Source organism: Dunckerocampus dactyliophorus, chromosome 19 (assembly GCF_027744805.1).
Source record: "Dunckerocampus dactyliophorus isolate RoL2022-P2 chromosome 19, RoL_Ddac_1.1, whole genome shotgun sequence".
NCBI classification, from domain to species: Eukaryota; Metazoa; Chordata; class Actinopteri; order Syngnathiformes; family Syngnathidae; genus Dunckerocampus; species Dunckerocampus dactyliophorus.
Genome location: NC_072837.1, coordinates 19,032,018 through 19,159,619, shown reverse-complemented (window position 1 = coordinate 19,159,619; position 127,602 = coordinate 19,032,018). Strand labels below are relative to the sequence as shown.

The following is a 127,602-nucleotide window of genomic DNA, read 5'->3' as shown; positions in this document are numbered from 1 at the left end:
GGTACCATATCGGTCTTGAGAGCAGAGAGTTACCCGTATCGGTTTGAAAAAAACGATATCGCGCATCTCTATCCATTATTACTTAACATTATTCCCTTTGATTACATAAAGTTGTTTGAGCAGAATAAAAGGAATAGTGCAAAACAAGTCAAGAAAAGCAGAAACTACTACTCGGTCTCATTCCGGTCAACTCTACTTTTGCATGGAAGATGATTAGAATTGAATGGTTGTGGCATTTATTTCGTGTATTAACTATTATGGGGTGTTTGTTGAAATACACAACGCGTGTGTGTGTGTGTGTGTGTGTGGTGGCGAGGATGTGGGTCACCATAGCGCCCCGGACAAGACGCCCTTTATTCCAGTCTGAGAGTCACGTGGGAGTCGGGAGACAGAAATCCTTCTTCTCTCACGCTTTCTTGCACAATTCTCTCCTTTTCGGTATTTTTTGGTACATTTTAAACTGTAACAATTCAGGGTTTGTCAACACAACTCTAATGAGTTGTTCCTTGCGTCACCACATGGGGGCAGTACACCTCAGTTGCAGAAAATACTGCAGTCACACACCTGTGCTGCATTATGTGCTTTTTTGGGTACCATATATTCTTTCAATGTTTTTATACAGATAATAGACTCTGCTGTGTGTATTGTGTTGCACACCACACAGAAGCAGACCACACACATGCAGGCATGTGGGGACTGAGCGGGTGAGCAAACGGCAACTGTACCCCAAAAGAACAAAAACTACTCTGAAAGAAACTAAACTAAAATAAAACTACCCTTGATTTGATACCTAGCAATTACGTACCTGGCGAGGGAGGCTTGCTGAAGGCCAGAATACTTCACACATTGCACTTTTTAACATATTTGACACGTGCAAAAAGAAGCTTACTGCTCTATAAAAAGCACTGTAAAGTTAAAGTACTATCCCTTTGGTGTGTCATGTTTAAGCAGGCTTTCCAAAGGTGACAATACTTCATACAATTCGCTTTTTATTTTAACTGTCAAACAAGTGTGAAAAGAAGCTTACTGCTCTGTAAAAAGTACTGTAAAGTAAAAGTACTCTCCCTGTGGTGTGTCATGTTTAAGGCAGTGGGCAGGGAGGCTTTCCGAAGGTGACATTACTTCATGCAATGTGTTTTTTTAACATATTTAACAGTCCTACAAGTGTAAAAAGAAGTTTACTACTGTATAAAAAGTACAATAAAGTAAAAGTACCCTCCCTGTGGTGTGTCATGTTTAAGGAAGTGGGCAGGGAGGCTTTCCGAAGGTGACATTACTTCATACAATGTGTTTTTTTTAACATATTTAACAGTCCTACAAGTGTAAAAGGAAGTTTTCTGCTCTATAAAAAAGTACAACAAAGTAAAAGTACTCTCCCTGTGGTGTGTCATGTTTAAGAAGTAGTGAGTGTTTAAGTACAGGCTTGCTAAAGGAGAGTCGCCATCATACGTAGTGCATTTTAATATTCTCAACTTCCATGTAAGTGTAAAAAAAGTGAACCTCTCTAGTGAAAATAAAAGTACAAAACGGTAGAAGTTGATGTGTCATGTTGAAGGAGGTGGTGTGGGACGCCCGCTCATAGGCGACGATACACCAGTCGTGTAGTACCATACAAGCGTAAAGAGAAGTTAACGGATGCACACTAAAACTGAAAAAAAGTCTGCATGTGCCTGGGAGGTGAGCCTCTTCACATTAACAGGGAACGTAAACGTTTCCATTTCCGGTTCTATGATCTTCATTACACTTGTGTTATTAACCCTTTAAGAGGCTGGCTCAATGGGTCATGCTATGGTAAGGTGTCCATATTAAAGTATATGTCGTGCAAAAACACAACATGGTGCGACTGCACGGGTGGAGGTGTTGCTCCTGTCATTTAGTTCTTCTGGTAGCGTGCTTTAACATGTGGCGGCTTGCACAGTGTGGTCTTGAAGTGATGCAAGTTCTGCTGAACAGCATTGTCATGGTGCAGGTACACACTAACCACAAGTTCACAAGTGCAATATCGGATGACTTGCAGGAGGTGCCGTTAACTGCAGTCATCCCCGGTTTATAACGATTACTTGGTTCCAGACTTGACTGTGTTAAATTCATTTCCGCAATATAGGATTCAGTGTTAATAAATGGAATATTTTCGTAGTTAGCGCATATAAACCCTGTTTATAACTTTCTAAATACTGTCTTTAACATTATTAGAGCCCTGGAGACATGAAATAACACCCCTATAGTCACCTTTACACTCCTATTATTCTTTCTTTACATCACATTGCAACTCTTTTGCTGAAGGGACTCGGGATGGCCGCTAGTTAGGAAGCTACTCTCAAATTATTTCTTCTAAACCTAAGAAGCCAAAAACATACCACTTCCACACGGAATGGGAGAATAACTTTTTCCAGTCTATGATGTGGGCTCTGCCAAGGCTGACTTGATGACTTGCTGCAGTGTTAAGGTAATGTCATGTAAGCTAATGTCTCATCAATGTTTTGTGTCATCACTGCCACTTAGTGACCATAATACTACATACCACTTGTATTTGGGACGGGTTGTCACTCACTCGCAACAAACAACATAAACATGTAAAAACTTTGGGATTTCTAACTTTATATTATTTTTTGAATAAAATGATGGCCCATATTGCCAAAATGAATAGGTATGACATAACATTTGATGTAGTTATTTGAAAGTGTTTTTTTTTTTTTATGTGTGGGTTTTTTTTTTTATCATTGCATCTGAAAGTTTCCTGCCCAGTGGTTGGGGGCTCCTGGTCTAGAGTACAGCATGAAGGTTAGATTTTGACTGTGTCAGGACGCTACACTGGGCCGCCATTTGTCTTCATAACAGAGAGGCGTGGCTTGCCATGATGCGTATGCGTTAATTCCACTAAAAAATGTAATGTCATTAATGGGGCTCTGAAATGATTACAAATATTAATCAGATGAATCCGTTTTTTTTTTGCAGTACAATGCTATAGCTACTCATGTAAGAACTGAAGTGATTTTGGTTATCATCAAGAAAAGCATGGATGTTGCTAGATATCAGCTCTTAAATTAAACTCCTGTGAGCTATGTTTGTTATCCTCATTATATTTGTCCAAACAAATAATGTACCTTTAGCGGTACCAGGCATTACAATGGACCACTGAAGTGAAGAAACAAGGGTGGTTTTCATGACAGTACGTGTGTGTATCAACAGCTCCAAATGATGTCAATCAAGCTGAAAGATACCACACCAGTCTAAAAATCTTTTTCATCTCTTTAATAGTAGCATTTTAAACCGTGTTATTATGAGCAATGAGGGGTTGTGTTCAAAGACACTGCGTAATTTAAACTAAATGTACTTGTTTTCAGTGTATTTTCCAGCCTACATAAGAATATCCACTTCTTTTTCTTTATCTTCCTGCTTATTTACGCACACATTATAAAGCCATTTTTGTGATGTTCGGAGTGTCCCTGAAAGCATCTCGCGTTTTTGCAATGAGAATGAGGAAGCGTCGTTCCCGGACGTGTGTGAGTTGGAGATCCATACAGCCCATGGTGTTGGAAGTGTACTGCTGTCCATGTGTTCCGGTCACAGTGAAGTTAGAAAAGAGTGTCGGACTCCGCTGTTCTTCCGTCTGCCGTCATAACACCGAGGCGTGCTTGCTCTGATGCGCATGTGTCAATTACACTAAAAAATCGAACCTAATTAATGAAATAAATTAATTACTGCAGTTAACGCAATATTTTTGACAGCCCTCATTTTTTACACATTTTCACACTTTTGTGTGCAGCAATTGAGGAGTAGAAGAGCCCCGCCATGGGGGATCTCTGTCTTTTCCGGCAGTACATTATTGACCTACTGTACACGGGCTGTTTGCATTTGCACTACAACGTTGTAGGAGGTTGCGTTTGCACACCCACTTGACTGTGCAAACGCAGAACAAAATTTGGAGAAAAATAGTGCAAGCGTCATAAAGAGACTTTTGATGACGTTCAATGGGGTGATGCCGCATGATGACTAATCCTCTGTAACACACACACACTCACGCGCACACACACCCCTGACTCGTCGCTGTGAAGAAGAGTAAATAATCGACCTGGCTGAGTTTCAATTGGTACACTCTGTGCGCTTTAATTGTGAAACCTTGGTTGTGGTAGAAACAGGACGGACCAGATGTGCCTTTACACTCCCGATCTGGGATTAAGGTCACACCCTCCTCCCTTGCTTTTTTTTTTACTCCCCACTGCTGTTACTCCACTTTCTCGTCATATCTGCTGTCCTCGTCCCCGTGTTTGCAATCAAGCTGAAAGTAAAGACGACATGAACCCATCGGCTGAAATCCATTATTGATGCTCACAATAAGAAAGTCTGTGTCGCCCCAGCGAGTGACTCAACTTTTCTGACTAACAATTATGTCACCAAAGGAGAATTTGTCTTCTCCTCACTGAGGTCATCGGAGAGGTAGAGCTGCTAGGAGCGACACCAAGGACACGAATCACCAACACGATGCTTTGTTCTCTTTGCTGTCGCTCCCGCAGTGTCACCTTTCACGTGTTTCTACCGCACCATGCTTCAGCACAGACATCTTAACGCTGCACGATGCCAAGTGAATGCACCAAAAGCTCCGCAACCGGGCCAGAAATGCATCGATAAAGTCATGGATGACGTCAAGCAAATCTCGTCAAACGTCAGCTGACTGAGCATCAAAAGGGTTCATGACGAAAGTGTGATGCAGACCATAGAACAGGAAATGGAGCTCCCAGATGACTTTGAGCAAATCGCATCAAGTGTCAGCTGTAAAGAAAGGAAGTGGAACTTGTGCATGATGTCCATCATAATCTAGTGAATCTGAGTGAGCATCGAAGGGGATTACGGTAATCCCTCGCTGATAGCGGTTAATTGGTTCAATGTTACCAAATTTAATATGTTCATAGTTAGAGCATAGAACACCTGATTATGACTTTCTAAATACACTTTTTAACATTACTAGAGCCCTGTAGACATGAAATAACACCCCTAGAGTCACCTTTACACTCCTTTACACTTCTTTGTTTACAACACATTGTGCAACTCTTATGCTGCAGGGACTCGAGACGGACACTAGATAGCCGGCTAACATTTCTTCTAAACTTAAGAAGCCAAAAATCTACCACTTCCACACAAAATGGGAAGACAACTTTTTTCCACTCTATCATGTGGGACACACCATGACTGACTTCATGCAGCCTTAAGGTAATGTCATGGAAGCTAATGTCTCGATGTTTTGTGCCATGACTGCCACCTAGTGACCACAATACTACATATCGCTTGTATTTCCGCATGTTTTGGCCGATAAAAGACCACAGCCTACCACCAAACAGCCGTCATTTATTCATTCCTTTCCATGCTCACTCAGCTCCACTTGGTTATGATGGACATCATGCAGAAGTTGCATTTCCTTTCTTTACGGCTGACGCTTGACGGGATTTGCTGGAAGTCGTTCGATGGCCAGTCACCTTCACAACATTTCCTTGACGTCATCCGGAAGTTCCATTTCCTGTTCTATGGTCTTTGTCACATTTTTGTCATTATTAACCCTTTCCATGCTCACTCAGCTGATGTTTTACGGGATTTGCTCGACATCATCCGCAGGTTCCATTTCCTTTTCTATGGTGAAAAACATCACAAAAGTGTGACAAATACCATAGAACACGAGGTGGAACTTCCACATGATGTTGAGCAAATCTCGTCAAGCGTCGGTTGTGAAGACCATCGAACAGCAAATGGAACTTCTGGATGGCGTCGAGGAAACGTCGTGAAGGTGACTGGCCATCGAACGGGTTAACGGCAAAAGTGCGATGATGACCATAGAACAGGAAGTTGAACTTGTACATGATGTTGGGTAAATCTCGTGAAGTTGAGTGAGCATTAAAAGGGTTTAATGACCAAAGTGTGATGAAGACCATAGAATGGAAAATGACACGAGCAGTCACTCACGTCTCTGTCCTGGCTGCTCAGTACAAAATGGCTATCAAGCGACCACAAGCAACATCGTCGGAAAGTGTTTAAACTGCCAAGAGACTCGCCTCCTGGGCATACAGTACGCAGCATTCAGGGTGCTGACTTGTTTTGATGCTTGTATGACAGCTAGCTGGGTATGTTCAAATGGTTCCAGTGCAGCAACGGGTAGACAAGGAGAGGGGGGGTTCAAAAGGCAGTTTAGGCTACTAGACGGCCGCCGCAGCCATCTACTGCTGCTGAGTCTTTGTCGGCGTCGCCATGGAGACAAGCGCAAACAAAGAAAAGGTATTTGTGTTATTTAGCTCCCATCCTGAGCCTGACAAAGCCCCAGTGAGAATGCAGTGAATGTTTGCCCAGAAATATGTAGAAAATATAAATCTGTCAAATGCATCAGTTGGCTTTGCATTGTGTTTTTGTGTGCCTGCCAATATTAGTAATAACAGTAATAATAAGAGTGGACATGGCTCAGCATTTTTCTCAACACAACAGGCCTCTCTGGTAATTATGGGCTCCCTACGGGGAGAAACTAATTGCTTACAGGAACGACACAATTAAGTGGAGAAAAGGCTTAAATAGTAGTCACTGACACACACCGGAGGAAATGTGTGTGTGTGTGTGGCCTGGAGCACATCACGAGAGAATATGATGACATGATGTGAGCGTGAGAAGCTACGCAAGTGATTTGTCAGCAGAAGTAACGACAAACACTTCTTGTCACATGACTGGCCTTTGGGACCATTCATTTGTGTCGCATACTGGACGCTTCACAATGCGCTCAAAACAATCGGCTGTCCATCCTCACAACAATAATAATAACAAGAGTAGTTGTCACTGTGCTGCTATGACTTATTCCCATTACAAACATTGTTACACGTTTGAAAGGAGAAGTGCACCTTCATTTGGGAATGTTGCCCATCATCCAATCCTTATGCGAGACATGAACACGTATGGCTTTCTCTTTTCTGTGCCTTCTAAAGATATAAAAACAGCTAAAAAGAGGCAGGTAAGGAATGCATGTAATGGGACGCACCTATTCCACCTATGAAAACACCTCCAAAAAGCTCCAAGAAGGTTTAGTGGTTTTCCATCCATGCTGTGATCATGTAGTAACAGGTACATTCATGATAACATGTCATACTTGGAGTATTTTGGGAACTTCCTTCCTGGGTGCATTGATTTCACATAGCAACATAGAAAGGAACAAAAACACAGCAGCTCCAATATGTAGCCTTACCTTTGGCTAGTGTGTGGTGAAGCTAGTCGCTAGCTGGCTAGTAGCTAGCCACTGTGGTGTGGCGAGGTGTCACTACACCAGTAACGTAGTTAATTAATAATAACAATGTGGTTCATATGCAGCTCACATTTTGGAAATGGAGGCTTGTTGGCGCTTTTTGGAGGTTTTTTCAGAAGGCTTTATAGGTGCGTCCCAGGCGCCCTCTCTTTTTAGCTGTTTTTATATCTTTAAAACACACAGAAAAGAGAAAGACGTGTGTTTATGTCTCACATAAGGATTGTGGATGATGGACAAAATTTAAAAAATTTGCATTTGTCCTTAAAAATTATTTTTTTAAATTATTTTATTTATGTATTTTTTCTATATTTAAAAATATATTTTTATGATGTATTTATTAATGTATTATTATTGTACAATTTTTTATGAAAGTTTTTTTTATAAATATTAGAAATATGATATAATAACTTCTTCAAGAATAATTCAACAAAGAGCGACCACAAAAACATTGAAAAAGCAAAACAATAAATATAAAATATATAAAAAAAATAAATACTTTCATTTTTACATTTTATTATTCCCACTTTTTCCCATTTTTAATGATTTTTATTGTTATTTAATTATATTTCTATTGATTTCTTTTAACCTTATACTTGATATATTACCATTATTATACCATTAGATTGTGTCATCTTCCACATGACAGATTTTTTTGGCTTGGTTTATCTTGGTGTCTCGCCATCATTTCCTGTTCTGTGCTTTTATTGTGTTACATCTGTTTCCTGTTTGGTGCTCAATGCATGAACCTTTTTAAACAAGTACAAAAGTGTGTGCCTGGGGTCAAACCCTTGAATGCTGCCGACTAAAGCGCTCCGTTTAAAGACAATGCAAGTATGCAGAGGAACAGGAACCAACGCAGGAGGACAGGAAATGAAATATGACTTAGTTTACTGGGGAGCTTGCAACTCAATGACGTCCTTGTATCGTGTGGGTCCACTTTTTTGTGCTGCACTCACACACACACATGCAACAGATGGCTCCTTATGCGCAGACTGTTTATTTTTGGCTGCTGTTGTGTCTAATTTAGGGATAAAAGTTGTAACGCTGGCTAATTCTGTTGCGTTTACGGCCGTGCGAGAGGGCGTGTGTGCCATCAGGCAGACACCGGAGACACATTTCCACTAATTGGCACCCTGCGCACGACACGCAGACAAGGCTACTGAGTATTAACACAATGTGTTGGCCTTTCACCTGATTGACAAGCGCTTGAAGACACCACTGTGGCATTAGTTGAGTTTTTTTTTTTTAAGCTAGACCTGCACAATCAATGAGACCGTAAAATCAGCATGAAAATAAAATAAAGGTATTCAAACTACTACCACAATTAACTTAGGATTCAAGTCAGAATTGTTTAATAGAACATCCAGGCTATTAAAGAGCGCAGTGTCACTCCATAAGTAGTTCCAGTGGCCTTTTAGTGGACATATCATTTAGTGCAGGATAACAATACTTAAGCACCACCACAGCTGCTCATTATATGCCACAGGAAGGGCACAAATCAAAGTGCAGGCTGAAGTTGTTCCACATAAAAAAGGATGTCAACGCTCTACTGTAACTCCCAGCCATCACAACTTCTACTAAAATGACATTACACCCATCCATCAATCCATTTTCTGTACCGCTTCTCCTCAGCAGGGGATAGGGGCATGCTGGAGCCTATCCCAGCTGACTTCGGGCGACAGGCGGGGTACACCCTGGACTGGTGGCCAGCCAATGGCAGGGCACATATAGACAAACAACCATTCACACTCACATTCATACCTATGGACAATTTAGAGTCACCAATTAACCTCACCTGCATGTTTTTGGAATGTGGGAGGAAGCTGGAGAAAACCCACACGCACACGGGGAGAACATGCAAACTCCACACAGAAATGCCCAAGGGAGAATCCAACCCAGGTCTTCCCATCTCCAGACTGTGACTGTGTGGGCCAACGTGCTAACCACTAGACCACCGTGCAGCCATGACATTACACAACGTCGTTAATTTTAGGATGTGTAGCGAAGCCCGATAGTAGCGTTAAAATAGGGGAAATAGGGGAAAAAGTCTCTATTGCATAATAGGGGACCTTTAAGGAATCATGATGCTGCTGCCAGACGCACAACCCGGGCTGCAGCCACTCTGTAATTATTGGCGCATAGTTGAGGTGACATGTGACACAATTGCCAGCCTGCCCGCCGCTTTTTTTTTTTTTTTTTTACGACAACGTCTGAACGGACCCCCGTGGCAACCGAGACGCCGACTGCAGCGAGTCTTTGAGCAGCAGTGGAGCCGGTCCTATTGTGTCTTTTGTGTGTTTGAACAGTGCATGTTGTTAGGCAGGAAATGCTTGTGAAAGGAAAAGGACATTCATTCCATTAGGAGACAGACGTTTGGCAAAAAACAAAAAATGATAAACAGAGTCATGGTTGCACTGGAAGGCCTGGCAGCCGACAACTGCAGTATGACCCCGACTTCTGTCTCACGTGGAACACGCTGACTACAACATTTACCTCACAGGTGGCAGACCAGATGATTTTATATAAGATTTATTTCTTTTATTTATGTATATGATTTTATATATGATTTTATGTGGCCGCTCAAAAGCCTGGAAACAATGCACGTCAAAAAGATACTTGCTTTATTTTATTATTGCAATATTATTTTTTGAAAATTGGTAAGTATATCTTTTTATTTGTATTATTTTTACACATTTTTTTCTTACTTTTTGAATAGTTATATTTTCTATTATTTTATTTATTCTTTTCAATATTATTGTGAAATTTTATATATCTTTTTGTACTTATTTAAATATCCATCCATCCATCCATTTTCTATACCGCTTCTCCTCATTAGGGTCGCGGGGGCATGCTGGAGCCTATCCCAGCTGACTTCGGGTGACAGGCGGGGTACACCCTGGACTGGTGGCCAGCCAATGGCAGGGCACATATAGACAAACACTCACATTCATACCTATGGACCATTTAGAGTCACCAATTAACCTCACCTGCATGTTTTTGGGAATGTGGGAGGAAGCCGGAGTACCCGGAGAAAACCCACACACACACGGGGAGAACATGCAAACTCCACACAGAAATGCCCAAGGGAGAATCCAACCCAGGTCTTCCCATCTCCAGGCTGTTACTGTGTGGCCAACATGCTAACTACTAGACCACCGTGCGGCCCCTTATTTCAATATATTTTTATTATATGAAGTAAAAACTACAACAAATGTTCAATAAAAAAAGACAATCTTTCTTGCTAAATGTATTTGTTGTTAATTTTGACAGATAACATCTTACTTGTTTTTGTCGAATCCAATTTACAACGATTACTTTTTATTATTTATTAATGAATAGTTCACATAATAAATCATTATTATTTATTATTAGTAAAATTCTTATTATTAGAATTATACGACAGTGGTACACCTTGCCTTATTTCAATGTAAATTTGTTGGTAAAACAATATAAAGTGAAAATGATAATAATCAAATGTGTCATGAGTACGGTTTCACAGCTACAAGTGGCCCTCTGACGGTAATCCTAACGGTGACGTTTAGCATCATCTGACATCTACAGATTACAGGTGTCAGCAAAAAAAGGGACTGCAAGCAGAGAAAGATAAAGGGTGAAGAACTGACCCTTGAGGTGCACCATTTGTCCTCAGCTAATGTGAAGGAGAAATTCAGTAATCAGTTGTTTTATGGTGGCTAATTGGTTATAGGTGCATTTCCACAAAGTAGGATTCCTTATTTATAAATGGAATATTTTCATTGTTACAGCATAGAAAACGTGTTTACAACCTTCCAAATACACTTTTTAACATTATTAGAGTCCTCTATACATGAAATAAAACATACTGTGTTAGACATAAGTAAGACTGAATACACACTCACACGGGGCCCCACGGTGGTCTAGTGGTTAGCATGTTGGCCACACAGTCACAGTCAGGAGATCAGGAAGACCTGGTGAACAAACAGCTGTTATTTGCTTGTTGTTGTAAAATGATGATTAAATGTTTACTTTTTCATTTCATGTTTGTGCCATTGTTTTTTCAATGTAAAACTTCTTTTGTGGCATGAATGCAGAAAATAAAGGGATTGCCCTCCAAGCATAATCTCCTCTCCTCCCCCTCCCATTTTGTAAAAAAACTGGGGAGAAGGGATGCTAAATGTTAATTTATCATTTATACTTATTGTAAAACTATAATTATTGTCTATAACGTGTTTTGGGTGTGTGGAAGGGATGAATGGGATCTATATTGTTTTCTATGGGAAAATTTGCTTTGGTTAGAGCAGGGGTCGGGAACCTTCTGGGCTAAGAGAGCCATGAAAGCCACATACTTGAAAATGTATTACCGTGAGAGCCGTATCATATTTTTTTAACATTGACTACAGATAAATGTGTGAATTTTTAAGCAAGACCAACAATTTTAGAATAGAATAAGCCTCTGAATGTATTCTTTTTAATAACGTTATACTGAAGCTAACCAATAAGAGACCATTAATGTGACTTCTGGTGCTGCATGGTCTTGCACCGTACTCCGTATCTTTCTTTCTTTTCGCCATCTTCTTCATCAAAGGGTTGGCTCTGCAGAATTAGCTGCCTGACTATTTGATTCAAGGAGGGAAGTTTACTTCTTGACCTGTCAGTGACCCGCGTAGGCTACCGCATTATCCAGTAATAATCAAGTTTTGGTGTCTGACGCGGAGAATATCAGAAGGACAGCTGGCATTGGCTGTGGTTACCCGCATTGCGGTAGAAAATGGATGGATGGATTAAAAGGCACGGGAAAGTTTTATATTTGGAATGTTATTTTTAACACTGTGATGTCTATGATGTTTTATTTTAAAATGTCAGCGAAAAGAAACACATTTTATCCAGTTAGGAAATGGTCTGAGAGCCAAATGCAGTCATCAAAAGAGCCACATCTAGCTCCCGAGTCATAGGTTCCCTACCCCCGGGTTAGAGTCTGTTTTGGTTTGAGTTGGACCTTCTGGAACGGATTCATGACGCTAACCAAGGCACCACTGTAGATCCAATCAGAGAAAATAAGACGTGTTAGACATAAATAATGGCACGGAGAACACACATGCGGTGAACATTCACACAGGAGCTGCTGTCAGCCACGACTCATGCCAGTCATTGGCACTCTCCACACTGCTAACCATGCTAACACTCAACAACTTTACAGTAGGTACATCTGAGGCCCCGTGTCTTGAAGGCGTACACAATGTCACAGATATTACACTACATATAACATCTTCTAACAACGTCTAAATGTTCAGTTATTACTTTGTGCCTGTAAAACTATAATTATTGTCTATAAAATGTGTTTTTTGTTAACATTTTTGGGTGTGTGGAACGAATTAATTGAATTACATTATTTGCTTTGGGTAAATTGACTTTGGTTAGAGTCCGTTTTGGTTTGAGTCGGACCTTCTGGAAGGGATTTATGATGCTAACCAAGGCAAAGAAACACAATGTGATGCAAACCAATCAATAAACATCTGAAACAGACTTTTACAGTGCTTGCATCTAAGCGTGCTGCGCAGTGCTAACAGGCTCTTTGTGCCAGTTCTTTCCAGGCCGGTGTTTGACCTCCTGCCTCCATGGTGGTCTGGGCAGTTGCGGGTTATTTTCGAGGGGATACCGTCAAACCTTCACATTCCACAGAGGCCTTACCGTGCGTAGGCGAGCAACAAGTACTTCTTAATAACTGCCTGCACTTGATGCTTTCCTGTCTGGCTGACTCTATGAAGAAGTGAAGTGAGATTGGAATCAGAGGTACGTGGGAACACACACGAGAGGATGAGAGGAAACCAGAGGAAACCAGCAAAGCCATTAAAAAAGTGGCGTTTTATTCAAAGACTGATGCTGCGGTTCCGTCGTGTCGCCAAGAAGCACAGGTGAGGCTGACAGCCCACGACGAGAGGCCGAGTGTGCGCTGCGCATCTGCTGCTGAGGGCGCCGACAGCTGGGCCCGGAGGTCCACACAAACACCAGACTGCGGCAACTGGAGCAAAGCAGTCCCGGCGTCCACCCAAATAAAGAAAAGGCAAGCTCATCCGCTTCTAAAGCTCTTTTTTTTAGATGCGCTTGAGCGAGACGCCGACCACTTCACGACACAACACTGAATTATTACTGCAGCTTCCCTGACACGGTGGCTTATTTGGAGTAGTTCGGCAGTCATCATTCATTAATGACCAGCAGGAGGAGCAATCGCACGTATGACAGAGCAAGGATGCATGCACTGGATGTGTCTGGTTGCCTTCACTACTCACACCACTCAAACGAATGGAACTTCCCACGACCGCCTTTCAGCTGCACTTTCAACCGTTTTCCCTGAATGTGTAAATAATAAGACGACTCGCACGCAAGAGGTGGTTATCTATGAACGTGTTCAGTGTGGTGCTGATCCACAGTACGGGGCGTTCGCTCCAAAGGAGACACGATCATGTTTTTGACTAAAAACTCAACTACTGTACTCATTGAGTGCTGGTCTGCTTAAAGCGGGGATGTCCAAAGGGTCACATAGTGGAACATGATGGGATACAACTTTGATATTATGTAATAGAGGCCTTGCAGGCACACATCTTAAGTTGCATGTTGTGTTTAGCACTTGCTTGTTGTTTATCACCCACGTAGCAGTAATAGTTGATTTATGTGCTGCGTTTGTATGTTGCTGTTTGATGAACACCTATACGTATACAGATGGCCCCCCGGACACATTTTTTAACCCAATGTGGCCTGCAACTCAGCGTTTGCCCACCCCTACCCTAACCTATTGTTCCAAAAATTACAACTTTATTGTTGTTTTTCATAATATTGCAACTTAATTCATGTATTTTTTCTTCAATATTTCAACTTTATGCTACTAAAATGACATTATTTTTCCTCATATTATTACAAGGTTATTCTTTGTTTTAATTTTCCAACTATTCTTCTAACTATAATGAACTTTGGCTCTCTGGACCCCTTTTTTAAACCTGATGTCAAAAATCTTGAGGTCATATTCGACAGTGGACTCAAATTCGACAAACAGATTAGCTCTGTCATTAGGACGAGCTTCTTTCAGCTCCGTCTTCTGGCTAAAGTGAAGCCTTTTTTAGGTCAGCAGGATCTTGAGAAAGCGACCCATGCTTTCATCAGCACAAGACTGGACTACTGCAACGCACTTTACGCACTTTGGCCTGAGCCAGACCTCAATTTCACGTCTGCAGCTGGTCCAGAACGCTGCTGCCCGGTTTTTAACGAACACGCCCAGACGTGAGCACATCACCCCGGTGCTGTCTTCACTGCACTGGCTTCCAGTTCGTTTTAGAATCGATTTTAAAATTTTTGTATTTGTTTTTAATGCCATTAACGGCCTTGCTCCATACCTGTCGGAGCTTTTAACTATCCGCAATCACGGCAGGGCCCTGCGTTCCTCGGGACAGCTTCTGTTAGAAGTCCCACGGGCAAAATACAAACAGTGGGGCGAACGCTGTTTCTCCGTCGCTGCTCCCAGACTGTGGAACAAACTGCCCACTGATATTCGCACCACTACTGAAGTCGGCCTTTTTAAATCGAAATTGAAAACTCATTTTTTTAGACAGGCGTTCAACACCGACGAGGGCGGTCTTGTATTTATTTTCATTTTATGCATATTTAGTTCTTGTTGACTCCCAATTTTTGTACTTTTAAAGGCTTTTAGCACTCTGCAGCACTGAAGCATTTTCTTATAGAGTTTTTATTCTGTGTTTACTTTGTGTTCATGTTTTATGCTGTGTTCTTATGTATCGGCTTATTGTAAAGCACTTTGGGAGCCTGTGGGCTATTGTAAAGCGCTATATAAATAAACTTTAATTGATTGATTGATATTCTGTTTTTCTTTTTGTAAATTTTCTTCTCAGAATGATGACTTTATTCCCATAATATTTGGACTTGATTCTTGTAACATTATAACTTTTTCCGCAAAATAATCCATCCATCTTCTTCCACTTATCAGAGGTCGGGTCGTGGGGGCAGCAGCCTGAGCAGGGAAGCCCAGACTTCCCTCTCCCCGGCCACTTCTTTCAGCTCCTCCCGGTGGATCCCAACGTGTTCCAAGGCCAGCTGAGAGACGTAGTCTCTCCAACGTGTCCTGGGTCTTCCCTGAGACCTCCTACTGGTCGGACGTGCCCGGAACACCTCCCCAGGGAGGCGTCCAAGAGGCATCCTGACCAGATGCCCGAGCCCCCTCATCTGGCTCCTCTCAATGCGGAGGAGCAGCACTTCAACTCCACGTTTCTCTCGGATGACCGTGCTTCTCACCTCATCTCTAAGGGAGAGCCCAGCCACCCTAAAACTCATTTCGGCCGCATTTTTCGCAAGATAATTTTCCAAAAATTACAACTTTATTCATTCATTCATTTATTGTTTTGTTTCTCATAATATTACAATTATTTTTTATGGAATTTTTCTAGAGTATTTAATGCTCGTAAAATGAGGTTATTTTTCTTCATATTATGACGTTATTCCTATAAAATTACATCTTTTTTCTCTTGATATTTTGACTTTATTCTCGTAAAATTACTGCTTATTTTTCCATTTTGCTGTTTTTTTTATCTTGTTAAATCATATTTTTAAAATGTGGCGCGAGCCAATAAAAAAACAGCCATGCCCCCTGGGCAGCACTTTGGACACCCCTGGTTTAAACGCTTGAAATGGTCGTCTAAGGTCATCATTTTCTAAATTTCTGGTTTCTGAGATGGCGATGTCAGTACAGATTTAACATTTAACGTAAGATTTAACAGTAACAGATTTAAACTCACTCTCTCTGCCCGGTCCTGTTGTGTTGAAAGTAGCTGTCACTATGCGACAAGTATGTCTAACCTCATTTTTTGTACACTCCAGTTTCTGTATGATTCGGTTTTATATTTTTTGAAAGGATTTTGCCTTTGGCACAGCGATGCCCTGTACTGTATCGTTCCACAAAAATGAGTGGCCAAACAAAGCACCCTCTGCATCCCTGAGTCACTAACCTTGCATGTTTTATTGAGTCGGACTGCTAAATAAGCCACCACGGGGCCAAAACAGTTGCGATAGGTTAAAGTCAGCATGAACAGTAAGTTCCATCCATCCCTCATTTACAATTACAATTTTCTGCATGTAAAACTACAGTTATTCTCTATAAAATGCATTTTTTGTTAATATTTTTGGGTGTCTGAAATGAATGAATTGGATTTACAGAATTTCCTAGGGGAAAAATTGCCTGGCTTCTGACCCTTTTTGGAGAGAATTCATTAAGAAAAACCAACTGAGATTTTAGACGCCGCCAGTCGAATGTGCCACATCGTATGTCCAGCTTTACCGTGTTCTGTGTGAAATGCAGACAAATAAAGAAATCCGGGATCTACTGTTCCGGCTTTGATGTGTCAATGGCTATGAATGAAGTGGTTCTTTACAAAGTGACATTGCCAACTAGTGGCCTGGAATGCATATTACATCATTTCCAAGTATTTTTGCAGGTCCACGAAAAGAAGGACTGTACTACACGTAAGCTAACATTTCTGCCAGTGACTCTCCAGATGTCCTATCCAAGAATAAAAGGGACAAAGCAAGACTTTCCCAGCTTCTGATGTTGCAAACCCCTCTGGCAAAGCCCAAAAGACAACCAAGAAGCCAGAAACCAGTTTCAGGAGCTGTGGTATTTGTATGCCTGCGTGTCAGTAACAGGTCAAACTTCAGCAGAACAAACACGCACGGAGCAAACACTACCTTAGAGATAGCAGGCCAGCATTCCCAGGCTAGGAATTCCTTTTTCATCTTTATGCAGGAACATACAGGGAGGAGGGGAGGCTTTCTTTTTTTTAAGGAAAGTAATGACGACTTTATTCCGCGTGTTTATCTTTGAAGCGGAACCTGATCCTGTCAAACACCTTCATCACAGGCCAAGCTTCACACCTGCATGGAGGAAGCTGATAACAGAAGTAGATACTCGACATACAAGCAGGGGAAAAAATGTAGCCCAAGTTTCATTTGGTGCTAGGGGTGTCACGAGACACCAAACGATACACAAGATTGGGTCTACGAGAACGAGACAAGATTTTAATATTACTTTTAAGAAAAGTACATTGAAAAAATACAAAAAGATATGACAGCATATTGCAGTATACTAATCTACCGCCTGTTTGGAGGCGAGAGACGAGGAAATACACACGCATGCACGTGGCAATATATTGAGGATAGCAAAATGATCAAGTGCATTTGAATTTATTGCGATGAATGAATTAGTTTATGATAATCCCAAGTCAAGACATTTATTTCTCAACGAGAAATCTTCTCATGTTTCAAACTAGCAAGAACTTGTGACACCCCTTTCAGGTACCCCTCAGGTTCAACACAAAACATCCACCTTGACAAAGACAATAATGCTCAGTTGTTTTATTTCCATGTCAAGATATGGTGTTTCTAACCGCAGTAATAAAGTTTAATGAATAATAACCACTGAGAAAAAACTATTATTGTTACAAAAAGCAAGATTTTTGACACAAGTCTCGTATGGCCGCTCCAAAGAAGTCACGAAGTGGAAATCGGCTTTTGCTTTTTATGAAACTCTGAAATGTGTCACTTCCTGCTTTCATTTCTCCACAACAGCAAACGTGTAACATTTTTAGAACACAAGCAGGGAAGGCTTTTTTTCCTGCCATTTCAGTCGCAAAATGACTCCAAAGGCTATAGAAGACAATTACACAACCAAGGTGTGTTTTGAAATGTTTACTGCCCAACAAATTGAAGCTAAACAATATTATTGTCAACATTTTTTTCGAGACCAAATAAACCAGTTATAATAATATATCATAATGCACTATTTTCTTTGATATGTCATCTTTCACTCTGTAAACGGCAGTGCCGTTTGTGACATGTATTTTCTCACAGGCAACAGTCTGTTAAACGTTTGCAGCATTTCTTGAAATGCTGGCTTTTCAACCGTATTAAAGAGCAGCATTTCTTTTGCGATGGCTTTCTGTTAACGCACACCATTTTGTTCTGTTTCGTTTGTATTTACTTTGCCGACCAAACATCTCATTGGGTGTTGACTGTCAGGACGAAAGCTACGCTGTAGTTTTGGGTTTTTTTTTAATGAAAGGAGGCAACTTTGATATTTTGTAAAGATATGCTAAAAAGTGATATATGTTTCAAGAAAAAACTGCATCTCAGCTTTGTCATATCAGCGAAAAAGCATATTATTAATATCAACTTAACCCTTTGCTTTCCCCCCAATTTTTGCTGTTTTCAATTTTCAAAATATTTCACCATTCGTGTTAAGGCATCTTTGCAATTTTTTTTAGGAGTATTATCAATTTATTCTCCTATTTTTCCATGATTCCCATAATATTTTACTTTTACCCTATTGTTTTGCAAAATATTGTGACTTTTTTTTATTATGTATTTTTTTCTTCAATATTTCAACTCTAAGTTACAAAAATGACTTTTTTTCTTCATGATAAAAAGTTTCTCATAAAATTGTGATTTTTTTCTCTTAATATTTTGACTTATATTTTTTTTAATTTTCCAACAATTCCACTTTTTTGTAAATTTTCTTCTTGGAATTTTGATTTTCTTGCAATATTTTGACTTTATTCTTGTAACATTATAACTTTTGCCACAAATTTTCCAAAAACTTTATTCATTTGTTTCTGATATTACAACTTTTAAAAAATGTGTTCTTTTTCTTTAGCGTTTTAACTTTATGTTACTAAAATGACTTTATTTGGCTTTGCAAACAATCTTTTTCCCTCCTAACTTCTACGTTACCTTGCATTGCTCCTCACGAATCTTTACTCTTACTGCTACGTGTATGCTAGCGACCCTGCCTCCCCCCAGAGACAAATGCTTGTATGACTGACAAGAAGTCTCACTCTATTCTTCTATGAAACACGTCGGTGCTGAAACAATGCACAGAGTGAACTCTCTATCTGCCTCTGTTTGGAGGTGAGAGGCGAGGAAAACAGACACGCAGAATTATCCAGTTGGTTTATTGTGTGATTCATTTATTTATTATCGTGAGAAAGAGAAATTTTGTCACGTTTAAATCAACACAGGGGCCGTTTGTAGCCCGTGGCTACTTCCTCATATACTAAAATGAACTATTGTAACGGAGGTTGAGCTCTCGAGGTGACGTGTGGCGTGGAGTCGCGTGCGAAAGCGGAGACGACGTCATCATTTATTCACTGTGTGGCGGTGACTCAGGAGTGTGCAGGAAGCCACGTCGGCGCTCTACCGTTGCCCCAACGCCCTCGCTTCCTCTTCACGCACGTCACATGTCACCTTACGGCGGCGCTGAAAAAGGCGTCACTTCTTGACTGATCTGGATATAATTATTTTTATTACTTCAATCAGCATAGCAAAAAAAAAAAGAAAAAAAAAGAGATGAAACAGAAGTGTGTGAGCTATTAGATGAAGATGATAGATGATATGGGGGAGGGGGGACTGTCATTGAAGCACCAATGTGACAAAAATGGAGGTGGTGTGGAGGGTTGAGGATGTTGTAAAAACACTTGCCAGGGTCCAAAAGTCTGTCAAACTAAAAAAAACGCACAGCCAGCAAAGTGCCCCCACCTCTAACCCCCACCCTTGCCATTCCATCCCAAAGTGCAAAGAACACCCAATTTCTTTTTAAGGCAGCTGAAACTACAAACAATGCAATGGAAGATCCGTGTGAGAGAAAGAATCCATATCACAGTGAGCCAATGTCCAACGTCCATCTATAGTCCTGTAAGCACCCCCCCCACCCCCCAAAAAAATTAACATGTACAATCACTTTTTTTTCTTTGTTTGTGAGGTCCGACAAAGACATTCTTAGAAAACGTTGAGAGTGATGTGCTGATAAAAGGCGATTCATCCCAGAAGTTGTCCTCCCATCCTTTGGATGCAGCCGGAACACTGAATCAAGTCAAAAAGTCGTAAACGCCAAGTAAATTGCCAAAAATAAGAGCTGAAATTATATTTAAACTGATTGCAAAGCAAGGGGGAAAAAAATTGGGTTATAGTGGAAAAGGGGACATAAAAGGATATAATTGCTACTGAGCAGGGAGGTTGTGTAATTAACTGCATTATACTCTCTCCCGTGTTTTCATTGACGAGCGTTCAATCCAGGCTGGTGGGGCATTAAGATTTGTAGTTTGAGGTAAGCCAGGTGAGGCCTTCATAGAGTCCATCCCCAGACGTGGCACACGAGGGCTGAACGTACCAATTCCTGTCCCGGATCCGCGTCAGGCCCAGCTTCTCCTGGATCTCGTGGGGCTTCATGGCGTCGGGGAGGTCCTGCTTGTTGGCGAAGATTAGGATGATGGCGTCCCTCATCTCGCGGTCGTTGATGATGCGGTGGAGCTCCTGGCGGGCCTCGTCGATACGGTCCCTGTCGGCACAGTCCACCACGAAGATGAGGCCCTGGGTGCCGGTGTAGTAGTGTCTCCACAGGGGCCGAATCTTGTCCTGGCCGCCCACGTCCCACACATTGAACTTGACGTTCTTGTAGGTGACCGTCTCCACGTTAAAGCCCACCGTGGGGATGGTGGTGACCGACTGTCCCAGTTTCAGCTTGTACAGGATGGTGGTTTTGCCCGCCGCGTCAAGTCCAAGCATTAATATTCTCATCTCCTTGTTGCCAAAGATCTTTGACAGCATTTTCCCCATCTTGTTTGCTGGGCATAAATACTTTGTTGGATGGGGGGGAATGAAGTAAAGCGTCTCTAATAACAATCAAAATAGTATTATATGTGACCTGAGTGGGTGTGCCGTAGCCCTTGTAGCATCAATCTAACCCGTGCCTTTCAAAATCAACATTTCCACAAAGACTTATCTAACAGAAACCAACTTGCAAGCACCTCCAGAGCCCTTAGCGGGAGTCAGGCCCAGTCCAAGCCCGGGCTTAGCACTTTTCCTCCGCCGCCGGTCGTCCACACTCGTCTGAGGGCCTGTCGATGAAATTCACCGCTGCAACACACGGATTCAAAAAACCCCTCTTTCCGTAGAGGATGGCCCCGAAAAGGTCAGTGATTCATCCGACTTTCTCCTCTCCCCCTTCTGTGACACAAGAGCAGGGAGGGGTGGGTGTTAGCAGGACCGAGGACAACTTTGAAGTCGAAAAAAGCAGCCCCTTTACGGCTGGGGAAAGACGCATCAAATCGTGTCAGCAAAATATGGTGGAAAAGACTCACGTCTGCGGCTATCGTTCCCCCCGGTGCCCGGGCCGTTTCTCCCCCACGCTCGGTCTTCTCTTCGCCCCTCTCGCTCGCTCACTCCCTCCCTCTCGCAGCGGTGGTACTGTGTTACCGGAAAAGGTGCGGACTCAGAGCAGCCGCCACTTCCTTTACACCGCTCACATACACACACACTTGTGCTGCCTTCATGTACACATCGCCAAAACTCGGACATCTGAGCTTGTCATGCACAAAAGGCGGGCAAAAGCGTGCGCCGTCGCTATTAAACAAGCCCTATGTGTATATCCCAAAGGGACAATTATACTATTATAATTTTATAAAGACGTCTGCTACTCAACTCAATACTTGTCAGGATTGTTTTAAAACCCAAGACGCTCATGAGCACACAACTGTAATTGTACAATTTCCCGACTTTGTTCAGTCGCCAAAGGCACCACACGCCATTTCGCATGCGCGCCGCAGCCCGCTTCATTGGCTCCGTAGGCGCCATATTGAGCTTTCAATTTGTATGTTTGACCGTGTTAATGTCACGCCTAGCAAGACGAACTCATCCATATTTATAATTTAGGGTGATCCTGTGATTTATCACACATTACATGTAAAAACGAGGTACCCTGTGTGTGCATTTCGTTTTTAAAACTTATCCATGTCATTCAAAGCATACGTTAGTGACGTTGAGGTGGAGTGAAAAAGTAGGGCGGAAATGGGCGGGAGGTGTTTCGTCACATAACTCTGATTAAAACATGCGTAATATAACTCAATCAAGCACAAGTATGTCAAGATTCAACGAATTATCAAACACTCGACTGAGTTTAACACACGCTTGTTAAGATTTTGTAGTTTAAGTCGATTGCATTTTACAGTACCGATCTGTGTCGAAAGTGCTGATAAATTACTAGCGAGGCTCTATTGACTGAGCATGCGCACGGGCTACCGCGTTTCTTCCCGGTTGAGAAAAAAGGATGATGGTCGAAGCTCGCTGCGCTGTTGTCACTTACTAGATATAAAGTGACCAAGAAAAGACGCTCAGGTTTGACGAAAATATTTGATGGAATATTCTGGTAAGCTCACCACCTGTGTTGCTACTCATATAGTCATTGTAATGGATTTAAAACAGTGTAAACAGCAGTGCTAGCTAAAATGCCCCACGTTAGCTGGCTAGCTAATTCCTAGAAGCGGTGGGTACTGACTATTTCCTGGACGACTAGCAGGGAAATGGCGTATTCCGACCACGTTGTAGTCTTCGTAGACAGGAGAAGGTCAACGGCAATTTACGAGGCGCGATCGCCGTTTAGTAAGTTTTTTCGGTCTATTGCGCAACCTTAAAAGTGGAACTTGAATACATTTTACACAAATTGCTTCAAGGAAGCCACCTCGCGTTCACTTAGCAGCGACGGTTGTTCCAGGAAGTAGACCCAAGGCAAGGCCTACCTTGGGGTTGAACTTTGTACAAACAACGCTGCCTGTAAAACAGAAACGAAGTATTGGTAATGTTCAATACAATTAGTCAAGATACCGCGTTTACATGTATAGCCATAAGTTGTGATATATTAAAATTTAATACGTTTTATTTCACCAAATTACCCCCCCCCCCTTTTCATTCTACAACATGTATTGACTTTTTGATTTGTATGCATGCAGTCTTCACTTAATATAGTTGGTAACTAGACTTGTACTGGTTAATTACAACAGGCCTTAACCCCTCAGAAGACCCTAATACTGGAATGCTGGAATCAGAGTCCCCTGCTATGGCAAGCAACGGCGAAGCTTACCCCCCTGTTCTGAACCAAGCTGCTGACTGGACTGTGGGGCAACTTGCCACGGAGCCGCTCTCTAGCATGGTGCCACCTGAGGAAGTGGTAGCAGGAGCCCCACCACCACCGCCGCCGCCGCCTCCTCCTCCTCCTCCTCAGGAGATCGGATCTGTGGAGAAGGGAGTGGAGCAGTTTCAGATTGCCAGCGCGCCGCTCTACCAAGAGGAGCAGCCACCACCTCCACCGCTTCCGCCGCAGCCCCCGGAACAGGGCGACCAGCTGCCCGAACACAACGCAGAGTCCATGGAGGCTCAGCAGCAAAGCCAGGAAGTGGCTAATGAAGGTAAAATTGCCACGTATGTCATGCTTACTCATTCTGGTTAATTGCAAACTGGTACATCACAGCATCCTGTTGAATTCCTACAGATGGCACTGAGGCAGCGCAAGCCACCGAGGACGGCATGGAGCTGGAAGAAGCCCTCAAAGACGCAAGCCAAGAACCTGCTGTCCCCGCTGCCCCGGTAGAGCCAGAACTCCCCAGTGAGTTTGAAAGGCTCCTCAAAGGATGCGAAGACAGCCCAGAGGACTTCAACGCTTGGGTCTACCTGCTGCAATATGTAGAGCAAGAGGTAGGGGGAAACCACACACATGCTTTGCCAATTGATGCTCTTGAAAGTGCTATAATGCAACACTCTTATCTTTCAGAATATACTGGAAGCTGTGAGAAAGTCATTTGATGTCTTCCTGCTGCGCTACCCGTACTGCTACGGCTACTGGAAGAAGTACGCTGACATAGAGAAAAAACATGGCAACATACATGTGGCGGAAGAGGTAAGAATGTGTGTCCTAATTCAACTAAAGAGTATAATCTTGGCGTCACCCCAACAGTCCTAATGTGTTTTCATGACAGGTGTACAGGCGAGGCTTGCAGGCCATCCCGCTCAGTGTGGACCTGTGGCTGCACTACATGACCTACATCAAGGAGAACTCTGATACAACCGACCCAGAGACTGAGGGACGAATTAGAGCGTGCGTAGAACACTAACAAACATTCCAAAGGTCAAGGCAAGGGCAGAAAGTAAATTTTTTTTGGTTCCTTCATCCACCAGGGCCTACGAACACGCTGTGCTCGCCGCTGGCACAGACTTTCGCTCGGATCGTCTTTGGGAGTCCTTCATCACCTGGGAGACGGAACAGGAAAAACTTGGCAACGTCACAGCCATCTATGATCGCATCCTGGCCATCCCGACACAGCTCTACTCACAGCACTTGCAAAAGTAAGGAATAAGTCCTTCTGAAATCAATCTTTTAAAATGCTCTCTTGTAATTGGAAATCCTCCTTTTGTGTGTCCAGGTTCAAAGATCACATACAGAGCAACCACCCCAAACACTTCCTGTCCGAGGAGGAGTTTGTCCAGCTGAGGCTGGAGCTCTCCAAAGCCAACCTGGCATCCATGGTGGGAGAAGATGGAGAAACAACCGCCCCCCAGGAAGAGCTGCCGCCCGGCACAGAGGACCTCGCCGACCCCGCCAAGGTATGAGTGCGGCCGGTAATCCCTGCAAAGGGAAGCGTGAAGCCAAACGTGAAATGCTTTCTGGAGTTAGTTGGAGGTTGCCTGTTCTCCACCATGAAATGGCTTAAGAAAAGATTTGCTCAGGTTTGAAGAGTTGTCTTTATGTCGGCAGCAAAGCCAAAGACAGCCAGGGGGGATTCAAGCTGGCATCCAGTCAGGGACACTCGCCCTTAAACTAAAAGGAACAACTGAGGCCCATTGACCCCCAGCACCTGCACCTAGAGGTTGATATGCAGGGTGCACATATACGCCCCCCCCCTGCAGGCCTCTTGTCTCTGGTGATGTAAATCTATGGCTGCAGGACCAGCAGCTATTACATCATGTGGATAATGAGATCTTTGTCAAGCTCCCGTGACTTTGCTGACCACACGTTTCTTTCTTTGTGTTTCCGCATAGAGAGTGACGGAGATCGAGAACATGCGCCACAAGGTGATCGAGGCTCGGCAGGAAGTGTTCAACCACAACGAACACGAAGTCAGCAAGCGCTGGGCTTTTGAGGAAGGGGTAAGCTTTCATTTTCGCTTGCACACGTATCTCTCCGTTACTTGCATATCAGGCTGAAGGTGCTCTGTGATCCTGTTTCAGATTAAGAGACCATACTTCCACGTCAAAGCTCTGGAGAAGACCCAGCTGAACAACTGGAGGGAGTACCTGGACTTTGAGATGGAGAACGGCACCCCGGAGCGCGTGGTGGTGCTCTTTGAACGATGCCTCATCGCTTGTGCTCTCTATGAAGAGTTCTGGATCAAGGTATCAAGCTGTTTTCTCTCCCAAACGCTCCACTTCTACTCTCGCTGCTTCCCTGCACTCCCCCCGCACCATCGATGACAATCACATGGAGTAAAAACAACAACAAAAAAAACAAACAAAAAAAACGTCCTGCACTCTCTTTGCGTGTAACGTTGATATGTGACTGTATCTGTTGTATTAGGGGATGGCCAGCTTGCCACACAAGATTTGACTGCAGCATTTGCCAACTACTACGTTGCATCTTCTTCGTCTCCCACTACCTTACAGAATCTTATCTAATTGGTTCCATGAAGGTGCTGATGGGTTTACACAGAAAAATTCTAAGAACGATCTTGTCAATGAAGACATTTCAGCGGGTCGGAGGATGGGAAATGAAAATGCCCGTCTTGTCTTTTTCCCCCCTCTGTCTTTCTCTCTCATCTTTCCTGTCCTCTGCTGCCTGTCCTTCCCACTTTGTCTTTTTTCACGCTCAAGTATGCCAAATATCTAGAGAACTACAGCACCGACGGCGTGAGACACGTCTACAGGAAAGCATGCACCGTCCACCTGCCAAGGAAGCCTGCCATCCACCTGCTGTGGGCTGCCTTTGAAGAGCAGCAGGGTGAGTAAAAAAAAAAAAGCCTAGGAGGGAAACGAATACACCAGTGCAGCACTCCAACTCGACTCAGGTTTATTTTTTCCTTGCAGGCAACGTGGAGGAATCTCGGAACATCCTGAAGTCCCTGGAGGCGGTGATTCCCAGCCTGGCCATGGTGCGTCTACGGCGGGTGAGCCTCGAGCGTCGGCGTGGCAACCTGGAGGAAGCGGAGGCGCTCCTGAAGGAGGCCATGGAGTTGTCGAAGAGCGCCACGGAGACGTCGTTCTATGCCGTGAAGCTGGCCAGGATGTTTGTCAAAGTGCAGAAGAGTCTGAGCAAGGCCAAGAAGGTGCTACTGGACGCCATTGAGAGAGACCAGGTGGGTCACTTCAGGTTTCTTTTTCTTTTTTCTTTTTTTTAAACCTTTTATTTCCTTTCTGATTAGTTAAATGAAGTCAGCGTCTCCATCTTAGATGCATATGAACTTTAATATTAATGTAAACAATGGTAGCAAATATACTTGCATATAGTATGTGACAAACATGGTAGCTCGGCCATAACAGCATTCAAATGCTGCTTGCTAAATAAACGCTGCTGTCAGAACATCAATAAAACGCCACACGCTAGACGCCTCCATTGCGTAAAATATCTCAAGTGTTAGAAAACATTTAGCAAAGCCACAGCAAGCGACCGAGAGCACGTACATAAAGTAGAAGTGACACTTTCCAAGTAAAAGTTGAAAAATAAGCCTACCAATGAACATGCTCAACAATGGAGAATTTTTAAGAGGCAGAATTAAGGTCAGAATTAATCGGTGGCAGGCCGCCACGAATACATGACTGTATGGGAAACACTGTATGTTATGTAAAAAATGTAACATGTAGTCAATGGTTTCTTCTTTTTAACCCCAGAAAGCGATTAGCTTCATCAGAAGATGGCTTATCTGAACTTTGAAATTCCGTAAGGTTTGATCTAATAAACCAGAAACACTTTTCCAGACGAGTCCAAGACTGTACCTCAACCTGCTGGAGCTGGAGTACAGCGGGGACGTGACTCAGAATGAGGCCGACATCTTGGCGTGCTTCGACAGAGCCCTGAAGAGCCCAATGGAAGCAGAATCGCGTCTCCTCTTCGCCCAGCGCAAGGTGGAGTTCCTGGAAGACTTTGGCAGCGACATCAATGCGTGAGTTAGTTATCGACTGTGCACTTTTGAAACCTTTGCGTCACCTTTGATGCCGGGGCTCCGTCTCACTGTCATCCTTGCCGCGCATTCCAGGCTGGTGGCCGCATACAACGAACACCAGAACCTCCAGAAAGAAGTGGAGGCGTTAAAGACGAAGGCGGAGAACGGCTATGACAAGTGAGTGAAGCTTTTTAACGACAATGAAGTTCAAGACTCATCTCAAATGAATTTGCTATTTGTGTCATCAGCTCTCAGGAACCGGATGCCAAACGTCAGCGCATGGACGACGACGACGCTGCAGCGGCGGCGGCTGCAGCTGCCGCAGCGACAGACATGACAGCAAACAACTCCGCATACAATTACAACTGGTACCAGGTGGGTTTTCATGCTCCTTTTTAGATAACAATATTTGTGTGTTTTTTGCATGTTAACAATTTTTGTCATGTCTTTTTAGCAACAGTATGGTGCTTGGGGCCAAAACTCCTGGGGTCAGTACAACCAGTATGCCCAGTATAACCAGTACTACCCTCCCCCTCCTACATGATGGACGCGACCCTGACTTCCAATGGAGACTCTGAGCAAAGCGTGCCTCAATGATCTCATTGGAGAGACGAATGTGTCTAGCTTTTCAAATTAAAAGACAACAAACGCTGATGTCAAAAGTTTTGTCCCCTGCTTTGAATTGAGCTAATAATTATATCAAACATTGTAGCCCCTTTTTTTGGGATATGACATGCATGTTTGCAAAGAAAGGCTTACTAGTTCCTCCCCTATGCTCAGCTTCTAGACTGGAAGGCTTAGTTTTTCATATCCCTATGGGTCTCGTTCGATTTGAAGAATTTGTAATAGCTCACGATTGTTTCAATGAAGCCCCAAATGAAGAGTTGACGTTTTATCTTTTTTGACTTGATTTCATAATAAAGAGAATATCCTCATGTGACCCTGTTATATTTCCCATTTTAGTGTGTGTGTGTGTGTATATGACATTGAGCTGCAAGACATTTTGTCTCACAAATGAATGACATTTGTACGAATACAAGAATCATTCCTTCACATTCTCAGTGAACAAGATGATGGGTTGCTTTTGATTTACAACGTGCGAGTGAAATTGTACTGGTGTTTACATTAATAGTATTTAATCACATCACCTTAATATAAAGAGTACATAATTGCCTCGTCATAATATTACAAAAGTAATAGTTGGGTGGTAAGTTAATATACACTCAAGGGTGGCCTTTTATTGTGGGCAGTCTAAGGCACACCTGTGCATTAATCATGGTGTCTAATCAGCATCTTGATCTGCCACACCTGTGAAGTGGGATGGATTATCTCAGCAAAGAAGTGCTCACCATTACAGATTTAGACAGATTTGAGAGGAATGGTGATATGTTAAAAAAGTTTAGATCGTTGAGTTCATCTCATAAAAAAATGGGAGCAAAAACGAAAGTGTTGCGTTTATATTTTTGTTGAGTGTAGTTTTCAGTTACACGTTAGGTGGACCACTAAGAAAAATGGCTGCCGCTGAACGTTTCCGGCGATGGGCGGGGCTACATCTTCCGAAAGCGTCTGACGTATATTGGCACATGCGCAGTATCGCCCCTCAAACAGCCCTTTCTATGCTGCGCGTCTAACGACTAGCATCAAACGAGGTAAGGCCTTGACGAACCCAGCGGTTAAAGTCTGTTTTAATGGACCGTTCTCTCATATTTATGTGCTGCTTAACTGCCTCAAACGCCGTTTAACGCCATACGTTAACATTAAACTGAACGAGCTGGTGATAAGTTGTGTTTTTGGGGGCCATTTCCCTTACGCGTGTGGCATGCGTCTAGCTTAGCATTAGCTTCCCAGAAGGAACATCTCTACGGCTTCCCTCACGTTGTCGTTTGGGTTGTTGGTGTACTTTGTGCATCATTGGACGGCGTGATGTTTGGTATTGAAAATTGTTAAATGACTGGTAATAGTTATAGCAGAGCTAGCGGCAAAATCTGACGTCATAAGGTAATTTCCATTCAATTAATTATTGCCTATGTTTTTTGTGTTAGCATCAACATGCAGCTCTTCTTGCGTGCCCAGAACACACACACCCTTGAGGTGACCGGACAGGAGACTGTGGGCCAGATCAAGGTACAACCTGGTAAACATTAAGTCTTTGTTACATTTACCTTTTTTCCTAATTGTTGTTCCTCCTGCTGCAGACTCATGTCCAGACTCTGGAGGGTCTCCTGGTGGAGGATCAGGTCCTGTTGCTTGCAGGTTGCCCGCTGGAGGACGATGCTTCCCTGGCGTCATGTGGCATCTCCGAGCACTGCACCTTGGAGGTAGCTGGCAGGCTGCTGGGAGGTGAGTTGTGTGTATTTTAATACGAACACGACAAATTTGCATAATTCCGCAATCTTAAAAGCCCCTCTTCATCTTAAATAGGTAAGGTCCACGGATCTCTGGCCCGCGCCGGAAAAGTCAGGGGACAGACCCCCAAGGTGAGAATGATTTAGTGCGTCTGTTGTTTGAACTGATGAGAATTTAACAAGTCTGCCCCTCCCCAACCCCCGTTTTCACTCAGGTGGACAAGCAGGAGAAGAAGAAAAAGAAGACGGGCCGTGCCAAGCGCCGCATCCAGTACAACAGGCGCTTTGTCAACGTGGTGCCCACCTTCGGAAAGAAGAAGGGACCCAACGCCAACTCCTAAAGTGCGTCCACGTGCCCCGCCCCCTCACAGAAAGTGATCGGCACCCAATCAAAGTTAAAATGTTTTTGTTCTTTGAATAAAACTTTGGGACAAGAGTTGAGCGGCTGCTGGTGTTTCTCAAGTTTTGCTTCTTAAAATGAGATGAAATTCACACAAGTGTTGCGTCTTTGCAAAGATAATGCTCAATGTGTCAGAGGTATCACTTATGTCTTTCCGGTAAAAGCACTATATTGTTTTACAGCGCCGTCTGTAAAATGCTGACCCTCATTTAAGTTCACCAAAATAAAAGCTCTCTAAAAGGTGCAGTTTTGAATAGAGAAACATTTTCATGAGATGAAGACAAGGGTGCCCATTATGTCAACCTACAGGTAGATTGCATAAATGTCACTTTGTAGACGGCATGACCGCAGTCAGCTGACATGAAGCCCCCCTCCTGATTTGCTGTTGCTCCCTCGCTGCGCTTCAAGCTACACACGGAGATGCAACTTTAATCTTGATTACTGTATTCTGATTAAAGATAAACTAATGCAGCGGTAAGATGCTTACATCTGGAACAAAAGTTTTTTGTTCCCTTGTAGCAGCCAGTTCTATAGAAAAACAAAACGTTTATTGTTTGATGGCTTTGCTTTGCGTCAACTCCACTACAGAAATCAGCGTTTTTTTAAACAATTATTTCATGATGAAATGGAAAATGTGCCCACTGCTGAAAACTTTTTAATATGTTGTCTTTCCTTCAGCTGCGTTGTCTTTTGCATTCCATTCTTGTATATCGATAATGTTTGATAGCAAATAAAAAGACCTAAAATGTTTTCCTCACATTTTTATACCACTTTTGTCAGAACTGCACCCTCTGGTTTATCAAGAAAAACCCTAAATAACAATAACGTGCAGAGTAGAATAATTGTACATTTTTCTAACATCGTGGGGATACAACCTGTGGTCTATAAATTGCTAGACGGCAAGCGTACCTACCGACTGGTCCTCACGGTGTTCAAACCTGAATGTTCTTTCTAATGAATGTGTGAATTGAAGGAAAAAGGACTTTTGTCTGTAAAAAAAAGGATATATTTATGCAAACAAAGACAAACAATGCACAAGAACCCAAAGATCCACAATTGCCCCAAAGGAGGTAAACAAATTGCTCCTTACAAATAAACATAAGCTGGTCAACGTAACAAGACCGTGTGGGGGGACAAAAAAAAAAACAACAAAAAAAAAACCCTGCAAAAGGTGCTGTGACTTTCCATTAATGTTACCGACGTTTTAGCCGTTAATCCACGGCCACCAGCTCCACCTCAAAGATCAGCTTGGCGTTGGGCGGGATTCTGGTAGAAGTTCAAGTTAAAGAGAAGAGAACACAAATAATATACACTGGTGTGAAAAAGTGTATTCCCCCCTTCCTGATTTCTTATTTTTTTGCATGTTTGTCACACTTAAATGTTTCAGATCATCACACAAACGTAAAAATCAATGGCAACACAAGTGAACATGAAATGCAGGTTTTAAATGAAACTTCTTACTATTAAGGGAGAAAAAACATCCCAAGCTACATGGCCCTGTGTTAAAAAGGGACCCCCCCCCCTTGTTAAAACATAACTGAGATGAATTGAGATCTATCAGTGTGGAAAAGGTTATAGTGTTCCCTCGTTTATCACAGGGGATAGGTTCCCAAAATAGCCTGCAATAAGTGAAATCTGCAAAGTAGCCAACTTCATTTGTTTCCAATGATATGTTTCAAGGCTGTAGAAGCCCTCACCACACACTTTATACACTCTTCTCAGACACATGAACAGTTTATCACATTTCTCTCGTTTGAACACTCATAGAAGTTCAAACCTTTGTTTGAATTTTAATGATCAACCTACATTTAGGAGGCAAGAAATTATTCCGTCACTCGAGTGTACTTTTCCTCCTGTGACTGAGCCTTTTCGTCCTGGCGCCGTTCCGCTGTACTGTAGCGTTTTTGTATCCTTGTGAAAACATACTGTTGCAGTCCTTTGAACCCAAGACTCATTTACAAGCCAGCAAGCAATGACACAGAAGACACGCAGGGCGCACAAAGGAGATTGATTGACAATGGTCTACAGCCAATCAGGACGCAGAAAACAATGGGCGGTGCAGACAGGCGAGTGAGGGAAGAGAGACATTCAACTTCCCACGATTCTTCTTAAAGGGCCCGACTTGGCCTGTAACAGCGTTCATACACTGTAATGAAAAAAAAATATCTGTGAAACAGCGAATCTGCGAAAGGTGAACCGCGCTAGAGCGAGGGAACACTGTAAAGCCATCTTAAAAGCTTCGGGACTCCAGCCAACCACAGTGAGAGCCATTATCCACAAACAGCCAAAACATGGAACAGTGGTGAACCTTCCCAGGAGTGCCCGCCCAACCAAAATGACCCCAAGAGCGCAGTGACGACTCATCCGAGAGGCCACAAAAGACCCCACAACAACATCAAAAGAACTGCAGGCCTCACTTGCCTCAGTGAAGGTCAGTGTTCATGACTCCACCATAAGAAAGATGCTGGGCAAAAACGGCCTGCATGGCAGAGTTCCAAGACCAAAACCACTGCTGAACAAAAACAACATTAAGGCTCCTCTCAATTTTGCCAGAAAACATCTTGATGATCCCCAACACCTTTGGGAAAATACTCTGTGGTCTGATGAAACAATAGTTGAACTTTTTGAAAAGTGTGTGTCCCATTACATCTGCTGTTTCAGAAAAAGAACATCATAGCAAGAGTAAAATCTGGTGGTGGTAGTGTGATGGTCTGGGGCTGTTTTGCTGCTTGCTGTGATAAATGGAAGCATGAATTGTGCTAAAGGTGAATGCCCGGCCATGTGTCGATATCCTCAAGCTGAAAGCAACTTGGGTTGTGCAGCAGGACAATGATCCAAAACACACCAGCAAGTCCACCTCTGAATGGCTGAAGACTTTGGAGTGGTCTAGTCCAAGTACTGACCTGAATCCTATTGAGATGCTGTGGCATGACCTTCAAAAGGTGCTTCATGCTAGAAAAGCCTTCAATGTGGCTGAATGACAACAATTGTGCAAAATTCCTCCACAGCGCTGGCAGAGACCCATTGCAAGTCATGGCGAACGCTTGATTGCAGTTGTTGCCCAACCAGTCATTAGCTTTAGGGGGCAATCACTTTTTCACACAGGGCCATGTAGCTGGATTGTTTTTCTCCCTTAATAATAAAGTTTCATTTAAAAACTGCATTTTGTGTTCACTTGTGTTGTCATGGACTAATATTTATGTTTGTTTGATGATCTGAAACATTGAAGTGTGACAAACATGCAAAAAAAAAAAAAAAAAAAAAAAACGAAATCAGGAAGCAGGCAAACACTTTTTCACACCACTGTAACAGTGATATCAATGTGCTTATTATTGTAATTGGAGCATGGCGTCAAAGCTAGAGGTACCTAATGTGAGTAGTGATTGTTTATGACAAAAAAAAAAGGATACTTGGAATCAGGCAGGCCCTTCTTCCCGTAGGCCCACTCGGATTCTATCTCCAAGCGGGCCGTCTCGCCTTTGCTCATGGTCATAATACCCTCGTCCCACTGAGGAAGGAAGGAAAGGTCTCCCGTTACCAAAGACTCAAGTTTGGATGTAGAAAGAGAAATTAAAAGAGAAATAAAACAGGAATGTCGTACTCCTCGGATGACTCTGCCCATGCCCACTTTGAAGCTCAGCGGTTTTGTTTGCTTCTTCTTTCTGGCCGCTGCAGAGGATATGGAAAAGAAACAAACAAAATAAAAACATCATCAACCTTTCAAACCTTTCAAAGTTTGGACTCAGAATTCCCAATGCGGGGAAAACAGCCATCTAAAGTCGCACAAATCTCACCAGACTTTGCTTTTTTTGGTGATGCCACCACAGGAGGGCGCCAATGAGAGCAAAGCGGAAAAGTGTGTTGATAACCACAGAACAGGAAATGGAATTTATTGACTGCAACATAGAGGGAGCATGGCTCTGTCCTGGCTGCTCAGCGCAACATGGCTTATGTCAGTAACAATGTTTATTAATACTATTGAGTCACAACTTTTACACCCATGCGACTGGTAAGAATTAAAAAAAAAAACTGACCTGTCAAGTTAACAGTATGTACTTCAACTTATTTTGCTTCTATTTACACTTACACTAGGTGACAAGTTAGGAATGTTAAAATCGACATGGAGCATTAGGTTGAAACCGCTTTGTCAAGCGACGTGAACAGGAGGCACGGGCCGGCTACCAGTTTCAAGGTACACCATGATATGAAAAACTCACCGTTTCAAAAATAGCCTGTCATATCCTTCCACGTTATGAAAGAAAGTGGAGGTCCGGCGCCGCCACTATGTGGAAGTACAGTGGTACCTTGGTTAGCGTCCGCCTCGGTTAACACATCCAAAATGTTTGCTCAAATTTTGCCTTGCATTGCATTTGCCCGCTTGTTTAGCGTCCGGTTTGTTTACACAATACTTGCACGCGGTCACGCAATGCATTGTGGGCCGAGGCGACATTTTTTTCCATCCATAACACTCACACAACATAGCACACATCACCACCTCGCCAGCGTTTTCCCCCGCTTTCTATATTAAAACAGCAAGGTTCATCCTATCCTGCACCCTGGCATTAAACGTTGTACCTTCTAACAACAGTATCTGTTGGAAGATGTGTCCTACCTGCGGGAATGTTGGTGTCAAAGACAGTTCCGTCCTCCAGAGTTCCAGTGTACCAGCAGCTGACGGTGTCTCCTTTCTTTGGGAAGTTTGTCTTGTCGCCCTTCTTCAGGACTGATTTAGTGAATTTGGGTGGACCCTTTTACAAAGAAAATAAGAACACTCGTGTTTTAATTTGTTTATAAACATGCGGACAACGAACCCGGAAGTGTTGACTCAGGCTACCTCGTCCACCACTTCCGCTTTGACCTCTTTGGGCTTCTCGTCAATTTTGACAGCTTTCACCTGCGCGGTCACTTCGTCCACCGGCTCTGTGCCTTTAAACCTCTAACAAAAACAAATCCTATTATTCATTCATGCTTTGCTTTTCATACTTAATGCTGCAATGCTTGACGTCACTTACTTTGCTAGCAAACAGCTCGTTGTAAGCAACGACGAGCTGCTCTTTCTTTGCAGTTTTGGCCACATTCTTGATATTTCCCAACAGTTTGTGCTCGTTGAGGAACTAAACACACAATGGGAATGTTGTCAACATTCACTCCACTGAAACAGGGGCTTGAGTATGAAGAAATCATCAATTTTTATTAATAAAATCCTGCAGTAATTTCCGCTTCGTTTGATGCGACACTCTGCGTCAAGCTAACACTGGCGCACATGGAGGCAGTTTCCCGTCAAGCTGCGCGATTAAAAACGAACACACACACTAGTTTTAAGTAATCTGTGCTACACATACCGAATGTGCCGCATTGTCCTGAATGAACTTTATGATGTCTTTCTTGGGCAAATCGTCACTTTTGAGCTGCTCATCGCTCCATTCCCGGGCTGGCTCGTCCGCCATTTTAAGTGGACACTCGGTGAACTCTGACCTTAACGTTAATAATAAAAACAAAATCGAAAGACAGACTATTGTTATAAAAATGTGTTATGTGCATAGCAACATATACAAAATTATACGGTTTTAATGATAAATAAATAATAAAATTAAAACATATTTTCAGCAAGTCACTCCCAGCTGCTCCAAAAGGTGTGCTGCCATCTGGTGGCTAAATCATGTCATTTTCATTTACATTATTTACATTAATGTGATACATGCCAATTTACAAGAGAATAAAATAACCAACACCACTGTTTCGGCCACATTCTTGAGATTTTCAAGAACAAGATCAAGTTTGTACTCGTCAAGGAACAAAACACACAATGGGAATGTTAACATCCACTCTACTGAACCAGATACTCGAATATGAACAAATCATCCATTTTTATTGATAAAATACTGCAGTAATTTCCGCCTCGTTTGATGCCATACTCTGCGTCAAGCTAACACTGACGCACATGGAGGCAGTTTCCCGTCAAACTGCGCGACTAAAAACGAACACACACACTTTTAATCTGTGCTACACATACCGAGTGTGCGGCTTTATCCTGAATCTTTCTTGGGCAAATCGTCACTTTTGAGCTGCTCATCGCTCCATTTCCGTGCTGGATTGTTCGCCATTTTCATTGGACAGACGGTGAACTCTGACCTTATTGCTCATAAAAAAACCCAAACAAATCACACTTCCGGCTGCGCCAAAATGTGTGCTGCCATCTTGTAGCTAAATCGTGTCATTACTTTACATTCATGTGATACACATGTAATTGTGTATCATAAAAGTGAATAAAATGACCAACGCAGCAGTTTTGGCCACATTCTTGATATTTACCAACAGTTTGTGCTTGTTGAGGAATTAAACACACAATGGGAATGTTGTCAACATTCACTCAACTGAAACAGGGGCTTGATCGAGTGTGAATAAATCATCCATTTTATTAATAAAATACTGCAGTAATAAGCTCAGTCAGACTCAAGAGAAGATCAGAACCCTTCAGGATGAGATCAACCTGCTGAGAAAATTGAATTCCAAAACATTGACAAAGAGTTTCAAAATCAGGTTCAGAGGCTGACTGAGGAGCTTGAAGATGTGCGAGAAACACAAGACTCTGTGCAATCTGAGAGGTCGCTTGAAGCTCTGACCAACAGGGATGAGATGGAGAAGCTGATGGATCGCGTGACATCTGCCACATTAGAGCAAGATCAGTTGCAGGACAGACTGTGCCTCCAGTCGGTCCTGCGGCTGATCTTGCTTTACGAGAGGCACGGAGACAGGACACGAGCCAGCTCACAACACAACTGGAAGACATGGCAGAAACGCGTCAAACTGAGATAACTACCATCCAGGAGAAGATGAGTGAGCAGAATCTGTTAACCTTGCAGCAGGGGCAGCAGCAGCAGGCCGAGCAGCAGCTGGATGAGCTGCTGAAGACGTTAAAAGGGCAAACTGAGGTTCAAGTGGAGTCGACCACCTGGCAGCAGTAGCGGCTGCATCCACGACGTCATTACCTTTACTGATGAGTAGAAGGTGGCCCACAGTCAAACCCTACAAAATAATACAAACAATACAAACCACATGACCTCAGTTTGCGTTATGCATTACCTCTCTGTGTACTAGTGATGTGTCGGTCGCGAGCGAATTGGCACTAAGAACCGACTCGAGACGGACAGGAGCCGGCCTCTGTCGTTGGGAGCCGATTAGTTTTTTTCCCTTCGTATTTTTTCTGTTAAAAGGTGAATGTCATTCTTTTTTTTTTTTGAAAGTGCAGTTTGAGCCAGCCCCATCTCTGTCATCTGTGGATTTGCAAGACAATGTTGTCCGGGGAAAATTAATTGATTATGTTGAATTGGGAATTACCCAGAGCGTTTCTGAATGTTTTAATTTTGAAAGAAAGGAAAGACTATATTTATTGAAAATGAATATGTAAATACCTTTTCGCATTTGTCTTCTGGTGAATTTGAAGTGTTTAATAAGCTAATAGCTAACACCAAATAAAACACTTTCTTTAGAAAAAAATACAACAGTAAATTCCGCCTCGTTTGATTCGTCAAACTCGTTTAAAAACGAACACACACACAATTTTAAATAATCTGTGCTCCGCCTACCGAGTGTACGGCATTGACCCGAATGAACTTTATGCTTGTCCGCCATTTTAAGTGGTTATTAATAAAAAAAACATAAATCCAACAACAAAATGTTGTTCTAGTAATTTATTATTATGTGCATAGTGACACCGATAAATTATTCGGCTTTATTGATACATAAACAAATTAACAATTAAGTTTTTTTAAGATAAAAGGATGACAGCAAGTCACTTCCGGCTGCTCCAAAAGGTGTGCTGCCATCTGGTGGCTAAATGCCATTACTTTACATTAGTACGATAAACACGTCAATTTACAAATGAAAAAATGACCTACACAATAGTTTTTGATATTTCCCAACAGTCTGTGCTCGTTGAGGAACTAAACACTCAATGGGAAAGTTGTCAACATTCACTCTACTTAGCCAGGGGCTTAAGTATGAACAAATCATCAATGTTTATTAATTACATACTGCAGTAATTTCCGCCTCGTTTGAAACTGAAGCACATTGAGGACGTTTCCCGTCAAGCTGCGCGATCAAAAACGAACACACACACTTTTAAATAATCAGTGCTACACATTCCGAGTGTGCGGCATTGTCCTGAATGAACTTTATGACGTCTTTTTGGCCAACACGTCACTTTTGAGGTGCTCATCGCTGCATTCCCGTGCCGGCTCGTCCGCCATTTTAAGTGGACACACGGTGACCTCTGACCTCATTGTTCATAATTTAAAAAACAAATACAATCGAACGACAGAATGTTGTTCTGGTAATTTATTCTTACATGCATAGCAACATCGATAGATTATACGGCTTTATTGGTAAATAAGAAATGTAATTAACCGCAAAGTATTTTTTTTGGGCTAAAGGGATGACACCATTTGCTTCCGGCTGCTCCAAAACGTGTGCCGCCATCTGGTGGTTGAATCGTATAATTCTTTTTACAGAAAGTTACACGTTTCATTTTACAGGTGAATGAAATGACAACAACACAACAAAAGTGGTTACTCTGTTTAGCTACATTCAAAATATTGTAAACATCTCTGATTGAGGTTCTTCACCACTGCAAAAAAAAACAACAAAACATACTGTTGCACTAATTGTGCAGTAATTGTATACTTGACTAACAGTATCTTTCCCGCACTCGTTGCATGCAGTCAGGTTGCCATGGCGAACAGTCTCCTGTAGTTTAGATGTCAATCTCTTCTCCGTTGCGCCAGCAGCAACACTGTACATCTTCATAATTCATGCAGCTGCGGCGAGAGAAGAAAAAAAACAAGCCAGGCCTCCATTCACCAACAACACTGACAAGCAATCACATGGTACCGAGCTCTCCTGTTGTTTTTTACCTAAAGGCTGCTCTGTTACTAGGCAACAAGAGAGAGGCAGAGGAGAGGGCTAATTATCGCTTTAGGGGGAATTCTCAGTGGTCTGGCTTCATCTTGTGCACACGTGTGCAGCGCAAAGGAAATGACATCATCGACCACTTAAAATAAAATGTACTCACAAAAAGTACAAACAAAAAGAAATCTCTCAGGGTCACATGACACGTTTGCAAGACTTATTTGTGCCCAGAAGCTCAATTGTGGAGTTAATTCATTCAAAACTATTTGATTTAATATCCTAAAATAAATACAGGAAACGTAAAAGTAAATTCATATTTTCAAATATTTTTTCTATTTATTTAAATTATGATTTTTTCTTTTTACATTTTATAACGCTGCAACTTTGGGCAGATGCAAGGCTCCACTCACCCACATTTTAAAGAAAGGACAGGGAGATGTGGCAGAGAGACAGTTACTATGACAACGGCATGACTATAAATACTCATTTGTTTTGTTTTTATAAATGTAAAAATGTGAATTTTGATGGGGGAAAACAGTAATTAAAATAATAATAATAGAAAATGTACACACCCACACCATAAAAAGTGCAAATTTAATGGATTGAATATCTGAAATCAAAAGTATTTTTGACTAAAACTACGTTTTCGTAGAATAAAAAAAAAGATGGGTGAGGGAGAATAAAAATAATTGAAAAATAAAAAAAATTCACAACCACACGACAAAAAGTGGAAATAAAGTTTTTTTGTTTGTTTTACATTGACTAAAACTACTTTTTTTGTTATTAAAAATGTAAACAATTTTTTATTTTGATGGGGGGGGGAAATACAAAACCACACTACAAAAAGTGGAACTCAAAACTGGATTAAATATCTGTAATCTAAAGTATTTTTGACTAAAACAATTTTTTTTTCTTTGTAAAAATTATTTAATGGGGGAGGGGGAATAAAAAGAATTAAAATAATAATAAAAAAATACACAACCACACTGCAAAAAGTGGAAATAATGTTAAAAAATGCTTTTATTTATTTTTTGACTAAAACTACCTTTTTTGTTATTAAAAATGTCAAAAAAGTGAATTTTGATGGGGGAAAGAATGATTAAAATAATAATAAAAAATGTACACAACCACACCACAAAAAGTACAAATAAAGGCTTTTTTTTTTTTTTTTACAAAAACGACCTTTTTTGTTATTAAAAATGTAAAAAATGTTTATTTTAATGGGGTGGGGGGTGGGTGAATACTACAAATACACAGCCACACTACAAAAAGTGGAATATAAATATCTGACATCAAAAGTCATTTTCAAATGTTCTAACGCTGCAACTTTGGGAAGATGCACGTCCCCGCTGACCCACATTTTAAAGAAAGGACAGGGAGAAGTGGCAGAAGGACAGTTACTATAACAACGGCATGACTATAAAAACACACATTTCTACCTCAATTACTCCTACTTTGCCTTGCTAAAAGTTTGCATGTTTGAAGTTGCCAGAGAGGGAAGGAGAGGACGCGGCAGCTGCGTTTGTTTGCTCACAGCGGATTTGAAGGAGGACTCGTTCAGTTGGAGAGCGCTTCACATCGACAGGTTACACGAACAGCACTCCTGGAGATGCGCTCGCAATGCAGCACTCCAGAGTTGAAATACACAAAAATGCTGTTTTTGTAAGTCATATAATATTACGGGAAACAAACAAAACAAGATAAAGTTGTAATTTTTGGAAAATTCGGTTGGGGGAAGAGTTGTAATATTATGGGAATAAAGTCCTAATATTATGAGAGGAAAATTTACATGAAGAAAGTTGAAATAGAGTTGAAGACCTTAAAGGACAAACATATGAGGAGGGACCGCACCTCTCCCGGACGTGGGATACCGGGGCCTCACCCTGGAGCCAGGCCTGGGGGAGGGGCTCGCAGGTGAGCGCCTGGTGGTCGGGCTCTCATCCGTTGGGCCCGGCCGGGCTCAGACCGAACAAGTCATAAGGGATCTCCCCCCCGCAGACCCACCACCTGGGGGAGGCAAGCATAAGGGTCCGGTGCATTGTGCTTTGGGTGGCGGTCGAGGGCGGGCACCTAGGCGACCTGGTCTTCGGCGGCCAAATCTGGTTCGTGGGACATGGAATGTCACTTCTCTGGCGGGGAAGGAGCCCGAACTTGTGAGAGAGTTTGAGACATTCCGACTAGATATAGTCGGACTCACCTCGACCCACAATTTGCTGCCCCGCGACCCGGATAAGGGGAGGAAAATGGAATGGAATAGAAAGTTGAAATAGATGGACCCCCCCCCACAGAAAATCCCCCACCAGAAATGAAACAAAAAAAAACAGCTGTAATTTTATCTCAAATATTACTTAAATTGTCCACTCCTGGGAATATTGATGTTGTCTTTCTATCATCATAGTATGAGGAACATTTATTTGTCAAATTCTTTCTTTTTCTGTTTCGTTTTTCTGATACTGAATGAGTCATCTTGGAATTCTCATCCATTTATGCTGCAGTTACGCCGCGCGCCCACAGGAGGGCAGTATGCGCATGCTGCTGCTATACTACCTGCAGTGGCGGCAAGCAGGGTTGGCTTCACAGCAGAACAAAGCGAGTGAGTGCAGCGCGTAGATTTTACGATGGGGATTGACACGTGAGGAATTAGCCACATTTTACCGTCCAAACACGAACACTGGAGACTAGACAGTGCACATAAACGATAGTTGACGTTTTCCTACTGAGTGCTCCATGTGCGTGGGTGTCGTGCACGTGCACCGTGCATGCCTTCATTTTGCTTTCTTTAAAAAAAAAACATTCCAGGTTGACATCCACAGCTGCAGAAAGGACATCTGAGAGAAATACTACATGAAATACTAAATGCATCAATAAATACTTCGACATGCAGCAAAGACTCTGGCAAGAAAAACACACAAAAAAACATCTTTTACACTGTCAAAATGCTAAAAATTGTAGGGAATAAAAATACATAAAAATGTAATTCTTGGTTTGTATGTCACAAACTGCAGGCAGGAAAAACAAATGCATGTTTTATAAGAAAAAGATTGATGAAAAACTGTAAATATAGGGTGAAATAATCCTTGAAATAATATAGTATGGACCTCCTTTGGCTCAAAGTCTGGATCATTCAGAAGGCTTCTTATGAACCATGAAGGAGAACTATCCTAACACAAGTGTGCTAGACCCCCCTACCCTCAAAGAAGTACGTGACATCATCCAGCACTTGGAATGAGAGACTCCTCTGCAGGACGAGATGAAACAAGAGCAGGCTTGATTCAAAAAGTGGTTTATCTTTCAAATCAGGTGTTGTACCAAGAGACCTCCAGTCAAACCTGGTAAGTGCAGCATGTTGACAAACTATCGCCCGGTGTCTGTCTTGCCCCCTTTTCCCCCAAAGCAATGGAGAAGTTAGCGGATGCAAGAATAACAAATCATTTGGATGGAAGCGATATACGATATCACCATCAGTACGGATTTAGAAAAAACATGTCAAGAGAAGCGTCGCTTTCACCGTCGGTTCATAAAAAAATCATAAAAAAACATCTCTTGGTGTATTTTTAGATTTCTCCAAAGCATTCGATACAGTCCATCATCATATTCTCGTTGCAAAACTACATAATTATTGCCTTGATTTGGGGACAGGATGATCTAAATGATGGAGAACATCAGCATCATTCTAACAGAGCGAGGATAACGTGTGGGGTTCCGCAGGGTTCAATACTTGGACCCCTCCTTTTTCTTCTATCGTCTGTTTCTGGATGCTTTCAGATGAATAAACTCTCTCTCAATGATCAAAAATCTAATTTGATAGTATTTTGTATCAAAAAGAAGAAGTATTGTAATGAATCCAACGAGGTATAGTGTATGTAGATAACTTCACATTACTTTCTTCGGTGATCTGGTCTGCAAAGAAACCATGAAGTCAGTTGGCATCTTGAGTAGAGTCGGATCGTTGATAAATCCCTCCCGTTTGTTGATTTGTTAATGATTGCTTTGTTTATCCTACATGACTTATTGCAATGCAACCTGTCCCACTTTTCTCATTCAAAAGGCATTTTTAAGAATGATGACTTTTCCTAAGAGACTGGACTCATCTGCTCCACTTTTCCAATAATTCAAACTTCTCTCAGTTTTTGCTGTGAATATTTAGCAGGGCTGCGTCTTCACGTCCAAATATCTTCATTGAACTCACGTCCTTCCTAAAGCTATCCAGAACTTCTTTATGCTGTCTTCTGTTATTGACGATCCTCCTACACCCGCTCAAGTCCACTTTAGCTCCCTTGTGGGCCAACCTCTGTCCTGAACGTCAATCACCATCATCTTTACCTTGATTTAGGAAGCATCCCAAAAGGACTTCAATTCACGGACAAACAAAGGCCGGCTGTACATCACATTTCATTTCATTTGGATGAATTCTAATTGGAGTAGAATTTGTAATCTTTTATTTTAGGTGGTTATTTCAGTTATTTGGCATTTCATTTGTGATATTCTGACTTTATTCCCATAATATTTGGACTTTGTTCCCCAAATATAACATTCTCTCCAACCTGATTTTCCAAAAATGACAACTTGATGTTGTTTTGTTTGTTTCTCGTGATATTCTGACTTCAAGCAAACAGGATACATGTTTGCTTTTCCATTTCACCGCTATGCTGCTAAAATGACATGACTTTTCCTCATAATATGACGAGTTTATTCTCGGAAAATTGAGACTTCTTTTCACATTAGAATATTTTCATTTCTAGCAATAAAAATGTAGTTTTAGCCCAAAATACTTTTGATTTCAGATATTTAATCCAGCTGTGATTTCCACTTTTTGTAGTACAGTTGTTCCATTCCATTTTCCCTGGCCGCCTCCTCCAGCTCCACCGGGAGGACGCCAAGGCGTTCCCAGGCCAGCTGTGAGACATAATCCCTCCAGCGTGTCCTCGGTCTTCCCCGGGGCCTTCTCCCGGCTGGGCATGCCCAGAACACCTCACCAGGGAGGCGTCCGGGAGGCATCCGGACTAGATGCCCGAGCCACCTCAGCTGGCTCCTCTCCATGTGAAGGAGCAGCGGCTCTACTCTGAGCTCCTCCCGGATGACCGAGCTCCTCACCTCATCTCTTAGGGTGAGTCCCGCTACCCTATAAAGAAAACTAATTTCGGCCGCTTGTATCCGCAATCTCGTTCTTTCGGTCACGACCCAAAGCTCATGACCATAGGTGAGGGTGGGAACATGGATGGATCGGTCACTTGAGAGCTTTGCCTTCCGGCTCAGCTCTCTCTTCACCACGACGGTCCGGTACACAAAAAAATACACAAAAATAGTACAGTTGTGTATTTTTTATTATTATTATTAATTTAATTATTATTATCCCCCCCACCACTAAATTAACTCTTTTTTTTTTTACATCTTTAAAAACAAAAGAGGGTAGTTTTAGTCAAAAGTACATTTTTTGACTGTTTTGAGATATCTAATCCATCTTTGAGGAGTGTGGTTGTGTATTTTTATTATTATTGCTATTTAGTTCTTCATTTTTTCTCCCATCAAAATCACTGTTTTTTTACATTTATAATAATAAAAAGGTAGTTTTAGTAAAAAAAAAAAAAAAGATCTTAATTTCCAGTTTTTGTAGTGCGTCTGTATACATTTTTTGTAGTTATTATTTTAATTATTTTTTTCTCCCATCATAATTCACTTTTTTTTCCATTCATAAAAAAAAGTTAGTTAGTCTAAAGTAATTATTTACCTTAATTTCCAATATTTAATCCATCTTTGATTTCCACTTTTTGCAGTGTGGTTGAGTATTTTTAAAAATGATTATTTTCATTATTCTATCCCCACCATCAAATATTTTTTTTTACATTTTTAATGACAAAAACATAAAACATGTAAATTTAGATTTCAGATATTCAATCCACATTCAATTTCCACTTTTTGAAATTGTATTTCTTTCTCTTTGTATTTACTTGCACACCATAAACATCGTAAAAAAGGGAAAGCAGAGGTTGTATACTGTAGTACAGCCAAGAGAGGCTGACGTAAATACAGTACCTCCCCAAACGTACAAAAGGAACGGAAAAAGAAATTTGTTTGATCAGGGCAAATAAAAAGAATGAGAAGAATAACAAAAACATACACAAACACAAAAAAGTGTATTATGATGGGTGGAAAAAACGAATAATGAAAGAATAGTCCTAAAAAACCACCACTGCCATACGACAAAAAGAGGAAATCAAGGCGGATAGAAATATCTCAACTCAAGGTCAAAATACATGTTGGACTAAAACTAACCTTTTTTTGTTGTTTCCACCTAGAAAAGCCCAAAAGTAGAAGTGTTCCCGTCCAAAGTCGTCGGTGATGCGAGGCGTGTGTGTGTGGCCGTGCCCCGTAGAGGATAAAGTGTTTTTTTTTCCTCACACTGAGCCTAATAATCTCGCTGTAAGCCGCGAGGAAAGCTCACTGACACAGCTCGTCCTCGGCAGGAATATTAAACACTTGGACGCCGTGTGAGGACGCACGGCGCCGCAGCAAAGACGCTAAAGACGCTTTTTGTTGGGGATTAAAGCCACACCTTCTCCTTTCAACGCAAACGCAAATAAGCATTCCAGCAGAAGTTGGCCTCCTTTTTCTCTCCGAACAAGTTCAGTGAGGAAACGCAAGGCGGGGTTGGGCTGATGTCCACAGCCGCTTATGTCAGCCACGCCGAGGGCTGTCGACATAAACGCCTTCCACTGTGGGAATCGGGGGCGTCCAAAGTGCGGCCCGGTGGCCATTTGCAGCCCGCAGCTGGTTCTTTTTTGGCCCGCAACATCGTTTAACAAGAAAACTACAAAAAAAAAAAAAAAACGACAGCAAAAATGGAAAAACCTGCAGTCGTTTTACCAGAATAAAGTCCAAATATTAAAAGAAAAAAGTTGTAATCTACGAGAATAACTTTGTGATATTGTGAGGAAAAATAACATCATTTTAGTAGCAGGAAGGTGAAATATTCAAAAAATACATGAAAAAAGTCACAATATTATGAGAAACAAACAAAACAAAATAAAGTTGTAATTTTTGCAAAATTAGGTTGGAGGGGAAAGTTGGGGAATAAAAAAAGGGAATAAAGTCAAAAGGAGGGGAGGGGGAATAAAGTCAAAATATTATGGGAATAAAATCATAAGACTGCAAGAGGAAAATTTACAGGAAGAAAGCTGAAATAGGTGGAAAAAACCCAGCAAAAATGGAAAAAACAGGTGTAATTTTATGAGAAAAAGTCAAAATATTAAGAGGAAAAAAAGACATATTCAAAAAAGTTGCAATTTTAGAAAAATAAACTTGTAATATTATGAGGAAAATGGACGGCATTTTAATTGTATAGACTTGAATTATTAAAAAATTATGTAAAATATATATGCGTATTTTTTAAGTTGTAATATTACGAGAAACAAACAAAACAAAATAAAATTATTTAAAAAAAATACATTATGGGAATTAAAGTCAAAATATTATCAGAACAAAATTTATAAAGATTTAGAAATAGAAATGAAAAAAACAGCTGTAATTTGATATGACGAGAAAAAAGTCATATTGTCATGACAAAAGAAGCGATCGTTTTACGAGAATAAACTCGAATAAACTGATGTCATACAGCAGCACAGAGTTGAATTATAAAAAGATATATATATTAGAAATATATGGATGCTATTTTTAAGACATAATATTATGAGAAACAAACAAAAATATAGTTGGGAAAAAGTTATAATATTATGTAAATAAAGTCAAAATATTATGTAAATAAAGTCATAGTATTGCAAAAAGAAAATCTACAAGAACTTTGAAATAATAAAAAAAAAAACAACAACACTAAAAATGAAAAAAAAAAACCCAGCTGTAATTTCACAAAAATAAGTCAGAATATTACTTATTGGGAAATGAGGTTGGGCGAATATTATGGGAATAAAGTCATAATACCAAAAGAACATTTTTTAAGGAAGAAAGTTGAAATACTTGGAAAATAAAAAAAACTACAACTGCAAAAATGGGGTAAAAGACTGAAGTGATGTGAATAATGTGTATACCTGCAGTATAGCTGACATGAACTATATATATATATATATATATGTTATATATGCTAGAACTATATACTGTATATATTCTTAGCATATATGTTATATACGCTAAGTATGTAACTTGCTAGCATAGCTCCAGTACACGCGTTGCTTCATATCAAAGTTGAATGCTTTCATTTGTGGCTGGGAATAAGTTTGGACACCTCGGGGGTAAATAGTCCTTTCCAGGGTCAAAGTAAGAAGTTTGGGTTTGAAGTGAGTGGAAGATAGCGCACATGTCATCCAAGTGTAAAAAGAAGTGAAGCACCTGGAGCCGCACGAAGCACAGCGCTCACGTCCGCTCTTTCTTTTTGTGCCTGCGAGGCGTTTAAAGCCCCGGCGTGGACATCAGTCATCCTGGGAACAAACGGCGACGTGAGCGCCATGACACGTTCATCTTCTCGTCTTGTTATTGTCATCCCGCTATCAGCACAGATTATACCTCGGAAAGAAAAAAAGACGCGGTGAGGTGTTTCATAAATACTAAGCAGAATAAACATGTTTTGTTATCAGCCTCTGCCCGGCAAGCCCCCACACCCCCCATACCCCTCCGCCACCCTCCCCATGTACGTTTTGCACGCTGATGGAAAGCGAGGTGGATGAAGATGGAATTCACAAGAAATTTTCAATTACACCAAAACCACTCAGACTGTGTTAGAATGTGTGTGTGCACGCGTGTGCACGTGTGTGCACGCGTGTGCGCACCTCAGTTGAAGCGCAAAGGCTCAGAAAGAGAATCCAATCTTAAAGCAACGCTGCATCCTAAGTTAGGAGAAGATATTCACCGCCTTGCATTTGACGTGTGCAACCGAAAAGGAGGCGTGTCCCAACGTTCTACGCCGAAAAGTCAAGGGATATTCTCACGGTAAAACGGGAGAAAGTTTGTCCCTTTTCCGCTCTGCGCTTGTTTCTAAAAATGGGAATACAGTAATCCCTTGTTCATGGCGGGTACAACAACCCGACCGTGATCAGGGAATTTCCCCAAAGTATTTATAAAGTTAGAGCTTAGAAAACCTGTTTACAACCTTCTAAATACACTTTGTAACATTATTAGAGCCCTCTAGACATGAAATAACACCCCTATAGTCACCTTTACACTCCTGTTACCCAATATAGTAGACATCATAAGAGAAAATAAGACACATAGGGCATAGAAAACCTTTACGACCTTCTAACGACACTTTTTATTTTATTTTATTAATTTATTATGTAAGTCTATATATTATATATTTAGTATTTTATTGAGTTATTACTGCATTATTTGTATTTCTATTAATTTTGATTAGTTATTTATTTTATTATATATAACTATATTTCATTACAATCAAAATGATTTAAATTATCAAAAAAACAAGACGCATAACCTTTTTTGCTAAATGTATTTTTTAATGCGTGTACATGTTATGTATTAGTTTTTATGATTTGATTTATTGTACATTAAAAATGATAGTTATGCATATTATATATTATTAATTTATATTAATTAATTTTTTCTATTAATTCTTATGATTATGTTTTTATTGTTTAATCGGAAACTAACTAATAAAACTATTTTATTACATAAAAAAATAACGTTAATTCTAAAGAAAAAATCCAAAAGGCACATAATCTTTCTCGTAAATGTATTATGTTTTTATTTTTTGTGTATGTGTATTTTAGGTATTATGTTTTCTTGCAAACACCTTGACCTCTGATTTCAATGTAAGTACGTAAATAAATAGATGATAATCATAATAATAATGAGGTGATTATATATTGATATGGTTTGACAGTTCCAGGCGGCCCTCTGGGGGCCACCATAACTACCATGTGGCCCACAGTGGAAGCCAGTTTGACGCCCCTGCACTAATTCTGAAGAGTACAGTTTTTGTAAACTTTTTTTTTTTTACTTGACTAATTTCTGTGACATGTACTTTTACTTGCCCTGGAGTAAAATGCCATCAAAGTAATTGTACTTTTGGAGCGTCATGCTAGCGCTAATCAAAGCGGGAGCGGCTCCAACCGAACTGAAGCTTCCAGTCTTTGTCTCTGGTTTCTAATTAGTAGACGGCAGAGAGAGAGAGAGAGAGAGAGGGGGGGTGGGAGGTGGGATTTGGGACACATGGCGTCCAAACCCTCCGGCGGGGGGGCCTCATGCCACATGTGCTCTTGCGATTTCGGAGCGTTTCCAGGTGAGCCCGTCTCTCTCGGCTCCCACTTCAAGTCTTAATAAGACTCATTTCACGGCACGCGGCCAGGAGATTAGCCGTGTCAGGGTCGCCTCTGACGGCTAAACTGTGCCATGAACGCCCTCCAAAGCCAGTGCAGCTGACTGGAAGCAAAGCTGATGGAAACCAGGACGACCTGCTGCACCACATCTTCATCCTCCTCTTAGCTGAAAACTCATCACTTCCTTCCTTTCTTCTCTTCACCACTGCAGCTGAGGTACACCCGCGTCTCCACTAGGGGTCACTAGTGAGTACTTCCTGTCCCTGAGGTCAAACAATTTTGGAATTTGACCCGCACGTATACCTTATTTTTTTCCTGAACTGAATTGGACGGGTTTTTACTTATAAGGCACCCAGAAGGATTTGGGATGAACTTTGAATTGTAAAACATCAAAGAGTAAGCGAACGTCCTTCCTGGTTTACTTCCCAAACAACCTCCTCCACAAACACGGCCAACCACAACACAAACGGTAAAAAACACCAGCCAAATATCACTTTCCTGCAGAATGTTGTCCCTCTCCGTCACACAGGCTATGTAAGTAAAGTGGGTCTCGTCTCGTCTCGTCTCGTCTCGTCGCCAGCTTGTCTTGTCTTGTCTCGTCGCCATCTTGGCCGGCCACTCATCTCAGTGAGCTTTACCTGCTTACATCAAGGATAACAGAAATAAAAGAAATGGTAATGACGTAAAGATTACCGTAATAACCGGTACATCATGAGAAAGCGCAGCAAGTCTCTAGCTTCAGAAACCGTTGGAATTATTTCCGTATTTCAAGACTTATGGTCATTTTGAAATAGCATCGCTAATCTTATTACCGGCTTCAGCTTTGATGTCAAAGGTTTTAAAAAAACCTCTAAAGTCATTCTATGGGTTTGCCCGTGTCACAAGGAACTCTCTTAATGCTAACATGTGTGAGTCTATAGTACGTCTTATTTTCTCTTATTATGTCTACTATATTGGGTAATAGGAGTGTAAAAGTGACTGTAGGAGTGTTGGGCTCTAATAATGTTAAAAAACACATTTACAAGGTCTTAGATGTCTTATTTTCTCTTATTATGTCTACTATATTGGGTAATAGGAGTGTAAAGGTGACTATAGGGGTGTTATTTCACGTCTAGAGGGCTCTAATAAATTTGTAAACAGGTTTTCTATGCTCTAAGTTTAGAAATAAGGAATCGTACTTTGTGGAAATTCACTTATCACAGTGGGGTTTGGAACCAATCAATCGTGATAAACGAGGGATTGCTGTACTATCTTGTGTATTTGAATTTTTAACATCTGACGTTGTGTTCTAGGCTACTAAACAGGAATGTAGCGTGCTAACTAAGACAGGGACACAAAGAAGAAACTGCTTAAATTGTTACTTCCTGTTTCCTTATTTGGAGCAAGGCAACGCCAGTGTTGTGTTCGTGGACACTCCAGAGAGCGGTAAAAGTGTAGATTTTCCATGAATATCAGGTCACCAGGCAGAAGAGAGAGGTAGGGAGGGGACGTCTTCCCCGAGGGAGGAGGTGGACGTGTGCTGCGTGGTTGTAAAGTCAACGACACAATAGAGCGGACGTCACCTGCACCTGTGCAACGTTAGAGGCATCATGGGACGCCCGTATTCATCATCCCCTTGCCCTTTTCCGCCTATGCGCCCCCCAGCCCCCGGTGGACCAACTCACCCCCACAGATAATGGCTCTTTGCATCAGCGGGGGGGTGACCTTGTGGTGGGAGCACTGAAGAATGGTGGATTATCAGGGTCATCATCACCTTGCCTCGCGCTCGCACCTTTTGATTTTTGCTGCTTGCGTGTTTTCCCAATCCTCGCTGCTCTTTGTTTGAAATAAGTACTCTCTCCACACATTTAGCCTTCAGTCTAAGATGGAAGCAACAAATACACCGCAAATTCTCATTCAGACTTCACACTCGGAAGCACGGTGAAGCGCAGTATACTGGACTCTAGCTAGTTCTTCTTTCACTCATTCAATACCAAAGGCGCATTCATGCCTTTTTAAACACCCCAACGCCCGACCCCAAAGACGTACCAAACGTCTACATTGTTTTTGCGAGAGAGGCAAGAAGAGGTGATGACACAACTGCAGACTAAACGAAGTGGCTTTTCAAGCGGTTTTAAGCCATAAAAACGGCCACCAGGTGGCAGAAGTGCATTTGATAAGAGCTCAGCAGGGATCTTTTACATGTAAAAACACACTCGACAGCAAGGAGGACGTGAGAGAGCGTGGAGGAGTGTAGTATGCAGAAGGTTACTTTCTTTAGTCGGGAACTGATATTTCCCTGAAACTTACCTATGTTCTACCGCTGATTACAAAACAACAGAAAAAGGTAGAAAAATAACTTTTTTTTTCCTGATAAAAGACGGGAGTCTAATCTTTCTTGTGGTAGCTTCCATGTTTATAAAATCATAGAACACAATATTCCGTGTGCCTTGAAAGATCAGTCAAAATCGCTTCAAATGCCCGTACTGACAAATTAAAAAAATTCTATCAAAATGACCCCCCCATCCTTTAATTTTTAGACCATATCATTGTATAATCACCTCATTATTATAGCAGCTTAACTTCTTTTTACACTTGTAAGAATGCAAACAAATGGATTGACTGAAGCTTATAGCAGCTTAACTTCTTTTTACACTTGTAAGAATGTAAAAAACGAAATGGATGAGGCGCATAGCGGGTTAACTTCTTCTTACACATGTAAGAATTTTAAATGAATTAAATGGATGAGGCTTATAGTAGGTTAACTTCTTTTTACACTTGTAAGAATGTAAAAAAATAAAATGGATGAGGCGCATAGTGGGTTAACTTCTTACACTTGTAAGAATGTACAAATAATGAAACGGATGAGGCGCGTAGCGAGTTAACTTCTTCTTACACTTGTAAGAATTGGGAAAAGAAAGAATTATGAGTGTTGACTGATGAGGTGCATGCGACATGAATGACCTTATGGCCTTTGTCATTGTAGACGGTGTTACAGTTTGTCGTCGTTCCTTATTGCAGTGCTGAACTTGTTTTTGTGAGGTGAGGAGCGTGAAGCTCATCTCTCACAAAAACAACATTCATGTCATTAAACCTGTAGCAGCGGTGAACTTATTTTTACACTTGTAAGAGTTGCAAAGGTGAACGTGACAAGCAGCAGGCACACATTGGGGGGAGTTTTGGGGGTGCTCCAAGTCAATAAAATGTCCACAAAGCAAGCCAACGCAAGGAAAGCAAACATGTTGCGTTGAAGTACTGCTATCTTGCGTGCTACGTGGCAGCCATGGAGGTGGCAAAGTGCAAGAATAACACACGTTGGCGCTTCAAGCAGGCAGGACGAGGGATTCCTCACATGACGACTCACGTCTAATGCCGAGGCTCAGTGGCTCATTAAATTGACATTTCAAAGATTGATATCAACGCTTAGGAAAACACAGAGTCCCCCTGTGAGCTCCAAGGCGGGCCCCCCCGGGCGCCCCATTCTCTCTGGTGAAATAAAAGAGAGGAAGAAAGAGAAAGATGATGTCCTTCGTCGAGCATTAGCATTAGCTGACACGCGCTGATAGCGAGGCGGGGGCGGAGGGATTCATCGGCATTCATCGGTATTCAGGGGCGCCGCCAGTCCTTCACTGCGGCCCGGCTCCAAAATGTAAGGTTAAAATGGAGATTAGGTTTTGTTCCCTAATGAACCTTATCTCCCTGGGCTGCTGCCATCTCCTCATTCTGCCTCACGCTCCCTCCCCGGCGCACTTCACTGGGGGAAACTACCCCTCCCCTGGAATGGCTCACTTTTCACTACCAGACTTTTTCTACAGCACTTTCTCTTTCACTAAACCACAGCAGACACCAACACAAACACTGTAAGCTGCGTTGCCACAACTATAAAACACTACAAAGATCATATCGTATATTTTACAGCTGTTGTATCGAACCTCAGATGTCTGTTTTCCACTCCCCCTCCTTCTACTACTCCTGCTAATCACAACACAATAAATAATAATAATCATTTGTAATGATTACATTTCATTCTAATACAGTATACAGGTGTAGTATGCACTATATCATTTAACAGACAGCATTTGCAAATTATTATTATTATTATTGTTATTATTGGCAGCTGCACCTTCACTGCCACCACTAGACTAACGTTGCCTTGTGCTGCTAATGTACATGTGTAATTATCAGTTCTGATCATGATCGCTGATATAGTTTTAGTGGGTGTTACTTCATATTTTCATGAATATATTAAATATTTTATTTCATTTATTCTATTTTAAGATATTGTTGTTGTTTCGTTTAATTGGACCCACGGCACATTCTAAAAAGACAAAAAAAAAACCTAAACAGACTTAAAAAAAAAAGTTTAAAATGAAAAATAAAAAGAAATTTAAAAAATGTAAGGAATACAAGCTTAAAAAATACAAAAAAGCCAAAAATTCAAACATTCAATTAAAAAAAATTAATTAAATAATTAAACAAAATACAACAGCAAAAGTTGAAAAAAGTGCAAAAAGGACAGTTACGCTAACACTACTACTACTACTACTAATAAAGCAGGATATTTCTTTTTTAAATGTACATTAATCATTAGAATATCAACATGAGGTGATTTTAGCTTATTTAAAAAATAAATAACTATCAAAATGATGCCCACATCCTTTGATTTTTTAGTATGCAGGCCTCGGTTGAAAAATCTTGCAAGATTAAAACGTGACAAGATTTTTTGTTCAGAAAAATATATATATATATATATATATATATATATATACATACACTGCTCAAAAAAATGAAAGTAACACTTCAGAAACACATCAGATCTAAACTGGGGGAAAAATGATGTTGAATATGTTTCCTGATAATAAAAGGGGGGAAATCAAAGACACCCCAAAAATGAAAGTGAAAAAATGATGCAGCACACTGGTCCATTTGGCTAAAATGTCATTGTAGCAACTCAAAATGATTCTCAGTAGTTTGTGTGGCCCCCACGTGCTTGTACGCATGCCTGACAACGTGGGGGCATGCTCCTAATGAGACTACGGATGGTGTCCTGGGGGATCTCCTCCCAGATCTGGACCACGGCATCACTGAGGTACCTGGACGCATGGAGGAGATTCCAGGAGACAGGTAGTTACTCCAGGAGAGCTGGACAGGGCCGTAGAAGGTCCTTCAACCCTCAGCAGGATCGATATCTGCTCCTTTGTGCAAGGAGGAACAGGATGAGCACTGCCAGAGCCCTACAAAACGACCTCCAACAGGCCACTGGTGTGAATGTTTCTGACCAAACAATCAGAAACAGGCTCCATGAGGGTGGCCTGAGGGCCCGACGTCCTGTAGTGGGCCCTGTGCTCACTGCCCAGCACCGTAGAGCTCCATTGGCATTTGCCATAGACCACCAGAATTGGCAACTACACCACTGGTGCCCTGTGCTCTTCCCTGATGAGAGCAAGTTCAACCTGAGCACATGCGACAGACGTGAAAGGGTCTGGAGATGCCGTGGAGAACGTTATGCTGCCTGCAACACCATTCAGCATGACCGCTTTGGTGGTGGGTCAGTGATGGTCTGGGGAGGCATATCCCTGGAAGGACGCACGGACCTCTACAGGTTAGATAACGGCACCCTGACTGCTATTAGGTTCCGGGATGAAATCCTTGGACCCATTGTCAGAACCTACGCTGGTGCAGTGGGACCTGGGTTCCTCCTGGTCCACGACAATGCCCGACCTCATGTGGCTAGTGTATGCTGGTAGTTCCTGGAGGATGAAGGAATTGATACCATTGACTGGCCCCCACGTTCACCTGACCTAAACCCAATAGAACACCTCTGGGACATTATGTTTAGGTCCATCTGGCGCCTCCAGGTTGCTCCTCAGACTGTCCAGGAGCTGATTGATACCCTGGTCCAGATGTGGGAGGAGATCCCCCAGGACACCATCCGTAGTCTCATTAGGAGCATGCCCCCACGTTGTCAGGCAGGCGTACAAGCACGTGGGGGCCACACAAACTACTGAGAATCATTTTGAGTTGCTACAATGACATTTTGGCAAAATAATTTTTTCACTTTCATTTTTGGGGTGTCTTTGATTTCCCCCCTCTATAGGGTGATCATTTTCATTTCTATCAAATGATGTGGCATCATTTTGTTACTAATACATCACCCACTTATTATCAGGAAACATATTCAACATCATTTTTCCCCCAGTTTAGATCTGATGTGTTTTCCAAGTGTTCCTTTAATTTTTTTTAGCAGTATATATATATATATATATATATATATATATATATATATATATATATATATATATATATATACATATACACACAGTCAAACCTGTCTTAGCGGCCACCTTTATAGAACGGCCACCTGCCTATAGCGGCCACTGAAAAATCCCCCGCAGCAAATTTACATGTTATAGACCCTGTGTATAGCAGTCACCTGTCCAACGCGGCCAGCAGCCACCCATTTTGTCTCCCTTGGTCAATATCTGACCGCATATAGCGGCCAAATTACCAACTCAAGTAGAAGCTTCATGCACGAAAAAGTTTGGTTTTTAATCAATGAAGCCGTCGTGTGTAGACTTTAATTACTGCGTCCTAGCTCAGTCACAATCATTCACAAGATCCACACAAACTGTCAGTTGTTCCACATAAAAAAGCCGTCTTCTTTTGAGCTTGCTATTTCCTGGTCAAACATGTAACTTTAAGAGCATTTGCACCAAAACATTACCGCAAAGTAGGCTGGGAACAGGACGTGCTCCCAGCGACGCTACAATAAAAAAAAACATACGCTAGCATGCATGCGGCAGCGGGAGCAAAACCGAGTTCGGTTGTACTTAATTGAAGTATTTTAGAATGTACTCACGTTATTTTTCATCAATCCTCATCCACAAATCCACCAAAACCATGAACCATGATAATAACAAGCCTAGTAGTGCTGTACAACTTTTATCCGCAGTCTGCAGTGCCCTCTACTGGTCAACATTATTATTATTATTTTTTCCCTTTTTTTTTTTCTTGTTTTTCCTCCACTGGTCAACATTCAAACTGGACGCCAACCTGTCTATAGAGGCCACCTGTCTATAGCGGCCACTTTTGCAGACTCCCTCTAGTGGCCGCTATAGACAAGTTTGACTGTATATATATATATATATTTATATATATATATATACAAGAATAAAAACGTCGAATTAATAAAATGTAAAATGTAAGTATCATTTCAAAATACAAACATTTACATCAAATTTAATGAAACTAAAAAATCTACAGCAAAAGTTGAAAAACGTGCAAAAAGGAGAAAAGGTTGAAACATGACAGTAATAATAATAAAAATGTGGATGGTTCTTCAAACACACAAAACTACCTCGCATGTCATCGTGACTTGATTTGAAAATATATATGTCAAAATGACCCCCGCACCCTTTGATGTTTTTCGTAAGCGGCCCTCGGTTGAAGACGTGTAGACACCCGTGCTGTATAGTACTATTATTATTTTTACACACGATAGTAGGAGGACCAGATAGAATTCCAGCGCATACAGAGCTGTGCTCAGCCAGAAGCCTACAGACGTTGGTGGAGCTGAGGTCCAAACTCAAAGCAGCACGTTGCTCTTATTTCTATTGCTTTTGACTGGGCTGGACTTTATCTGTCGCTTTTGCGTCTGCGTTGCCAAGTTTCCTGACACAAAAGCCGACTTGAAGTCCATTAAAGTTGTGAAATGGATTCCACGGCAGGGAGAGCTCTTAAAGCTTCCCTGAGCGACAAAGCTTACGGAGCAGCTGAAGAGAGCGCGATTGCGAGCATCCACCGACCCGACGACCTCACACATGTTGTTATTGTGCCGTTCCCTCGCCCAGATAACTCCTGGTTACAGTTTGGTGCGTGAATGGAGCGTTTTATGTGTGTGCTCTTGATAAAAAAGTAAATGCTTTTCTGCCTTTAAAAAAAAAACAACTATCTTGGCTTCACTTTGCTCTCCAACAATAAATCTGGAACACTTCCCTGAATCTCAGCTCCGCCTCCCTCGCCATCCCGCACTCCCGGGCTTATTTGGTCTCGGGGAGTAATCGCGGGTGCAGATCTGTGACGGGCCGATTGCCGTGCTCTGTAAGGCGGCGAGATGGAGGCGCTCAGGAGTCTCATTCGCGGACAAGTGGAGTGCACTTGAGTGTAAACGGCAAGCCGAGGTAGGGGGCGTCTCCCGCTTCTGTTGAAGACTGCGTTAGCCTAAATTTGTGGGGTTTGTAAATAACATTTGTGGCGCCCCCTACAAGTTGTGGTGAAAAGGCTTTCAATATTAAAATAAGCTTTTATCATCATCACACAAATGCTCAATGACTTGTGGACAATCGGTCGCTACGTTGCTTAGACCTTTTGCTCGATGGTGGCCATGTTTTTCCAAACAATCTTGCTCAGATCTGACAGACGTGCGCTTGTCAGTCCCCTAAAGGTCTGCACCAAATTTCGCAGTGATTCGACGAAACACCTTAAAGTTACAGTGGGTGTTTTGTAGAGCACATGGAGCCGTGTGAGAAATTTCAGGTGAATTCAACCTGTTTGGGGTTTACAGCGCCACCATGCGGTGTACTGGCTGGAAAAATAATAACACAGGCAACACACTAAGTTGACATGTTTTTACCAATTTTCACCCTTTTGTGTGCAGCGGTTCAGGAGTAGAAGAGTTATCTTACACAAACAAATACACACATTCATGTGAAAAAAACAGAGCCTCCCATGACGTAACTCTTCTTCTCCTGAATTGCTGCACGCAATAAGGTGAAAATTTCTAGAAACGCACGCCAGTACTGCCTTGCCTGTGCGATTCTTTTTCTAAGAAATCCAACACACGATGGCGCTGTTATTAAACTGCAAAGTTTGACTCCCACAAGTTGGGTTGACTTGAAAGTTCTGAGACGCGTTGCACAAAATTTTCACTGTAACCTTGACAAGTTGTCACAAAATACGGTACACACGTTTCGGGGAGTGACAAGGACATGCGTGTAAAATGTGAGCAGGATTGATGGAAAACATGGCCGCTATCAAGCTAAACATCGGCGGGACGGAACAACTAAATGTCCATACGTCACTAAGCGTTTGACTCACCATTAGGACACTTTGAGGATATCTGGATCACGTGGATGCTAGCATGTCCATCCATCCATCCATTTCCTATACCGCTTCTCCTCTTTAGGGTCGTGGGGGCATGCTGGAGCCTATCCCAGCTGACTTCGAGCGACAGGTGGGGTACACCCTGGACTGGTGGCCAGCCAATGGCAGGGCACATATAGACAAACAACCATTCACACTCACATTCATACCTATGGACAATTTAGAGTCTCCAATGAAGCTAACATGCATGTTTTTGGAATGTGGGAGGAAACCGGAGTACCCGAAGAAAACCCCCCCACACACGGGGAGAACATGCAAACTCCACTCAGAAATGCCCAAGGGAGAATCCAACGCAGGTCTTCCCGTGCTAGCATGTCATACTAAGCATTTCAAGCACAACCCACAGGGGCCCCACAAATGTCATATACAGACATGTGATGATGTGTGGACATTTTCTGCATAGGCTGTAAGGTTCATGCTAACAAATGACTAAATACTGGGACTGTCACGACCTTTGTGAGGCAAGACAAGACTGAAATCAGGGAGAATTTAGTTGGATTTCATTAGGATGACTTTAAAATGCTAAAGTTGTTTGTAGGGTAGCTGCTTGATGTGCACGCGGAAGTAAACACGCAAACACGCACGATGTTCAAACAGGACCTTGAGATGCCAAAAAGCTGCGAGGGCGGGACTCGTTTACCAGCGTCTTACATCATCTTTTTTCTTCCCAGCACCCGGCGACGCTAATTGCTGAAGACTTGAAATTCTTTCACATTCTTGCTTGGGTCGCTCCGACAATTGGGAATATCAAAGTCCTCATCAGAGTGTGACGGCTGAACCTGGAGCGAGGAGGCAGGCCGGATCAGTCGCTCCATGAGGACCGGGCCCTGCTAGCTCCAAGCCAGTAATGAAATAGATGAGGCCACGGGGCTGAACACTTCGCCGTCCACACATAAAAATAAGCGGATTGTGTTTTTTTCCCCGAGAACATCCGGACTCAGCTCTCAGCAGAGGCCTTCAGATCCACGCTGCAGAGAGATCCAAGAGGGAGGGAAGGAGAAGAGTTTGGACTCCCCTGGCAGGAAATGATTTATTCAGAAGGTGAGGCCAAACTACGAGCCAGGCGGGTCGGCATTTTGGAGCAGGCTTCGTTTATGGGCTGCCTTTTTAACGACGAGCTCACGGCACCCCGATGAAATTTTTACAAGATGCCAGTTGTCCTTTGCGACGGGCGGCTTTCCAAGTCCGTGGGGACGACTTCCCTTCCTGGCATTGGATGGCAGGAAGAGGCGGCCCCTCATCACAGATGGAGCGCCCCTCGCTGAATAGTTCACCAATTTCAGCCCATTATCAGCATTCTTTTTCGGTGGGAGATTTGTTTAATATTGATGCTATGCTAACTCATCAAGCGTTGCATCGTATTCTTCAAACAAGAGGTCCATTTCTCATATAACGAATACATATCATACTATAAATAAATAGAAAATACTTACTGTACTTTTTCCAGGTAATGAAATTAAATGAAATAAATCAATTTGCCATGAAAGAAAGAAATATAATAATAACAGATTTTTATAACGCTTTTCAAGGCACTCAAAGAGCTTCACAGTGAAGTCAACCCATTATTCACCAACACAATGGTGGTGGTAATCTACATCTGTAGACACAGCTGCCCCGGGGTAGTCTGACGGAAACACGGTTGTGTCTTGCCGAGGCACACAATGACAGTGACTGGGGGGAGGGAGCGAGGCCGAGCCGCCAACCTTCTGGTTTCGGGACGACCCGCTCTACCTCCTGAGCCACTGCCGCAAGTTCCCATATGCCTGCATACAGCGCCAAACCTGGGAAAGCAATAAAATATAGAAATATAAAATCTCTATAAATAAAATAATTAGATACTTTAAAAATAAATAATCTAAAATCATACATTTGCTCTGAAATAAATAAATAAATAAATAGGTTATTTAAAATATCAAATATAATATTGAAGTAATAAAAATATCTATACATACATATTCATACATATTTATGATAGATAAAAATGAACAAATGTTTTCTAACTTTTATTTAATGAACAAATATTTTCTAACTTTTATTTATTTTAGGGCATGAACTAAATGAATTTGCCATAAATGAATAAATACATAGATTTAACACAAATGTTTCAGATTGTTTCACATTTATATTTAAGTCGTGTCGTCCGGCACCAGTTGCTGTTTCGGCTGCAGCGACGTTGGCGCGGCCCAGAGTGGCTGGCAGTGATGTTGAGGTTGGCTCTATGGCCCGCATTTACCCACAAAATATACTGGCTTAGGATTGTCATCATTCTCACGATGAGCTTCCTGTAACAACTGCCGAATGTCAACAAAGACGGAGTCCCTTAGGGGCCAAAAGCCATGTAGCCAATGGCGCCGCACTAAAACGGTTAAAACTTTCCAAACGGTGAACCACGCCCAAATTATCTGGAACTCTGGAACAAAACCAAAGGGAATTCTAGGAGGACATATAAATATCCGAAGTTTAGTCCCCAAAATAGATCAGATACATTAGTGACTTACTGATTGTAAACTGGATTTTTTGGTGCATATCTGAGAGCTGGTTGACTAGTAATGTTCCCACTGACTAATAAGTATGCCAGGATGTACATGCTATAGAAAGATAGGGAGCATCTCAAGAGCCTACAGGTAGAATGAAATGTAAACTTGGAAGGTAATTCTCTCCCCAAACATGAAATGTAAAATACAGTAGGTGTGCTTTACAATCGCCCATCTTATGACGTACATTTCTTCAATGAACTGAAGAATCTTTTGTCTGTTGTTGATAATGGTTGTGAATGTCTATTTTAACATGACTGGATGGATAAAAGTGGTAAAACAAAATTAAAATCCACTCTGGTATCATAAGATGACACTGATTATAAGAAAGTTGACTAAAAAAGGCTTAGTTAACCACTACAAAGCAGAACGTCACGTTAACAACAGGAATTCCAAAATCAAAAAAGGCTAATTTTGAATATGATTTGAAGGACGTCAGCTGGGGTGGGGTAACTAAAGAATCGTAGTGCCAACAATTCGTGATGTACCACACACATGGAAAAGCCAAGTGTCTTCCGTGGTTTACTAGTGGTACAGCCTTCAGGCCATCAAAGAGCGAGATCTTGCTCCTAAGAGGTCGTTAATAACTAAACCAACACCGACCACCTTGTTTTTGGGGACTTAAGGAACAAAGTGGTGTCTGAACTGAGAAAAGCCAAGACAAATTATTTCACCAAAATCATTGAAGAGGCTCATAGTAACACTTCTAAGCGGTGGCAACACATACAGCAAATAAACCAACTAACTCAAGTAAGCAAACACATCCTAAAACAAAGTGCCCCAAAGTACGTAATAAAGTTACTGTCAGTCCTGAGTCTATTGCAAATGGTTGTAATACTTGTTTCAAGAATTTGCAAGTCATTTTAAATCTACTTTGTCATCTCCTGATGAAACCTGTCAATACAAACAAAAATGGAAAACTGCAACAATTATCCCAGCGCATAAATCAGGAGACAAAGATTTAGCAAGTAATTACAGGCCCACTGCTCTCCCCCCTGTAGTCGCTAAAGTTCTGGAGAAGATCGTAGCTGAACCATTAATGGAACATCTAGAGTCTAACCGACTGCTTCCTCCACAGCAGTTTGGATTTAGACAAAAATATTCCAGTGAAATGGCCAACTGTTATTTGCTGGAGAAGGTCAAAAGTTGTTGTAGGCGCAGCATTCCTGGACCTAAAAAGGCCTTTGATACTGTCAATCACAGTATTTTACTGCATAAATGAAATCAATTCAATATGTCACCTGCTGCTTTGAAGTGGTTCAAATCATACCTGGGGGGGAGACAACAATGCGTTAGGGTCAATGGGGTCAAGTCACATTTGAATGCAAATAGCATGGGAGTACCGCAAGGGTCTGTTCTTGGCCCTCTGTTGTTCACAATGTACATGAACAACCTACCAAGCTGCTGTCCAGATGTCAACTGTCACATGTCCGCTGATGACTGATGCCACAGTCATCCGTGTGTCCTCTAAAACACCCAGCCTGGCAGGCGAGCATCTGACGCAGGCTTTATTGAACATCTGAGTGGCTCCAGTTATCCATCCCACTCTTACTGTTAAAAAAGCTGAATCCGTGTGCTTATCCATACGCAACAGGCCCACACATGATGTATTTGAGGTAAGAATTAAGAATGAAATTATTGAGGAAGTACCCACGTGTCATCCTAGACGAGAATTTAAAGTTTGATAGTTAGGTTACGTATACCTGCAAAAAGGTTCAACCAAGTCTTTACTGCTTTTGTTTTATTAGAAGGAAGGCGTCACAAAACTGCTGCAAACCTGTCCATGCGTGCAATGATCCTTTCTCGTCTGTCATACTGCCTTACATCACACCTTCATGGTCACAGGCTTCCCCGCCACATTAAAACCTATCATCTCCAGAAACAAGCAGGCAATAAAAATCATGGACCGAAAACCAATGAGATGGCACCACTGCCGTATTTTTACAATACGTAACCTTTTTACTTTTGGAAATGTTGTGAATTTTAATGCTCTTAAAAGTTGAAATAATCACGTGTCACCATTGCTTCCTAAACTGGCCACGAGGTGACAGAGCTCTCGAGCGACCACACGAGCCTCCGCCAGCGGTGCGTGTCTTGTCCCAAGATGCAAGACTAATTTTTGTCAGTCTACTTTCGCTGTAAAGGGGGCACAGCTTTGGAACTCTCTACCAACTTCTTTAAAAATAGTGATGGTTTTAACAACAGACTTAAACAATGGCTAAAATCAAAGTAAACGTGTTGACATGAATAGTTTTGAACTGGTTGATTGCCTCACCTTGCTGCCTTTGCTTTGCTTTTTCATTTCCAAATGTATTTCATTTGGAAAACTGCCTTTTCTTGGAATGTTATTGTTATGATTATTATTTTATTTTTCTCCTTTTAGTTTTGTTACTTTTAATGTTTTATCATTTCAGAAGCCTCTTGTGGACAAGTGCTGCAAATGGCTGGCGTTGTGATGGCGTGTACTGCAAACAATACTAAACAGATAAAGTAGTAAAATGAAGGCCTCATTCACTGTATGAGCTGCTTCACGTGCTTGCAAATATTTGGACGTGTGCATTTGTGCGTTGACGAAAAATGTTTATTTATGAGGCGCTACAGTCGAAGTACACCATGTATTATTAATCCATCCGCAGTGGAATCGCTGCCGTTGCAAAGCCGTTGGTAAAACGATACGAGCAGGCCGAGCGCGCCAGCACAAACTCTTACATCAACTGGACGGCAGTCAAAGATAGGCGGGAGTCGCCGAGCGCACAGATACCGTATGTGAGCTACTGTATCTGAGGCCCATGCTACTGGAACTAAACAGAAAACAAGAATGAATCCATCACTGGAAGTAAAAACTGAACGGGAACAGAGTTTTATCTTCCAAAAAGGCTAAATGAGGTCTCTAGCCCAGATAACAACGCAGTATTAGCCAGAATAATACCCAACCATGGGCACAAACAGTGCCAGACAAGAATAGGGTGTGGCTTACAGGAAACAGGAACAGGGCGGGGCAAACAGGACACGGCAAATGAGACGAGCGAGAGGGAGGAGCTAGGATGCCAATTGAGACAGAGGCACATGGTGTGGTCTATGGGACACAGCGGGAGGGCGGGGCTAAAAGGACGCAAACAAGGGTGTGGTTTACTGGGCACTGGAATAGGGCGTGGATTATGGGACGGCGGGAGAGGGAGGGGCTAGCAGGACACACACAGAGGGTGTGGCTTACTGGACACAGGAAGAGGGTGTGGATTATGGGACAGTGGAAGAGGGCGGTGCCAGCAGGAGACAAACAGAGGGTGTGGCTTACTGGACACAGGAAAAGGGAGGTGCTAACAGGACACAAAGAGGGTGTGGCCTACTGGACACAGAGGGCGTGGCTTATGGGACATGAAGAGAGCAAGAGTAACAGGATACAGGTAGAGGGCGTGGTTTACGGAAAACAGGATTGGGGGCTTTAAGAAGAGAGTGGGACTAATGGGACAGGATGAAGTGGGTGTGGTTTACAGGACACAGTCGGAGGTAAGAGTGCGTGTGTGTGTGTGTGTGTGTGTGTGTGTGTTCAGCATAGAGCGTGACAAAGCAGCATCTCTCAGCACAGCATGGAATCTGTCAGACGGGCTGTTTAATAAGTGGAGTGTGATGCAAAGACCGACCCTAAAAATGAGTCCCCCGCGCTCGGTTGCCATGGCGAGTATCAGACGAGGCTTTGTGCGAGTGTTGGGGAGAGGCATAAATCCGGGCGCCGCTAGATTAGAAACATGACGCCTCTATCGCTCTCCTCTGTTCTCGCCTCACTTTGTTGTTCTGACTCGCGTTCCAATTTGGTTCTGCCTCCCGCCTGCCTACAGGGAAAAATGGACTCTTCTGGCCGACATCTGATAGCAGCCTGTGAGTGCACTTTTTCTTTGTCGCAGTGCATATTTACTGGCTCACTTTGTCTTTTTCCCCCTCTCTTCCTTGCACTCACACTTTTGCATGCAAAAAGGTCTGGCGTCACTGTAAACGAATGAGTCTGTCACGGCGCAAACAATCTGCATTCATCATGTCTTATCTGGCCGAGCCTCCGCCCGGCAGCAGCCTGGAAGAGTGAGCGTCCTTGGAGGAGAGCGGGAGGGCGGGATGAGGCACGCAGGGTCAAGGTCAACAACAACTCGGGGCTCGGACTTATTCGAGAGCTGCTGTTGGATTCCTAGCATCAGAGAAGGGCGCAGGCGGCTTGACTTACCCCTGATCCTTTTTAGTTTCCTTGAGCACCTTTTGCAGTAAAGGCTAATTCATGCAAACGACAGGATCAGACGGTCTGACAACGAAACATAACAATGCCTTGCTTGAGGGCTTATTGTTATGAATTATGTGCTGAGAGTGTCACTTGCTGGACGTTCACCACCACAAGGATCCACAGCGCCCGCCTGTCATGTGCATGCCAGGCCAGTAGATGGGGATGTGACTTTGCAAATCCACTTCAAACACGTAAACCGTGTGAGTCGTCAGAGCTGCAGAACCACAAACAAGAGCTACGGCACGGTGGTCGTAACATACTGCCTACACTGAACGCTGTCCCATGAAAGCCACGTGTGCATGTTGCATTTTTAGCATTGCTTCATATTTTCTGTTTGCATTTTTTTCCTGTTCATGTGCATTTGAATGTTATGATATGCTGTCTTAGAAGTAATGAGTGTATCTGTATCCATACACATACATATACTTCTACACTCCCGATCCAAATGTTCAGATCAGTTGGAAAATGCGGACAATGTACATCTTGCACCTCCTCTTACGGAGGTTCTAAGTAGAGCTTCAAAATGCAAAAAAAAGAAATGGGAGTGAGACAAAACACATTTTGAGCAAGCAATTTATTGCAAGGAAGCATTAAAGTGAAATAGACTTTCATCAGCTCATCAAAAGTTTAAGAGCATAGCTCAGAAAGCCCCCAGAACCCCCTAAAAATAGAAATAAAATGTATGAAAAAGGGGTGAGTAATGAGCAGCTGTGCCATTCTTGTTCATGAGGTGAGAAATGGCTTTGAGCGTGCTTGATGCCAGTGTTTCCAGGAGGCTAGTGGGAATGTTGCTCCAGGTGGTGAAGATGGCTTCACGGAGGACATCTACTGTCTGGAACTCATGTCCATTTTTGTAAATCCCTCCCCAAATGTTCTCCATTGGAGAACACGGGATGGTCCAAAAGAGTGAGCTTATTCCTCTGGAAAAAGTCCTGAGTGAAGTGTTGGAAAAAGCCAGTCATCACCACACAGACCAGGGCCTTCAGTCATGAGGGATGCCCCCTGCAACATCTCCACATAGCCTGCTGCCGTTTGACGCCCCTGCACAACCTGAAGCTCCATTGTTCCATTGAAGGATCATGATGATGGAAAACATCTGAGGTGGGATCTCCTTGTCATGCCAGTAACGTTGGAAGCCATCAGGGCTGTCAAGGGAGAATAAAACTTTATTCCACCTTTCAATGTCCCATGTTTGGTGCTCTCCTGAAAATGCCCAATTTTGTGGCGTTGAAAGAGGCGAGGCCTCTTCTTGAAAGCCTTCTCTGGCAGATGGTGTCTGATGGTTATTGGACTGCACTCGGCACCAGTAACAACCTTCATTTGGGCTGAGGATTGGCCTGCCTATTTAACTTGAGTGCTTCTTTGCAATAAATTGCTTTTTTGTCTTACTCCCATTTCTTCTTTTTGTACTTCGAATCTCCACTTAGAACCTCTTTAAGATCCAATAGTGCAAAATATACATTCTTCACATTTTTCAACTGCGCTTAAGATTTTGATGGGGAGTGTACGTACATTTCTAGAAGTGCATGGCTCAGGTCAAGGGTACCCTTTGCTGTCTTCAACTTCACTTGAGTAGTATTTGAAGTTGTTGTTCTAACAATGTGTACTATCCCTATCACTCTGACGTTTATAGAGTGGGGAAGCTTACCAAACCATAAATTAAGCCTGTTCATGTTTTTATTTTGCGCTAGCACGGCTATGTTGTAAAAAAGTGTCTATATTTGGACATTGAAATGTTCCATGTAAAGCATGTCTACTTTTGTTGTGAAATTAACAATATTTTCTCTGATAATTGTGTCATGATTTCTACTTAGAATTAAAGAATGATGTCTGAAATTGGTTTCTAATGTGTTTTATTCAAATATTCTCAGTGTAAAAAAAAAAAACTGTTGTGTAATCAGTGAAAAGTACATAACCTTCGTGTCCGCCTGCTGCTGAAAATTTTGAAGAACATAATTCCATGGAAAAACAAACCCCATGATGATTACGATGGTATATATTCATGGAATAATTACTCAACTCTGCAACTAAAGTGATTTTTTTGTGTATAAAAGAGTAAAATAAGATTATTTGAACAAAAGTCTAACACCGAGTGGACACCGAGTTATGTACTTTACATTTAAGAAAGAGTGAACTTGGGAGGGTTGCTATGGGAAATGGAAGATGTCTCCAGCTCTGGTATGTTGGGTGTGTGTTTTGCAATGTCTGAAGTTTGTCTTGATAACATTACCAAGGTCTATCCACCAGTTTAAAATTTTAAATGTAACACTTGGGTACCCCTGATCTGAGCCATGCACACACGGTAATCCCTTGTTTATCGCCAGTAGTTGGTTCCAGATCCTACCGTGATCAGTACATTTCGGCAAAGTAAGATTCCTAATTTAGAAATGAAACATTTTCATAATTAGAGCATAGAAAACCAGTTTCCAACCTTCTCAATATGCTTTTTAACATCATTGGAGCCCTCTAGACATGAAATAACCCCCTATAGTCACCTTTACTCTCCTATTACCCAATATAGTAGACATAAGAGAAAATAAGACATAAATCTGACACAATGCAGACTCACACATGTTGTGTGTTGCCTGCAATGGACTGGCGACCAGTCCAGGGTGTACCCTGCTCTTGCCCAAATTCAACTGAGGTAGGCTCCAGGAGAAGCAGCATAGAAGATGGATGGACGGATGGATGTTGTGTGTTGCTGTAAACGTGCTGTGGTGCTAGGAGAGCTGAGTGGGGGGCAGACAGGAAGTGACGTTGGGGGTTCAGAGTGGCGAGGTATTACTGTATTCGTCTTATTTGTGTTTATTTGCAAAATTCATCCAGTGGCATCACCATAAAAAAGCATGATATGTTCTCTACATTAGTTTTAGGGAAGAGTCGCTGCCAATATCAGTATTGGTTGATATCAGTTTCTGTAATGAAGTGCTGGACAATACCAGCATAGTAGATATCGATATGAACACCAATAATGAGCATTGCTAGTTGATATTTAAGCCCAGCGGTGATATTTTCTGCAATATTTAGAAAAGTGTTGTGAAACAGGCTACAGTTTTTTATTTCCTCTCCTGCGTTTCCTCAATAAAATATTTGCATATCTTCAGTAAAAACAATTTCCTTTGTTTCATCTCAGTTTCCAACTCTGCTCTTGATTTGAAAGCAGCGTTGACATTGAACGATGGCGTTAAGTTTTCGCCATCGGACCACCGAGCGACAGAGCGAACGCCCCCGACCTCTGGGTGACCCCTCACTCACCCGGTGACAGCCCAGCGTCGGCAAACCGGGACACCTGTTGGCTCGCCACTCGATCATTCCAGACAGGCCTGGACAGAGAGCGGGCAGAGGACACGTTTGAGACCGGGGGTCGTGTGCCCGCGCATTCTGGGAACAGAGAGATCAGGTGATGCGGTCAAACACGGACTGGTCACATGACGATAGGATGGTAATAACCAGTGGTACGGTGGAGCTTTATATTCATTACCTGCCCAGAGTTCAAGGCTAAACTCATCAAAGTGCCTCTTTTTAGTGATTTCTACCACATTTAGGACCATTTCCCAACTCCGAGGCACATGACTCAGTGGGGAGAGGCTTTCCTCGGTACAATAAATGTGAAATGGCAGCACGGCTGCGGGCACCTGACCGTGAAACAGCCTCACGTTTGCATCCAACCTCCAAGTCACCCACCGGTGAGACAAAAGACGCTGAAGACACGTTCTGAAAATCAGACATAGAGAAGACATAATCTGCACAGTACATTCCACCAATCAATTTTTCATCCCCCCCCCCCCCCCCCCATCTCCTGCCTCTGGTTGAATTCTAAATAATATCTGAGGAGCAGCAAGTTGGGGTTAATACAAACACAGCGCTTGCATGCACTGCAGAACTGCTCTTGTTGTCGATACACGTGGACTTGACCTGAATTTGACATCAGGTACTCACCTGTACCGTATAAGCAAAAGTACACTTTTTAAGGGAATTTTGGTCATCAGTCAATATTCTGATCTGAGACATGAACATACATGTCTTTCTCTTTTCTGTGCGAGATGTAAAAACAGGTAAAAAGAGGCAGACAATGAATGCACGTAATGGGACGCACCTATTCCTCCTAGCAAGGCCGCTACTAAAACACCTCCAAAAAGCTCCAGCAAGGTTTTCTGGTTTTCAATCGATGCTGTGAGCATGTAGTAACAGGTACACTCATGATAACATGTCATACTTACTACAGTATTTTGGGAACTTCCTTCCTGGGTGCACTGATATCACATAGCAACATAGAAAGGAACAAAAGCACAGCAGCAGTGGCGGCAGCTCCAATGTGTAGCGTTACCTTTGGCTAGTGGCCTGAGGCATTGTGAGCGAGTGTGTGGTGAAGCTAGTCGCTGGCCGGCTAGTAGCTAGCCGCTGGGGTGAGGCGAGGTGTCACTACGCTAGTAACGTAGTTCTTGGGTGTAACAATGTGAACAACAATAATAACAACAATGTGGTTCATATGCAGCTCCCACTATGTAAATGAGCCTTGTTGGCGCTTTTTGGAGGTCTTTTCAGAAGGCTTCATAGGCAGAATAGGTGCGTCCAATTAAGTGCATTCTTAGCTGCCTCTTTTTATCTGTTTTTATTAGGGCTGTCAAAAGATTACAATTTTTAATCAGATTAGTCACGGTTTTCAAATTAATTAATCATGATTAATCACCATGTGACGCTATGTTACCTTATATTAATTTATCATTTTCCTATGTATTTTAAACTAGCAAAGAGTACATTTGGAATACAGAAAGTGAGCAAATGTTTTGCAATTGATGTGAAACAGATGTGGGGTAGGATTAAATAAACTTTGCTTCTTCCTACCCCTTTTTGGACATGTAGAACTGTGAATTGTACTACAGTATGTGATGTATTCCAATGTAACTTGTATGCATGTCCAAAATAAATGAAACAATTACCATGACCATGTCTGAAATATGCCCATTTTTATTGTATTTTATTGAAAGAAAGATAAATGACAGGGCAGGATTATATATGTATTTGTATGTATTAGCATGCGGCAAAATAACTTAAAATTGAAATCAAGTTAAGAGATGGCACACGTGCCTGAAAATCTATTTACCTAACACTGGTTAATTTAACAGCAGGATATTCCAATCAGACTTCAGCTGTGTTATTATGAGCAACACCCTGGACTGGTTGCCAGCCAATTGCAGGGCACATATGCACAAACAACCATTCACACTCACATTCATACCTCCAAGTAACCTAACATGCATATTTGGAATGTGGCAGCTGGAGTCCCTGGAAAACAAAACCCACACACGCACGGGAAGGACATGCAAAGACATTCCCAAATGGAGATTTGAGCCCAGATCTTTCAGATCTCCTGACTGAGTGGCCAACATATGCATATAACACAACAAGAAATCCATTGGAACCCGCAAGGTTGGCATTTCCAAAAAGATGCCCTCAACCACACAAACCAGTGTTTGTGTTCGACTTTAGAGGTTCTGTTGTCTGTCTTTTTGTGTTTTGTCTCAACCGAGTCTCCACTGTGTCGTGACTACACTCACTGACGGACACAATGTAGATTTCCATGAGCACCGATGATGAAGAGGATAACCCTCCACGAGGCGCGTGCGTGTTTTGCAGCCGCTCCTCGCTTGGGCATCGATCATGAAGACAAGCTCTTTGTCTTAATGAACGGGAAACATCCAGATGCCTTTAAAGCCACATTAACGTCAGCTAAGCGCCGATCAACACTTGCTTGTCCGCTGTCATCCCTGACTGACTGATGGAGACGCGGCTCAGCTAATTCATATTTAATTACGTTAGCAATTAAATACGGAATACAGACGGGATGCGGACAGGCACCGGTGCAGACGTACACTCCTGATCAAAATCTTAAGAGCAGTTGAAAAATGTGAATGTACATTTAGCACCGCTGGATCTCAAAGAGGTTCTAAGTAGAGATTCCAAATGCGAAAAGATGAAATTGGAAAATAGGGTGTTCATCAAAACTTTAAGCGCAGCCCTTAAAAGGCAAAATGTTGGAAAAAATGTGGATTGAATGTGATTTGGATGGATTTGAATGTGATTGACACGTCCTCTACAAGAAGGGCCAGAGTCGCCTCCACCTGCTGAGGAGACTGAGGTCCTTTGGTGTGTGCAGGACTCTCTTACGGACCTTTTATGACTCTGTGGTGGCCTCAGCCATCTTCTATGCTGTGGGCTGCTGGAGAGGGGGCAGCACGGACAGGGACAGGAGCAGGATAAATAGACTGATCAGGCGAGCTAGCTCTGTCCTGGACGGTCCTCTGGACTCCGTGGAGGAAGTGGGGGAGCTAAGCTGACATCCATCATGGACAACACCTCTCACCCGCTACATGACACTGTGGGTTCCCTTAGCAGCTCCTTCAGCAGCAGACTGTTACACCCACGGTGTAAGAAGGAGAGGTTCCGCAGGTCCTTCATACCGACCGCTGTCAGGCTCTACAACACCTGCACCACCTGAACCATGTTGTAGTCACTATGTATTCTTTACTTGCGTATCTTGCTTGCTGCTGTAACAAGTCAATTTCCCCGCTGTGGGATGAATAAAGTACAAATACAAATACGAATGTGATTTAGTGTCGTCATGATCTCTTGATGGCAAAGGCAACAAAGCTTCCTCTCTTTGAAGGATTGTTGAGCTGCATAAGCAAGGCTGCTGAGGTTGGACGCAGTAAGACAGTCATCTCAAACTTCTTCACACATCCTGAGGCTAATTGCCCAAAAAAATGAAGCGGTAGACCCAAAAAAATGTCACCGGTGGATCCCATTGGCTGTCCTTCAAGACACGGGACCATCCTCGGCCCAAAAGTAGGTTGTTACTGGTGCCTGGTGCAGTCCAATAACTATCAGACGCCATCTGCCAGAGAAGGATTTTAAGAAGAAAAAAGCTCTTCAAAATTGGGCGAAACACTGGCGAAACACTGGCATCAAGCATGCCCAAAGCCATCTTTCACCTCATGAACAAGAATGGCACAGCTACTCAGTACTCACCCCTTTTTCATAGATTTTATTTCTATTTTAGGGGGGCTTTGAGCTATGATGAACAGCTGATGAACAGCCTATTTCACTTGAATGCTCCTTTGCAATAAATTGCTGTTTGTCTCACTCCCATTTCTTCTTTTTTTTGAATCTCTACTTAGAACCTCCTTAAGACCCGACTGTGCAAAATGTACATTCTTGACATTTTTCAGCTGTTCTTTACATTTTAATTAGGCGTGTATATGGTGGTAACTTGACAGAAAAAAGTAGCAATCGGTGCCTCGTTTTGGTGCTAAATGAATGCAGGCTTGCTGTCATGCAAGTAACGTCTTGTAACTCATGTGGCATCCTGTCAGAGGCCAAAGCTCTTTTTAAACTCATTTTCCAACTTTAACACGCCAACAGCAGCACTCAATTCCAACACAGCACACACATTTCCCAAACACACCGTCCACAACAGCAGCGCAACACGTCCTCATTATCCAGCAAACGTGGACACGGCATGCGAGGCGCATTCACAGACAGTGGAAATCCCAACACCAACACAAACAGGTTGTTTTTTTGCACATTCTCTGTGTTCTGTAGTGCAGCTGGTTTTGCTATGATCATTATGACTATTTGTTATTAGTCAAAAATATGGATATTTAAGCAAATTGCTTATTTTTTGCCTGAATGAAGCCTTTTCAAGCATAAAAAATGATGGCTCAATGAAGTCAAATGCAAATATAAGACATTCAGACGACGCATTTAAAGACGTTGTGATGATGTGTAGTATTCTACTCTGGTCACTAGGTGTCGGTAATGTTACTGTCATGTTGTGAGACACACAAGCACCAGACTTGATCGCCGGAACAACTAGCTTTTATTGCAGCTTTGAATGATCTCCCAAAAGGCACAATAATCCCTAACACGGGCTACTGTTGCAGCCATAATCCACGCCAAGATAAAACACAACCCTGAAGCCCAGACATCACTTCCTGTATGCACCCCACTCAGCTCCCCTCACACCGGAACACATTTACACCAACACACACCAGCACACAAGTCTTATTTTTATCTGATTTATGTCATATTTTCTTTTATTATGTCTACTATATTGCGTAATAGGCGGATAAAGGTGACTATAGCGGTGTTATTTCATACCAAGAGGGCTCTAATTCATGTTAAAAACTGTATTTAGAAGGTAGTAAACAGGTTTTCTCTGATCTCAAAATGAAAATACTAAGGAATCTCCATTCGCTGAAATTCACTCATTACAGTCGGGTCTAAACGTGTGTCAGAAACGTTTTTATGGACGTTTCAGTTACTCTCATTTTGTTTGCCATTGGCTATTGGTCCTGAGACGTCACCCTTGATCTCCTGTGCTACTATCACATACACTTACTTCCCTTGGAGGAACAGCTCAATGCTTTAATTTGATTCTGCTTAATTACTGTAAAATGAATGTAACGATTACATGAGCACACATTCCTACCCCCCCCCCCGTGAGGTGTCCTTTTTTTTGCTTTAATTTGGATGGGAGACATTGCAAGCAGACTACAGTTGAGTAAATGAAGAAAATGGGGTCCGTCCAGATAAGAGTGCTTGAATAAAAAGCATGACGACATTAAGAGCGCTATTAAGACACTTAGCAGAGAAGAAAGCTCATCATGGAAGGAGTTTGATTGGAAAAGCATCCATCCATCCATCCATCCATCCGCCCATCCAGCCATTCTCCATGGCCTTTATCCTATTCAAGGTCCCAGCTCATTGAGGGCAAAACTATGCTATGTGAACCACTATACGACCATAGGCACTGAAGGATGACTATGGAGTTGTGCAATAGTGACAATTAGCACACACAAATTGAAATGATTTGTGCTGCCCCCTGTGGGTTGTGGTGAAAATGCTTTGGAACAGTGGTCCCCAACCCCCGGCCCGGTACCAGGCCGTGGGTCATTTGGTACCGGGCCGCACAGAAAGAAAAAAATAATTTCCATGATGTTTTGTTTTGAAAAGTGGTCGATTTCTCTCTGTTACATCCGTCTCACTTGACGCATGTACATTGTGGGTGTGCTAACTTTATCTCATGCTGCACAGATAGACTACTACTGTATTTTTACTATTTTTCTTTCACCTCATATGTGGTGTCAAATGCTGATACTATGTGGGAATGCATGAAGGTAAGTTTGGATGACTTATTGAGTGCTAATGTGCACATTTGTCTTAAGTGAATTCATGCTAGCACTGCCTTTTAGCACACACGTCAAACAGCCATGTCATCATCTCTCTGGAAACACTTGAACTGGTGGATGGGGGGTCGCCATTCATTTTGTGCTTTTAATTTGATGTTATTCATGTCTTAGTTTTACACAATACATCATAAATAAGATAAATTACATCGCTATAATGTACGAAACCCACTCCCCTGGTCCGCGGGAGATTTGTGGGAACACAAGCCGGTCTGTAGGTCAAAAAAGGTTGGGGACCACTGCTTTGGAAGACATGCTAGCACACATGTAATACATAGATAGTCGTACCTCGCAATATTGCGGCTCGATTAGCGCTCCCTCGCTATATCGCGTTGTCTCACAAATGAATTAAGTCATTCAATATCAAAGTCGTATTTATACGTTTTTATAAACCCAAATGCCCGATCCCAACAACGTATTTATACCTTCTTTTACATTTTTTTGCGCAAGAGGCAAAATGAGGTGATGATGCAACTCCCCAAGAATGGATTTCACTTCAGAGCAATTTTAAGAACGGCCACAAGGTGGCAGAAGTGCATTTGATAAGCGCTCGGCAGGGATCATGTTAACAGACAAATCACACCTGACAGGAAGGAGGAAGTGAGAGAGCGTGGGGGAGTGTAGCCTGCAGAAGGTTACGCATTGTAGGAACATTTTAACGCATTCACACATGCGTGCACACGCGTGCACACACGAGTTCAGTCCTAAATGTGAAAATTGTAAACAGTTCAAGGTGTTATATTTGTAAACAAATTGTTTGATGTAAAACAAGCCCTTTTATGTGTTACTTGTGTCGCTATAGCTGTCCCAAAAGCAAAAATATTTGTGTCCAGGTGAAAGCCTCTGCTGGTTGCAGCAAAGAAGTGCACTCCATTTGGACTCATTTGCTGAAGATGCTTACGATCAATTCCAGAAACAATCAATTATGGCAATTCCGACAGCGTACGTTCGGATTTCCAATCCCCGAGTCGCTGCAGCGGGTTATTCCGGGCCACGCCAAAGCCGCCACCTAATCAAATTCCGTGTGTGCGGCGCCGGGCAGCTCCTTTTTCCACTTTCAGGCCCCATTGGCATTCTATCGCCGCCGCGTTTTTGTACCCCGCCTGTCAAAACGGCCTTCTTTCCCGACAATTCCGGGCTCATTTCGCAAGCGGAGATGTGTGATGATTGCCCGGCGGTTTCATCGTTCCAACGCAATGTGCCGGAACATGAGAGTGAGAGAGGATGGCTTCTCTCTTCATGACTGTTGGTTTAGTGGCCAGCACTCATCATGTGTTCCTGCGTCTGTCGTAGGACAGCACAGGTCAATAGATGCTTTGTCTGTGATCTGCTTTTTTAACACATGATAATATATATTCTTCCAATATATTCTTCCAAGTGTTTCAGCATTTCTGTCACACGCACGCTTGGAGAAAGCCATGAAGCAAATGGGATCGTGTGACGTGACGGCGTCGCACTCGTCTCCAGTGTTTCCCGCCGTGTCAGTCAAGCGTGAGACCTGTCACCGGCGTGATTGGAAAATGTCCCCGCAGACTCACAACTTCCAGGCTTCAGGATAATAAATTACCCTCCGTGCCCCACCCCCGTACCCCCGCGCCAATCAATGTTAAGCGCCAATGCTAACCATCCACAGGACACATCAGGCTCCGTGGTCACGCCATGGAAACCTGGGTAAAAACACCCAGAAATGGACAACAAGTCCCACAAACACACTCCAAAATCTTATAGATTCTATTGCAGATTGCAGGAAGCCATTACAGCTACAGTCACAGCCAGCCTGCTTTTTTTCACTTCCCGGAGTTGTAACATCCAGGTGCCCAAATACAGTGATACCGCAGATTTTGTTACCGCAGCGCACATGGATTTGGATGACATTTTCAGGAATTACCGGAAATGGGACACTGGGAAATGGGAACTGATTACATTTTGGGGGCAATCCGGATCACCGTCTGGATCCAGGAATTTTTTTTAAAGGATTCTTTAACATTGCGACATGGGACCATTTTCGGCATTTGTGTATATAACCCCACAAAAAATGGTCAGAGCACTTGGAAAAAAAATACAGGACACGTTTCCAACAGGTTCTACAATAATGAAAGCCTGATCCAGATAACAGAATCATTCCAGATGCTATGATCCACAATATGAAAACATTGGGCACCTTCGGAATGTTCATCAAAGGAAGACAAGACATGCAACAAACACCATGATATGTGGACAAGACACTGTGGAATCTGCATTTGTTCTATCTTCAAAAGCTATGGAGCTAGATCCAGAAGAAAACCACTGGTGTTTAAGCCACACCCACTAATTGTCCACGTCATAAAAAGACATACTGTGGCGTGCACGAGTCCGTGAGAACCAGGCAGCTCTTTCTTTGACGACAGGAGCCAGTCATGGGCTATGAGAAAACTCACAATGAGCTCCCTCAGGTGGCCCGGCAGCCATTGGCCAATGAACTGCTCTGCTGGGAATAATGAATTATGGGAAGAAGTTAAAATAGTTGCTGTTTTTTTTATTTTAAATTCAAATCTGTACTTGTCTTGTATATTTCTTAGCTACATTTTGAGTGTTAAGTTACTGTGTGATGATTTTAGCTCCCCATCTAAGATGACACCATGAGTCAGACTTATACTGAGTAACGACCTCCTGCGATTCCCCATGGGTTGACAAGCTCGTCGTGAGTTGCCTTCATAGCTCGTGATTGGCTCCTGCCAAAGAAAGAAATACCACTTCCTCACTGACTGGCGAGTGGCACAGTATTTAAACCATTAGTAGTAGTTCTGTAGTATAGGAGATGTCTTGAGATTAGAAGTTAGCCATAAATTAGCCGGACCGCTGTATAAGCCGCAGTTTAGAGCTTCTAAAACACGTAAAAACCACGTAATGCTACAAGTATGACATGCTATGATGAATGTACCTGTTGCTACATGATCACAGCATGGATGGAAAACCACTAAACCTTCTTGGAGCTTTTTGGAGGTGTTTTACTGTAACAGTGGCCTTTCTAGGCAGAATAGGTGTGTCCCATTGTGTGCATCTTTGAAACACACAGAAAAGAGAGAGACGTGTGTTGAAGTCTCACATCAGGATTGTGGATGATGGGTCAAATTCCAAAAAGAGTTCAAAATGTTCTTTGCGGGCTGTCACGCAGCCCCGCACAGTTTACACGTATTTAACACCTGTTTAGCACCAGTTTACTCATTGGCACACAAACTTGCGTACCAGCGCAGGGACAAGGTGCGTGCAAGTGTCAACGAGGCTTTAGAAAATAAATGAAAGTCATTAGCATTTGTCTATTTAAATAAAACTCATCAAACTTTGAGGATGTCTGTATTACATGTGTGCTAGTGTAACCCGCATGCTCCACACTGCCCGTGCCAGGGCTCCAACACCGGACCTTTGGAATGGGACACAAGAGCGCTGACCGCTCAGCCAAAAACCTGCACTGGCTACGCAACGTTCAGCGCAACTGTCAAGGCCGAGCGAGTGAGGTACATCCGTGACACTAGCATGTCTTCCAAAGCATTTGGCTCACAAGCCACAGGGGGCGCCACAAATGTCATGTATAGTTAGTCAGGTGGGCATGAAGATGCAAGAAGAAGTGATGGTTGGTCTGTCACGCCCACTCCACAACGTGATTCCCCCCCGCCAACTGAGCTGCTGAGCTGGAGGCCCGAGGCGTCAACAATGTCGCTGATTAGTTTACATTTTTTTGAGCACTTTAGTTGAAACGTTGGATTGTGTCTCCTGAAGAATCCAATCCGGCAAGCCATCACTTCCTGTTCCTGCGAGGGCTTCTGCAATGATTTGCCGAGTCTGGCAGAGTCACGCTTCCTCCACAATAATAAACACATCATTTCGCCTGACAGTCTGGTTGTATTTGGCTTGACAAGCGGCAGATGTTAATGTCCCCGACGCTTGTACATCGGCGTGTCGCGGCGCCCAAACCCACCAAGCCCACAGGAGCACCTTGAACTTACACCTTGCAATATTTGGCAAACACGATTAGAGCAATTTAATTAGACAGAAAGCTGCGCTAATAAAGCTATTAAATTAGGCAGCAGTGCAGGGCGACAAGGAAGGCAAGGCGAGGAATCCCAGTAATTAACCCGCGTCGCTAACCGTGCTGCGCCTCCACTTGTCAGTTTTAGTCGAAGGCGCGGCGCCACAATGACCCAAACGTCCTGACCTTGTCCAAAGCGCTTAAAATCTCATCTGCTTGCAAAATTACTCACTTAGAAAGTCTTGCTTCTTTCCCTTCACCGAACACGTGGCAGGTCCCGCACACTTTTTAGACATTTCATCACGTACACCGCCGTGTGCCCATGAAAAAACATCTTTGAGGGACCGGAGGGTCCTTGACGATGTATCCAACTTGGAGTGGCGTCCTTGGATAGCACCCCATTACATTTCAGGGAGTGTGAAAGCCAAGCATGTGTAAATACAGTCCAACGTAGCGTAAAAGCTGATTTGCGTACGACAGGGGTGTCCACATTGTGAAAAATGAAAGGATGAAATTTGCCACTTTGATATTTTGTCAAGAAGCACATGTAGCTATATGTATATGTAGCTACATGTAGTATATTTTTATTTATTTCAAGAAAAAAAATAGCATCTCAGCTTTGTCATATCCTGCAGGTGAAAACACTGATTATTAGTACAAACGTTGGGCTTTGCTCTTTTTTCCCCTTTTTTGCATTTTTTCTCCCCAAATATTTCAACTTTCTTCTTAAAAGGAAAACTGCACTTTTTTTTTTTTTTTTTAATTTTGCCCATCATCCACAATCCTTTTGTGAAACATGAACGCGTATTTCTTTCTAAAAAGAGAAAAGGAGTTAGCATGAGCCAGGTAACATAGCACCTCATGGGGGGACGATAAAGCCCTCTAAAAAACCCCTGAAAAAACAACATTTTCTGGTTTTCCATCCATGCTGTGATCATGTATTAACAGGTACATTGATGATAACATGTCATACTTGTAGTATCTTGCCATGTTTTGATGATTTAAAATATTACTGAAACTTCTTTCCTAGGCGCATTGATTTGACATAGCCCGTACAGCTAACGCTACTTCCGCCAACAGCAGCAGCGAGCAAACAGCAACGACACTCACAATGTCCGCCGTCATTGGGATGGCTGTGTCTTCCAGCTCTAGACTTGCGCTCCAGTCCTCAGGTAAAAAATGCTGACAGCAAACAAGCATCTACTTGAGTCTTCCTAGCGAAACTGAGAGCCAGTAGTATCCACTCTTGCGTCTGCAGTGGCTTGAGGCGGTGTGAGTGACGCTGAGATGAGTGAGGTGTCGTGTTAATCCTCCAGATAAATATAGTTTTTCGTGTTAGCGGCTCCAATAAGAATGTCGCTGTAGTTTGGTTAACACACAGGTCACTTACGCCAAAGGACACTGTTGACCTTTGTTGTTTGTTTTTTAGGGCTTTTAACACTTTCATCCAAATAGGTACCTCCCATGATGAACATTGCTAGCTGGCTCACGCTAACTAATTTTCTCTCGTTAGAACGCACAGAAAAGGGAAAGAAACGTGCTGATGTTTCCCATAAGGATTGTGGATGATCCTTTAAATAATCTTCATAAATGTACTTTTTGTAAAATTATGACTTTATTTCCATAATATGAACTTGTTCGCCAATCTAATTTCCAAAAATGACTATTTTGTTTTGTTAGTTTCTCACATTTTTTCTTTAGAATTCCAACTCATTATTTTTCATCGTAACATCACAAGTTTATTCCTGGAAAACAGCAACTTCTTTTCTCCCCCATTTCTGCTGTTGTTGTTTTCAATTTTCTATTTCAACTTTCATTTTGCAGATTTTCTTCTCACAATAATGACTTTCTTCCCACCGTATTTTGACTTTATTCTTATTAGAACTTTTCCCGCAACCTAATTTCCCAAAAATCACACCCATGCTTGTTGTTTTATTTCTAATAATATTACGACTTTTAAAAAAATGACATTGTGGTCTTAAATATTTCAACTCAAGCTTTGTATTCTTGTAAAATTACTGCTGCCGCTGCTGCTGTTGTTTTTATTTATGTTTTTATCTCTTCTTCAATAATTTAGTACATTTTCTTGTTGTGAGATTATTACTTTTACTACGTCCAAAAGAGTAGAACTTGTTCTCCAACCTAATGAAACTTTATTTCATTTGGTTTGTTTCTCAATCTCGTCTCGTTCTTGTGGACCCAATCTCGTGCATCGTCTTGTCTCGTGAGTCGGGTGTCCCGTGGACACCCCGAGTAAAAAGTGTCGGTGCAAACTCTTTGGATGTTTTGCTACAATCAAACCAAACAAGTGAGGCCTTGAAGATGCTGAGGACGGAGCTTTTCTTCTCAGGAATCAGCTTTTAATCCCTGACCAAAGTCCTCGGCCAAAGCAGCTCCGAGTCGCAAAGACGAGAGAATAAAAACAAATCTCGACTCAAGAATGAAAGTTCGACAGCAGGAATAATCTGATCCTCCAGCGAGCCCTCATTTATATTCAAACAGAAAACCACTTCAAAGTCCTCCCATGTGTTTTTTCCCCACTTGTGTGACTTTGCACGACGTTTGTCATTCGTCAGCGGCGTCACCTGATTGGACGTTCCTCACACTGCAGCTAGGGGGCGAGCAGGGACAGAAAACCCAGAGACCGAGATGAAAACGTTGAAATGTTTCAAGATGACAGCTGACAGGTTTGTATTAACACGTCTTTTTACAAAATAAATGAAGGGAGTCGCTGAATACTTCAGCTCGGCTAAAGCGCCGAGCATCACATGTGCGGATCCACTTGACACGATAAAAGCTTCCTTTTTTCCTATTTTTAAAATGACGGCGACTTGACAATTCACCCCGACGCTTAATCTCGGGGGCTTGGATTCAAAGCGCTGCACTCGCAAGCGACGCCGCAGCGAGAGTCAGCCAGACATGAAACACGGAATCTTAAAGATTCGACATGAAGGTCTGAGCACCGCTTGATGTTCCCGCCTTGCTCTTTGACACCGCATCCGCTCCGGGTGACTCCGGCTTCGGGCGTGTGCTGGAATGACTGCAGCATCCCTCGGGAGCGCGTCCAACCTTCTGCATTGATCAGAGGCTACCAAAGTCTCCTGTTTGTTAAAGCTCCCGCTCCTTGTTTGTGCTCACTGTCAGACAACATGGAGGCTTTGTGGTCGTATGCTGAGCGGAGATCACACAAGGCAACTGACAATTTGTAAATATAACAGGCTTGTCCTGGATTCTGGATGACTAACAGCCGGCGCTGGTCCAAACAGTCATTACATGGATATATTCTACTCCCCAGTAGACGCTTCTGTGAGCTACAGTGCTAACATTGCACTCACATTTTACCAGCAATGCTAGGTTAGCCTACTTGCTGGAAAAAACCCTCAAACTGGTCAAACAACAGCGACCACGTGTGACAGATATTTGGCAAAACTCCAGGCTTTGTTTTATCAAAAACGGAGTAAACAAGTGAGGGACTTGGTGGATTTTTCTCACGTTTGGTGTTCATAAACATGCCCCAGTACAGGGGTGTCCAAATGCCGCACCAAACTAAAGCTTTTTAAGGCGCCATCCCCGCGAGTAAGTCACACGGCAGCCATGCTTGTGTTTTGGCTTTGTGAAGGGGAAGTGGGCGGGAGACGGTCGCTATAGGCTGGCTGCTGCAATGGGGCGGAGCTTATCGGCGCATGTGATCGGCATTATAAAGCAAGTATCGGCATATGCGCAGTGGTCGATCGATCGGAGCGCCCCTAATTATTCGATATGATATGATTAGTTCATTCTCTGATGTTTGGTGGAAATATCTTCAACATTTTAAGACTTGGTTTTAGCAATTTTGATGTACAAAATCTCAATTTCAATTCCATTTTTCTGTGTGCGGCCTTTGGTGTAAAACATTTGGACGCCCCTGTTAGGGACACATATTACAGTAGTGTAATGGGGGGTGGGGGGGTGGGGGCTTTCAAACCAAAGAACACTCAGCAACAGCATGCGTACACACTTGTGAATGCTGCGAGGCGTACAGACTCTTGTCCTTTCCAGAAGGTTCCATGTTCATTTCAGCGACCAAAAGTTGTTATTCACGCCTTGCCTCAAGTCTAAGAGACACTTTCATTCTTTGGGTTCTTCACGCAAGTAAAGTGATCTCTGCGAGAGCAAAGAGACCATTAGTCGGGGTGAACTGCGATGATTTAGGCGGCGAGCACAGCTCATTAGCTTGCCTCCGCACCATCAGATCCAGCGCAATGATCCCGCCGCTCCTACCTGCAACCTGCATAGCAATCATCCTCCCTCTGACCTGCTCAGTGACCCGCCGCCTCATTAGCGGGCGGCGAAATCCATAAGCAACCTCCCTCGCAATGCACCTCATTTTACATTCTTCTTCGGCACAAACTGTGTGAAACACACATTTTTCACGCAAAGAGTGCTTTGGCTTCTGTTCATTTTCTGCCGTGTTTGTTTCTGCTTGCGTCTTCACGCGCTTCAATCCCTCTCATCCTCCGAGCACACGCCTGTGAAATGCCCAGAGAGCGCACGCCCACGCAGCCTCCCACGCCAGACCCTCGCCTGGCACACGGCGTACCTTTAAGACGGGCGGAAACGGCTGTCAGGAGACCTCTCGGCTGCTCGTGTCTAAATTGGCGGGTCCTGAACTTGAACAAACTTGTGGTCGTAAAGGTAGCAAACACGCCCGCCACTCACGCGGATGGAGGAGGCGAAGGGTGTCATCAGCTGGGATGCGAGCGTTGAGCGCTACATATGTCTCATGTAAATATTTATGCCAAGCACCCCTGAAGCACCCAGAAGTGGCCATGTCGCAGACGTCTGAGAGGTGAGAGGTGGGGAAGACTTGTCGAAAAATGGAGAAGTAGAAGCACTACTTTAAAAAACTGCAATGAAAAGAGCTTGTATGCTGTCGGGAAGAAAATGTACAGTTCCTGTACTGTACACAATGTCCCTTAAGGTAATACTCTATCTACAGCGATGTAGCACACACAACTAATTATTGGACTCCGAGGGAGCTGCTTGTTCCTTTCCCAAGAACAAATAGGTACAGAAAAAGTACTGCAACACGCATCTTGATATGCTCATTTATCATTCCCGAGTATGGCTGGATAACTCCAGGAATTGTCTTCAGGGGAATATGTGAGAATGAACGGGAACGGTAATGGTTTTATTTGCTTTGGACATTCTTAAAGGGACCCTATCCTGCTCATATCAGCAATTACCGAGAGTTCCTTCACTTCCTGTGTTTAACACGTTACCATTTTATAATTGGGAGTTACAAACAATACAGATGTTACAGTGACAGGAAAATGTGGGTGGTTACTGCACTTATAATACATTTGATGTCCATTAGTGTGTATAAATATAAAACCATATTTAATCTATTTATTCTTCCGCTTCGTCTTATTCCGCCTCTTTTTTGTCCGCTAACTCCTCCTTCATTTCTCGATTTAAACCAATCCAACCCAAAAATGTTCCGCTCATTCAGGACAAGGTGGCTATCTACCTGCAATATGGCGCGCTGCGTGTCATTAACATACACCCCGCCTCTCGCCCTAGGTCAGCTGGGATAGGCTCCAGCATACCCCCGTGACCGTAGTGAGGACAAGCAGCATAGAAGATGGATGGATGGAGGGTGTCATTAATACCAAAGTAAATGTATTCATATGTTTTTAGAAACCCCAACACCCGATCCCAACAACGTTATAAACAACGTTACCTTTCACGTTTTTTTGCGAGAGAGGCAAAAAGAGGTGATGACGCAACTCCCCACTAATGCGATTTGCTTCAGAGGACTTTTAAGCCATAAAAACGGCCACAAGGTGGCAGAAGTGCATTTGATAAGAGCTCGGCATGGATCAAGTGAATCACACATGACAGGAAGGAGGAAGTGAGAGAGCGTGGAGGAGTGCAGCGTGCAGAAGGTTACACATTGTCGGGAAATTTTAATGCATGCACACGCACACACACATGCATGCATGCATGCGCAGACACAGTTCTGTTCCAGTTCATGGTGTCATATTTGTAAATAAATGCTGATTTTGACGTCAAACAACCCCTTTTTGTGTTGTTTATGTTGTGGTGTAGTTGTGTAGATATTTGAGCTGTCACAAAAGCAACAAATATTTGTGTCAAAGTGAAAGTTATGCTTGAAAAACAGGTTTTCTCCCTTTTCTTTTCGGGAACTGATATTTCCCTGAAACGTACCTATGTTCTACTGCTGATTACTAAAGAACGGGAAAAGGTAAAAACTAACTTTTTTTCTGATGAAAGACGGGAGTCCAATTTTTCTTTTGGCAGGTTCCATGTTTATATAACCATACAACACGATATTCTGTGTGCCTTGGAAGATCAGTCCAAATGGTCTAAAATGGCCGCTACAGAAGGGGTTGTCTTTTGAAAAGTGGCTGGGATTGAAAGAGTTAATATGCATTTCCAATTGTTTTCGGCATGTCAATCTATAATTGTAAAACTATAAAAATTTGTTTTGTGTTATCATTTTGGCTTTCTGGAATGGATTAATTGGATTTACATGATTTTTTTCTGAGAAAAATTGATTCGGTTAGCATCCGTTTTGGTTATAGTCAGACCTTCTGGAAGGAATTCATGATGCTAACCAAGGGTGCACAGTATTAGAGTTTAACATGCAAATAAAATCAAAGTATACTTTTTACATTCAAATTGTATGTCTTTCTCATTAAATCACAATGTTCATTATTATGTTTTCATGTGTTCGTGTGGGTTAAATGACCCAGAATTTCCAGCTAATTCCAGAAATTCCCTGCTAATTTCCAGGGAAAAATCCCCAGAATAATACTTCCTCACCTCAACAGCCGATTGGAAAGTTTCCAAAAAGTGCCTCAAAATCTATCTGGAATGTGTTGTACTATCCCATCCTTCGCAAAGTCCTGCTAAGGACTCCGCCCTTGATCAGGCACATAATGACTTTAGGGAGCTTGTTCTTGCGAGGACTCAGACCGGTGACTGACTTTATGACAACTAGGCAGCTTGTGAAGACTGTAGACTTTTTACCAACTGATAAGTCTACAAACTAGGTTCCCAAAGTGGGGTAGGCGTATGTCGTAGGGGTACAGAAACAATTGCCCAGACTTCCCTCACCCCGGCTACTTCATCCAGCTCTTCTCGGCAAACCCCGAGGTGTTCCCAGGCTATTTGAGAGACATAGTCTCTCCAACGTATCTTGGGTCTTCCCCGAGGCCTCCTACCGGTCGGATGTGCCCAGAACACATCCCCAGGGAGGCGTCCGGGAGGCATCCTGACCAGATGCCCGAGCCACCTCATCTGTGTCCTCTCAATGTGGAGGAGCAGCGCTTCTACTTTCTCCCTGATGCCGTGCTTCTCACCTTATCTCTAAGGGAGAGCCCTGCCACCCTGCAGTAAAAACTCATTACTGCCGCTTGTACCCGCGATGTTGTCCTTTCTTTCACTACCCACAGCTCATGAGCATAGGTGAGGGTAAGAACGTAGATCCAACACTAAATTGAGAGGTTTGCTTTTCGGCTCAGCTCCCTCTTCACCACAGCGGACCGATGCAGATTCCGCATCACTGCAGACGCCTTGAGGTACTTCAACTCCTCCACTTGCGGCAGGATCTCATTCCCAACCCGCAGACAACTCTATTATATAATCATAAAATAATTCATGAAACATATCAAAGTAAGATGTTTTATTGTGGTTGACGTGTGCAGGGGTAAGGGATACATTTCTTCAGGTCAAATGTCTGAGTGGTACGGTGCTATGAAAAATGTGGAAACCACATGTGGTCTACAAAGTAAGCCAACACCAACCAGACGCCACAATACCACCGTTAATCTCTTTGTGACCTGCACGGACCCCAAAGCTAGCTGGCACAAAGCAGACTTAAATGATCAATTAGATGGCAGTGATAGCGTCGTCCCCGTCCTGTAATTAGCTCTTTCTCCGCTGTAATTTTTTCTAATTGAGATCGTCAGGAAAACGTATCGAGCACAAACAAAGCGTGGCTAATTACTGCATGCGTGGTGAGGACATCTAATTAGCTTCTGACTCCGTGCAGCGTGGATGTGTGTGTGGTGACCACCGTGTGTTTTTACTGGCGTTTGTCATATAAAAACAATCCATCCATCATCTTCTTCCACTTATCCGAGATCAGGTCACGGGGGCAGCAGCTTAAGCAGGGAAGTCCAGACTTCCCTCTCCCTGGTCACTTCGTCCTCGGATCCCAAGGCGTTCCCAGGCCAGGCCAGACATACAGTAGTCTCTTCAACGTGTCCTGGGTCTTCCCCGAGGCCTCCTACCGGTCGGACGTGCCCAGGTAGGCGTCCGGGAGCCATCCTGACCAGATGCCCCAGCCACCTCATCTGGCCCCTGTCAATGCGGAGGAGCAGCGCTTTCTCGTGGATGACAGTGCTTCTCACCTTATCACCTTATCTCTAAGGGAGAGCCCAGCCACCCTACGGAGAAAACCTATTTCAACCTCTTGTACCCACGATCTACCCACTACCCAAAGAGGTTAGGAATGTAGATGACCGGTAAATTGAGGGCTTTGCTGTTCGGTTCAGCTCCCTCTTCACCACAACGGGCCGATGCAGAGTCCGCATCACTGCAGACGCCGCACCAATCCGCCTGTCCATCTTGCTTTAAAGCCCTTAAGAAACCCAAGATACTTAAACTCCTCCACCTGGGGCAGGATCTCACTCCCATTACAAGAGTGAGATCAAAAAATCCACTTTTTCAAATAGAATAACGCTCATTTTTGATTGGCTCTCGGGAGGGTCTTGGTGAAAGAATTTACCTGTACCTCACCTGTTCTTTCACTTTTTAACTGCGCACCCCTACTCAATAAATATAGCAACCGTGTCGCTACATTGTAAACACAAATCTTCTCTACGTATACCATTATCAATCAAGCAAGACACCCAGTCAACCCTTCATCTTTCATTTCTGCTACGAACTTTGTAGAATGAACACGGCAGCAGCTCTTCAACTCCGATGGAACAACCAGCCACATGTCACTCGTAGATTGCAAGGTTAACAGCGTGCGTGAAGCACTTCATGTGCGGTTCCAACGATGCCTCACGCACTGCCACTTCCATATTACCGTGTTATCACTCACATTACGTGATTCATGTCATAGTTCACCATCCGATTGGCTTCTGGCTGCCCTGTTCTCCTGAGAAAAGCTTTTCTCCAAACGAGAAAACTCGTCACGTTTTAATCTCGTGAGATCTTGTGACACCCTTAGTAATAAATACAATACAATAGCTACATTAGCTACATTTTAATTTTTAAAGGGAAAATACACCTTTAGCAAAGTATTTCCCCTGAATTTAGGTAATATTTTAAGTTTTTTTGTGTACCATCTGTGTAAAAATGGTCATTCAAATGGTGACTGAAGACAGAACAGAAAGCCACGTAGCAGCAGTGGAAAAATGCATGCCGATTGAAGTAAAGCAATGTAAAAATCCCAGCCTGATGTTTTTTTTTTAATGGGCTGCCCAGCTAAGCTCCATGCTGAAGACTACTATTGCTATTATTGCTCCTGCAAATACACGCCTGCAGGAAGCATTTCTTTTTTGCTGAAGTCTGATTGTGTCATATGCAATCTTCATAAATGTTGCCAAGGGGGAGGTCAGCCCCGCTTCTTACGCCATACAAGCTATGTACCGTACAGTGGGGGCGGGGGGTTGGGGCTGAATCGGCAACTTGTGTACAGTAGTACACTTACTGTAGCACATGAGTCCTTGTGCTCGTACAGGTCGCCTCTGATAATGTCACCAGCAGGCAGAACTGTTCTGACAGGCTAAAAATGTTAACTCTAACACGTCGGAGCACATTCCAGTCCTTTCACCCCGTCCTTGGCAGCTTTTGTCAAGCATGCACAGGAAATTTCGGTGGGGGGGTGAGCTGGAGACATCATTTCCTTGTCTTTGTGCTCGTCTTCCCAGAGCTGACATTGCTTGCACGGTAATTATGGCTGTGTGGTGTCAGGCCTCACCAGAAAGGAGACACTAACACACTAACGTGAACAGGAAGTGCTTGTCAAGAGCGGTGCAACCCATGCACCTTTAGGAAGCATCCTTTGCGCTTCTTTGGGGATCATTGTGTGATTTTCTGTTGACCACAGGCCGTTAATGGCACAGGCAGGAGAAAAAAGGAGTGCTTGATTTGCTCACCCGCACAGTACGGGTAATCTCGCCTCATTGGAGCGTTTTTTTTTTATGATCTGTTATCAGAGCTATTTTAATGTTATCTAATTTATCGGTATGACATCATAATTCCCTCATATTAGCCCAATAATTACCGTGCACCCCTAGTATGAAATATATACAGTATTTGTACCCTGATACTACATTACTAAGACTCCAATACACGACTAATACTTGCTAAAGGAAACACACATTTGACCACAAACACTTCATTTAAACACATTTGCTCATGTTTTTAACTATCTACTGCAAAAACACTATCAAAGATGCTCTATTTGACAGGAGCGCTCTGCTGTTTTTAAGGATCCACTCCAAAAATTGGTGTTCAAGATCCTCTGTAAGACAGGAACACTCTGCTGTTTTTAGGAATTTACTGCAATCTATGTAACAGGACTATTCTGCTGTTTTTAAAACTGTGTTGCAAAAATGCTGGTCAAAGATCCTCTATGTGACAGGAGTGCTTTGCTGTTTTTAAGAATCTTCTGCAAAAATGCTTGTCAATAATCCTCTGTATGACAGGAACACTGCTGTTTTTAAGAACTGACTCCAAAAATGTTTGTCAAAGATGACGGCATTGCTGAGCTGTTTTTAAGAATCTATTGCAGAAACGCTGGTCAAAGATTCTCTCTGTGACAGGAGCGCTCTGCTATTTTTAAGAATCTACTGCAAAAAAGCTTGCCAAAGATCTTGTATATGACAGGAACACAGCTGTTTTTAGGAATCTGCTGCAAAAATGCTGGTTAAAGATCCTCTATGTGAAAGGAACATTGCTGTTTTTAAAAACTGATTCCAAAAATGTTCAAAGATTTTCTATATGACGGCATTGCTGTGATGTTTTAAAGAATCTACTGCAAAAATGCTGGTCAAAGATCCTATGTGACAAGAGCGCTCTGCTGTTTTTAAGAATCAACTCCAAAAATTTGTGTTCGAGATCCTCTGTAAGACAGGAACACTCTGCTGTTTTTAGGAATTTACTGCAAAAATTCTAGTCACAGATCCTCTACACGACAGGAACACTGCTGTTTTTAAGAACTGATTCCAAAAATGTTTGTCAAAGATTTCCTATATGACAGCATTGCTCTGCTGTTTTTAAGAATCTACTGAAAAAAATGCTGGTCAAAAATGCTCCATGTGACAAGAGCGCTCTGCTGTTTTTAAGAATCGACTCCAAAAATTTGTGTTCAAGATCCTCTGTAAGACAGGAACACTGCTGTTTTTAGAAATTTACTGCAAAAATGCTAGTCACAGATCCTCTATGTGACAGGAACACTGCTGTTTTTGAGAACTGATTCCAAAAATGTTCATCAAAAGCCATTCTATATAAGAGCATTGCTCTGCTGTTTTTAGGAATATACTGCAAAAGCACTATGGGTTATGGGAGCTACTTTTAATGCTATGGGATTGATGTGTACGATGTCATCATTCTCTCGTTAAAACGCTGTTGAGTGCATGTGTGGGCTATTTTTTGCACTTCCATTGTGAGAAGCTGTGCTCCTCCGACTCGGGCCTTCTTGCTGCCAAGGTTACGAGGAGAGGAGAGCATGAAGTGGGTTAAAGCGAGCTGCTGTCACAAGGATTAGGCCATGATAAGTGGATTCCATACTCTGCCTACCACCACACCGCCCATCTAGCAGCTTTCCTGTTGCCTCTGCACTTTTGATGTTGTTTATCACCGCCTGATATTCCGCCTCAGCGTTGAGTGTTTACTTTTGCTGGGACGTCATTCTTTTTTATCTCCTTCCCTCCCTTCCCTTCCCGTGCCCTCCTCACTCTGTTAAGGTTATACTTCTTCTGCCGCGAACAACATTGGTAAATTCATCGCAAAGATTGTTCTTGGGAACGTCGTTTGGGAAGGAGAAGGTGCATCTCGGTTCTCAGCGTGTTGCAAAAGCAGAGTGCAGCATGGAGCCAAGTGGGGCTTCGTGTTAGTGTACCACCGCCCAGGGGATGCGCTCCAGTAGACGCAGGCCATATGCTGCTTCCTGATGGCCGTTTGTTTTTCCACTGATGCCCTCATGAGGACGCCGTGTCTCTGGAGGCTTTGAACGTGTCAGAAGCACAGCTGCAGCAGCGCTCACCCGGGCCCACCCAGGGGAGCCTCGTACGTCCGCCACTTATGCCGGCGTGACCCAGCTGTGGACGAGGGTCCCCGTGGAGCCCGTCACTTGGCTACAGGCCCGTGTTGGACACGGAAGATCTCTATGAACCATGAATGACCACACGCTCCTTGAGTCCTTGCTCCCTCAAGTCTTCATCGGAACCCCAATGACCAGCCACCCATCCGCTTTCTCTACCGACGATGTGTTCAGGGTCACGGCAGGCGGTCTATCCTGACTCTGACACAAAATGGAGTGCACTACTTGGCGGAAACCATCACAGGCGCCGTTGAGTCAGTCTCACCTAGTTTGGGGTCCAATGACGTTCTAACAGGAACATGTGGCCCTACAGCCTGTTTGGTGCTCACTTGTTTGCTTCACTTTCAACAGAGGCGCTCATTTTTGAAGTGAAACCCCCCCTACCCGGAGCCCTGCTACTAGGGGTGCCATGTTCTACAAACGTAATTTAACAATAAAACCAAAAAAGAGCAAAAATGGAAAAAACAGCAGTCATTTTACAAGTTTACAATGTTAACTCATTCAATACCAAAGACGTATTTATACGATTTTTGCGCAAGAGGCAAAAAGAGGTGATGACGCAAGTGCACAATCAATAAGTTCACTTTTCAAGCAGTTTGAAGCCATAAAAACGGCCACAAGGTGGCAGAAGTGCATTTGATAAGCGCTCGGCATGGATGATTTGCATGGATCATTTGCATGTATCATTTGCATGGATCAACGCGCTCGACAGCAAGGAGGAAGCGGGAGAGCGTGGAGGAGTGTAGCGTGCAGAAGCTTACGCATGGTCGGGAAATTTTAACGCATGCACGCGCACAGTTTAGTTCCAAATGCGAAAATTGTAAATAGCTCATGATGTTAAATTTGTAAATAAATTGTTATTTGGACGTAAAACAACCATCTTTGGTGTTCTTTATGCTGGTGTAGTTGTTTAGATATCTGAGCTGTCACAAAAGCAACAAATATCAAAGTGAAAGTTATGCTTGAAATGTATCTTTTCACTAAAAGCTGCTTTTCTCCCTTTTTTATTTTAGTCGGGAACTGGTATTTCCCTGAAACTTAGCTATGTTCTACTGATGATTACTAAAGAAAAAGGTAGAAACAAACTTTTTTTTCTGATGAAAGACGGGAGTGTAATGTTTCTTTTGCTAGGTTCCATGTTGATATAACCATACAACACAGTAGTCTGTGTGACTAGAAAGATCCGTGAAAATGGTGTAAAATGGCCGCTACTGAAGGGGTTGACTTTTGAAAAATGTCTGAAAAGATGCTAAGGGTGGATCTTTCGCTATTGTTTCACATCATTTTTCTTGGATGCACGGCGCTCCCGAGCCGTCGTTCTCGTCTCCAAACAGGCAGGCAGGGAGTTCACTCTGGGCATTGGTTTCCACAACTTCACAGAGTGAAAGATGACATATTATTATTATTATTGTTATTATAAAAAATGTGGACAATAATGTTGTTTAGCACCAATTTGTGGGACAATAAACCTTTCAAAACACATCTGCAGTGTCTTGTGACGCGGTTAAATTAAAAAAGTCATTTTTTCATTGCGCTTTTCTTAAAATGAATCATCTTGCGAGCTGGATGTCTCAGGACGCCCCGTTTGGCCACACACCTTCTAAATACATGGTACAATGGACATGCAACCCGCCTGATGCAGCCCTGGGCTCCAAGCAAGGTCTGCAGAGTGAAAGTCGAGAGTCGCTAGCCATCAAGCGAAAAGCCCAGTCAGTCATCTCGGCATCCAGCGCGAGTCTTCAGGTGTCAGCACAGCCGCACCAGCTGCCACCTGGTTACACTCACCTGCCGTAACCTCACTCTCACTCGCACCCGGGGCACGGCACCAGCGCAGCCGCCTTCTGCCCTGATTGTCAACTCGATGTCCAGCGTCTCAGAGTCTTAAGGTGTCAGCGAGCGACGCTGAGCAACGTACAGGCCGTCCCACGAGGACAAAAACAGCTCGCTGGCATTAAAACTTTCAAAGCACTTTTAAAGCGTCTAAATTCCAGCATCAAGGCCAACACTTGCAATTCGCTGTTGCAGGACGTCTGAGTCTGACTGAAGGAAACACAGTAGAACGCGGGACCTTTGAGAGATCCTGCAATATTTATTATTTTTGCTTTTGCATTATAAGCTGATATCTCGATTTTGTCCACGTAGCTGTACTTGCTTGCAGGAACGCGGCTGAAGAGAAACCAAAAGAATTCTCCTCTGCCGTGCAGCCCCAGCAGAGAGCGCCGGGCTGCCAGCGTGACTCGTTTCCTGCTGGAGCTCAAATCAATGACTCCGCCTGCTTTCACATCTCCGTCTTCTCGCGCGGGACCCTGCCTGCCGTGAAGGCGAACAAAGAGAATGCTTGATGCTTTAGGCTTTACGTAACAGCGAGGTGCACCAGAGGACAGGAACCCGACAACAAAACAAACGAGGCAGCAGTGTCGCTGCTTTCACCATGGTAACAGGCCGCTTCTCGCCTTCAAAGGAGCGCAGGCCGACCTGACTGCATTTCCTCTGCTGTGAAACATTTATCACGCGTGTTATGTCACCATCGCGTCCACACAGGACGACTATCAAAGCGCCGTCTCTGGCTTTCGCAACGCCCATCTGATGATCGCTGTGACGCAACCTCCTCGCACATACTGTACTCGCATGCCGCTGCACATGCCCAAGTTCAGCCCCTGCTTGGAGTAGCCAAGGCAACGCAGCATATCATACACTGTCTCTTGACAGTCGAGTGAGCCTTTTATCTTGACTGATGAGAGCCCTTATGTTGTGAAAGCTCCAAGAAGGTTTAGTGGTTTTCCATCCATGCTGTGATCATGTAGTAACAGGTACATTCATGATAACATGTCATACTTGGAGTATTTTGGGAACTTCCTTCCTGGGTGCATTGATTTCACATAGCAACATAGAAAGGAACAAAAACACAGCAGCTCCAATATGTAGCCTTACCTTTGGCTAGTGGCCTGAGGCATTGTGAGCGAGTGTGTGGTGAAGCTAGTCGCTAGCCGGCTAGTAGCTAGCACCATCATGCTAGGTGTTTGCGTGCTAACATGTTAACATTAGCATGTCGGATTTTTAGCTATTTTCATAGGTAGACACTTAGCACTATCATGCAAGGTGTTAGCATGCAAATGTTAGCACGTTAGCATTGCTAGCATGCTAACATTAGCATAGTAGCATTTTTTTCCATTTTCATAGCTAGACAATTATATAAACACTGACCACTATTATGCTATGTGTTAGCATGCTACTATTGACATGTTAGCACTGCCAGCATGCTAACAATAGCAATCTGAATATAGAGATAAAATAAATGTAGGAGTGATATTTATGGTGTAAATCACAATGTGGGGGAACTGTGGCGGAGGTCTGCGCTCTCACAGTGCTTTTCTAGTTTGCATTTCAAACGAAAAGCTATTTAAGCAATTGAAAACTAGACAAAATTCCGTCTTCATTCACGCTACCCACGTCAAACAACCGATTTAAGTCCGAAATGAACGTAAAAACCGAGCTCAGGCTAAATGCAATCCTCCGCCTTAACCAGTTGGTCGCTGCAGATCCAAGCTCAAACATGCGCAGTACGTCCATCTCATCCCAGGCATAGACAGCAGCTCCACGTGGCATTATATTCATTCATATTCATTCATTCCACAGCACTGTGGCTCAGACGCCATCTAGAGCGGCTCGCTGTGTGTTTCCACGTGGTTTCGTGTGGCCGCATACTTCTTGTGGTGCTTGGATACGTCGTGAGTGGCAACAAGAATGACCACAAAGTGGCTGGAACTCACCTACACTCACTTAGTCCGAGTCCGAGTCTTTAATGGAGCCAACTGACGCACCGACGCTGTAAGTCGCCCCGGCAGCCGGCTAGCTTCCTGCTTTGCATAAACCAATAATGTAATGGAGAGAGGCCGCCATTCCCCGATGAACAAGCTCATGAATAATTGAAAATAATACCATCTCAAACTTTTAAACTGGCTCCAATTACGCCCACACAGCAAGCGTAGCGGCAGTCGATGAGCGTAATGTTGCACGATAAATTGTGGCGTCCAAATCCAATCCCGTCCAATAAGAGGCCAGTCGGAGCTGCTTTGATTTTGGCTGTGATGGATGGCGAGGCCCGGCCAGGCCCGGCCAGGCCCGGCCAGGCTCGGCCAGGCTGCGACTGCTCGCGGTCGGCGTCGGGACCGAGGCGGCGATGATGAAGAGTTGGTTTGGTCTACGCCAGGGGTGTCCAAAGTGCGGGCTGGGGGCCAACAGTGGCAGTCATTTTACAAGAATAAAGTACAAAATATTAGGAGAAAAAAGTTGGAATCTGACAAAAAAAAGTTAATGTTCCAAAATGTTCTAACGTCATTTTAGTTTGCTACTCAAAGTTCTTTTTGTTGAAATATTCAAGAAAAAATACATTATTTTTAAAAGTTGAAAAAGCGTTTTGAAACATTTCAACTTCATGACACTAAAAAACATTATTTCCCTCATATTAGTTTGTTCTCGCGGAATTCAGACTTTTTCCTTGTAATATTTTGACTTCATTCTCATCAAATTTAGTCAACAATTCCACAATTTTACATTCTATTTTAATATCATGTAAATTGATAATGATTTTTAAAAAGTTTGCTATATATTATTTGTTGAATTATATTTTGCTATCGTGGGCCAATAAAAACACAGCTACTGGCCCCAAATGGCCCTCGGGCTGCACTTTGGACACCCCCGATCTACTGCCGAACTCGGGGGTGTCCAAAGTTTTTCCACCGAGGGCCGCATACAAAAAAATCAAAGGATGCTGGGCCCCACTTTGGTATTTTTGTTTTATTTTTTTACTTTATAAAAAGGCACAAAAAAACCCAATTTTCAGTAAATATATTTCAAGCCAAAGCTTTGTGTTATGAGCCATGAGCAGCAGCATTTCAGCTTTTCGTTACTTTGTGCCTTTTTCTCTATTTTTCTTCTATTTTGTCCATTTTCTTAGTGTCAGTTTTGACGTGTACAACGTGGCGTGGGCCAATAATGTAAGACTTGATCCGGAGCCCAACTGACCACTCGATGAACCGAAGCAGCAAGCGTCAACTAAGAAGGTCATCATTAGCGCTCATAACTACTCGTTCAGCACAGGCTTCATTTTTCGGTCTGGTTCCAACCGCTTACGTGGGTCCCCGGTGCCATCGTGGTACCAAGGTAGGGTACGCGTCCCGACTGAGAGTCGTTTTGCTGCAGAAGGATGAATGTAACATTGACTGATCTTCTCCGGCCGCGTTTGAGCACACTGGGATGGTCTGGCGGGACCGAATGGAGGTCGTTTTCCAGAAGGGGACAGTACATCAGCCGGACATTAATCGGCTGGCTCACCTTCACAATTCTCCCCTCTGGGAGGGGATGGAGGAGCGTAAGAGGAGGAAAAAAGGCGGACGGTGAGCGATTAGGTTAATGAAAGAGGAGGACGGAGTGAAGGGACAGGGAAAGATGGACGCCCGAGGCAAATAAGTTCACAGGAGAGACACGCCGATTGGGCCGACGGCAACCCGAGCGCGGCGCTGAGACACTGATTGGCAGCGGAAGCAATAAGAGGTGAGGAACACTGTCACTGTCTGAGAAAATGACTTAAAACGTTCCACTTTCCCCCACCAGCCGCCTTGCTTTCCCAGCGCTTCCATCAAGTGCCGCGAGGTCAGCGAAAAGCGGAGCTTTCACACAAAAAGTCCATTTTACAGCCGTCTGCCTTTAGTGGCTGTGATTTAACTGAAAAGCTCCTGTAAAGTGTCCTTTCAAAGCGCACATGGCCGCACACGGACCTTGGAGCAATGCGGCGGCGGCGGCGGCAGCAGTGGCGGATGCCGGGCCGGCTTCCAACGCTGCGAGGACGGAGGACAAAGGTTGTTGCGATGATTCACGCCGCACACACACGGCGGCAGATAAAGGAGATATGAGTGTGCGTGAGGACAGACGCCTTTCATCGTCTCCTGCAGGAAGAAGACGGAGCTTTGACGGCCCACGGAAAGACAGAACTCGTTTAAAAGCTTTAAATGAATTTTTGAACTTCCTGTGTGCAAAAGCAATTGGATGATCGCGTGCAGACACGCTCAACCCTGACATGACTGCTAGCAAGCACCGCACACACCAGCCCTTGCCTACTTGAGCTACATGCTTCTTTACTGGCAGGCAGGGCGGTCCCGCGTCCACTCGATGCACCAGATTGGGCCCATCGGGTCTACGACAACAACACCAGATTTGAAGAAAAAGTAGAATGAAAAAACGTACAAAATATATGCCAACATACTCATTGACTCATTGTTACCTTGCATTACTCCACACCAGGCTACACTCGGCGTGCATGCTCGCTGCCCCGCCTCCCCCCACAAGACTTCGTGTGACTGACACAAGGGCTCTCTCCGTTCATGCCATTGTTTTATAGACCACATGCGCCAAGGTTCTAAAAGCAATGCACAGAGTGAACCCTGGAGGAAAACATATTGAGGTTGATATGGAATGTTGATATATTGAAGCCGGAAAAACGATCCAGGTCATTTTCATTTAGTGTGTGATTCATTCATTTAGTGGTTAACAACGCGTTTGCTTCTGAACGAGAAATCTTGCCACGTTTTAATCTCGCGAGATCCTGTGACACCCATATTGCACAACACAGCAACAACAGAACCACTGTTGTAGTAAGGAGCAAACTGCTCCAAATAGCGCTGGTGAGGCGATAGTACACAACAGTACGGCAAGTGGAACACGCACGACTTCCACAACAACGGCTGAGTAGCATTCTAACATTTTGAAGCACACGCAGAGGTAGATAACGCTGTTGGATGCTGACCACTTGTGACAGTTCACATGCAGATTCTACATCAGAGCTGTAATGCCAATGGAGCTAATTAGAGACTTTGCACCCAGAACTCCTTTTTAAGGCTTTGAATGACGTTTCACATCCGCTACCAACGTCCTGCGGGCAAACGAAATTGGCTCATCCTTCAGGCCCAATCAAGCCTGACGTGACGCCAGCTTTGGCAGCAGCAAACAACACAGTTTGCAGATGAGCTAAACTTTCAGGGAAAGGCGCACAAGAATCCGACACCTTGGAGCAGGGGTGTCCAAAGTGCGGCCCAGGGGCCACTGTAAATATAGCATTTTATTTAAAAATACAATTTAAAACTACAGCAAAAATGGGAAAAACAGCAGTGATTGCACCAGAATAAAGTCACAATATTAACAAAAAAGTTGCAATTATGCAAGAATAACGTTGGAATATTTGGAGAGAAAATAACTTCATTTTAGCAGCATAAAGTTCAAATATTTAAGAAAGACATTTTTATGAAAAACAAACAAAACAACAAATTACATTGTAATTTTTGGAAAATTTGTTTGCCAGCAAAGTCATACTATAATATAACAAATATTGTTATGAGAATAAAGTCAAAGTATTATGGAAATAGTCGTACAAAATGACAGAAATAGAAAAAACACATAAATAAAGTTATAATATTAGGAGAAAAAGGGATAATTTGATGAGAAAAACGTTAAAAATAACTTCATTTTAGTAGCATAAAGTTCAAATATTTAAGAAAGACATTTTTTTATGAAAAACAAACAAAACAACAAATGACACAGTAATTTTTGGAAAATCAGATTGCCATAAAAGTTATAATATTTTATGAAAATAAAGCCAAAATATTATGGAAATAAAGTATTTAAAAAATGGCGGAAATAAAAATGAAACAGATGTAAATTTAAGAGAATAAAGTCAAAATATTAAGAAAAAGTCTAACAAGAAAAACTCATAATTGTTAAAAAAGGTAAAAAAAACCTTCATTTTAGTAGCATAAAGCTGAAATATTTAACAGACTTTTTTTAAAGTCGTAATGTGAAAATCAAACAAAACAAGTTACGTTGCAATTTTAGCCAAATAGGCTAACTTAGCATGATGTCGCTGCTAAAATGCGCGTTTAATGTTAGCACTTTAGCACGTACAGCCGTGCATCGCAATATTGTGGTTCCTTTATCGCTCCCTCGCTATATCGCCGTTTTTCAGAAATGAATGCATGAATAACTGATGGCTATTATTGGTCTTTTATTAGTCAAACCAACGTAAATACAAGTGATATGTAGTACTGTGGCCACTAGGTGGCAGTCATGACACAAACATTGAGACATTAGCTTACATGACATTACCTTAACACTGCATGAAGTCATGAAGTCAGCCACGGCATGACCCACATCAGAGAGTGAAAAAAAGTACTCCTCCCATGCTGTGTGGAAGTGGTACGATTTTGGCTTCTTAAGTTCTTCTTAATTCAAGGCTAACTGGTTACCTTGCTAGCCTGCTAGCTAGTGGCCATCTTGAGTCCCTAAACAAAGAATAATAGGAGTGTAGAGGTGACTATAGGGGTGTTATTTCATGTCTGGAGAGCTCTAATAATGTTAAAAACCATATTTAGAAAGTCATAAACAGGTTTTCTATGCTCTAACTATTAAAATATTCCATTTTTGAATCCTATATTGTGGACATTCATTTCTTGCGGTCGGGTGTGGAACCCATGAAGCGCTAAATGAAGGCCAACGGTACAGTATAGCCATGCTAGTGTTGCTAACGTTTGTTAGTGTAAATCTGCTTGCTGCCTCGGTAGCTCGATATGACAGATAATGACTGCATGTTGTCAGCGGGGGGGTTGAGCCTCTCTCGGCACACGAGAGTCTGCTGGAAATGATTAGAGAAATTTAGCAATGGCCAAGCCTGCGACAAGCGGCTCATCCGTGGGTTCACGCCAACACGGCTGCGCTTCCCCTCCAACAATATGCCGCGCTCCGTCTGGGCCCAAAAAAAAAAAAAACATGAAACATATCAGGCAGGATTTCATGGCTTTTGTTGGCATGCCAGCCCACGCTGGTGCGTGCGTGCGTTTGAGATGATATTCATCACGCCGGTGAAGTGCTTTCTTTTTCTTTTCTTTTTTCCAAGTCTGGCTTCAACAGCAGGGATCATGTCACGCCGATGACATTGTTTCTGCCCGTGAAAAAAGTTAAATAAAGAAAATCACAAGCGGAGATCAAGCACTTTCAATTAGTTTCGGCTTGAGGAGACTAAAGCTCCTGTGTCAGATTTTCTCCCGCAGCAATAAAACTTTTCAGTCCTACGCGGTCGCCAAGCTGACGCGCATCTCAACCTGACGTGTATTGTTTGTGTCTCACAGAAATAATCCAACATATCTCATGTTAGCCGCATGCCGGCTTCGCCTTCCTCCACAATCCTTCGCCAATATCGCGTCACCAAAGTCACCAAAAATGATGACAAGAATAACGTGACCACTGACATGAAAACTTGTGTCATGTAAGAAAAACGCATGCAAATTTACACAGGATGAAGTTGGTCAAAATTTGGTGCAAAAGAAATTTAAGAATTTTTTTTTTTAAGATAAAAAAATGTAATAGGACAACAATAAAGTCTCAAATTGAGGTGAAAAAACATTTTTTTTGGTATTTTAATAATGAGAGGAAAAATATGAAATTTCAAAGTTGTGATACACAATATATACACAATATATAGTATATAATCAGGTTTTTTCCCAAAAAAACAAATCCAAGAATAAAGTTTTCCATAAACGTATAAGAAAGAATGAGAATAAAAAAATATGTAAAATTAATCATTAAAAAATGATTATGTAATTATGTAATATAAGAATAAAGTCACCGATTTTAAGGCTGTTAAGCTATTTTCTGAAGAGAAAACAAGCAATGGGACAAAAAAAAGCCTCAAATTTAGGTGAAAAATATTGTAGAATTAGAAAAACACTGGTATTTTAATATTGACAGGAAAAATGTGTACTTTCTAAAATGCAAAAAGTATACTTTTTAAAAATTGTGAAATGTAAATTTTATCCTGATAAAAAATGCATGCACAACTGAACCTGACATGTGTGGTTAGTGTCATAGAAATGCAATACTGGACATAATCCAACACCTCATGTTAGCCGTATGCTAGCTACAGTTGTAATATCGGAATGAAGCCAATTCATTTTCATTCACAAAAAATATTCCAGGAAAAACATCACGATGCACCTGGAAAGCAACACAAGATAGAAAAAAAGTCAGTTTTTACAAAAGAAGAAGTGGGTCAAACTTTTCTTTTTTTAAAAAAAAAAATTCTGAAGAAAACGTTTTAAAATTGTTTATCAGAAAAAATTCCAAACTTCAGAAGAAAAAATTACTTTCTGTGAAAAACGTAAAAAAGAAATTGCAAAAAAGAGTAGTAAGTCTCACTTTTAGGGGAAAAATGCGTAATACTACAAGAATGAAGTCTCCATTCTTGTACTTTAATATTGTGAGGAAAAATGGTGTCGTTCTAAAAATAAGGGGGGGAAAAAATTCTTGTAAAACGTAAACCAATTTTATGGTCAGTATATTGCAATGTTCATTTTTCCACTAAAACTATTTCTGTCATATTCCAATGACTCCAACAGCGTGGATTTCCTTGACAGTGATCTGCGCTGGAGACACTAAAAGCTAATGGTGCTGTTGCTAACCTGCACATGTCCAATTATTCATAGAGCCTCTGCTGGGGGGTTCCGGGGGGGGCAGTGAACCCTCACGGAAAACAAACTAAGCAAAACAAGCATCCGTTGGTGATTTGCGGACGTGACATACGACGCCGGTTGAGCACATCTCAGTCGTACGTCACCGAGCAGCTCCGAGGAGGTCGACCTCCACGCGCTTTGTCAGGATCTTTGTTGTTTTCCCTGACAGATCTTCACGCTGTTACTGAGACACTCGGTGTCTCTGGAGAACAGAAGGGAAACATTTCTGAGCGCTGCAGGGGTTGACCGTCCTCTGGGTGGGTTGGTGAGGGGGCGGGGGCAGGTCAGGTCTGCGGCGTGAGGTGAATTTGTCAACAGTTGATGAGGCGCAAAGGTTTGCTTCTTTTATTGCTTGTGCACACCTTTCAGCATACAGCAATGCTAGTTAGCTGGCCCTATGAAGGACGACGCGGGCAACAGGGCTGATGTACGGAAGACTGTCACATAACACACAAGCATGCGATACATCGCAATAGTCTTGCTTTTTTTGGGTCCTTGTTCCACCTAGTTTTCAGAATATTTGGGTGGAATACCAACATGTCATCCACTGTATCGATATGTGGCCCTAGAAGGGTGTCCAAAGTGCGACCCGGGGGCCATTTGTGGAAAAACATGAAAAACATCATCAGTAATTTTGCAAGAATAAAGTCAAAATATTTAGAGAAAAAAAAGGTACAATCTAACAAAAAAAGTTGCAATATTATGAGGGAAAAAAACATCAATTTAGTAAAAAAAACAAAAAAAGTCATAATAAATTGAGAAAGAAAACAAAATAAAATTGTAATTTTTGGAAAATTAGATTGGGGGAGAAGTCAAAATGTTGGGAATAAAAAATGGGAATAAAGTCATAATATTGCAAGAAGGAAAAAAAATACAAGAAGAAAGTTGAAATAGATGGAAAAAAACAGCAAAAAAGGGAAAAAATAGGTGTAATTTTATGAGAATAACATGAAAATGTTAAGAGAATAAAAGTGGTATTCTAAAGAGAAAAAAAGTTGCAATTTTACGAGAATAAACTCGGAATGAGGAAAAATGTCATTTTAGTAGCATAAAACTGAATTATAAAAATATATATGCTATTTTTTTAAAGTCATAATATGAGAAACAAAACAAAATAAAGTAGTAACTTTTGGGAAATGAGGTTGAATAAAATAAATAATTGGTAGATAACTACATCACATTTTATGTGAGGGGATATGAGTTCTGGAAACGTGCTCCAGTAACTTCTCGCTCGTCTCCGGCAGGCGTCGTACTCCGGGACAACTTTGGTCTTGCAGCGAGCGGCATCTGTCAGGGCTTTAAGCGAAAACACCCTTTTCTTTCTCCATTTCTGCTCGATGGTTGCTCTCGCTTCTGGCTCCACATCCACCGCTGAGTTTCCTCAAACTACGGTGTGGGCCAAGGGTCAAACAGGACGTGTGCGCGTTAATCGTGCGTCCGTTAAAGGAACCTTCCGTTACCACGTTATTACTGAGTTGACTTTATAACAGCCCATATATATTATTTACTACTATATGGGGTCCAGAGGGAAAATCTCTTATCACGGTCAGGTCCGGAACGACTAACTTGATAACGTATAAGCAACGCTCCGTGGGCTGGTACTAGCTGGTACTAGCTGGTACTAGCTGGTACTTTACACATCTTTTCATTTTTTATTGGGTGGAAAACGTTTGGACTGTGAAGTTTCCTTCCCAAGTGCAAACGAAATGAAAGAGTAGAGATGTTGAAAGACAACAGCCTCCATCCTGCATCCACATCACGTTTGTCACCTTTGTGGTGTTTCTTTTTGCTTTCTGAGATGATTCCTCAAGGAGCTAATTGACAAAAAGTGATTTGATCGGACGCGTTTGCTGCGGCAATAACGCCTCGATAATGATCGCCTCTGCGGCGCATATCAATCAGCGCGTTCCTTCCCTTCTCCCGTGTTTATCTGCGAGTGGAGGTCCGAGGGCTGCAGCTGCTGATGGGGATCAAAAGAAGGTAAACGTGCTGGTACTGCTGTGCCGCCACCCCCCCACAAAGAAAGCCAGTAAACGCTCATGGGAGGAAGAGTTAGCAACACGCCGCTTCTTATCTAACCCGGCAGATAAGCTGCTCTTGTTCGCCGCCGGAGTGTGGTGGAGGGCACGATGGCCCACCCCCGATCCTCTCCAATCCACCCCCCCCACAAACACCACCCCCACTGGGCGTGATGATACGCGTGACCTTTGGATCTTTGACGCCTTTCGCGCAGAATTAATAAAAAATGCTGCATTGACATGCGTGACCTTTTCTCATCAAGCGCGTCCTGATTGCGGAATGTCCGCTGTCCCCGCTTCTCGCCATCCATGTCGACCCCCCAGAAATAGAATTAGAGTGCGGGGCGCCATCACGTGACCCCAAAGGATGTACGTTGATGAAATTCATCCAGTTGGTATCTGATATGTCATATAATAGCTTCCACTCCTCCACGTGAAAACTCATTACAGGCAACAAGCACATTTTTTGACTTTTCTAATGATTAATGATGATTAATAACGACAACCACGCAGCAACAGAGCCAATGTTGTAATAGCGGCAAGGTGCAAACGGGACAGCCGGCATTAATTAACAACTGTGTAACACGCATGACTTTCACACCAGCAGCTGAAAAAGCGCATGCAGAGGTAGATAAAGCTCATGATGAAAACTAAGTATACAAATGTAACATTTTTGGCTTTCTGAGACATTTCTGAGGAATCCTGGAACAAATTCATGACACTAACCAAGGCTCCACTGCATTTGTTTGCCAAATCTGTTGTCTTAAACCGCTATGGTCAACATATGCTAGCCGCTGGTGGTGTGTAAAAAAAAATATATATATATATATTTTGAACCGGTGACAGACAGCAGCTTTAATCCACATGAAATCGTGAGGTCGCCTACAGCCGCAGTTGTGAACTCCGATGTTTTTTCCACCCGGCGTTAGAGACCGTGGTAGTTATTTGCTTTTTTTGCACTCAGAGTCTGTAGGAGACGGTTAATTGTTGGTTAATTGATGGTGGTTAATTGAATAGTCAATGTTATGGGCAGGTGTGCCACCTAGTGGCGTTTTATGGGTACTGTGTGTTGTGTACAGCTGTGCGCTTATGTGAGCAGTTACTCTGAAGTGTAACATTTAAGCAACGTTGGACTGCAACGTTGAAAAAATGTTGAAAAATAGTTTAATTTTATTTTACCATTATTAATATTATTATTATTATTGTAATTATTATTACTAATTCTGTTTTGTCAAATGTCGACAGTCCAAATGTAAAAAAGTAAAGGTTCAAATTTGGAACATTATCTGAGAAGTGACCAAGATCCAACGGACAAATGAACAAACATCAGCAAACGAATGTTGTTTCAACGCGTTTGTGTTGATCAACGTCATGACCTCACTCTCACTCAACAATGTATCAACGTTGTTTCATTTCGTTTTACGTCAAGAATTAGCGTTGAGATATTTGAGCTCCCTCAAAACATCTGCCTTTCCAAACCTCGCAATGCTCTACCCTTGCAGCGTGTGCTCTTGTTCAGATTAGACGCCATCACTGAAAAGACAAGCAGCAGTCCCTCCATTGCAGGAGGCTCATGCTAATCACCTTTTATTGTCATCCGAGGCTGTCCGGGTGAAATATGAGCACATCCTGGAAGCCAGGACATGAAGGATGGCTTGGTCCAAGGTCTCCAAACGCAATAATAAGCTTTTGTCTTATATACAGTATAAGCACGTCAAACAATCCAGGCTTGTCAGTCCACCGAATGGAAGAGGCGGGAGGGACGCAATCTTTATCCCTGGATCCTTACCAGCGGGATGCTGTGTTTTCAAGAAAAGATTGTTTGTTGGCCCTTTGGTGGCTTTGTCTCCATCATTCATACCAAAGAATGGCTTTGAAGTCCAACAACAGAGATGGAGGGAAAACATCTTCCTTTCCAGAGACGCCATCACCCCCTCAAAGGCCTAATTGCTCGCTTTCAAGCACACAGTCATCCCATCCTGTCGATGGCAATAATTGGCACTGGGGAAGGAATAATTTGTACGAAAGCGTTATTTTCACGTCACACCAGGTAGCTGAGTCAATCATTTTCAACACTGCGGCTGCCATGACTGGGCAGCAATGCTCTACAATCATTCACGCGCTCCATGTTTCATGTTCAGCGTTCATCACAGAAGTTATCTCATGGTCATGTCAATGTGCCATCTCTTCTTCTGATGGTCCAGATGGCTTCCAACGTTACTGGCATGACAAGGAGATCTACGTTTTCTACTCGCACAGTGGAGGGGGGTCCATCATGATCTGGGGTGCTTTTTCAGTCAGTGGAACACCGGAGCTTCAGGTGGTGCAGGGTCGTCAAACGGATGCAGATGTTGCGGTGGGCGTCCCACATGACTGAGGGCCCTCGTGTGTGTGTGTGGTACCAGCTGGGTTCTTCAACAGGACAACGCTGCAGTTCACAATGCTGGCTTGACCAAGGACTTCTTCAAGGAGAATAACATCATTCTTTTGGACCATCCTGCATGTTCCCCTCATTTAAATCCCATAGAGAACATTTGGGGATGCATAGCAAGGGAAGTTTCTAAAAATGGCCATCAGTTCCAGACAGTTGATGCCCTTGGTGAAGCCATCTTCACCACTTGGAGCAATGTTCCCACTAGCCTCCTGGAAACACTGGCATCAAGCAGGCCCAAAGCCATTTTGGAAGTGATGAACAAGAACGGTGGAGCTCCTCATCACTGAGTCCTACTGACAACATTTTTTGTTCTGCCTTGGAGAGTTTTTGGTTCTTTTTTGAGCGACGGTCTTAAACTTTTGATCAGCTGATAAACAGCCTATTTCAGTTGAATTGTTGTTTTTAATCAATTACTTTTTCAAAATGTTTTTTGTCTCACCCCCCCTTCTTGTGTTTGCATGTTGTAGCTCTACTTAAAACCTCATTAAGATCCAAATGTGCAAAATGCAAATTCTAGCAGTTTTTCAACTGGTCTTAAGATTTTGATCAGGAGTGTATCGTCCCAACTCTAAAAGAACAAGACTGAGACACCAATGGGTCTGATGCTTTTTTTAGGCACTCGACTAGTTTGTTCCGCGCACTTTTTGTCTGTACAATAACCTCAGTGTACAAAAGCTGCAACATATTTTGAGCAATGTGCTGTATACTCGTATATTATCCTGAACCGAAATGCCAAATGACTGAAGAAAGGCTGATAAGAGTTGCAAGAATAGCCACAGTTTCAGCCTATTGTGACTGTTTTCATGATTTACAATGGATAATTCGTGTTCCGCTCCCGCTAACATTGAAATTTCAAGTTTCAAAACACTTCTTTGCAGTTCCATTTAAGAGCCTTCACTTGAAGTAAAAGTAAGCATACAGAAAAAAAAAAAAAAAAAGGAGTATGTCAAATCTGATTGACACCGGATGTAAAACAATAAAATAATGAGACTAAACATAAAAGAAATGCATTCAATGCTAACTTGTACAGATGGCCCATGTACATGCCAGCAATTAGCATTAGCCATTTTTAGGGCAACTTCAAACGACTCTAAAATGATGTAGATCCCATTTTAGCTTTTTAGTGACGTATAAACCACAAAACGATGCACAACACACCAACAGGTAAACACTTCCTGACTACGGAAACACCTTCAGGACAAACTTGCAAATGATACACAACATCAGAAACATGACAATACAGTCCCTTGAGGCAACACAATTAGTGTAACAACGTGCTGTAGACTTGTGTTGCGTCTATTAGGTTGTGATGTGCGGGTCGATACCAAAATATCAATAATTCCGATACCAACTCTTCATGCTCTGAAATTGATTCTCAAATCAAAATATCGATACTTTTGATACTTCAGTCAATTGAGGTACTTAAAGTGTGAAACATTTGTCTGGTGAAACGTCGACCAATCATAAATGGAGCCATGCGTGAACTGTGAATAAAGTTTTCATTCGTAAAAGTAGTTCTTAATAATGAATCATTTCATTAAATGGTTTTATTATTTTGCGCATTTTATTTTTTATTGTTTAAAATACCATTTTTACACATTTTATATGTTTTTGTCCTGTTTTTTTTCTTGTTTTATAATTAAATATAAATTTATTAAAATAAGAATTATTTAATCATCAATTCTAAGTTTTAGAACATAATTAAATGTCTTGTATTTTTTATGTTATCATATGAAATCCACTACTTTTTCCAAATTTACCAGAGACATTAGGTGAATTTTCAGTATCGGATCGGTGCCACCAATACGAGCCTGAAAAATCACAACCAGTGGTATCGCACATCACTGGTATTAGGACTGGGATGTCCAAACCACACCAATATCAGAATGCAAGGTCCATTTGTGAGTCTGCATCGTTTCATTGGTCAAGACATGTTACATGATCTCAGCTTTGTGGGAATTTCATTAATATAATTAACAGATTTTTTTCGTATATTTATCGTCTTTAGAATAAGCCATGGTCCACTAAAAAAAACAAGCTGCGGGCCGCACATTGGCCACCCCCGCATTAGGAGCACAAGCCTAACTAAAAGCGTATCACAACTTACGCATGTAGATGTTATTACCTGGAAATGAAATAAAAAAGCAGTATGAAGCAGAAACATTAAAAAGGCAAAATGCATTTACTGTATAGTGTGCCTTCATCAGGAAAAAACATTCTTTGATTAATTACCATCCACATCTTTATGATGGCGGTGTCATTTTATATTGCCTTGGAAAGTAACTCAGCTTTATGGTGCGCCGTATAACAACACCATCATCGCTGCAGAATGAGGCAGGAATGAAGTGACTGATTTACAAAGTGCTGCTTGATGGCCTGCAGCAGCACCAAGCGGGGGGCGGGCAGCCGGCATGGCTCTCCCCCGTGCGCGAAGCCGCCCAGTGGCCACATTTCAAGCTCGTCTTCCTCGTCCCTACCGTGATGCGATGCTCTTATCACATGACGCAGACGTCTCAGCCCGGCGCCAGCGGGCCCGGCCTGTAGATGAGGAGCGCTCGTTATGTGCAGCGAGCACCCGGTGTGAACGTCGGCTTCCAGGGGGCAGGCAGATAAATAATTCAGCCTCGAGTTTTGGTGTCAGCGTGGCTCGGATAGCAGCGCAGCATTCGGGGATGAATTCACGCCGCTTTCGTCAGAGGACGTGTGTCAAACGCGCGGGTTGAGTCAGACTGACACATGCAGATGGTTGTAGATACACACCCTGTGACCTCAGGGCGTTCATTCGAATCACCACAAAATTGGGTATACACCTTTAGGGAATTGACAAGCAGACGTGTGTAAAATTTGAGCAAGATGGGTTGGAAAACACGGCCGCCATCAAGCAAAAACGTTTTTGCAAAGGAAGGGGCAGGACTTCGCAACTAATTCTCCATAAATCATTGACCATTTGTGTAATGTTTGTAAAACTTTGAGGATATCTGCATTACATGTACTGTATGCTAACATGTCTTGGAAAGCATTTCCAACACAACCCACAGGGGGCGCCGCAAAAGACATTTACAGTACAGTACAGTAATCCCTCACCACTTTGTGCTTTGAATTTTGTGGCTTCACGCTTTTATGGTTTTTCAAAAAGATATGTATTAAAAAAATGTTGAATACACCCATTATTCATTTCATTTTTTTGCCTAAATGACGCATGTTCAAGCATAAAAATGGCTAAAGGAAAAAATACAAATTACAAGGCATTCAGAAGACGCATTCAAAGACGTCAAAGAGGTCACTAGGTGTCAGTAATGTTAGTGTTTTGTGAGACACACAAGCACCAGACTTGATCGCCGGAACAACAGGCTTTCATTGCGGTTTTGAATGATCTCACAACAAGCACAATAACTCCTAACACAGGATACCGTTGCGGCCATAATCCACAACAAGCTAAAACTCAACTCTGAACCGCCGACGTCACTTCCTGTCCGACCCCCACTAAGCCCCGGAACACATTTGCAGCAACACACATGACCACAAGTCTTACCTCCTTTTTTATGTCTACTATATTGGGTAATATGAGGGTAAAGGTGACTATAGGGGTGTTATTTCATGTCTAGAGGGCTCTAGTAATGCTAAAAAGCGTATTTAGAAGGTTGTAAAACAGGTTTTCTATGCTCAAACTACAAAAATGTTCCATTTCTGACTTTGGAAAGGCTGACCACATCTCTATATTCCTTTATCCAACATACAGACAACTTCTTAAACAAGCTCCCCCTGTACGTACAGCAGTTAAAGTGTGGAATGAAGAAACTGATCAAGTACTTCAGGACTGCTTTGGCTGCACAAACTGGGATGTGTTTAAAACTGCAGCGGGGAGGGAAGATTGTACTGTTGATTTGGATGAATACGCTTCTGCTGTTACTGGCTACATTAGCACATGCATAGAGACTGTTACCACCACCAAGTATTACAGAAAATACCCTAACCAAAAACAGTGGATGAACTGTGATGTAAGGGCTAAGCTACGTGCTCGTTCGACTGCATTTGTCATGGGCACCGCTGATGACTACAAAAAGGCCAGATATGACCTGAGGAGGTCCATACGGGAGGCCAAAAGACAGTACAGACAGAAGCTGGAGGGCTACTATTCCACCTCAGACCCTCGGCGCATGTGGGCGGGGCTCCAGCACATCACAGACTATCGACAGCAGAGTAGCGTAGCCACGTCCAGCCATACCACACTTCCAGATGAGCTGAACGAGTTCTATGCCCGCTTTGACACCCAAACTCCTGATGAGCAGAGAGGGTGGCTGAACCTGGGGAGCACACAGGACTCACCTCTCATGGTGACATCAGCTGATGTGCGCAGGGTTCTAAACAAAACAAACCCACGAAAAGCAGCAGGGCCAGACAACATCTCAGGACATGCACTTCGGGTTTGCTCAACAGAGCTAGCTGATGTGCTTGCTGACATATTTAACCTGTCGCTCGCACAAGCATCTGTACCGACCTGCTTTAAGTCCACCACCATAGTGCCCGTACCCAAGAAGAGCAACGTGACCTGCTTGAATGACTATCGCCCTATAGCACTCACTACTATTGTTATGAAGTGCTTTGAAAGAATAGTCATGACCCACATCAAAAAGAGCATCCCGGCGGCAACTGTGGACCCTTTACAGTTTGCATATCGCCAGAACCGGTCCACGGATGATGCAGTCAACACTGCCATCCACACAGCCCTTTCTCACCTACAGGGCCAGGACACATACGTCAGAATGCTATTTATAGACTATAGCTCTGCTTTTAATACAGTCAGCCCCCACAAACTCACAAATAAGCTCCTCACACTTGGCCTGTCTCCCTCCCTCTGTAACTGGGTGTTTAACTTTCTCACAGGCAGGCCCCAGTCAGTCAGAGTCCACAACCGCACATCCAGCTCAAGAATTGTGAGCACTGGGACCCCACAGGGGTGTGTGCTGAGTCCGCTCCTCTACACGCTCTTCACCTACGATTGCGTGGCCTCCCAGAACAACACCAGCATCATTAAATTTGCGGATGACACTACAGTCATCGGACTGATCACTGGTGGTGTTGAAACATCATACAGAAGAGAGGTGGCGGACCTCATAGCTTGGTGTCGTGATAACAATCTCCTTCTCAATACAGATAAGACTAAAGAGATGATCATTGACCCAAGAACAAGGGAAAAGCAGCCGCATAGACCCCTGTTTATTGATGAGACTGAGGTGGAGAGGGTGAAAACCTTCAAGTTCCTTGGCACACACATCAGCGAGGACCTCACCTGGTCTCACAACACCCAACAAATCATCAAGAAGTCCCAAAGGAGACTGTACTTCCTGAGAAGACTGAGGAAATTTGGCATGTCCACCACAATCCTGAGTTGCTTCTACAGATGCACTATGGAAAGTGTCCTTACCGCCTCCATCACTGTTTGGTACGGTAACTGTACAACACGTGATAGGAAGGCACTCCAGCGGGTGATCAAGACCTCACAGAACATTGTTGGGGCAGCCCTCCCCTCACTGCAAGACATTTATAAATCTAGAGTCCTACGCAGAACACACAACCTCATCAAGAACAGCACACATCCACAACACTCATTATTCACACTCCTACCGTCAGGCAGACGCTACAGGAGTTTGAAGTCCAGGACCACAAGGCTGGCAAACAGCTTTTACCCACAGGCCATCAGGCTTCTCAACGAAGCACTCGCACACGCCGCACGCAACACACGCACACACTCATAGCACTTTATTTATTTATTTATTTGTATTATTTACTTGTATTAATGTCTCTTCTGTTGTTGTTGCTTAATTTATTGGTATATATGTTTATGTGTTTATGTTTCTTATGTTCTTATTCTTTCTTGTGTTTTCTTTCTTTTCTTGGGAGAATGAACAGAATAAGATTTTCATTGCATGGTATAACTGCTGTTTTACCATGCACATGACAATAAAAACTCTTGAATTTCTAAATAAGGAATCCTACTTTGTGGAATTTCACTTACCACAGTCAGGTCTGGAAGAGTGATATGTAGTATTCTGGCCACTAGGCAGCAGTAATGTTACATTACATTGCCTTACTTTGCACTCCATGTAGCCAGCCATGGATGCAGAGTGGAAAAATGGCCTCCTCCCATTACGTGTGAAAGTGGTAAGTTGGTGGCTTCTTACTTTGTCCTTCTCCACTCTTTGAAACCCTTTCTTAAGTTTAGAAGAAATACATTCTGGTTAGCTTGCTAGCTAGTGGCCATCTACAGCCCCTGTTGCATAACAGCTGTGCAATCCGGTGTAAACAATGAATAATAGGAGTTACTTCATGTCTACAGGGCTCTAATAATGTTTAAAAAACATATTTAGAAAGTCATAAACAGGTTTTCTGTGCTCCAACTACAAAATTGTTACATTTATTAACATTGAATCCTATTATCGCCGTCGAATCTGGAAAAATTAACCGCTATAAACGAGCGACGGCTGCATACCTGCGTGTGGGTCCACTCCATACCAATTTCAGAATACTCCCAACCTTATGCTCAAACCATAAATTGCACTTACCAACTCTAGTTGGGCACAGTCAGGAGATCAGGAAGACCTGGGTTCCAATCTCCGCTTGGGCATCTCTGTGTGGAGTTTGTGTAGATGTTCTCCCTGTGCGTGCGTGGGTGGGTTTTCTCCGGGTACTTGCATGTTAGGTTAATTGGAGACTCTAAATTGTCCATAGGTATGAATGTGAGCGTGAATGGTTGTTTGTCTATATGTGCCCTGTGATTGGCTGGTGACCAGTCCAGCGTGTACCCCACCTCTTGCCGAAAGTCAGCTGGGATAGGCTCCGGCATACCCCCACAACCCTAATGAGGATAAGCGGCATAGAAAATAGATGGATGGAACTCTACTTGGGACATGGAACTCCTCCTCAAGGATTGCCACCGGAATGAAGCTGCAGAGAACATAAAGACAATAACTATCATATACAGCAGGTCCTTACAATGCTGCTCAGAGCCACTAGGGGGCACGTTTGCACATTGATACTATGATATGCTGTGATGTGTTAACTCTATTCTCAATTCATTTCTCAGCATTCATGCTCCATTTCTGAGGGTTCTGCAGTGGTGTCATTCAATCATCTTAGCTGAAGTCACATTAGCGCAGCAGGTGTTGATCGTCTGCAGACAGGCCTATTTATTTTATTCCATTGATCAAGTGTCAAGCGTGCACCCGGCGCTGATGCGATGTCACGTCGTACGCCTGAATGACTTTGACAAAGCTAGCATAACTGAAGAGATGCCGTTTGACGCATGCTGAAACCTGACGCCCCCTCCCCCTTCGTCACAGGAAACATTAGCAGCCCATTAGCATTCCATGACATTTTCCCATCCGCCCGGAAAAAGCACCGGTGGCCCTGTAAACACAGCGCTGTGGCGGTGCACGGCAAGGAGAAAAGGGAATAGAGCGTAATGTAAAACGGCATTGTTCAGCTGGTCAGATACCAGGTGTGCATTCTAATGCGCTTCTTGAGGGTCAACCACGGGCTGGCTCAAACAGAGGATAAGAGAGAGGACAAATGAGAACGGGAAGCCGGATGATTCAGAGCGCCTGGGACTTTTAAAAGGCCAAAAGCTAGTAAAGGTTATCAGCCGCGGCAACAATCTGAATTTTTTATGGCTCTACCTTATTATCCACACATAAAGGAGGCGTGTCACGCGCCCCCTTGGAGGTCACGCATGATGAAACAAGAGCATAAAAAAAGGCCATGAGCAAACTTTACAGGAGCGGTGTGAAATCTCTTTAAGCTGCAACAATGTTTGGATGTTCCGACTCCCTCGCTTACGAGCGGCTGCTGCATTCACACTACTTGTATAACGGAACAAATGCAATAATGGGTCTTTCAATAACATGTGCAGTGTGCACACAAACAGTCCTTTAACAAAAGCAAAGAGGCTTACATCACACCATTTACATCACCCTGTAGGGGAAATAAACATGGCAAGTACAAAAAGTACCTACATATAAAACATACTGTACTTAATTGCCACCCAGCAAAAACTGGGTACACAGCCATCACCTATCATACTGCATGTGAGGACGTGGAAACGGAAATATTGTAAATAACAATTAATTTCAGCATGGTCTTACGGCCCTGTCGCATGTGCAGACAGGGCAGTAGATGACAGTAGATGCATCCTTGCCATGCAGCAGCTACCGTAAGTGTATGATGATGTAGAAGCGCAGTAAACAACAATTACTTTACATCCATTTAGACGCATCAGAATGGTCTTACAGCCGTGCAGCAAGTGCAAACTTGCATGGACGGAACCTCGCTAGGCATCATCTGTCAAATGTGATGTAGAAACGTAAGCACCGTAAAGAACAATGAGTCTATGTCCATTTGGACTCATCGGCATGGTCTTACTGCTGTAGGTGCAAACTTGAGCAGACGTCACCTTGCCAGGCAGCATTGATGATAAGTTAGGGTATAATACTCCATGCGGATGAGTAAATGAACGGCGGGGAATAAAAAAAAAAGCTCAGTATGATGCAGTGCAGTTGTACATCACTGCAACCACAATAATAAACATCTTGTTCAACTGCTAACTCACAAGGGAGCAATATTATCTTTGTTAAAGCAAAACTGAATGTACTGGATCGTGCAGGTGTGCCTATAGAAGTGGCCGGTGACTTTTATTGCCATTACTTCCAAACTTAACCCCTGTGATACTGTTCTTGTCACATAATGACGTATGAGTTCGTGTAGCCGCAGGAAAAGCCCGAGGAGACTGTTGACAAATTCAGCATCTCACAAAACAATAACCGTCTCAAGCTGTTCCCTCAGGGCAGAGAGGCTAATAAAATAAAATAAAAAATAGCAACAAAAATGCACTTCCCTCCGCTTGTGGAAGAAAATTGTTGACGCACCTTTTTGGAAGCCCTGTCAGTAGGTGGTCCAGCTTGATTGAGGTTGAAAGGAGGCATAACGTATGATTCATAAAGCCTTCTATGTTGTTGAGAAACATAAAAGACGGTTTGTAGATTTTCAACACGCATTAAATTGTCCCCCAATGGCATAGTTTCTCCACTTGCGCTACTTCCTGTTTATATCCAATCAGAATTCAGCCCGGTGTTGCCAGTTGGGCAGATAGCTGTCATTTGAATCAACTATGTAAGCAGCTGACTTCTCTTAATCAATCAGATATCAGACTTGGCGAAGACGTGATTTTCTTTGTCTTTTGATTGGATAGTCGTAGAGAGGCTACAAGTTGGCGCTAGCTAACAACACGCATAGCTAGCAGTGCTAATCTAATTTTTTTCTAGGTTTTTTTTAAATGAATTGTGGGTAAATAAAAAGACATGTATAATGGTAACTAGCAGTCATCTGAGGAACGGAGGTTGTGATGTTGTCATTTGTTTTGGTTCTTATTGTTGAAGTGTATGGCATCTGTTGAATTGTGGTTTTAATTGCTTTATTTTGCTCATGATGTTCATTTTATTTATTTTTTTCTGCAGTCTAATATTGAGTATTATAGGGTGGGTTATTTAAGGTATTCTGGTGGCGTATTTAATATTTGATCTTTATTGATGTGTTTACATGTAAGCACGTGCGGTTCAGGCTATACTGTACTACGTGTGTGAAAGTAATTAGAGAGCGTGAGAGGTGTGTGTGGACAAGCAGAGGTGAGAAATGCACTTGCTCCAGCTGAGAGCCAGATGCTAAGATTGATATCACCTTCATGTCTCCTGAAGGATGCTGCTAGATTGGATCAGCGGGAAGGAAGCTCTTTGGGAGGTCGGCAACCAAGCTCATTAACATTCATGAGGATGACAACTGCTTAACGGGGTTAGGGTTTGGGTTTGTGACAGTGCCGGTCCATCATGAAGAACGCCCCCCCCCCCCCGTCCCAAGCCATGCTGAGCCCATCCACGGCACCCACAGAGCCCAAAACGGGTTGACTTACCTTTCCATAATGTCAGCTTTCTCAGGTATGTGGTTATGTATTTATTTTCCTGAATCATGCCACTCTTTTTGAGTGACAAAATGTAGTTGCAAGTCCAGGAACACGTCCCGTTGTCCGATCAGACATGTAGAAGTAAGCAAAAACTGGGTTCTGTGTGGTTTTGCGATTGCACCGTGTTCTAGAACAATGGAACACTTAGACGCAGAAGGCAGGAACTCAATGGTGAATTGAATTTCATTTATAGTTCCCTCAGAAATTGAGAAATCAGTATTATCCAGCACAGCAAGACTTTTCTGTACATTTTCTGCCTAAAACGGGTATCCTGAGCTTGTCCTTGTCCACGGTGTACAACAGCTGGTGAAAAGTCATTCATTCCAAACGTGCCCAGGAGCCTCGGCCCTGTTTACTGTTCAACGCTCCACCATCACATTGACCTCTGAGTGACTTTCAAGTCCCTCCGCTCGCCACTGTTGTCTTCTTTTCTGTCGTGTTTTCCATACGTGGCACCGGAGAGCGAAAGCGAGGACAGCGGGCCCTGTGGCACCTCTCACCAGGGAGACGTGTCAAAACAACAATTTGCGTGACACATAAGCTTTTGTCTCCTGGAGTGGAGGAACAGGTGGTCGCTGCGGGAGTAACTCGGCTCTTTCCGGGGACTTAAGTGTCAAGAATAGGGAACGCTGTCACTTCACACAACAGCAACCTACCTCTTTGTGTGTCGCGTACAGACGTCAACGATGTCAGGAGAAGCCTTACGATGCTTTGACCGTGACAAGGTCCCCTTTTCACAATAATCACTCATTTATCACGATTCATTGGTGATAAGTGAATTTGCGTGAAGTAGGATTCCTTATTTATTGGAATATTTTCATAGTTAGAGCATAGAAAACCTGTTTACGACCTTCTATGTATGGTTCTCAACATTATTAGAACCCTCTAGACATGAAATAACACCCCTACGGTCACCTTTACACATATGTTACCCAATACAGTACACATAGGAAGAGAATAAACCATTTCAAACTTTTCAAACAATTCTCATTCATGCTTGTGTGTTGCTGTAAATGTGTTGCTGAGTGGGATTCAATATTAATAAATGGAATATTTTCGTAAACCTGTTTAGCACTCACGGCTGCCGCTAGCATAGCAAGCTACCGAGGTAACTAGTTAGGCTGTCCAATTTACTTATTTTAAACTTAAGAAAGTGTTTCAAACAGAGTGGGGAAGAAGGACAAAGAAGCCAAAAACTTACCACTTCCACACGGAATGAGAGGAGAACGTTTTTTCCAATCGATCTGAGCCACAGCAAGTCCGTCTCAGCCACGCCGTGTCCGTCTCAGCCATGGCATGTCCATCTCAGCCACGCCGTGTCCATCTCAGCCACGCCATGTCCGTCTAAACCACGCCATGTCCGTCTAAGCCACGCCATGTCCATCTCAGCCACGCTATGTCCGTCTAAGCCACGCCATGTCCGTCTAAGCCACGGCATGTCCATCTCAGCCACGCCATGTCCGTCTCAGCCACGGCGTGTCCGTCTCAGCCACAGCGTGTCCATCTCAGCCACAGCATGTCCATCTCAGCCACGGCGTGTCCATCTCAGCCACGCCATGTCCGTCTCAGCCACGCCATGTTGGCTGGGCTCTGCTGGCTCAGCAGCCAGTCTCCATCCAATGTGAAAGGTCATGTAATCTAACGTCATGTCTCATGACATTACTGATGCCTAGTGACCACAATACTGCACATAACCTGTCTTTCAATATTTTTTGACTAATAATAAGCCATAGTCAACCACAAAACAGCCATCATTTATTCATTATTTTTTGAAAAACCACGATATAGTGAGGCAGCGGTATTCCAACCGCGATATAGCGAGGGAGGAGGGAGGGGTAACATTACTAACACCTAGTGGCCAGTGTAGAATACTACATAACATCACAACAAGTTTGCGTGTGTCTTCTGAATGCTTTACAATTTACTTCATTTAGCCATTTTTATGCTTGAAAATACTTTATGCAAAAAATATGTACAATTTGCTTAAATATGCATATTTTTAAACTAATAATTGGCCGTATTCAACCACAAAACAGCACGATTTACTAATTCACTTATTTTTGTGATAGAATCGTGATAGCGAGTGAAGCCGCAAAGTGTGAAGTGCAAAGTGGCAAGGGATTATCGTATGTGTCTCGAGGGCCTGCCTGTGAGCATCAAACATGAGAAAGATCATGAGAAGAGGCGCTGGAGGAAAACCCTCCGCCCATATGGACATGATCCAACCCTGGCTAGATGAGTATGCCCGCCACTTCATGATAAACAGGCTTCGTGACACATCTTAAAATACGCAAGTCAGTCAACTACAGATGTGGGAGTTTGATCATGTTTGTCCTCATTGAATAAGCTGACTAGGCTAGCGTGATGTTGCTGTTCAGATGCGAGTGTAATGCCTGTCTCATTCATCCAGGTATTCTCAGAGCATTCCATCGACCACAACTGGACTGTTCAGGTTCTTTTAGAAGCAAGCTTCATCCGTTCATGCTCAAAACTAGGTGGGACACACGCCAGGCAGACTAGATAGGGCAGCTCAAGTCTGAGAGCTTGGTGCAAGCTCTAAAGGAGGAGGTGGTATGGGTGGTATCACCTTCATTACATGTACCGTAATGATGGTCATGGATCCATCTGAAACCAAGGTGCACCCAACCATGCACCCACGACCCCCATCCAGATATGGCATCCCTCACTCTTTGAAAGCATCCTTCTTCCCTGTCCAGAATGTGTACATTTTTGTTGTCAAAAGAGTGCTCTTTCTCTCTGAGGTGCAGGCAGACTGCAGAGTCTTGACCTGAAGAGTTAGCCCGTCCGTGTTGTGCCACGCGCCTGCTTGGACAGCATACACCAGATTGTTGTTCTGGGTATGGGGTGTCCTGTCTTTGGGCCTCCAGTTCATCCATTCCAGAAAGCCAAAAATGAAGGTAAAAGAAACTTGATATCTTCATTTATCCCTTTCATTCATCATGTGTGTATGTTTAACTGTTAAAAAAATACTATCTTTGTGCATTTTCAGGCTCCAAACCGCTGCTGTCATGAACTAAAAAAGGCCCAAATCCCTTTTTTGAATCCCTTTTTCAGCTCGAAATGCACTCCAGCTCAAAGAAACTCCTTGAAGGTAGCGTATCAAATGGTTGTTTTCTTTATTTTCTCATTAGTTGCAAGTATGGCACTAAAATGATGTGACAAAAAGCAAAGAAGTACAGTGAAAAAGAAGCCTGATGGTCATATAAATATAGAGCACAAAACAGAGAAGATTGACAGGTCGTTATTACGCGGTAGTCGGCGTGGAACAAGAGCAATAGCGTCGTGGACACACAAAACATCAATTTGGTTGATATTCCAGGCAGGAGAGCTGTTGGAATCTTCCTCGTGAGCACTTTTCCTCTCACAATCACGGCGGCCGCCAGTGCCGTCGGGGCTGGTCGTGCCCGAATGAAACACTCGTCGCCCTCTTGGCGCCGATGTGGAGCTCGCAGAGGCGTGTGTGCTGATAATGAGGGGTACCAGATGCAATTACGCCACATGAGTGGATGCTTACGCAGAGGGGCTAAAAAAAAGGTAGAATGGCACAGCGTGGCTCAGCCCTTTCTAGGTTGATAAGAAATGAGGGGAATGTTGGCAGCCTTTACAGACCCACAAAGCATGGGATGGTAAGAATTAGGGCAAAATCGGATTATGCAGTTCAATGCAAAGATACCGCATGACCTACTTGTCCACATCTCACAAGCGTCCTTCTAATTATGACATGTAAATAATGGCACATGTGTTTGGAATGGGGTTTTTACCGTACGGTACAGAGGCGTGCCGAGTGAGAGACAGGAAGTGTAAGAGATAAAAGTCACGCATCTGCTTGGTAAAGAAATACACATCAGCTCAGCCTTTGGAGTCGTGGCTAGCGATAGTGCCAAGGAGAGGCCAGAGCTTGAAAACCATCTTTTGTCTGTTCAACTCTCCTGTTTAAGGAGACTTCCCGGTGAAATACATATTTATTACTATACACAGTACTTATATGTTATTACACCGTTTTTATTATATATTATGCACTGTAAATACAGTAGTAATCCCTCCTCTATCAAGGTTAATTGGTTTGTTACAGCATAGAAAACCTGTTTACGACCATCTAAGTATGCTTTTACATGATTAGAGCCCTCTAGATGTGAACTAACACCCCTATAGCCACCTTTACACTCCCATTACCCAATATAGTGGACATAATAACAGAAAGTAAGCCATTTAAGACATAAAGAAGACTCGTGCTAGTGTGTTGCTGTAAATGTGTTTTTGTTGCTAGAGGAGCCGAATGTGTGTGTGTGTGTGGGGGGGGGGGGGGGGGGGGGGATGCAGGAAGTGACGTCGATGTTTCAGAGTTGAGTTCTAGCTCGGCGTGGGTTACGGTTGTAACAGCAGACGGTGTTGGGGATTATTGTGCCTGTGGTGAGCTCCCTAGCGATCATGTTATGCCGGCGATCAAGTCTGGTGCTTGTGTGTCTCGCGCAAAAATACAGTAACATTACTGACACCTAGTGTCCAGTGTGAATACTAGATATCATCACAACCTCATTGAATGCGTCTTCTAAATGCCTTCCATTTGTATTCTGCTTCATTTTGCCATTATCATGCTTGATTTAGGTGAAAATACATAACATTTGCTTAAAATGCATATTTTTGACAAATAATAGACAATATTCAATCATGAAACAGCATGATTTAGTAAGGAATATATTTGATGGAGTGAAGCTGTGGAATTTGAAGCGTGAAGTGACGAGGCATTAGCGTGTAAAAATGATACATATTATCTTATCTTATCTTATTATGTATTATTTTCTTTTTTTTGCAAATGATTTTAACTTAACTTTTAACTGAGAATTTTTCTGACCTGCCAGCACACACAAATCACTAAATCTGTTTCACACAAAAGCTAAGCGTTTTTTTTCTTTTCCATTTGATTCCCTTACTCTGCTCAAAATGAACTGAAGCGTCGCCTTAAAACCAACGCGTACCGAACCATCCTTGTGGCGTAGCGCCACACACCTCCTAATTAGACTTTACAGTGTCCGTGGAATTATGCTCATTTGGCAACGCAGTTTGGTTTGCATCCAAAAGCTTTCAGTGCAACATTACCTTCATTCTCATGGTGCTGTCATGAAAAACACTGCATAGATCCCTCAGCAACTACTTAGTCATTCATTCATCAAAGCTGGAACCCTCTAAGAGAATGTTAGATGCATTGTAGAAAAATATATATTTCTTCATCGTCCACAGCGCTAATATTTAATTAACTTGTCCAATTAATCTTTGACAAAGCTACTGAGTGAAGCGTGTGAGAAATTAAGCGCCTTCATAAAGAAATGCTATTCCTGTCTGCAGAGCGCGTCCCTCCGCCCACCTACCAGATGACTACTGCCTCCTTCTTCTTCTTCTTCCTCTTCACGCAACACAAAATCAATTAGTGTCATGCATTCTTTGCAGGATTGCAACAACAAAAAAGAAAGCAATTTCCACTTTTAGCGTTGCGACTGGTGCACAGCTGACCCCAGCAGCTTATCAGGATTGTTCCCAAAGAGGCATTAACACCTGCCTTGTTGCTTTCGTTGCTGTCCTTAGTGTTGTTTTGGAAACAACGACGCATATGAAACGCCTCGGGCTCAGGCACAATATGACTGATGAAAACACAATCGAGCATTCCGACACATAAACCGCGAGCTGCAAAACCAAACAGATGTCAAAAGCTTCAACTCTGCAGCCCCCTTTGTCCTTGTTAGCTTACAAAGCCTTCGCAGGAGTCAAACCCAGAGACGTCTCTCGCCAACCACGGTAGGGCCAATAAGAGTGTCTTATGTATTCCAAACCTGGTAATCCTTTCCAGCTCAGGCTATAATCCACACATTATATCTTTGCAAAGTACAGCAATTTACAGGTATATTAAGAGCTTTAAGCCCGGTTGGTGCAAATACTGCGTGTACAAGCCAACACCCAGCAATTTTCTACCTTTCACCTACAGCAAAAACATTCAAGGAAAAATGCACTTTTTGGGGACTGTTGTCCATCATCTCTTTTCATCTCTCTTCTCAATTCTCATGTGAGACATGAACACACGTCTTTCTCTTTTCTGTGCCTTCTAAAGATATAAAAACAGCTAAAAAAGAGGCAGCTAAGAATGCACGTAACAGGACACACCTATTCCGCCTAGAAAGTCTTCTGAAAAAACCTCCAAAATGCACCAACAACGCTGCATTTCCATAATGTGAGCTGCATATTAACCAAGCTACAGCAACATTATTATTATTATTTTTATTAACATTGTTACTCCCACCACACCACGGCGGCTAGCTACTAGCCGGCTATAGACTAGCTCTACCACACACTTGCTCACAATGCCTCAGGCCACTAGCCAAAGGTAAGGCTACATATTGGAGCTGCCGCCACTGCTGCTGTGTTTTTGTTTTTGAGTTTAGGTGTAGCGTTCCCTTCTATGTTGCGATGTGAAATCAATGCACCCAGGAAGGAAGTTCCGCTAATGCTTAAAATGAGCAAAATTCTGTCAGTATTGTTTATGTCATCATAGCAGAATGTACCTGCTACTACATGCTCACCGCTTGGATAGAAAACCATAAAATGTTGTTGCAGCTTTTAATAGCGGCCTTTCTAGGCGGAATAGGTGTGTCCCATTACGTGCCTTAATCAACTGCCTCTTTTAGCTGTTTTTCTATCCTTAAAATGCACAGAAAAGACGTGTGTTCATGTGTCACATAAGGATTGTGGATGATGGGCAAAATTACAAAAAAAGTGCACTTTTCCTTTAAAGTTTGTGGTCGGAACACCTGCTAGCATGTGGCATATTGAAGTTAATGTCCTGCGAATAGGGCTGTAACGCTACATGGAGTCAGATTCTTCGTTACGGTGCCTTTGTCGGGGAGGAACCACGGCAAGCGGTAGTGCCAAGCAGAAGGCAGAGCTCGAAAACCCTCTTCTGTTGTTAAAGTCTCCAGCGGAACCTTGGTTAGCATCATTAATCCGCCCCAGCAAACGTACTTTAACCAAAATGTCATTTCCCATAAGGAATCATGAAAATCCAATTCATCCATTCCACAAAGCCAAACTTGAAGGTAAAGGTAACCTTATATGTTCATCTAACCCTTTCATTCATCATGTATGTGTACGTACATGGATTTGTAAAACTACAATTGTAAAACTACGAAAACGTGTTTTGTGTTAAGATTACAGTCATCCCTCGCTACATCACGTTCGAACATCACGCCCTCACTCTATCGCGTTTTTTCAACAATTTATGAGTAAGTCATCACTGTTTTGTGGTTGACTACGGCCTATTATTACTAAAGAAAGTGAAAATAAAAATACAACGCATTCAGAAGACATGATATGCAGTGTAATGCAGTGTCTGTGACTCGTGTGCGCCTTTAAAAAGCGGGCCTGGGAAGCGATGTGTGTGACGTCGGCTAGTCTAGCTGGAGTTGACTGTTAGCTAAGCGCTAGCAGCAGGTTAGCAGTGGAGAGAGGGGCCGACAGCAGCTCCTGTGTGAATGTTCGCTGCATGTGCTCTCTGCTTGTTAATAAAGAGATTGAAGTGCATCGTTAGCCTCTCTTCAACCACAAACAGCAGTGGTCTCTAGGTGTCACTAGCGTTACATTGATGAGACCATAGCCACCACAGGAAGTATGCTGTCAATGCCAACGTGTGAATCTGAGATGGCTTATTTTCTTTTATTATGTCTACTATATTGGGTGATACGAGTGTAAAGGTGACTATAGTTATTTAGTGTCTAGAGGGCTGTAATAATGGTAAAAACCGGATTTAGAAGGTCATAAAAAGGTTTTCTATGCTCTGATGATATAAAAATATTCTATTTATTAATATTGAGTCGTACTTTGCGGAAATTGACTTATTGTGGTTGCGTTTGGAACCAATTAACTGCGATAAACAAGGGATTACTGTATTAGTGTTATGGCTAACAAAGAGCTACAGAGCCACCTGCTGATGACATCATAAACGCGCGACGGAGCTGGTTCCTGTTTCCGTGGATTACTTGGAAGCTGCTAACAAGCAGGTTTTGTGATAAATACATGAACACAGCTGGACTCACGCAGTGTATCAATAACACGACAAGACACGCGCCATATTGTACGCTAACCAATTTTGGCGTACATTTTCGACGTTAACCAGGGTGTACGCTTACCGAGGCTCCACTGTATTGTGTTTTATTCTTACTCAACTGAAAAAGAACTGAACTATGACCTTAAAACCGAGGCACATTCTGAGCTGTTATTCGGCGTACCGTTATGCCCCTAACTTCTCATGCTAACTAAATATGCGATTCTGGAAGTTGTCGGCTATTTGTCTTTACTTTCAACATACAGTAAGTTCCAAGTGTGGTATTTCCTTCGAACTCAGGTGTCTTGAATGCAGCGTTAGACGCAAATTCTTAGGCTAGTAGCTAGTCATTGTTGTGGCATTAAGCTAAGCTGCCATAACCTCCCGTCCATTGCCTTTTGAAAGGGTGTAGCCCTCTGGTAAACAAATAGTGACACCAAAGAAAATGCAATGTTTTTTGCAATGACGTGAGGCTGTAAAAGGAGCAGTTGTTTTCAAAGGAAAAAAACAGTTCAAGGGGCACTTTGGCACTTATCATTAGCTACAAAGGATAGCCATAGACGCCGACTACTCTATAATGACTGTAAATGCATACATTCATGATGAGCTTACGGGGAAAAACAAGAAAGGGATGAACTGTCTTGACGACCATACTACTAGTGTGAAGGATGCTCATCATTCTGCTCTGCTTTGCTCGGCATGTTTACCAGGTTCCTGTCACTCTGACAGACCCTTAAATAGCGCACGGTCTGATGCTCCCGTGTCCACTGGGCTACATTTGCTGAACATGTGTCATCGGCCATGCGCTAGGAGCGCAACACCAATTTAGTAGGAGATCATAACGAAAAGCACCAACTTCTTTGAAGTCATCTATTTTGTTTGCAAAACGGTGCTCCTGTGATTACAAACTTGTGGGCCCAATTTTTGTTTTCTAAGAACACAGGTGGTCCTCGGTTTGTGGCGTTCCGTAAATAATTGAATTGATAACGTCACCTTGATTCGTAAACATCAGACCCGCTTGAGAAGTGGTGACACAGCACGCGCATCGGGAAACTTATACATGTGATTATTTTTCCAGAGCAGCAGTGCGCCAAAGAAAAGGAAACACATCACCATGAAAGTGAAAATGAGCATCATAAAAAGCTCCGAGAGAGGAGACACGCCCACCAATATTGGCGGCTCTTTAAGGATAAAGATGATTGAATGCTAACGAATGCTACAGGGGTCATGCATTCCGTGCGCTGCTACAAGGAGAAAGGCCTGCAAGGGATAGAAGTAATCAAGTCTTATCTTTATTAATCTTTTTATTACAGTTGCCACTCGCCAGTTTGCAGTTTAAATCTCACTCTATCCCATTTTTTCAAAAAAAAAATTAATAAATTATCAATGTTTCTTGGTTGACTGCGACCTATTGTTAGTCAAAAAAATATGCATATTTAAGCAAATCTTTAAAGGTTATTGGCCTAAATGAAGCATTTTCATGCATAAAAACATCTAAATGAAGTCAAATACAAATATAAGACGCAAAAGACGCACACTGGTCACTAGGTGTCAGTAATGTTACATTGATGCTGTCCAGCACAAATAGAACCAGGAACTCTCCCAATGCTAATGTGTGAATCAATGTTATGTCTTTTTTTATGTGTAATATGTCTGATTTTCTCTTATTATGTCTACTATATTGGGTAATAGGAGTGTAAAGGTGACTATAGGGGTGTTATTTCATGTCTACGGGGCTCTAATAATGTTAAAAACAGGTTTTCTATGCCCTAACTACTAAAATAAGTAAGGAATCCTACTTTGTGGAAATTCACTTATCACTGTCGGGTCTGGAACCATTCATTAATTCATTTATTTTCTATGCCACTTATCCTCACTAGGGTGGCAGGTGTAAGCCGGAGCCTACCCCAGCTGACTTTTGGCGAGAGGCAGGGTCCGCCCTGGACTGGTTGCCAGCCAATCGCAGGGCACAGATGTTCCAGATCTCCTGACGCCGTGGCCAACATGCTAACCACGAGGCCACCGTGCGGCGGATCTGGAACCAATTAACTGCAATGAACGAGGGGTTACTTTAAATGTCCCTTCTGTGTTCTGTGTACAGTGTGAGTGATTTAGGTATAAGTCCCGACTTACCCGAAAACTGCACTGACATCACAGTCTCGGAACATAACTCATTCGTAAGCCGAGGACCACCCGTAACAATATGATGTACGTTGGACATAACTGCCGTCCATATGTTTGTGACGATCTGGGTTTTCGCTCGAGTTCGGAGCTTTTTGTCAGAAATCCTACTAAATTGCGTTGAGAGTCAAGCGACCGGGTGCAGAGAAATGCGACGTTAAAGTGAAACCGTTGTGCTTGCAGGACGCCAACATAAAACACTGATCATAAACCTCTGCAATAGAGCTTCTTCAACATTTACAAGTTATACAAATTGCTTTACTTCTTCGCGCTTCCATCGGCTGGGATGCTTCAGCAATGCAAAGGGAGACGAGAAGGAGAAAGGAAAGAAAAAAAGGAAATAAAATTAAAAAACAAGACACAAGTCCTCAAAGCATTTGTCATAAGCAACAATGAACAGAATATTTCTTGTTTTCTTTCATTTTTGTTTTTTTCTTTACAATACATTTGTTAAAAACCCCCACTGTTTAAGGTTATGGTCTCAGGTAGATCGTCCACACAGTCAAATCTTCACAGTTTGTGTAAAAGCGGAGAAACATTCTCGCTGGAGTAATAAAATAGCATGACTATTATCCACATTATTATTATTATCATCATCTTTTGCTCTGTTGTCGTAGAAATGGTGGCGGAGACGAGTGAGGCGCCGTCGCAGTCGCTCTCGTCCCTGTGTGACAATGTTTTATTTAAAAAGAAAAAAAAGTCATTCCATCATGTCCTTCGTTGGGATTAAAAAGAAAAATCCAAACTTGCGGTCCCAGGCGTGGATGCACAGAAGCAGTCCTCAGAACCAGAAGACCCGATCCTCCGCTTGAGCCATCCCGTCAGCACTTGTGGGGCGAAAGAGACACGCGTGTAGAAAATAGCCCATCGGACGAAGCATGTGTGTTCCGTGCTGCGCGACAGCCAGGCTCACGATTTCGGCGTTGTAATCTGGAAGGCACTTTGTTTTCATGGCAGAAAGAAAAGTGGCTTCTTTTGTCTCCGACGGACCGACACGACTTGATGTTAGGCCTCATTCGCCGGACCACCGCCCCCCCCCCCCCCCACCCCTCCCACCGGTCAGCGTGTCGCAGCTTCCTCCGCGTCGTTCCTTCTGCCATTGTACCATCGCTTGGCCACTTGGACTCGTGAGCACAGTGTAAGAAGATACATAGGCAGCCATGGGGGGTGTGTGTGGGGTGGCGGGTAGGGGGGTGCTTGGGTAGGGGCGTGGTCTTTTAAGCAGACCGAAGGAAAATGTTGCCAGAGGTCTTGAATTTCTTCAGTAGAGCACCAAGCAGATAAAAACTTGACGCAGGGTCGAGTGGGTGGGTGAGGGGTGGGGGTGTGGCGCTCCGGTGAAAAACAAGCAAAATGAAGATAAAGATACACAGAGAAAGGTCTGATTCCATTTCCTCCTCAAAATGTCAGCAGCATCTATATTCAGCCGCCTTGCAAAGATATATATATTTAGATATTTTCTCCCATAAAATTGTTGTTGTGCTTTACAAACTGCCCCTCCCTCGATGAAGTTCACCTTTTGTGCTCGTCAAGAGTCCCGCACCGAGGAG

At 42.8% G+C, this 127,602-nt stretch overlaps 5 protein-coding genes and 3 long non-coding RNA genes across 17 annotated transcripts in view; 4 read left to right on the top strand and 4 right to left on the bottom strand.

The window, feature by feature from the left end:
- Positions 1-19,237: 19,237 nt before the first annotated feature.
- On the bottom strand, positions 19,238-21,585 carry arf6a (ADP-ribosylation factor 6a). Its single transcript, XM_054762465.1, has 2 exons — positions 21,436-21,585; positions 19,238-21,301 (listed from the first exon to the last, which is right to left on the bottom strand). Exon 2 carries the CDS (start codon positions 20,909-20,911, stop codon positions 20,384-20,386), a length of 528 nt encoding a protein of 175 aa, XP_054618440.1. The 5' UTR covers positions 20,912-21,301; positions 21,436-21,585; the 3' UTR covers positions 19,238-20,383.
- Positions 21,586-22,330: 745 nt separating this feature from the next.
- prpf39 (PRP39 pre-mRNA processing factor 39 homolog (yeast)) lies at positions 22,331-28,211 on the top strand. Of its 3 annotated transcripts, none has more exons than XM_054762238.1 (15): positions 22,331-22,499; positions 23,131-23,535; positions 23,619-23,821; positions 23,898-24,023; positions 24,103-24,221; positions 24,302-24,469; positions 24,547-24,727; positions 25,163-25,270; positions 25,352-25,516; positions 25,991-26,117; positions 26,204-26,472; positions 27,092-27,276; positions 27,370-27,453; positions 27,525-27,651; positions 27,731-28,211. In XM_054762238.1, exons 1-15 carry the CDS (start codon positions 22,487-22,489, stop codon positions 27,818-27,820), a joined length of 2,370 nt encoding a protein of 789 aa, XP_054618213.1. In that variant the 5' UTR covers positions 22,331-22,486; the 3' UTR covers positions 27,821-28,211. The 3 variants fall into 3 exon arrangements, with proteins under 3 accessions (XP_054618213.1, XP_054618214.1, XP_054618215.1); XM_054762239.1 differs by having other exon boundaries at positions 22,347-22,499; positions 23,146-23,535; XM_054762240.1 differs by having other exon boundaries at positions 22,358-22,468.
- A 630-nt stretch (positions 28,212-28,841) lies between these two features.
- Positions 28,842-30,057, top strand: faua (FAU ubiquitin like and ribosomal protein S30 fusion a). The gene is made up of 5 exons (XM_054762244.1): positions 28,842-28,925; positions 29,319-29,400; positions 29,472-29,616; positions 29,698-29,753; positions 29,837-30,057. The coding sequence occupies exons 2-5, from the start codon at positions 29,326-29,328 to the stop codon at positions 29,960-29,962; spliced, it is 402 nt and encodes a 133-aa protein (XP_054618219.1). The 5' UTR covers positions 28,842-28,925; positions 29,319-29,325; the 3' UTR covers positions 29,963-30,057.
- A 947-nt stretch (positions 30,058-31,004) lies between these two features.
- On the bottom strand, positions 31,005-36,147 carry fkbp3 (FKBP prolyl isomerase 3). Of its 2 annotated transcripts, XM_054762241.1 has the most exons (8): positions 36,035-36,147; positions 35,364-35,496; positions 35,034-35,135; positions 34,856-34,957; positions 34,634-34,769; positions 33,623-33,690; positions 33,432-33,529; positions 31,005-31,287 (listed from the first exon to the last, which is right to left on the bottom strand). In XM_054762241.1, exons 2-8 carry the CDS (start codon positions 35,466-35,468, stop codon positions 31,233-31,235), a joined length of 666 nt encoding a protein of 221 aa, XP_054618216.1. In that variant the 5' UTR covers positions 35,469-35,496; positions 36,035-36,147; the 3' UTR covers positions 31,005-31,232. The 2 variants fall into 2 exon arrangements, with proteins under 2 accessions (XP_054618216.1, XP_054618218.1); XM_054762243.1 differs by lacking the exon at positions 35,364-35,496 and having other exon boundaries at positions 36,035-36,145.
- A 2,113-nt stretch (positions 36,148-38,260) lies between these two features.
- LOC129171937 (uncharacterized) lies at positions 38,261-68,837 on the bottom strand. Its single transcript, XR_008566868.1, has 3 exons — positions 68,632-68,837; positions 68,406-68,531; positions 38,261-38,837 (listed from the first exon to the last, which is right to left on the bottom strand). It is a non-coding gene; the product is annotated as an uncharacterized LOC129171937 (long non-coding RNA).
- Positions 64,390-65,829, top strand: LOC129171934 (uncharacterized). Its single transcript, XR_008566864.1, has 2 exons — positions 64,390-64,759; positions 64,857-65,829. It is a non-coding gene; the product is annotated as an uncharacterized LOC129171934 (long non-coding RNA).
- Positions 68,838-115,627: 46,790 nt separating the features above from the next.
- The window catches only part of LOC129171935 (uncharacterized), a 13,321-nt gene continuing 1,346 nt past the window's right edge, over positions 115,628-127,602 (top strand). Inside the window, exons 1-5 of one of the 3 annotated variants that reach the window (XR_008566867.1) lie at positions 115,628-115,738; positions 117,834-118,003; positions 118,175-118,682; positions 118,775-118,876; positions 125,752-125,973. This is a non-coding gene — a long non-coding RNA (uncharacterized LOC129171935). Of the gene's footprint in view, positions 115,739-117,833; positions 118,059-118,174; positions 118,683-118,774; positions 118,877-125,751; positions 125,974-127,602 lie in introns of all 3 variants that reach the window. The other 2 variants (XR_008566865.1, XR_008566866.1) reach the window with 2 other exon arrangements.
- The window catches only part of LOC129171932 (MAM domain-containing glycosylphosphatidylinositol anchor protein 2-like), a 215,218-nt gene continuing 205,118 nt past the window's right edge, over positions 117,503-127,602 (bottom strand). For all 5 annotated transcript variants that reach the window (XM_054761097.1, XM_054761096.1, XM_054761100.1 and 2 more), the window contains one exon: positions 117,503-127,602. This exon is cut by the window's right edge and continues 355 nt beyond it. The gene's annotated coding sequence lies outside the window, so the exon portion shown is untranslated.

Coding starts and splice junctions, on each gene's coding strand:
- arf6a (XM_054762465.1), bottom strand. CDS start 20,911: ATGGGGAAAATGCTGTCAAAGATCTTTGGCAACAAGGAGATGAGAATA.
- prpf39 (XM_054762238.1), top strand. Junction 23,822..23,897: donor TGCAATATGTAGAGCAAGAG/GTAGGGGGAAAC, acceptor CTTATCTTTCAG/AATATACTGGAAGCTGTGAG. Junction 24,222..24,301: donor ACTGAGGGACGAATTAGAGC/GTGCGTAGAACA, acceptor TTCATCCACCAG/GGCCTACGAACACGCTGTGC.
- faua (XM_054762244.1), top strand. CDS start 29,326: ATGCAGCTCTTCTTGCGTGCCCAGAACACACACACCCTTGAGGTGACC. Junction 29,401..29,471: donor AGACTGTGGGCCAGATCAAG/GTACAACCTGGT, acceptor CTCCTGCTGCAG/ACTCATGTCCAGACTCTGGA. Junction 29,754..29,836: donor TCAGGGGACAGACCCCCAAG/GTGAGAATGATT, acceptor GTTTTCACTCAG/GTGGACAAGCAGGAGAAGAA.
- fkbp3 (XM_054762241.1), bottom strand. CDS start 35,468: ATGGCGGACGAGCCAGCCCGGGAATGGAGCGATGAGCAGCTCAAAAGT. Junction 35,136..35,363: donor AGGACAATGCGGCACATTCG/GTATGTGTAGCA, acceptor TTGTGTGTTTAG/TTCCTCAACGAGCACAAACT. Junction 33,691..34,633: donor TGACACCAACATTCCCGCAG/GTAGGACACATC, acceptor TATCCTCTGCAG/CGGCCAGAAAGAAGAAGCAA.